At 44.5% G+C, this 144,179-nt stretch overlaps 1 protein-coding gene and 1 long non-coding RNA gene across 2 annotated transcripts; one reads left to right on the forward strand and one right to left on the reverse strand.

Moving 5' to 3' along the window:
• The first annotated feature begins 20,845 nt into the window (after positions 1-20,845).
• LOC106840878 (membrane cofactor protein-like) lies at positions 20,846-67,686 on the forward strand. Its single transcript, XM_044758452.2, has 15 exons — positions 20,846-20,909; positions 21,055-21,306; positions 21,368-21,697; positions 27,453-27,641; positions 28,239-28,341; positions 34,319-34,404; positions 35,252-35,449; positions 40,708-40,890; positions 41,608-41,652; positions 48,931-48,981; positions 56,917-56,970; positions 58,475-58,510; positions 59,005-59,065; positions 64,635-64,672; positions 66,855-67,686. The coding sequence occupies exons 1-15, from the start codon at positions 20,846-20,848 to the stop codon at positions 66,863-66,865; spliced, it is 1,701 nt and encodes a 566-aa protein (XP_044614387.2). The 3' UTR covers positions 66,866-67,686.
• Positions 67,687-79,689: 12,003 nt separating this feature from the next.
• On the reverse strand, positions 79,690-95,761 carry LOC106842722 (uncharacterized). The gene is made up of 5 exons (XR_011498312.1): positions 92,183-95,761; positions 91,246-91,334; positions 90,850-91,027; positions 89,233-89,401; positions 79,690-88,100 (listed from the first exon to the last, which is right to left on the reverse strand). It is a non-coding gene; the product is annotated as an uncharacterized lncRNA (long non-coding RNA).
• Between the last annotated feature and the right edge of the window lie 48,418 nt (positions 95,762-144,179).

Genomic DNA, 144,179 nt, shown 5'->3' on the forward strand with positions numbered 1-144,179 from the left:
GGGGCCAAGCAGTTAGAAGCCATTAGGGCACTCACCACCTCAAGAAAACTCCCATGATAGAATAAGTTGGGTCACGGAAAGGGCAAGATGACACAGGTCCCCCACCAACTTCAAGAATATGTTCGTGCAAGAACTAGGTACTATGTAAAGCCAGACACATTCCCCATCCCTGAGGCATCTCCCTCCTAGGTATTAATCTGGCTCCAAGAGACCCAAGGCTTAGCTAAAGTTGTTAATGTGATCAGCTTTTTTCTTTTGTCTTGTTCTACGTCTTGAGAACTTGGCTTTGTGACCTTTCTGGTCTCCGCCATCTGCAGGATGCATGTACTAGCATACAGCTTGGTGGCCAGTCAAATAGACTGAGGTTCTGAGACACACTCTCTTTGTCCAGCTGTGTCAGCTCTTGGGGGAGTTTGTCCTAAGAGGTCCTAATTGCTTTCATAAGGGGCCTTTGTTGTCTCAACCGTCATTGCTTGTTGTGCAATGATAGCCTTTGCTTTCTTAGACTATTTTTGGGAGTAAATTTCCTGCATCTCTTTTGGGGACATCTCTTGTGTCCATGGATAAGTTTATTGGTTTGAGTTGCTATTAAGATCCTACTTGTAAATTTGGCCAGACAATGGATCATTTAAATTGGTAAAACTTCTAAATTGGAAAAAAAAAATTTAAGAGCTTTCATCGTAATTGTTTTATTGGTACCAATGAAAAGGCCAAATTTAAAAGGAAATACAAAAAAAAGACTAACATTAAGATCCTGACTCAGGCTAAAATTAAACTGAAAAAAAAGTAAAAGTATAAATGTTGATATGATTATAAAGGTTGGAATGTTTGAGCTAATTTTATGGAAAGAGGTTATATCAACTCTGCCTGAAAGTGTTTTGAAAGTGGACCTTATGTCTCACTGGGAATGCTTCCCCTATTCAATATTATAAGACTGAGACCTATTGATAAAGTCCCAGTGAAAGCTATGATTAGAGGTATAAGAATTGATGGAATTAAGTGATTACACCTCTTTTTGCCTGATTGTATTATAAATTGTACCGTGGGTATTGACATTGTGTCTCACTGGGGAACATTTCTCCTGCCTGATTGTAAGAGAGCATATCAATCTGCCCCTTAAACAAGGTTAATTAAACATACTAAAGGGAAGTCAATAGGGTTGCCTGAGCCTACATCGTATGAGATAAAAACTAGAGGCTAATCTCAGGTGTATATATATATATATATATATATATATATACATACATATATATCTCCAATATACAAAGAACTCATACAACTCAACAAAAAACCCCACAAACAACCAAATTAAAACATGGGCAAAGGATCTGAACAGACATTTTACCAAAGAAGATACGACAATGGCTAATAGGCACATGAAAAGATGTGTGTCCATACACAGACCCTGTCAGGGCTCTGGAAGTTAGGTAATGTGTCCCAGTGGCACACATATCACAGGCTGCCAGTGTGGAAGAACTGAAGCTTTGCTTTGGGTACTAACAAAATAAATATGTTATAAAAAAACATTTACTTTTCAAATTTGCAAAGACCTTGCAAGGATTAGGATCTAAATAAAGAAACATCAACTGGGAAGAGAACATATACAATTCTGTACTGGCTGATTTAATTAGAACAAAATCAGTGAAATCAAAGTGAATAAGATCAATGTTAGAAGTTTGAGGAGCAAATTTTATACCCTTGAGAAAAGCCTAAATCTTTACACGAATGATTTCTTATAGGAAACATTCTAAACAAATACAGTCTCCTACAATAAGCTTTACAGAAATTGAAGTTTGGAAGTGTCACAGAGGATGCCAACATAAACTTTTGAAAAGCAGAATATCACAGCAGATCTTCCTACAATCTACTCAGGAACTCAAATCTATGATAAGATAATTACGAGAGATGTAAATTTAAGTTAAATCTTTATCCTTCCTAACTAACGTCTCTATATTCTGTGGCTTGACGTGTAAATACACTTTGCTTTTCTTCCTTACAAAAAGAAAATGAAAGTAGCCTGATATTTTACATTAGTACACGTCCCTGAGTCAATAGCCTTTTCCCTTAAAGTTTCTCATTTAGTACCACTATAATTTATGGGTTAATTTTTTTAATTTAGGCTTTTAAAAAATTAAGGTTAAATTAAAGTAGTTGGGGCTTCTAATTTTCTATTTCTGTACTGGTCTCCTGTTAAAACCGCCCAGGGCAAATGACTCTCTCCTCCTCTTAGATAGTCAAGATGATCCTCCACCTCCTGCTTTCCAACTACTTCCTTCCTCATCCCGGAGGGCCTATTCCTGGTTAATCTACTGGAGGATCAAATTCCCAAGACTAACTATTGATTCGTTTCACCCATGTAATTTAAGATCATTCCTCTTATTAGTCACCCTCAGGCATAACTAAGATTCAATGCCATTTCATAAAAATTAGTTCCTCAGACATGATTATCTTGCCTTATCTAAACAACCTCAGATCACATACCATTTCTCCATGCATTCTATGTCTTAAAACTTGCCTCCTCTTTTTTCCACGGCCTTTAAAAGTGTAAAGTCTATGGCACAACCATTCTCTCGCTGAGCAGTGGCAACCAGGACAAGGCAGGAAAAAATCACGGTCCTCTTTAACCTTAAAGGTCAGGGAACAAACCTCCCAATCATCTAAGTAAGCCGCAATTAAACCTATTATATGTGTGTAATCCATGAAAATTTCAAAACATTTTCTAAACTTTTATTTTTGGCCTCTTTTACTTTTTGGAATAACAAGTGGATTACTATAACAAAATGCCATGTATTTTTGTTAGAAATAATGCATGATGGAAATTAGGGGGAGGAGGCACTAAGCTTAAATAATCAGAATGCACAAGCCCCTTTGTTACAGGCTCTTAACATCAGCCCTGATATCAGTTCCCCACATTGAACCCAGCATATATGGGGTTAAAACTAAAACCCACCACCCCCTTTCCTGCTTCTCTAGCTCCACTCACATGTACATACCTGTTTCTTTAAACTTGGACTCTTTGAGCTTTACAACTAAATGGGAGTTACAAATTGTTAAAAGCCCAGGTGCCTGGAGTTGGAGGCACACTAAGGTTTAGCTAATCATGTGTCCTTGAGTTTGCCAGGAAAGCGCTGTCTCAAGAGTATCAAGGAGCGGAGGCTTCCCAGACCTCAACTCCTCGACTCCCTGCGCTCGAACCCGCCTCAAACAAGAAGACGAGACGAAGGACGCCCACCTGCCATCCTCCTATCTCACCCACCCCCCCCACCCTCCCACCCCCCCCCACCCCCCCTCCGTGGTTGCAAGCAGCCTCTCAAGGCCAAAGGCAGGCTGCTGGGAAAGCACCGAGCTGTGCAAGCTACGTGTTCCCCCTCCCCTCCCCAAAACCCCAAATAAAAATCCCTACCCCTTCCTCATCCGGGAGCTAGCAATTTTTGAGGCATGAGCCCTTGCTTTGCTCCCTGTGCCTGGCATAGTAAAAACCTTTCCTCTTCCACTCAAGACTCTGTTCTCGTTGTTTGGATTGGCATCGGGTTCAGAGACCGAACTTTCGGTTACACCTTCTCTGGAAGCAGTTGGCTGATTAATCACATAGTCATACCTGCTTGTGTGGGTGAAGCTGATCAGCTGAGCAGGTGCAGCTCCCTAGGGAGGACTGAGTCGTCTCCTCGGGAGCTCAAGCCGTCCTCACAGGAAGAGAAGGGCATAAAGGTCCTCATAGTAAAGAAAGGAAGCCATGTGAGGGACATGCAGTATAAGAGGGGAGAGGACCTTAGTGGTCATCTAGCCAGAAGACCAGTTTACCTCAGAGCCAAAAAGACTGACAGAGATGGAAGAGTGCAGAAGGAGATGGCCTGCTCTGTGGGAGACGCAGGATCAAACCAGGCCTGGAAGGGTGCAGGCTGAAGTCCACCTCTGATGCAGGAGACAATTCAGAAACTACCGATGTTTCATCTGTGCTAACACTTTTGAGTGGTGTTCAGCACTCACTTCATGTAGCAAATACTTCCTGAGCATCTCTCCGTGCCAGGGACAGTTCTCAGGGTTGTTATGTATCCAGCAGTGAAGACAGACAAAGACCCCTGCCTTTCTGGGGTCTGCATTCTAGTGGAGGGAGAGAGACTAGAATCAAGACACTTTATTCATTCATTTACTCATTCATTACATTAAAGGGGATAAAAGGTTTGAGAAAATAGAGCAAAGGAAGACAGTTTGGGAATGCAGATGTGAGTGAGAGGGAATCTGTAATGCAGTGGTTAGTATGGGCCTCAGGGAGGAGGGTTTTAAAGTGAGATCATTTCTATATGTATGTGTATTCTTCCTATTTTTGTCTCATTTTGCTGAAATTTTCAAACTGCTTATTTTTTTAAAAAAAAGGAGATTAATGTTTTGTGCCCTGTTTAGGGAGGGGAGCAGGAAGGAAGTAGCCAGAAAGTGATGTTAGCAGGGGAAACACTAGCTACAAATACTAGTCACCCAGCTGAGGTGGTGTTGAGTATCCAGCAGAAAGCAGCGTTGTGCTCAACTAGGGATATCTTCCAGGGGTTGAGTTATGTCCCAAGACTGAAGGATTTTCATGGCTATAACTGCCACTCTTCTTGTCAGGGAATTCTGTCACACTTTTTACCAAGTTAAATAGTACATCTTTAACTTGTCCTAAACTTACCCCAGGTTTCAAGAATGCTCATTGTTCTATTATACTAACACTGAACTTGGTGAGCCAATCTGTTTTAGACTTATATCACATTACCGATTTCATATGCCTCCTCAATCCTCCCCTTTCCCAGATTCCGGATATCTAATTACTCTTTACATTTCCTCACTCTCCCCCACAGTGAACTTTCCCACACTCCATCAAATGACCTCTCGTCCTCCTGGTTTCCACTACTCCCCTCACCATCCCCCTCCCCAGTCAATGAGCTCCTTGTGAGCAGGGACCACCTGTAGGCACTGAAATTTAATGATTTTTGATCTCCACTTATACAGCAGTCAAGCTTAATAACAGGAAGAGCTAAATTGTTTACAAGATGCTTTCCTATTTATTGACTTCTTTGGTCCTCAAAGCAACTCTGTGAGATAGGTAGGCCCGATAATGTGGTTAGCCCAAAGCAGAGAGGACTCTGAGGTGCAGAGAAATTCAATGAGTTGCTTCAAATTTATTAGTAAAGAAGCTGTTAAAAGTTAGGGCTTTAGTCGCAATTATTTGACTCAAAATCTTAAACCCATTTGGCTACTCCGTTGGTAATTTTAGTTGTCCATTTCCGAATGTGATTCTACATCACTGAAATGTAGTATCCTGAACGGTATATAGTACAGAGCTGGAATATTTCATTTTTTATTTCAGTATTCCTTTTTTCCTCCAATTTCTTATTGATGTTGTTGACAAAGATTCGCCCTGAGCTAACATCTCTCGCCAATCCTCCTCTATTCTGTATGCGAGCCACCATCACAACACAGCCACTGAGAGAAGACTGGTGTGGGTCCACGCCTGGGAACAAACCCAGGCTGCTGAAGCTAGGTACACCGAACTTAACAACTAGGACACTGGGGCTGGCCCTTCCCTCTACTCTAGTATATTGAGGCAGAATCCTACTATAGAACAGTATGCAATCTCTCCTTTTTTTACTTTGTTCTGAGTAATTAGGCTATAAGAAAATTACAATATTTCTGTAAGGGCCTCTGCATTTTAGGGCTTAATGAAAACTTTCCTGTCCATTTACACAGACTTGCAAGTTCTTTCCGCAATTTAACCTCTCTGGCTTGACAATTCAGTAGTGAAAAAAATGCTGTAACCTGCACATTTGATATCTCACTATGTATTTACTACATCAATAATTCATGACAAATGTTAAACAAGATAAGTCTGCACTGATCACTGAGGAATAATACCGTTGGACTCCTCCATTCAGAGCCCATTTATCCTTGCCTCTTGTTTCTCCCTCTCATCCATTCCCATTTCTATACGAAACAGCCTTCTTGTTCATAGATAAAACTTTAAAGACGTCACTGGTATGATGCTTGGAGGTATGAAACTAACACGTCCACTCTCTCTAAAGCCTCCTTGCATTACCCTGAGTCCACATTAACCCCCGTCAACCAACTGGAGAGCCGAGCCTTCAGCACACACTCTCCAGGGTGGTATTCTCTCACACCCCTGTACCACTTGTGGGGACCTGGAATTGGCCACCCCAAGATATGTCTCTTTGGCATCAGGATTATTTGAGGCTGATTGCTTTTGATAAACTGGGACAGGGAAGGAGGCTCTGAGGAATGGAACTTGCCCTTTGTTAGGACACATTTACATTTTTAAGGTAAATCTCTATCTGTAAAATTTGCCTCCCTCTCTGTACTAGGAAGAAGAAAGGAGATGACCTTCTCTCTAGAAACTCTTAATCAATATCAAAGGCAAGGACTTAAATCTGCATTTTATTGTGCTAGTCTGGTAACCTCCTGTAACTAACTTCCCTTCCCCTCCCAAAGTTGGCGTTTCTTTAAGGATTAAGCAACCGTCTTTGGGCTAGGAACTGATTGCTGCGCTCACCTGTGACCACCCAGCTCCAGACAATAGACTTGCCTCCTGCTACACCCACCGAGATAGCAGACCCACTACCTGCTGTGTCCATCAAGTGCCGACAGGGCAATCTTGTGACTAATGTGGGAGGGACATTTCAATCACATGTGAAACACCCTGTTTGGGGGTATATAACCACTATGTGCCCCCCACTTCTTGGGTGCCCTTTCTTCCTTCGGGAAGAAAGGCCCCGGGCCATAGTTCCTCATAAAGCTTTGTTTAATTTTCTCTTGCTATTCTGTCTCATGTGAATTTAATTCGTTCTCCAGCCAGATGAACCCCCATTTGGGGAGAGGAAATGTCTTCCTCCCCTACACACTCATCACCCAAGACCTCTTTCAGGCCATTCCTCCTCTAGCCACTGCTCCTTGGAAGCCCATGCCTCCTGGCTGTACAACCCTCTACTCTGCCGCATGCATGGTTCTCAGGTTTGCACTTCCTCATCCTGTGAACACTGGTTCCTGACTCACAGTCGTCCTCTTCGTCTCCAGGGGTGCTGTCATTCTAATATCTGTGAGGGTAAAGAGTAAGTGAGCAATGAGGAAGTACTGCTAAGTGGTGGAGTGAGTTAATTCTTTGTGTTTCCGTTCTTAAATCCCTAAAACCAATGCAAACTTGAAATCTAAAGGTGTTGTATTCTATTATTTATCATCTCACTTACGTAAAAGGAAGTGCGTATCAAATAACACCCACAGAAGCAGAGGAGCAGACCAGGTAAGACCATGGGCTTTGCAATCAGTAAGACCTGCGCTCACACTCACTAGTTCTGAGACCCTGGGCAAGATTCTGATCCTCTCTAAACGTCCTTTTCCTTGCCTGTAAAATAGGGATAATAGTTCCTACTTCAGTACACAGTGCCTTGCTTAAGATGAATGTCAAAAAATACGAACTATTGTGATTTACACATGATTGTTATTACTGACATTTAAAAGTAACTAAATACTTCCTTTTAATGTCCGTTCTCATAAGCCTTCATGACAACTAGTGCTTCTCTGACTGTAGGTTTTAATTGCACAGAAAAAAGAACTTATATCTTCACTAAGGGGAAAAGGAAGTCTTGTGTAAGACTGCAGTGAAAGCTATTTATATTGTGAGGCTGAAATGTCACAATCTTGTGGTAAACAATATTTACTAATCAAAATTACTTTGGAAATAATGAAATGTGTTGTTTTAAGGCATGGACTCTTGTCTATAAGCAATTTAGACTTTCTGGCACAATGTGTAAGATAGTATTACTTAGTATTTAGTATTATTTTCTAATCCAAGTGTTTACTTAGTCTTCAAAGGTTCGATTTGCTTATGTCTTTGCTTTTAGATATCTTGCAAAGATTTCAGAAACGTGAGGCAAATGAAAGCTAATAATTTCTTTCAAAATTGAAACTTACATAATTATTTTCCTATTTGTTCTCCTCTACCAATTAGTGATAATACTGTAGGAGAGGAAGACTATTCCTCTATCCAATGTGGGTTCGTCTGGCCAAAGAACGAACTAAATTCACATGAGACAGAATAGCAAGAGAAAATTAAAGCTTTATGAGGAACCATGGCCTGGGGCCTCTCTTCCCGAAGGAAGAAAGGGCACCTAGGAAGTGGGGTACACAGAGTGGTTATATACTCCCAAACAGGGTGTTTCACATATGATTGAAATGTCCCTCCCACAATAGTCACAAGATTGCCCTGTGGGCACAGCGCTTGATGGACACAGCAGGGAGTGGTCTGCTATCTCAGTGGGCATAGCAGTAGGCAAGTCTATTGTCTGGAGCTGGGTGGTCACAGGTGAGCGCAGCAATCAGTTCCTAGCCTAAGGAAAGATGCTTAATCCTTAAGGGAATGCCAATGTTGGGAGGGGGAGGGAAGTCAGTTACAGGAGGTTACCAGACAAGCACAATAAACAAATGCAGACTTAAGTCCTTGCCTTCCCCATTGATTAAGAGTTTCTAGAGACAAGGTCATCTCCTTTCTTCTTCCTGGTACAGAGAGGGAGATATCTTTACAGATGGAGTTCCTTTACAATGTAAATGTCTCTTACAAAAAGTAAGCAAGTTCTACTTTTCAGTTGCTTTCCTGCCTGCAAAGTAAGGAGCCACAAATAATCATGCCAAAGAGACGTATGTTGGGGTGGCCAATTCCAGACCCCTGCAATACAGATGCAAAATCTACAGACGTGATCATTCATTTACATCCCCAACAAGGCAGCTGTGTTCGTTCTCAAAGACTGCAAACAAATCAGGACAATAGCAAGTACCTAGTACACATACCGGATTCACAGTGTTCTCAACAACTGGAATAGAGAAAATGGAAACAGGATTTGACTATGATATTGCACTAGCTGGATCACTGATACCTAAGAAGTTAGGAAGTACTTCAGGAGCTGGAAACGCCTTTACTGTTGTCATTTTTTCTTGGATTATGTTGTTTCCAGTGATTTGGGGTGATGACTCTGTCAGTGCTGTGCACAGGCATGGTCTTTTCAAAGCATTCCTAGGTTTTTGTGCACTTATGCTGTGAACCCTTGAGAAGTAGCAAGCTTTTCTTTTTCTGGTGGAACCCAATCATTTGCCACTGGGGTGAGCCTCCAAGTCCTCTGGCTTCTCTTAGATGTGCGGCATCTCTAGGGATCCTGTGGAGACCTTTGCTTTACCTCGTCCCCTGCTTTCCGACTTTCTCTGAATTCTCGACCTCACTTGGCCTCCTATGACTGCTTCTCCTCTCTGTCCTCCTCCACTTGGACTTGTTCCAATTCCTTACCCCTTCATTCCACCTATTCACAGCAGCCTAACCACAGCTGTTGTGCAGTAAATGTTTAGCCGTTTGCTAAAGGTTTCAGGTGAAAAGGGAAATAGTACTTCAACCCTAAGTGGCACACAACATAGAACTGAATATTAGAAATCACTGCATTAAAAAGAACTGTTCTTGAAAATAAAGATTTACTGGACAGAGCCACACTCATTCATTTACCTATTGTCTATGGCTGCTTTCACACAACAGCAGAGTTGAGTAGATGCAACTGTAGGGGTCTGGAAATGGCCACTCCAAGATACGTCTCTTTGGCATCAGGATTATTTGAGGCTGATTGCTTTTGATAAACTGGGACAGGGAAGGAGGCTCTGGAACTTGCCCTTTGTTAGGACACATTTACATTTGTAAGGTAAATATCTGTAAAAGGTGCCTCCCTCTCTGTACCAGGAAGAAGAAAGGAGATGACCTTCTCTCCAAAAACTCTTAATCAATACCAAAGGCAAGGACTTAAATCTGCATTTGTTTATTGTGCTAGTCTGGTAACCTCCTTTAACTGACTTCCCTCCCCCTCCCAATGTTGGCATTTCCTTAAGGATTAAGCATCTTTCCTTAGGCTAGGAACTGATTGCTGTGCTCACCTGTGACCACCCAGCTCCAGACAATAGACTTGCCTACTGCTATGCCCACTGAGATAGCAGACCACTCCCTGCTGTGTCCATCAAGCGCTGTGCCCACAGGGCAATCTTGTGACTATTGTGGGAGGGACATTTTAATCATATGTGAAACACCCTGTTTGGGGGTATATAACTACTCTGTGCCCCAGGCCATGGTTCCTCATAAAGCTTTGTTTAATTTTCTCTTGCTATTCTGTCTCATGTGAATTTAATTCGTTCTCAGGCCAGATGAACGCACATTTGGGAAGAGGAAATGTCTTCCTCCCCTACGCCACCGAGACTCAGAGACTGCATGGCGCACAAAACCAAAGTACTTACTATCTGGCCCTTCAGAGAAAAAGTCTACTGACCCCTGAACCCTGTCATAACATGAGGATCTTCTCACGGGTGGTCCCTCTTTAAGCCTGGCGGGCCACCCTTTTCCCAGGCCTCTCTCACGTTAGACACTTGTCCCTTTTGTTCAGATCTTTAATGCGTTCTCAGGGTACCTCATTTCCACTCTTGGTTTTCATGTAAATTCAAAGCTCCATTTTCCTTTATCCTACAGAGCAATTCACCTGTCCTTCCTTACTCTGGCTACATGAGGGAGTCCTAAAGCTTCCTGTTCAGGAGATCCTCAGGGCACTGTCAGAAACAAGAGCTCAAAAGCCCTGGAAAGACATTAGGCTGCTCCTGCAGAAAGCAGAATTAAAAACCCCACATTTTTTAGTAAATTTCCTTTTTTTCTGTCCTCTTTCCCATATCGATAACATTAATATGACCCCAGCAATTTTATATCTACACACATCAGAAATCCTAAATTCAACAGAGTCAGTGAAAGTGGCCACAGGAAAAGGTAAGGGGACAGGAGAGGCATTGTATAGTTAACCAACATATAGGCAATTCAGATTTTTCCAAGCAAACAAAAATACCTATAATGTCCTACTTTCTCCTAAAAAGAAATGAATTTGCAAAGCCCTATGTTGATTATCTGGCTTTTGCGCACTTTGCTTCTGTCAAACAGCTTGTTTTACATGACATTTATGGAAGCAAATGAAGTGTGTATTGCTTTTTAATAACTCAGAATTGGTAATTTACTTTTTGAAGGTTTAATGATCATCTAGCCTCATCCTTCTCAATTGGGCATTTGCATATGCCTGGGGATGTGTGGCTAGTTTACTAAGGGGATATAGAAGTCATGATGGCAATTGGCATGGCTTCCTAGAAGAATATTTTGCCTAACGTTATTCCAATAGGTTGAAGGGAAAACTGCATTATTTTTATATTAACGCAAATACATATAAGGGAACAGAAGGCAAAAAATGTAGGAGATGTCAAGAGAAAATCAGAGAAGACTGTGCTTCCAGGGATGCTTTAAATTCTGCCTCCAATGCTCTTGGGGTGATACATTTGTTTCTTCTTTTTAAATTATGATAGTTAACAACCTTGTGAAATTTCAGTTGTACATTATTGTTAGTCATGTTGTAGGTACACCACTTCACCCTTTGTGCCCTCCCTCCACCCCCCCTTTCCCCTGGTAACCACCAATCAGTTCTCTTTGTCTATGTGTTAAGTACCACCTATGAGCGGAGTCATACGGAGTTCGTCTTTCTCTGTCTGCCTTATTTCACTCAACATAATACCCTCAAGGTCCATCCATGTTGTGGTGAATGGGACGACTTTGTCCTTTTTTATGGCTGAGTACTATTCCACTGTATATATATATATATACCATATCTTCTTTATCCAATCATCAGTTGCTGGGCACTTAGGTTGGTTCCATGTCTTGGCTATTGTGAATAATGCTGCGATGAACATAGGGGAGCATGGGACTTTGGGAATTGCTGATTTCAGGTTCTTAGGATAGATACCCAGTAGTGCAATGGCTGGGTCATAAGGTATTTCTATTTTTAACTTTTTGAGAAATCTCCATACTGTTTTCCATAGTGGCTGCAGCAGTTTGCATTCTCACCAACAGTGTATGAGGGTTCCTTTTTCTCCACAGCCTCTCCAACATTTGTCACTCTTGGTTTTGGATATTTTTGCCATTCTAACAGGTGTAAGGTGATACCTTAGTGTAGTTTTGATTTGCATTTCCCTGATGATTAGTGATGATGAGCATCTTTTCATGTGTCTATTGGCCATCTGTATATCTTCTTTGGAGAAATGTCTGTTCATGTCCCCTGCCCAGTTTTTGATCAGGTTGTTTGATTTTTTGTTGTTGAGCTGTGTGAGTTCTTTACATATTATGGAGATTAACCCTTTGTTGGGTAAATAACTTGTAAATATTTTTTCCCAATTAGTGGGTGTTTTTTTGTTTCAATCCTGTTTTTCCTTGCCTTGAAGAAGCTCTTTAGTCTGATGAAGTCCCATTTGTTTATTTTTTCTATTGTTTCCCTCATCTGAGGCGTTATGGTGTCCAAAAAGATTCTTTTGAAACTGATGTCAAAGAGTGTATTGCCTATATTCTCTTCTAGAAGACTTATTGTTTCAGGCCTAATCTTCAGGACTTTGATCCATTTTGAGTTTATTTTTGTGAATGGTGAAAAAGAATGGTCAATTTTCATTCTTTTACATGTGGCTGTCCAGTTTTCCCAGCACCATTTGTTGAAGAGACTTTTTTTCTCCATTGTAGGCCCTCAGCTCCTTTGTAGAAGATCAGCTGTCCATAAATGTGTGGTTTTAGTTCTGGACTTTCAATTCTGTTCCATTGATCTGTGTGCCTTTTTGTACCAGTACCATGCTGTTTTGATTACTGAAGCTTTGTAGTATGCTTTGAAGTCAGGGATTGTGATGCCTCTGGCTTTGTTCTTCTTTCTCAGGATTGCTTTAGCAATTCGGGGTCTTTTGTTGCCCCATATGAATTTTACGATTTGTTGTTCAATTTCTGTAAAGAATGTCTTTGGGATTCTGATTGGGATAGCATTGAAGCTGTAGATTGCTTTAGGTAGTATGGATATTTTAACTATGTTTATTCTTCCAGTCCATGTGCATGGAATGTCTTTCCATCTCTTTATGTTGTCATCAATTTCTTTCAAGAAAGTCTTGTAGTTTTCGTTGTACAGATCTCTCACTTCCTTGGTTAATTTATCCCAAGGTATTTTATTCTTTTTGTTGCAATTGTGAATGGGATTGAGTTCTTGAGTTCTTTTTCTGTTAGTTCATTGTTAGCGTATAGAAATGCTACTGATTTATGTATGTTGATTTTATACCCTGCAACTTTGCTGTAGCTGTTAATTGTTTCTAATAGTTTTCCTATGGTTTCTTTGGGGTTTTCTATATATAAGATCATGTCATCTGCAAACAGCAAGAGTTTTACTTCTTCGTTGCCTATTTGGATTCCTTTTCTTTCTTTTTCCTGCCGAATTGCTCTGGCCAACACCTCCAGTACTATGCTGAATAAAAGTGGTGAAAGTGGGCACCCTTGTCTTGTTCCTGTTCTCAGAGGGACGGGTTTCAGTTTTTATCCGTTGAGTATGATGTTGGCATTTGTTTCTCTTTACTAGTGGGGTACCATGATGGAAGAGCTGTGCAAAACTGATTCACAGCCAGCTGTGCCGCCACCAAATATAAACAGACAAAACGACAGCAGGCTGTGAGAGCAATGCTTGTCTTTACAAAAGTTCATCTAAAAATATTCCATAAGAGTGTTTAAATATCACTGGATTTCACCTCATTCCTGCCAGGTTACCTGCCTAAAACACTTTGCCACATTTCTTCCAATCCTAGTTGCATTAACCCAGCTCAGAATTCACTCACCCAAGAAGCTCTCCCAAATAACTCCCGTTCAAATGGGTGTCTCTTTGGAACTCAAAGCACTTCCTATCTGTACTAGTTTTTAAATAAACTATTTTCCTTTAAGACTAATATGTGCTCATTATTGAAAACAGAAAATACAGAAAAATATAAAGAATATTATAATTACCTGTAATAGCCTCCACCCAGTGCTTAGTATTCTTAAGCTTTGTGTATCACTTTACACTTGCAGGGTTGTACCTTCAGATTATAGGGTCTGGATGATATTAAATCCTGTTTATATTTCAACAAATGACAACCATCTCCTCTATCATTAAAAACTATATCTAAACGCATCCCATAATATTCATTTCATGTGTTGTTTTCTGCCTATTAACGTCATGGCATTCATTCACTGGCTCATTCATTCATTCTTCAAACACTGATTAGTCACTTATAATGTACTAAACATTGTGCTTCTGTGTTTTCTTTCCCATGCTAAATTAACTTATGAGTAATGACCCCTTAAAAATTTTTTTTTTAAAGGCATCAGAAAGAAGGTAACATTTGTGGGTTTTTTTTTTTTTTGCTGGGAAAGATTCACCCTGAGTTAACATCTATTGCCAAGCTTCCCCCTCTTTTTTCCCTCTCCAAATCCCCAGTACATAGTTGTATATTCTAGTTCTTCTTACAACTTCTAGTTGTAAGTCCTTCTAGTTCTTCTACATGAGCCACGGCCATGGTACACCTACTGACAGATGAGTGGTGTGGTACTGCGACCTGGAACTGAAGCTGGGCCACTAAAGAGGTGATAGCATGTAACTTTAACCACTAGGCCATCAGGGCTGGCTCCCCCTTCATAATTTTGCCAGATTTCTGAGTACAGACTTCATCAAATAAGAAGTATACAGTAAATATTTGATAATCAATTCTTTTTTCTTAAGACTGGCACCTAAGCTAACTAACATCTGTTGCCAATCTTTTTTTTCCTTCTTCTTCTTCTCCCCAGTGCACACCCCACATAGTTGTGTATCCTGGTTGTGAGTGCCTCTGGTTGCGCTATGTGGGACGCCGCCTCAGCATGGCCTGACAAGTGGTGCCATGTCGGTGCCCAGGATCCAAACCAGTGAAACCCTGGGCCATGGAAGCAGAGCACATAAACTTAACCACTTGGCCACAGGGCCAGCCCCTTTGATAATGAATTTATCAAAATTTTATGTATCCTCAACTTTTTGGAAACATTGAGATGCATCTCAAATCTTGTATATATTCTGTTGACCACCTTTTAACAAAAGGAGAAAGTTCTTAATGAATTTGTCTCAAATTTCTCTTCTAAGATTGGAATTTTGACCTTGGTAGACAAGGAATGACTTAGAATCTGTACCAAGCTTAAGACCTGTGTGCCCAGGCCAAGTACAGGGGCAGAGAGGGTGATACAAGTAAAGAGGCAGACCCCAGAGAGAGAGTCGTGTGCTGAAGGACGTGGCAAGGTTCAAATATGATGCAGGTCACAGATGATGTTGGGAAGTCCTGTGAGGTACAGAGTACAATGATGAGGATCACGTAGCAGTAACTACTGGGGGTGCCAGGTGAGCTGATGGCCTCATCAGGGTCTGTCCATTGGTGGAAGGACAGAGTCCCTGGCCTTAAGGAAGAAGGGAGGCTTCAGCATGGCCGAGGAAGTACTGGGATATCTTGGACTGTACAATCCTTCTTTCCGTCCTGACGGTGCTTAGGAGAGTAGGACATGCTCTCTGAAGCTGACCCTCCTCCAAACCACCAGCTCCTGTTTCCCTTCCCTGTCGCAACCACGGTTCAGAAAAGAGACTCAAGTAAATATTTTGTGTGTTACGAGGGACTTGTAGGTTTTCTGGAAGGAGGCTCTTTCACTTACTTCCTCAACTCAGAAAACACTTTTCCCTTGGCAAAAGAAGCAATGAGGAAAGGTCAAGTTACTCATTAATCTTTCTCATCAACGTTCCAATTTATGCCATACTTTCTTGGGCCCAACAAAGCAACCAGAATAGAGAGCAATAAACACTTCTTTTGAACTTGTAATTTATGTGTAATGCTAGCATGATTATCAGCATACAAATTCTGGGTATTTTAGTTGTCAATCGTGCTGTCTAAATTAAAATATCCTCTTATTTCAGTGTCCTTCCTTGACAGTGTACTACAAAGCTGGAGAACACCTCAAATTAAAATGTTGGTTGGAAAGGAGCTGATCCATTTCAACAAAAAAGATCTGAGATTCATAAAATCTTTGAAGTGACTTCACACAGATGCAAATATGTGCACATGAAGATGCTGAAGCGCTCCTAGCATCTGGTGAAGCTCCCTCCTCCTAGTTTGGATTATTGTCACTCCTTTGCCCTCTTTCCTTGTGCTGAAAGTGTACACTATCTAGTCAGGGGAAAAGACTGCACTTAGGATACATAAATAGTCTCCACTACTTCAAGGAAGAAGGTGTTGCCTAGGATTTCTGTTTACAAGCTTGGGATTTGTTTCCCCTTATTTTAAAATATTTATAATATGGGATGTGCTCATTAAGGAGAATTTGGAAAATGCAGGAGGAAGATATGAAAAACAAATAAGTCGGATATAATTAGACTACCTAATGGTAACCACTGTTAATATTTTAATTCACTTTCTGCTAATCCTTCTTCATATATGTATCTTTATACACAGAGATGTCTTTCTTTCTTAAATAGCTTCTTTTTCTTTTAGAGGGCAGAACCCACTCCTTTTAGACATTTTGAGTAAAATATATGCTATACCAGTTTTCAGTTTCTATAGGAGAAAAGTAATTTCTGCTTATTAAAAAGGCATTAATGATTATAGGGGAGAGTGGTCAAGAGAAATATCTGGAAAAAAATTAAGCTTTGGATATTTCCTAAGCTCTATTTCAAAAGCACTTTGTACTATGCTCTGTATGAAAAAAATACTAAAATTTAAATGAAAGAATAATTTTATAATAAAAGTAACTAGCTTACTTTTGTATGGATTCAGAATACACCAACTTAACTAAGAAAGCATGACTTTTAAGAATTTATAAAATTAATAAACATACATTGACACTTTGTAAATAAAGGGCCCTACAGTCTTTAATGGGTCCACATCTTTATAGATCAAAAATTTATTTGGTATAGTATTATGAGCCACGCTAATGATGGCTGGAAAATACCAGAATTTTTCTGGATATTTAACAACAGCTTTGTCTATGACTACTGCTAACTTCTGTGTAATCCTGGATTTTAATAGTTGCTTTTAGAGTGTATTCTGCCATCTTTACCTTGATAAAGAGTGAGCTGGATATCAACTTGACTTTCAATTTAAAATCATGCAAGATAGGAAAAGAACAGCATAAGCAAAGTCAACTGACAAAGTGGGAGAAGAAAATTCAACTTACATAACAGAGGAGAATTGGCTTATTTAGAGAGTTAAACATTTAAAGACCAACCTTCTTCCCACCGCCCCCAAAATGAGCTAAGGACATAGACTCAGGTCACCAAAAAAAGAATGACAAGAAGCCCACAAATATATGAAAAGATGCTCAATGGCTTTGCTTAGTTGAAACTTTAGCAAATGTCTTATTATTCCTTGGAGTTCTAAAGAAGTAACTGTGAAAGATGAGATCAGGGAAGCCATAGGAAAATAGAGCCAGAGCAGCCATTTCAAATGAGTTGCTTTGCATATCTTGTTTTCTTTATCTTCCGAACTGGACCAAACTGTCAACATTCCAAGAAGTCAGTAAAGACAAGAATATCTTGTTTATGAGGACTGATGAAGTTGAACTTTGCTGATGACCAAAGAGCTAACCAATCACTGAAGTACAAATCTAGCCTTTTGCCTGATGACTGAATCTCAAGCCTATCGATGAAGTACAAACCAGGCCTTATCCATATAGGATCAATGAACTCTTCTTTAATACAGCTTACCACATCTGTCTTTCTTTTTCCATAAAAACCCTTAGCCTGTCTCCAGTATTTGGAACACTTATTTGGGTTTCTACCTGAAACTGTGCTCCCCAAATTGTGATTATTTAATCCCTAAATGCCTGGGAATTGGCCCTTCTTAGAATTAAATTTCACCATCACAAGAAAAAATTAGGGGTCTTTTTTTCCAGAATTGAGTAGGTCACTGATCAATATGATTAACAAATATCTGATGCCTGTGACTTTTTAATTATAATAAGTCCATGAGGTTTTTTTTTCTATTACACCAGTTATCCATGGGAAATACTGTTTATGCTCACTATCTGTAAAATACCATCTTGCCTAACTTAACTTTCAGTCTTAGCAATTCTCTTAACTTCCAGCCTTAACATTTTTCATCCAAAAAGCAGGGGCTGGACTAATTGGTCTCCAAAGCTATTCCTAGTGCCAACCTTCTAACTTTGTTTTGTTTTGTTTTCCTTTTTGTACACTTAAGGGGGAGATGTAAGTTAGTTTAAGTCTGACATTTAAATGAAACTTTGTGTCTTCACCATCATAATGAGAAAGAAATAAAAGATTTTATCTTTGTAAATCTACTTATGGAAAATGGTTTGTACTATATTTACTTTTTAAAGCCTTCAAAAGCTACAAGAAAATAAAATGTGTTCCTTCTGAGAAATGCCCTCCTTTCTGCACTTGATTGGTTTCAGAATCCTTGCTCGGGGTGTGGCATACCACACTAATGCTCTTTAACAGCTAAATACGAAGGTCAGTAGGCTGGCAGGTGCTTGCCAGGTGCAAACAGAGATGGCACAGCTCCCAGGGCCAACATCAAAAAAGGGGCTTAACTATCCTCTGTTTAGCCTTTCTCTTTCAGGTTTTCGCAAATACCTAATGTGTCATTCACCATGATGGCAGAAAGCCTTTTCTGAGAACCTTCACAGGCCCATTCATGCTGCTATCCCCACCTCTGACGGCATCAATATTCATTCCCACCAGATTACTTAACTGGTACTTGACCAGAAAATTCCAGACTGGTAGTTTAAGATGACATTTCTGGGAGAGGGTGAAATTGCAATGAGATCAGGCATTAAATCTAGGTTTGGTATCATGGGCTTTTGGCATGAGTGATGTCATTTTGGGCCTGTGGTTTTAACAACAGGTATTTAATATGCACCTACTACAGGCATAGCACAGTCTCCACATTCGAGATACAGCAAGAACACTCCATCTCTGCCTCATGGAGCTTGTCTAGAAAAATAAGGAACAAGGCTCAGGACCTTTCAAATGGAGCCTCAGTTGGGTCAAATCAAAATAAGTTAAAAAGATTGATGCAAAAGTCTTCAATTATATTAAGAACGGCTTGATGAAACCCAGATAGAAAAATTTCACAGACTGAAAGTTCCATCCCACAACTAGAAGGACCTGCAATTAAGATATACAGCTATGTACGGGGGGGTTTGGGGAGATAAAGCAGAAAAAAAAAAAGGAGAAGATTGGCAACACTTGTTAGCTCAGGTGTCGATCTTTGAAAAAAAAAAAAGAGAGTTCCAGTAAAACTCTAATCCTCGAATCTAATTTAGCACCTGTAACTAGGAAATCAAACACTAGCCATATTTTCCCCTATTTTTTAAAATTTTCTCATGAGAAAAAAAAGCTTCAAGTCTAGAAATAGATGATAAAATTTTTTTCTCTTTATTGGGATATAATTAACACAGCATTGTGTATCGATGGTAGCAGAGAACATAATTAGATTCTCTGTTCTCACAAATAAGTGCCAACATGGAGCCTCAGAACTTTTGTTATATCACTCTTTTACAACTGTAAGAATCAACAGGAATGAGAATCCCCCCTCAGTGAGTCTCTTTAATTATGCCTCTTTCAATTAAGTGTCATCATGCAGTGTCTGGCTTTTATAATCCAAGATACTAAGGTGTCTACTTTATATCTCACATCCACAGTTTGTGTCTATGTGCTCTACCAAGAATTCAAACACTGCGTTGGTCTGGGAAGAAGAGGAAATTCCATGGTTTTTTGAACCCAGAAAGTCTTTAGTACATCTCAGATATAGAACTGTTTAAATATACATAACATTTTATAATTCCAGAAGAGGCTTTTGAGGTTTATACGGAGAGCTTGCATTTCCTCACCATCTTCTCATACCTTAACCCCGTGCCATACAGGCTCTATCCCCACCATTCTATGAACTAAACAGCAACAAAATAGTTGATAAATAGGTTAGATTTTTAAATTTTTTTTATTTAGCTGATTCCAAACGTAACATAGTGTCAAAATAGAAAACTGAAGAGCACAAAGAAAATGAAATACCCATGATCCTATCAACTATGGTTAATTTTGGTATATTCACAATTAATCTCTTTGTATCAATGTATTACTTTTAATAAAAGGAATGTCAAAAGGCACTCTGATTTGGAGTCTGCCTTTCCCTCTTACGAATATATCATAGTTTCTCACACTGATATATTTTTACACTGCTGGCTGCAGACAATTTGATCCCATAAAGCCACCTATCAAAAATTCCTTCTATGTTTGCTAGACACTTAAGAGTTTACATTTTTCCCTAAATTATACGTCTTTGCTCATAGCTGTGATCATTTCTTTGGGATAAACTCTAAACGGAATCGGTGGTTTAAAAGTCATGTCCCTTTTAAAAGTATTAACATATGGAAAAGTTGTGTTAAAAATTAAAAGTTTGAGGGTGCTGGGCTCCCAATATGTTTACTCACATTGGTTGACGTTTTCATTCTGTCAACTAACAGGAAGAAAATGTCAGCTTCTCTTGTCTGCTGTTTTAATACCAGTTATGTTACCTTTTTTTTTTTCCCTACTTTTGTGGTCATACAGGCTTACTCACAACTCTACAAATAAATCTTGCTCATTCTTAATTTTCCAGCACTGAGAGATTGTTTCCCAGAAACTTCTCCCTGTTATCAATTCCTACCCATCTCAGTAATAATAGCATTCATCGCTGCCAGGAATTTGGACATCATACACCCTTGTCCTTACCTTTTTCATGCACGTATATTTCCTCTTCAAAAAACACTGAGTTGCTCAAAGGCAAGGGCCCCACAGAACTGAGGCCCAGCGTCTAAGGGCCCCGTGTCCCTTAATAATTGACCTTCCCAGGCGTGCTCTCAAGGCAGTGGGGGAGAGTAATTCACGATAGGGGTTGCGAGTGCAGAGGCCGAGTCTTCATGGTTTTGAACTCTAGCAGGCCTGCACGGGATGCAGCAGCAGAGGCTCAACCAAGGCTCTCAGGTATTGTCCCTAATTGTGCCTGACTGATGCTGAATACTGAGGGCCCAGGTAGTCCTGAAGCCCGGAGCGTCCCAGGACAACTGAAGCCCGGAGGCGGCTGGTCCCACGGTGACCCGCTGCCTGGGCTCCCGGTTTCTATTTTCAGGTCGAGGCGCTTTATTCTTCGACCCAGCGATCCGGAAAAGGAACACTAACGATCCGCCAGCTCTTGTTTCCTTTCCGCCCTTCCTGCGTGGGGTGTTAACCGTGTACGAATGCGGTGGTGACCCAGCGGTTTCCCGCAAGCCTCCTCGAGGCTCCCGGGCAGGTCTGCAGAGGGTGCGGCCAGAGAGCGGTCAGGCTCACGCGGGAGGAGCCGGAGCCGCCCGCCAACTCGGATCCTTTAGGTCACAGCCAGGTTCCGCGGCGTCCTCTCCAGGCCTAACGCGCATTCCCCGCTCCGAGGCCCCGCCCTGCAGCCCCCGCCCTGCAGCCCCCGCCCCCCTCATTGGCCCCGCCCGGCCTCGGTACAGCGGCTCACTTCCGACTCCGGCGAGATACAGGCCACGCCCAAGGGCCGTACCGCACAAGAACCTTTGGTAGTCTGGGGATTGTTGCGTCGGGTGACCAAGCTGAGAAAGTGCCGCTCGCCCGGCTCTCGGGAATCCGGGGGATCTCCCCGAAAATGACGGCGTCTTGCGCGCGGCGCTGGGCACCTCTCTGTCGCCCCGAGAGCCACTTCTCTTCTTGGTGCTCCGTTGGGATCCTTTTAGGGGCCCTAGTGCTCCCGCTACCCGTATCCCCGTCCGGTAGGAGCCTGGAGAGGGCGTGCGCTCCAGCGCGAACGGGAGCGGGTCGGGGGCAGGCCGACCGGAGCCGAGGGCGGGGGAACTTCGCTCGGTGGGTCGGGCAGGTGGCGCGGGGCTGAGTCGACCCGGGTCGTGCGGAGTGGGTAGTGCGTGGCCAGCCTTCTCCCCGGGTGGCGCTGTGCAGGGATCCCGGCGGTGAGGACCACGAAGCGCAGGAGGTGAAGGCTTGGTGGTCGGCACCGAGCGGTGCGGCGGGGTGGGTGAGCCGGTGTTGACCGGGCCAGGCTGTGTCCCTAGCGAAAGCTTGCAGGCTGTTACCGGCACTGAGCCAAGTCGGGACGGGAGCGCGGACGCGGTGCTTGCGGTGAGGGCTTGCTCTTGAGTGCCCAGGAGCGTGGGGGAGTTGCTGGGACTCGTGCTGTGCCGGTGGGGAGGGTTTGCCCTGCTTCCCTGGGTCGGATGGTGCCGTGTTGAGAGGGGTATTTGTGCCCCGCCTGGCTGGGCTGGGGAAGCCGCGGGCGTGTTGTCGGGTGTGTGTTCCACGGAAGTGGCCACCCAGCGGTGCCGAGTGTGGAGCGAGGAGGCCCGCTGCTCGCTTCGTCAGGGGGCTGGGAAGCGCGTGGTGTGCCTGTAGTGCTGGGGTGAGAGCAGGCTCTGGGTGCCTGGGGTTCCGAGGGTTTGGGAGGGGCGCGCCAGGCTTTTGTACCTGACGTTCAGAGGCTCCTTCTTGCCCAAGATCATATTCGTATCGGTTGGCAGCCTATTGCTTCTTCTTCTTTTTTTTTGTCATGTAATTATCTTCCTGTTCCCATGTAGCACAGACAGTATCCAGTTCCGTTACCGAATGGCTTTTTGGCATTGTTTCCTTCTTTTCATTGGGTCGGATCATGTTTGAGGGGACATCCGAAGTCACCTAAAACACATTGGTAGCCAAACTTAGTGAGAAACGGTTATCCTAAGAAATGAACGATAAATAATGTGAATCTGGCTTTCCTCTACAGCTCAAAAACTATGGCTTAAGGCCCATCTGCTACGTTTGTTTCATGTTTCATTGACTGGAAATAAGTACTTTAAAAATATATGTGGTAAAAAAGTCAAGTTATATAAAACATGCACAAAGGACAAACATTTTAAATACTTTGGTATATTTCCTCTGTCTTCATATGCACGTGTGTTCCTTTGCCCAAGTTATTTTCAGGATCCTGTAACATATACCGTTTGTATGCTGCATTCTTTCCTTAGCAACGTTCATTCCACAAAGATTTGCCTTCCCTGTGCCAGGTCCTGTGCTGGTCCTGAGGGTACCCTGCTCATCAATAACAAACCATTCCTGTTTTCATGATCTTTCTTTGTCTGTTTGCACACACACCCGAATATAAGCAGAGACTGTATTTGCTGACTGTTAGATCCCCAGTGCCAAGCACACACTAGATAGTCGAGAAATATTTGCTAAAATTTATTGGGAGACAGTGAAAAAACATAATACTAATGAATACATTATAACCCAAGAGAAGCGCTCTGGAGGAAAGGAGCCTGAGACTCTGACAGCATTTAGCAAATGAGTGGAGGCGGGGAAGACTTTTCTGCTCATCAGGCCAATTCTGCCACTTGGGGCTTCTGCACTTGCTATTCCCAAAGCCTTGGAAAATGGTCCTCCTGCCTCTTGCATACTGGTCTCCTTCTTATTCTTCAAACTCAGCTGAAATGTTACCCTCCACCCCCCACCCCAGAACTTCTTCACCCACTCTGTCTCAGGTAGACACACACACACCCTCCATCTCAAATCCCCCTTGACCTGTAGTCACTCTTCCCATACTCTCTTCTCTTTTCTCCCCGCTAGAATGCAGAGATCTTGTCTCTCTTGTCACACTTGTTCCAAATGCCCGTTGTGGTTTTTTTGGCCTCGATATCAATACTCTTGTATTACTATTAAATTCCAGAAAACTAAACATACTATTCAGCTGGAGCTTAGAGCTCAGGAAAAAAATGCCTCGGGAGGAAGGTTCTTTAAAGCACCATTCTTACGATAGCATTTCTGTGGTGCCTAAAACGCTAAGGCAGGACAGCTGAGGGTCCGGGAGGCTGTGTCTTCCTGTTTGTAGACTCTCCAGGGTCACAGGATTGCAGTCTTCCTTGTTACAGATCATTAACAAGTTCATTTCTGTTGGGGGGGGGGCGGGGGCGGGGAACAGTGGTAGTAAAAAGAAAACAAAAGGAACTTTTAAAGAAAGAATACTGCTTAGAATAGGCTTAAAGGTAGAATATAAAGGACACTTAGAAAGCTATTTAAAATAGAGGAAAATAGATCACTAAAATGAGTAGGATGTCTCTGGAAGGTAACAAAACTAGAAATGAAGAGGAGGAAAAGCAAGGTTAAGGTTAAGGTGGAAAGGTAAAATCAGGAAAGGTATGAAACTTAGAGAAAGTAAAAATGAGAACTTACTATGCTGGGAACGGAAAAATGTGAATAAAATAAACATTTCACTTTTGAAGCAGCTCCTGAGGAGAAGGTTTTGTGAGCAGACACTGTTGTGCCTGGGAGGTTTGTCATCTCAGAGGTGGTTGCCAAATGGTACGAGGTCCCAGAAGGGAACATTTGTCGAATTTTGGGACCAGTCTCATTCCTCCAGAAGGAGTCTGCTTTTTCCGGACAAAACCCACAATGTCCTTTAATGGGTGGTCTCTTCTGCCTATTTTAGGTCTTTTCTTTCTTTCTAGAAGAAAAGCCAATATCACTAAGTGCTTACACCCTAGTTACTTAGTGGCCTTATTCTGCATATTGCAATGCAAAGACAGCAGTCCTTGTCTGGTCAGTTGCTAGGTTACCAGAATCCTGGGAGATAGGCAACAAAAGAAATTATGTGGCCAGCTCTCTCTCCAGTGCATAAAGCTTTAAGATGATTATCTTCTTGTCTAGAAGACAAGCATTGAGCAGGAGTTGCTGCTGAGCAGGCAGGAAGGGTCTTCCCAGCAGAGGGAGCAGTGTGAACAATGGCTCAGAGATGTGACCTGGCTCGGGGATTCATGGACTGCCAAGCTACCCAGTGAGGCAGCAGTAGGGCAAAGGAGGCGAGAGCAAGGAGAGGACTAGATCATAGAGTGAAAAATTGTGAAAAGTAACAGGGTAGTCAGGAATGAATAGTCACCATCATAAAATTCAGACTCTATGTTGTTACCTGTCCTTTTAGGGCACCTTGAGCCGTTCTGTTTGACTTGGCACAACGCAGATGTACATTAGGGTTGCTCTAATTTCCCCAGGCTCAGTAGAAGACTGTTTCTTGGGGACTAACTTGCAGACACAGTGTGTTGGTGTAAGCACGCGAGGGTTCCAGATGAGAGACTGTGATGGGAAGCGGTGGTCGTAGTGGAACCAGGCTGCCTGGCTTCACTCCTGGGTCTTTCTGCCTACTGGGAATGTTTTTTGGGCAAAGTACTTCACCTTACTATGCCTCAGTTTGCTCATCTTAAGGAGGGGCAAATAGTACCTGTGGAACTATTATGGAAAAGTAATCTCAACTCATAGGATGATCATGAAGATTAAGTTAGTTTAAAAGCACTTAAAATATTGTTTGGCACAATTAGTGCTTACATTTGCTATTTCCAAAATTATTACTATCATCACTGTTGTCAGAACGAACTACTGGAATCTTCCATTACCATATTTTAGGAAAAACTATAACCCACAATATTTAGAGTTGACCTTTGATAATGTTAAAATGCCATTTCATATAATAAAGTATGGGTTCATAAAAAATAATAAAGCACAAATATTTTGACATGAAAGAAATTTAAAACTGTGATAAAGGGATTTGTCTATCACTAAACCAATGAAATAAAATTGAAGATAGGTGTGAATAGAGCAAAGAAAAAAATTATGATTTGCAGATACCTCTGGAAGAGGTTGGCTGAACAGTAAAGATTTGAATTTGGATCTAAGAGTGTGTAGAAGTGATTGATACCAGTGCTCATTCAGCTCTCGTGCTGGGTCCTAGAAGAGTCCTGTTGAATGAGACGTGGTCCTCGTGGTGACAGTCTTGGAAGGAGTATAAACACTAAAGAATTGGCATATGAAAAGTGCTATGAAAGAAGCAAATTGGGGCAGCAGGAGGACACTTAACCCGGTTTTCTGATTGAGAGATGTCAAGAGCTTCAAGGGAGAAGTGGCATCTAAGATGAAACTGAAGGATCAGTGGGTGGGAGGAGTGGCAGGGTCTCTGGTCAAAATGATGCATGGAACCTACAGTGCTAATGTAATTTAACAGTTTAATGGGCACTGCATAGAATTGAATATGGCTTGAGAATAGTGTGCAAGAGTGAACAGCGTCCTGATAGTGACAGATTTTAAAAGTCTGTTAGCCATGTGAAGGGGCTTAGACATTATCTTGAGAGCATTGGGGAGCCATTGACAGGCATCTGACGTGGAAGAGCATTGGTCACTCTGTCATATCAATATTCTTCTAGTTGCACTGTGAGGAATTGCTAAAGTAGAAAAGACATTATTTTAAGGAGAACTCGTCTCCTCCCAAAAATACCCAGAAGTAAAAACTTTATCTAAAAGCATAGCAATATAGTAGCTTTACTGTAGTAGGGATCTGTTGGATGAACAGCTCAAACAGCTACCTCAGGGAGCTTCTGGGGGACTGCATGATCCATTGATCAGCAAAGGAAGATCAAATTATATAAAATAATGTCCAAGAAAGCAAAGTTTTTTTCATGTAAGGCTACTGAAAGTAGTTCATTTTGATATTTAAGTGGCATCTATTCACTTACAAAATGCTCAGTTCACTGTTATGAAAACTATGAAATGATGTTTTTATTTTGAAGTAGTTCAGTCTGTCTTTATTTTGATCTGTGGAATCCATGATGCTTATTTAATCACCGCCTCTTACTATAGCATTTCTTGAGCACCCGCTGGGTAGAGAGTGTAGCAGAAAAAGAAGGCATGTGATCCCTGACCTCCAGGAACTCGCCTTCCGAGAGGAGACTGAGCGTGCAGTGACAAGTGATCATGAGTTTGTGCTTCAACCTGTGAGGGTTGTCTCAGTAGAGTGGTATATTCTATAGAGACTTCTTCAAGGAGAGGTGAGTTTTGGAATGAATTTAGAAAAAAGTGGGGAAGGATGCATACCTATAAATATATTTTTAAAACCGAAAACAATGGGGGCTGGCCTGGTGGTGCAGCGGTTAAGTGCACATGTTCCGCTTTGGTGGTCCGGAGTTCGACGGTTTGGATCCCAGATGTGGACTTGGCACCACTTGGCAGGCTATTCTGTGGTAGGCATCCCACATACAAAGTAGAGGAAGATGGGCACGGATATTAGCTCAGGGCCAGTCTTCCTCAGCAAAAAGAGGAGGATTGGCTGCAGATGTTAGCGCAGGGCTAATCTTCCTCAAAAGAACAAAAAACGAAAAACAACACAACTATGTACCAGGGATCTTTGGGAGAAAAAGGAAAAATAAAATCTTTAAAAAAAAATCAAAACCCAAAACATTGATATTGTCTCTTCAATTTACTGTTGATTGAAAGTTCACCTCATTCCCCAACAAACCAAAAGCTAACAGGATGTTATTTAAAATGAGCAAGACACATTGTCCACAGCTACCACCAGCTGGGGAAAAGCATGGACAGTCATTTAACATCTTGCCAAGAAACTTTCCTTTATTCTGTATTACTTACCTGCTACCAGGCCACAGGCCCTGTCTGACGAACGAGGTAAAATGCTTTATTTTCATGTTCTTACTCTCTTTTTTCTAGACGCCTGTGGTGATCCACTAAGATACGAATCCATGAAGCTGAAGGGTGTTGCTCAACCCCGTTATAGCCCTGGGGCCACAATAGAATACGAGTGTCGTCTAGGCTACAAGCTCAAGAGACCTCCTCTTCCCACCTCTGCCCGCTGTCAGGCTGATAACACATGGACACCTCTCCAGGAGGCTTGTACAAGTAAGTCAACAAAACATTTTTGGGTTTTTCTTAATTACTCTGGAGATATTCACACATTTTATGGCACATGTTCCACTACTGAGATGATGGTTGTCTCATGTGAATGTAGGTTTTAGATAGCAAGGTATTTTTTAGGGCTTTGAAAATCTCTAGGGAATCTTTTTGTTGGCAGCTGGTTGGCTAGGTAAATGTGAGTCTTTTTTTTTTTTCTTTTTTGTTTTAAATTTTTTTTTTTACGATTTTATTTTTTTTGTTTTTCTCCCCAAAGCTCCCCGGTACATAGTTGTATATTCTTAGTCGTGGGTCCTTCTAGTTGTGGCATGTGGGACACTGCCTCAGCGTGATTTGATGAGCAGTGCCATGTCCGCGCCCAGGATTCGAACTGACGAAACACTGGGCCGCCTGCAGCGGAGCGCGTGAACTTAACCACTCGGCCACGGGGCCAGCTCCAATGTGAGTCTTAAGTTTGGCTTTACCATAGTTAAAGAAAGTAAATAATATTCCCAAAAGGTCCAAAGAACAATGTAGAGTTTTGATTTCGATGTACATCTGTTTTGAAATTCGTATAAAACAATAAATTTTAAAATTGTCTTTTAGGAAAATTATGTCAACATCCAAAAGACCTGGTAGATGGCGCAGTGCAATATGTAAATGGGACTTTGGAGTTTGGTTCACAGGTTCACTATGTTTGTAATGAGGGGTAAGTTACTCCTTAGAGGAAATAAGGTAAAACTTATGAATTCCATTTTTGTCCTCTCTTCTTAAGCGTGCCCATAAAGTTGATTCCATTTTGCTTTCTATGTGACAAGTTGCACCTGTGGCCAAACAACTCTTGGGCTTTAATGGAGGCTGCAAAGATGTGTAATATATAGGAAGAAATTTAAATTGAAGGAAAGCAAAATTGAATACTTCTATTATACTAAGAAGCCTATCCCAACAGAGTGCACCCTATTTAAAACAGCCGGCTCTCAGAGTTGAAGTAGGGCTTCTGGAAATGGGAGGTAGAATTGCCATCCAAAGAGACTCTTACACTGACTGAGGTAACGCTGGAAGGGGCCAGCAGACCAACATTGACCCGGTCAGCCTGGACCATCATGTTGATCAAGGTGTCTTAGTTGGAAAACCTTATCTTTGAGACTGCTGCGAAGGAATGAAACATTTCAAACAGAGGTCCTGAGCACTTCATAATAGCCTTTGTTCTATGGGGCTCTTTTAATAGTATGTATTGGGAATACTGGGCATCTATGAAACATGTGCATTTAGAGGGTAAATGTAATACACTGTAGAAATGCAACTGATTTTTTAATACCAACTTTGTATCACACTACTTTGCTGAATTGATTTATTCTAATATTTTTGTGTTAGTGGGTGCATGTAATCTTTAGAGTTTTCTACATCTGAGAACCTATCATCTGCAAACAATGATAATTTTACTGCTTCCTTTCCCATTTGGTTGCCTTTTATTTATTTTTTCTTTCCAGACAGCTTTGTCTAGAACTTGCAGTACTATGTTGACTAGGAATGGTCAAAGCAGGCATCCTTGCCTTGTTCCTCATCTTAGAGGAAAAGATTTCAGCTTTTCACCATTGAATAGGATGTTTGTTGTGGGTTTTTCATGGATGGCATTTATTATCTTGAAGTAGGTTTCTTCTGTTCCTCATTTGTTGAGTATTTTTATCGTGACAGGATATTGAATCTTGTCAAATGCTTTTTTTGCAGCAATTGAGGTAATCATATGGGTGTTTTTCCCTCTATTTTGTTGATGTGGCGTTAATTGAATGATTTTCATATGTTGAGGATGCTTCCATTCCAGGAATAACTCCCACCTGCTCATGGTGTATAATCCTTTTAATATGCTGCAAGATTGTTTGCTAGTATTTTGTTGAGGATTTTTACCTTAATGTTCATTAGGGATATTGGTCCGTAGCTTTCTTTTCTTGTAGTGTCTTTGTCTATCTTTGGTATCATTGTAATGCTGGTCTTATAGAATGAGTTTTGAAGAATTCCCTCCTTGGAATTTTTGGAAAAATTTGGCAAGGATTGGTATTAGTTTTTCTTTACATGTATGGGAAAATTCAGCAGTGTAACTCTGAAGTCCAGGGCTTTTCTTTATTGGGAGATTTTTGATTACTGATTCAATCCCCTTAGTAGTTATAGGTCTGTTCAGATTATCTATTTCTTTGAGATTTGTTCTTGATAGGTTTTGTGTTTTTAAGAATTTGTCCATTTTATCTAGGTTATCTAATTTGTTGGCATAAAATTTGTCATAGTACTCTCATAATATTTTTTATTTCTGTAGAATCAGTAGTAATGTGCCCACTTAAATTCTGATGTCAGTCATTTCTCTCTATTTTCTTAGTCCATCTACCTACAGGCTTGTCAGTTTGGTTGAACTTTTCGTAGAACCAACTTTTGCTTTCCTTGATTTTCTCTAATATTTTTTATTCTCTGTTTTGTTTATCTCAGCTGTAATCTTTATTATATGCTTGTTTGTCTAGCTTTCGGTTTGGTTCTTCTTTTTCCAGTTCCTCAAGTTGTACAGTTAGGTTGTTGACTTCAAATCTGTCAACTTCTTCTTCTTCTTTTTTTTTTGATGTAGGTGAGCTCTGGGCTAACATCTCCTGCCAATCCTCCTGTTTTTGAGGAAGACTGGCCCTGAGCTAACATCCATGCCTGTCTTACAGTACTTTTTTTTTTTCATGTGGGATGCCAGCCATAGCATGGCTTCCTAAGCAGTGTCATGCCCACACCTGGGATCTGAACTTGTGAACCCCGGGCCGCTAAAGCAGAACATGTCAACTTAACTACTGCGCCACTAGCCTGGCCCCTTCAAATCTCTCAATTTTTTAATGTAATCATTTTTAGCTATACATTTCCCCCTTGGCACTGCTTTTGCTGCATCCCATAAGTTTTTCTATGTTATTTTTTCATTTTCATTTATCTCAAAGTATTTTCTAATTTTCCTTGTGACTTCTTCTTGGATCCAGTGGTCGTTTAAAAGTGTGTTATTTTCCAAGATTTTGTCAATTTTCCAGTTTTCTTTTTCACATTAATTCCTGACTTCATTCCATTGTAGTTAGAGAAGCTACTTTGTACAACATCTATATTTTTAAATCTATTGATTAACAATATTAATTTGTAGCCTACGTAATTATGTTATTAGTATTATTTATCATGTAATTAATTGTATTATTAATAACATTAATTTGTTTTATTAATTTGTGGCCTAACATATGGTCTATCTAGGACAATGTCACATGTGCACTTGACAAGACTGTATATTCTTGTGTTGGGTTGACTGCACTATATGTGTCTGTGACATCTAGTTGGTTTATCGTGTTGTTCAAGTCCTCCGTTTCCTCACATAGCTTCTGTCTCGTGGTTCTATTCCTTCTTGTGAATGGGGTGTTGAAGTCTCCAACGACTCTTGTAGAAATGCCTCTTTTAAATAGAAAAGTGTATTTATCCCTTCAATTCTGTCACTTCTTGCTTCATGTATTTTGATAGGCTGTCCTTAGGTGCATAAATGTTTATAATTGTTATATCTTCTTACACTTTTGAACCCTTCTTAATATATAAGGTCACTTTTTGTCTCTTGTAACCTTTTTTGATTTAGAGTCCATTTTGTCTGATTTCAGTATAGCCACCTCTGCTTTCTCTGGTTACTCTTTTCACAGAATAGCTGTTTCCATCCTTTCCTTTACAACTTGTTTTTGTCTTTGGATCCCAAGTGAGTCTCTTCTAGACTGCGTGTAGCTGAGTCATGTGTTTTTTCACCCGTTCTGCCAAGCTCTGTCTTTTGATTGGAGAGTTCAGTCCATTTACATTCAATGTCATGACTGACAAAGAGGGACTGACTTCTGTCATTGTGCTATTTCTTTTTTATGTGCCTTATGGCTTTTTTTGTCCCTCATTTCCTGTCACACTGCTTTCTTTTGTGTTTAGTTGATTTTTCTAGTGAAATGTTTAAATTCTTTTCTCATCTCCTTTTGTGTGTATTCTGTGTCTGTTGTCTTGGTGGTTACCATGAGGATTGCATTTCACATCCTGTAGTTAAAACCCTCCAATTTGAGTTTATACCAACTTAACTTCAATAAATTCTAAGAACTGCTCCTCTACAGATCCGTCCCCACCCATTTTGGATTTTGATGTGATACTAGCCTCTACACCTAAAAATTTGAATAGTGGCTTCTACACTAGTAATCTCTTTATTTTCCTTACAAATATTAGTCCTTTAAATCAGATAGAAGACAAAAATTGCAGTTACAGATCATGGTCACAATCATACTAGCTTTCCTAATTGCCCATATATTTACCATCAGCGAGATCTTTATTTATCCAGATGGCTTAGAGCTACTGTTGAGTCCGTTCGTTTCACCATGCAGGACTCCCTTGAGCATGTATTGCAGGTGAGGGCTAGTGCTCATGAACTCCCTCAGCTTTTGTGTATCTGGGAATACCTTCATTTCTCCTTTACTTTGAAGGACACTTTTGCTGGATAGAGGACTTTGGGTGACACTTTCTTTCTTTTAGCTCTTTAGGTATATTGGTCAACTGTCTTAGGGGTTCTGAGTTTCTGAGGAGAAGCCTTCAGATGATGTTATTGAAAATCCCTTGGATGTGATGATTCACTTTTTGGTTGCAGCTTTCAAGATTGTCTCTTTGTCTTTGAATTCGAAAAGTTTGCTTGTTCTAGGGCCTAGTTTGGGTCTCTTTGAGTTCATCTTACTTGGAGTTTGTTGAGCTTTTTGGATATTTGTCTTCATGTCTTTCAGCAAAGTTTCGGAGTTGTCAGCCATTATTTCTTCAACTGTTCTCTCTGCCGCTTCCTTTCTATTTTCTCCTCCTGAGCATCCCATAGTGTTTATGTTGATCTGCATGTTGTTGTCCTACATGTCCCTTGTGCTCTCTTTACTTTTCTTCAGTCCTTTCTCTTCCTCAAAGGCAATAATTTCCATTCTCCTATCTGCAAGTTCAACAATTCCTTCTTCTCCTTCCTGAAATCTGGCTTTAATTCCTATAGTGAACTTTCGATTTCAGTAATTGTACTTTTCAACTCCAGAATTTACTTTCGGTTTCCTTTAGGTTTTCTGTCTCCTAATGATATGTCCATTTTGTTCACACATTGTTTTCTTGACTCTCTCCATTTTTCTGTTGGTTCTTTGAGCAGCTTTCAGACAGTTTTTCTGTTTTCTCTCAGGTTTTACTGAGGCCCCAGGGCCGTGGGGCTGAAATCAAGAGGCCATCCTACATGCAAAGCAGAAGCCTATGGAAAGGCCTTATTTGACCTTCTTTCTGAGGCACGTGTTGTTGTCGTGGCCGTACTTATTGTGACAGTGGACAGCACGGGGTATAGGCGAGCATAATACTTGCAGATCATTGTGTAGCAGTTGTATTTCTGGGTGAGCTGGCAGAGGGAAGGCTTGATGATGTCCCCCCACTGGTCAAGCACCAGGTACACTGTGGACTCTGAATATTGTAGTCTTCGAGACCGTGCCTGTCCTTTAGCTGTTTGCCTGTGAAAATCAGATACTGTTGGTGAGTTAGGATGCCCTTCTTGTCTTGGATTTTGGAATTGACATTCTCACTGGTGCGTCACTGGGCTCGACCTCAAGAGCAATGGTCTTGCCTGTGAGGTTTTCCTAAAGATGTGCCTCTCTGTATCTGCTGCTCACATGCTCATTGAAGAAAAAGAAAGTGTGGTAGTGGAAACCACCAATGTCACACCAAGAGCACATGCACAAGACAGTTACTTTAAAGTCTTTGTTTAGTAAATACACCAGGAGGTCTTTTCAGGGACAGTTTCTGTTGATTTATTTTTTCCTGTGAATGAGCCATACTTCCTGTTCCTTTGTATGCCTTGTGATTTTTTTGTTGAACTGGACATTGGAAGCTAATAATGTGGTCAGTCTGGAAATCAGATTATCCCCCTTTCCTAAAGCTCAGTGTTTTATGTTATTGCTGTTTGGGTTATTTTTTTTATTGTTGTGGGGTGTCTCTGTGCTGTGTATCAGCCTGATGTGTGATGCTCTTCTCAGGTCTTTTTTGATCCTTTCCCTGGTTGTGTGTACTCACTTTCTAATTTTCCCCACGTATGCAGTTGTTTTTGAATGTTCTCGTTTTTAATGCTTGGCTTCTGAAGGGGGAAAAAGTGAAAAATGAAGGGGACAGCAAAGGGCACTGGATCTTTAAATCCCTTGAAAGTCACTTCAGCCAACATGGAAGGAGCTTACAAAAGTGTGGGTAGATGTTACAGCAATGGCTCCTCTCTTCTTTGTCTATCCAAGCTCCAATAACAAGTCCCTCGTGGAGCTGGGACTGGCATCCAGGCAGGCAAGCTCCAGGGCCTGTTCTCTCTCCTCAGTCACTGTCCTTCCTGAGCAGAATGGCATAAGTGAGGATGTAGAAATGCGCGTGTAATGTGATTGCCAGAGGTAGCAAAGAGGCCAGACCGACAGGTATGAAAGATTTATTTAGACATTTTCCTCCTGGCCAATGCATGTTGAAATGCAGAAACTCTTTAGTTAAATTGCAGATTTTATCAGTCATTTGTTATTTTAGAAACTTTTTCTCAAACTGTAGTAGTGCAGAAAAATAACCGTATAAACATTGTCTTCATTATTATTTGCATCTTGTTGACTGGTAAAGAACACTGTAACTTTTTCTTTCTCTTTTAGTTATAACTTAATTGGAACTAAAATTCTGTATTGTGAACTTGATGGGGAAAATGTGAATTGGAGTGACAATCCCCCACTATGTCAAGGTAACTTAACTGTATGCTCTAGAATTTCGACCAGCAGTTCTCACACTTTGTGCCCTGAGAACCCCTTACCTTTTTAAACTAACAAAGACCCCAACAAACTTTCCTTCATGTGACTTATATCTTGACATTCATTATATTGGAATTAAAACTGAGACTTTTTAAATAATTGTTTGTTTATTTTTAAGAACAGTAAGGTCAATACATGGTAACATATTCATCATATTTTTGTGAAAAATCAATGTTCCAAAACAAATAGTGAGAATAGTGGCATTGTTTTAAATTATGGCAAATCTGTTCACTATGTTTCTTAACAGATGACATCTATATTCACTCTGTTGCATTGTCGTGCAATTTCTACCCTCCGGGAAGTTTCGCCATACACTCATAAGGATGAAAGTGAAAAAAGACAATAGTATCTTGGTATTGTAAACCACCGATTTAGCAAATGGATCTGTTTATAAATTAGAAAGGCTATGCGAAGTAGCACTGAGTTTTAATTTTCATCACAAGTATATTTTCTCATTAAATTGTCAGCTTCTCTTGTGATGAGAACAAAACGTAGCATGGCCTTACACATAAATGTAGATATTTCGTTTAGATATTTTATATAGATATTTAAGAAAACAGGTTTTATTTTGTAAGTCCATTTTTGTGTTAATGGTTTGAATTTAGGGTAATGCAATTTCTCATAGAATCCTTCTTCTGAATGGATGTTGGATGCACAGCTAGATTGTACAAATCATATGTTAATGAGCATATTCAAGCAGTTCCTAGGACTTTACTAACGCCATCTTACTCTTTTACCTTTCCTTTTGCCTTTCACGCCCTCTTTTTTTCCCTTGTTCAGTGATGCTTTGTAGACCACCTCCAAAAATACAAAATGGAAAACACAGCAAAAGCGACCAGGAGGAATTTAGATACAGTGAGGTAGTAATTTACAGTTGTGATCCTTCAAACGGACCGGATGAATATTCACTTGTTGGAGAGAGCAAGCTTGTCTGCTCTGGGAATGACGTATGGAGCAGTAAGCCTCCTGAGTGTAAAGGTACAAATAGTTCCATTGATATCCGTCTTCATTTGTAAATACTAAAGAAAAACTTTATCAATCGTTTTACCTGAAGGTAAACACAACAGTCATATGTGCATCCTCCTCCTGTTAAATTGACTTGTAATTTACTTCAATATAGGTCAAATAAAGTCAAAAAAATTTCTAGCTGTAGAGTTCCCCACCCCTTACCCATCGTGTGCTTGGCACGCCAATTTTACCTTGTGAACTACTGTGTATGTGCATGAGTTAGGATTTTTTTTTTTGCTTGAAAGCGTCAAAAAGCTCATCACACACTGGCCTTGTATTATAAGAAAGTTTTATCTTGTATTATCAGAAGTCTCAGAGTTCTGGCTGTAGGAAGTGGTGAGGTAAATTGGAAAATACAGGCTCTCTTGCTGATAAGATTGCTAAATATGACAAAACATATTAGTAAAAGAATATTTAAGACACTAGAGAGTGACCAACAGCAGGGAGACACTGAGGGGATTGGATGCTTGAAGGAAAGGAACCACTGAATAACAACAAAATATTTACTCTTTTCAAGTGCACATAGAACATTCTCTAATACCATATTCTAGGCAATAAGATAATTTTTAACAAATTTTAAAAAGTTGAAATCATTCACAGTACATTCTCTGATCACAATGGAATGAATGTAGAAATCCAATGAAGATATCTGTAAAATCCCCAAATACATGAAAATTATGCAAGACATGACTCACCAACAATTGAGACAGAAGTCACAAGGGATATGAGAAAGTGTTTTGAATTGTATAAAAATGAAAACAAAACATCAAAATTTGTACAGCAAAAGCAATGCATAAAGGATATAGCATAAAGTAAAAGAGAGAAGCAAATTAAACCCAAAATAAGGACACAGAATGATATAAATAAAACAGAAATTACTGCTAGGGAAAGAGAAAAAACACAGAGAATCAATGAAACCAACATGTTTTTCTTGGAGTATATCAGCAATATGAATAGACCCATAGTCAGTGTGACACACAAAAAAGAAGATATAAAATATCAATATCAAGAATGAAAACGGACATCACTAAATATCCTGTGGACATTTACAGGATAATAAAGGAATAAAACAAGCAACTTTGTGCCTCTAAATTTGACAGCTTAAACCTTCTCGCAAGGAGAACTACAGGCCCCGTGTGCTCACTGGGATGTTCTGCCAAACATTTAAGGACAAAATAAGAGCAGCTCTACGCAAACTCTTCAAGAAAATAGAAGAGGCGGGAACACTTTTCAACTCCTATCATGAGAATGGCATTGCCGTGATACCAAGACCAGACAAAATCATTGCAAGAAAATAGTAAACAGCATCCATAATGAATATAGAACGAAAACTTCTTAAATTAAATCCTGTCATATATAAAAATACAAATACATCATAATCAAGCAGGATTTAATCCATGAATGCAAGGTTGATTCAAATTCAGAAATTGATTATTTTACCATATCAAGACAGTATAAAGAAAAAAAGTCACATGATCAGTTTAATAGATGCGAAAAAAAGCATTTAACAGAATTCATCATCTTTCTTGATAAAACTTCTCGGCAGACTAGGAATAAAAGGGAAGTGTCTGAAACTGATAAAAGGCACCTACAAAAATCCCACAGCTAACATCATATTTAATGGTAAAAGACTAATTTATTTCTGGCTAAGTTAGGAACAAGACAAGGACATGTATTCTCTGCACTCTATTCAGCACTGTATTGGAGATCCTAGCTAATACAATAAGCCGAAAGATAGAAATAAACATCATTTCAGAAAGGAAGAAATGAAATAGACTTTATTGACTTAGCATGTGATTCTGTAGAAAATTTGAAAGACTGAAGTTTTAGCCAGGTTGCAAGTCACAATATCAACATACATAACTGAATTGCAAAAAAAACATTAGAAATGGAAATTCTTTTAAGTAGTATTTACAACAGCTCCAAAATACACAAGGTGCTTGCATATAGAGCTAACACGTGTGCAAGGTTTGAATGGTAAACACAACTAAACCCTTATAAAAGAAATTAAAGAGGATCTTAATAAATAGAAATTCATTGGTCATGGATTGGAAGATTCAGTGTAATGAATGTGTCCTTCTTAACTCATCTATAAATTCTGCACAATCCAAAAAAAAAAATCCCAGCAGAACTTTTCGTAGAAATTGACAAGCTATTCCTAAAATTTATATGAAAAGTCAAAAGAAGTGTAATAGTCAAAACAATTTTGAAAAAACTTAAGAGGACTCATTCTACTTGGTGTCAAGACTTATTATAAAACACAACTGTAAAGCATATCATCAACACACTGTGCTGTTGGTGGAAAGATGACCATGCAGAACAATGGAACAGAACAGAGAGCCCAGAAATAGACCCTTTCAAATGTGTACAGTTGATTCTGTCACAGGTTTACAAACAATTTGGTACAAAAATGGTGAAAGTACAGGCACAATTGAGCATCCATATGCAAAAAAAAAAAAGAGAAGCTCAACCATGTGAGCATCATGTACATTTGCTCAAAGTAGATCGTAGAGTTAAATGTAAATCTAAAAGTATAAGACTTTCTGTAGAAAACATACAACATGTTTGTGACCTAGCCAAAGATTTCAATACAACCATAGAAGCGTGATCCTTTAGAATAAAAATTAATTAATTGGACTTAAAAGCTCAAAACTTCTGCTCCCAGAAGACACTGTTACTAGAATGAAACAAATGAGTCATAGACTGGGGGAAAATATTTGCAAAGCACACATCTGATAATGGACTTATATCTATAATATATAGAGAACTCTCAAAACACAAGAATAAGAAAACATCTCGATTTTTTAATTATGGGCAAAAATTGGAGTACACCCAGTTCACCAAAGAAGATGTGTGGATGACAAAAAAATGCATGTAAGAGTGCTCAGCAGCATTAGTAATCACTGAAATGTAATGTAAAACCACAATGAGATACTACTATGCACCTATTCGAATGGCAGAAAGTAAAAACCAAAACAAAAAGGTAAAAATACCATGTACTGCCAAGGTTATGGAGCAACTGGAACTCGCATACATTGCTGGTAAGAATGCAAAGTGGTATGACCATTTTGGAACACAGTTTGGTAATTTCTTAGAAAGTGAAACATACACTTAACATACAATGCAGCAATCCAAGTAAAATGAACACATGTTCACATAGAAACGTGTATGAGAATATTCATAGCAACCTTACTCATAATCTCACCCATCACTGGAAACAACCCACATGTTTTTCAAGTGGTGACTAGATGAGCACACATGATATATCCATACAATGGAATAAGACTGCAATAAAACAGAATGAACTTCTAATCCGTGCAGCAACAGGAGTGAATCTCACATGCATTCTGCTAAGTGAAATGAGCCATACTCATGGGCTGTGATCCCAATATGACATTCTGGAAAAGCAACACAATAGAGAGAGAAAACAGATCAATGGTTGCCTCATTGGGGCAGGTGGTTGGGAGGGTGGGAAGGATTGATTACCAAACGGCATGAAGAAATGTTTCGGGCTTATGGGACTTTTCTATCTTTACTGTGCTAGTAATTGCATGATTCTTTGCATTGTGTCAAAACGTATCCAGCTATACACTTAAAAGGGTGAATTTTACTGTGTGTAAGTTATATCTAGTGAATCTAACTTGAAAATCTTTAGGCAATTAACAGCAGTTTAGCACAACAGAGAGAAAATCAGTGAACCAGAAGTCAGGACAATAGAAATCCAACATGCTTTGAAAAGAAATATTAGAGAGAGAGAGAGAGACTTTCAGCTGTGGGAGAGTAGCAAGCGGTCAAACCTAGATGTAATTGAAGTTTCAGAAAGGGAAGAGAAAGAACAGTATAGACAATTTTTTGAATAAACGTGGGCCAAAAGTTACCAGATTTGATACAAAACAATAACCCTACGGCTCCAGGAAATTCAGTGACCTAACAGGATAAAAAAAATTTTTAGTTTGCCAAGAAACCCACACCAAACTAAATACATCATGGTGAAAGTAGTGAAACAAAAGATAAACAAAAAAGCTGCCAGTGAGAGGGAAAAAACATTACTTTGCCTACCCACCCAAGTATGAATGACAGCTAACTTCCCTTAAGGAACTGTGGACACCAGAAGACAGGATCTGCTAATGAGCTGAAAGAGAAAGAAAACCTTTAACCTAGAATTCTCTGTCAAGGAGACATCTTCAAAACTGAAGGTGAAATAAATAAAAAGATTTTCAGATAAACAAGAGCTAAGAGCAGTTGTCACTAGTCAACCTGCACAACAGGAATTGCTAAAGGAAGTTGCTTGGGCTGAAGGGAAATGATGTCTGCTGGAAATTCGGATCCAGGGGAAAGGGGAAGAGCGCTCTTCTGGCTGGAGAGGCTCTGCATCCTGCGGCCTTGGCTGCTGCTCCGAGTTGATCTCACACGATGTTCTCTTGTACTCAGTGCCCACGCCAGCGTGTTTTTGTTTTTGTTTTTTCCAAATTCTGTCAAACCCATTAACGGATCCTGAAATCAATCTAGAGGGACTTGACCAGCATTTTGCTTCTTCAGAAGCAGAGTGGAAGGGGAAACACCAGAGTACACTGGTATGGAGGCTGAGTACTAACTTGATTTCAGGCCTGTGCCTGGATACTGGTTTACAACGTAAGGTGTGTTTCTCGATCTCTGGGCTGGAGGCCAAAATGTTCGGAAAACACTGCCCTAACTCCATTGGCCTTTCTGTTTCATGAACATCCCAGTTTGGGTATGTTATTGCTCTGAGATCTTTCTTTTTGCATATCTTTGCATTCTTTTCAACTTTTAAATTTGAGCTCAAGTATTACCTTCTCAGTCTTTCCTCCCGTTCTCAGAAAGCAGCGTACTGTGATCAGTGTGGGCCTGACCTTAAAAAGAGTCCCCAGAGCTAAAGAGCATCAAAAGTTGATTTTGAACTTACCTGGAATTTGTATCTTGTAGTCAGACCTTTCCCAAAACATCTCTGCATTGGGAAAAAGTGTAGGAAAGCCAATAAATTATAATGGCAGTCTATTCGTAGTGGAAAAAGTTATTAGATTTCTCTAAATCTGTTTTCCTGGAATTACACTGCACAGATAAGGTCTTTGTTTGTTCCTTTGTTTAATTAACATCGTGCCTTCCACTCCTTGTATTTCCTCCCACTGGAATTTACTACTTCGCACTAGTTTTTTTGGGGCTCTGTTAAAGCAGCTTTCCATTAATTCTGTAATTTTTCCACTTTTCAGTGGTCAAATGTGAATATCCAGTACTTGAAAATGGAAGAATAGTATCAGGATTTGGATCAAAATTTTACTACAAAGCCATGGTTGTATTTGAATGTGTCCCGGGTTTTTACCTCAGTGGCAACAACACAATTGTCTGTGGCGCCAACAGTACTTGGGAGCCTGTGATTCCGAAGTGCATTAAAGGTACGAGGGTATCTTTTTCCTTCCTTTTTGTTTTTCTTTTTTAGATTTTATTTCTTTGATCGTAAATATCAGTGATACAGAATAACTGAAAAGAAGTAATTTTGCTGTTTAACTCTTGTCTTGTATTCGTTTCCATGACACATATATGACGTGCAATTCACAAGGAATTCTTTTGTGATTTTGCGTGTTTTCCTAGAGTTTTAGCATGTTATGAACCTCACACAGGCATATGTGTCTAGCGTTCAGCTTATTTTTATGTGTAAAAATGGATTGCAACCATTTTTGAGAAAATTGAAGCATGGGAATTTTTACCTAAACAAGTCAAGAATGAAAGGCATAATTCATATAAATGAAAAGAAAACAATAATTCCCAAGTGGTTAATCCAGTCGATATCATTTTGTTTTCCAGTGCTGATTGCTGTCAGTACCAGAAGTTCGATTTTGAATCATTTGGGTTCAATAACTTGCTGGTTGTATTTTCAAAAAGTCTTTTCGATTCCTGGTGGAAATGCCACCATAACTCCCATGTGTCCCCACATAATCTACATTATTTTGTTTTGTAGCGTTGACTTTTCCCTGTACAACATCTCCAGTTTCCACTGTCTCAGGTTGAGTAACTTCCTGGTTGTATTTTTCACAGGTCTTTTCAATTCCTGGTGCAAATGTCAGCAATAACTCCCAAGTATATGATTCAGACTACATTATTTTGTTTTCTAGAGTCACCTCCTCCCAGTACAACACCTCCAGTTTCCAGTACCTCAGGTTTAGTAAAACTTCCTTCTTCTATTTGTCAAAATCCTTTAAGTTCCTTGTGATTTTTTCAAAATCCTTTAAGTATCTGGTGATTTACACTCATTTATCATTTTTAGTAATGAAAAGAACATATTTCCAGCCATTTTAGTTATTGTGATTCTCAAATTATTTGCCATAGTCCGCCGATATAAATAGACATGTAAACTTGGGCAAGTTATGTAAACGTTCAATGTGTTTCCTTCTATTTAACAGGATGTAATGCCTTCCTCACTTGGTGATAGTAAAGTGTAAATGGAATGTGTTTAAAGCAGTTAGCACAGGCAGTGCCTGGCATATAGGAAGCCCTTAAAGGTAGCTCATATGACTTACAGCATCATTCAAATTAATATTAGTGAAGAGGAAGGTCCCTGGCACTGTTTTTTAATATGTATGCTTTCTATGTCGTCATCTTTGCTATTTTATTCATTTTAAAAGTGATCTGTCGACACCTTTACAGGGTATCTTCTTTATCCTGGATTATGTTTCATTTCCTGGATTGCAACCAGAGTAGTTCTTTTTCTGTAGTACAATTTAAACTGGGAAATTCTGCTGTCTTCATAAAAAGAACTTTATTTCTACTGTTGGGGAGGGAAAATTTTCCTTCTCTCCTTCTAAGTTCTTTGGCTTGTCTAATAATGATATTAACAGAAGACAAATTGGCAGGAGAAAAACACATTTAATTACCTATATATGGGGGCCTTATAAGAATATGAATCCCACAGGCAGTCAGGCAGTGAGGCTAGTTCATGCCATCCTGAGCTAAGGAGAAGAGTAGGGCTCTGAAAATTCAAAGAGGAGGAAGACAATTTACAGGAAGGTGGGTAGAGTCAAGGTTTGGTAAACACATGTTTGCCATGCCATGCAGAGACAAAGGGACATAGAGAGGACTTTGAATAAGCGGGCCTTGCTAAGTGCCCCAGTCTACCAGACCTAGCTCATATTTTTGGTAGTTATCTCTGGTCATAGCTCCCTTCCTGGAACAGGTCCTCAATCTAATTTCTTTTATGCAGTTAAGGGTTAGGCAAAAAGAAAAACTTCCTGAATCTTTTGTTTCTTAAAAATAATCAGCCTAAAATCATCCTCCTGCCAAAGAGACACATTTTGCAGTGGCAAATTTTGCTCCCTTATAGCCTTTGAAACTTCCCCGAAACGTTTCAGAGTCCAGAAATTGAGTTGGCAGATTGTTCCATGTTATTCAGCTACTCTCGTCTTCACAATAAGTCAGTTCTTGTCAGCTTATTTCAGGAGGCTTTGATGTAGGTGTGCTGTCAAAGTTAGGCCGATGGTGCAAGCAGTCAGGTATTTAATACGAGGCATTTCTATGAGAACAAAAGAAAAACAATGGTTAATGATTAGAGCAGACTATAATCCCAGTTTCTGAGTTATGAGGGTAGGCAGTCAAGACAATTTCTAGGCTCAAAGCATCTTCAGATGGTGAGGGCAGGCAGTGGCAATCTAACAGATTTTCCTGGTTTGCAGTTTGAATGTCTCTGATGATGTACTGGGTGTACCTATAAACTTTCTGAGTGGCCCACACAGCAACAGGCAGGAAGAGGATTGTCTAAATGTGAGCTATTTGGGTGATTTCTCTGCGTTTTATATCAAGTCATTCGTATTCAGTTTTCAGTGCTTCAGGGAAAAAGGCAGCTTTTGTCCTTAGTGATTTGAAGTAAAATGGGTGAAGATGTTAGTTTGGAACATTGTAGCCAGATATGAGGAAACTAGAAAAATTCAGGATCTAGTCCAGTTTACAAGGAAAAAACTTCGAACAGTGAACAGCACTAGAATTTGAGATCAACAAAGGTGTATTACTGAAACATAATTTTTTTCTCTACCATCAGCCCAATTTTCATCAAAGATAACCACAGTAAGACTAATTTGTTTATAGAATAAGTCTAGTCTCAGTAAACTTGTCCTGATTATTTACCCAAGGTCACCAAGAATAGTGATTGACTGTCTAGGCTCTTTTAAGTGTACTTTGCCAGAACTTTTCATAAAGAATCTCACATTGAAGTTTTAAAATCCTCTCGGGGCTATGAAACTAAGCCAAGGACTTGCCATCAGACTTTGCCTATGATACCTGTAGCTTTGGGTTAATTCTTGTCTTCTTGAGGTCCCCAAAATATCCTGAGGTTCCTGAGTTTGCTAGGAAGTGACCTTCTTACTCACCTGGTAAGGCTGTCAGGAGCCCTGTATGCAAGATACCAGGCTGATTTTTCCAAGGGCCTTTGTTGGTTCCATAAAGTCAATATTGCCTTAAAGCTGTCTAGTCATATTTGAGTCTATCTATGTCTCTCTCCAATATGACATTCCAATAAAGCCTTGGTAATATAACCAACGCTTCTGTGTCCTGTTACAAGGAGAACAGATTCTTAGAGAATGTATGCAAATAACTGTATTACCATGAAAATAGAATACTCACGGAGAGTTTCCAAATTCTGGAGGAATCAGCCAGGGAGAAAAAGATAAATCTTTCATCTTTGTTCAAAAAGGTATCTATTTTACCAAATTGCTCTAAGTTATAGGTAGCTTAAGAGAAAAAGAGAAAAACATTTCCTTAAATATGGAAAACCAAAACATTGAAAATAAATCAGCAGTGTTGCAGAGAAAAAAGTTATAAAAAATTATAATCATCCTCGTCAGTTCATTTAGTCCCATGGAATTAATTCTTGTAATGATTGAATCCAGGTTTTCTACTAGTTATGGAAATTCTTACTCTGTTCAGTTTTATGATCTTGAAGTTATCAGAAACCGTATTGTCCAAGTTCGTTCCACGAGTTCTCCTTTAAGATAAAGCACTTTTGTAAAAGCATCAGAATAAAACAATAACCCTCTGTAAAAGACAAAAGACTTAAGAATGCCCATTATTAAAGATCTGATGAGAGTTCATTATCAGGGAATTGACAAGGAAATTTGGTTATTTCTGTGGCAGACAACATTTTAAGATAAAAACCGGAATTATGACTGATAACATTATACTGGGACATATCAGATTTTCAGATATATATATATCAGCTTATTTTAGGTTGAAAGTTGCTTAAGTGTGAACACATTCTAAAAGTTCCCATGGTGTAGGTTTTTTGTTGTTTTTCTTTTTTGCTGAGGAAGATTTGCCCTGTGCTAACATCCATGCCATTCTTCCTCTATTTTTTGGTATGTGGGCCACCTGCACAGCATGGCACTAACAGAGCAGTGTAGGTCTGTGCCCGGGAGCCAAACCTGGGCTGTGAACTGGAGTGCACGGAACTCAACTAGGCCACCAGGGCTGACCCCATGGTTTATGTTTTTGACATCATATTTTACATGTTTTTATATTGTATATCCCTTAACTACTTATTGTAGTTACAGTTGATTTTTCTACTTTTGCCTTTTAACCCTCATACTAGTTTTATAAGTGGTTCATCCACTGTCTTTTCTATATAGTCGCCTTTACCGGTTTGGTTTTTTCTTTCATATCTTTTCTTGTTTCTAGTTATGGCCTTTTGTACTTTGTTTAAAGAAGTCCGTTTAACATTTCTTATAAGGCCAGGTTAGTGGCATTGAACTCCTTTATTTTTTGCTTGTCTTGGAAACTCTTTATCTCTCCTTTAATTCTGAATGGTAACCTTGCAGGGTAGAGTATTCTCGGTTGTAAGCTTTTTTACCTTTCAACACTTTGAATATATCAAGCCACTCCTGGTCTGTAAAGTTTCTGCTGAAAAGTCACCTGATAGCCTTTAGGGGTTCCCTTGTACTTGACTAGTTGTTTTTTTTTTTTCTTGCTGCTTTTAAGATTCTTTCTTTAACTTTTGACATTTTAATTATAATGTGTCTTGGTGTGTATCTCTTTGGGTTTATCTTGTTTGGGACTCTCTGTGCGGCCACACCGTGGTAGGGGTTTTGGCAGGAACATTTCTCTGCCTCTCCTGGGCGTCTCAGTGTGGTCGTGTTTCTCCCGTGTTGTGGAACAGGTGCTCCACTAGCTCTGTTTCTTTCAGGTAGAATTGATCCATATGTAGTTTATGTGTTGTGCCTGTGGGAAAAGATAAGTTCGGGCTCTTCCTCTATGCCATTTTGAACCCCCACCTCTGATATATCTGCAAAAGGACATTGCATAGGAGGGCCTGAAGCTGGCAGAGCGTAATTATAGAGCCCAGCAAGATGAGCCTTATGTCTGAGCCTTATTTTCTGTCCTTGGTGCTTCTGTTAAGTTTATTTCCTGGCTTTTAGTATGTACGTGTGTAACCTGTATATTCTGGGCTTAGAGATGAAGCCAGAGTGCTCTCTGTAAATGTTGTATGAAAAGAGAAGCTAAAATAAGCAGCTGGGTGTTTAAAGAATTTTCTGGGGAGAGGAGGAGTTTTGGGAGCTGAGGGATTTTGCTGAGGAGATGGGGCCAGATTTTAAGGAGGGGAATTTATGTTGGGTGGGGACTTTAATTTTCTTCTAAGTCTAATTTCTGGCCTTTCATCTTATTGAGTGAGTTCTTAAGGCTCGCCATGATACTTCTTTGTATCTACCTTTCCATTTGGACTTTGTGTAGGTACCAGTAAGACAATTGCTTAGGATGAGAGCTCTCTCAAAAAATTTTGTTTTAAATGTAGAAGTTTTTCCAATTCAAACGGTTCATCTTCTGGCCGTTGATGAATAGGATCTATTAACCTCAATAGCAACTAAAACCAGTAAGCCTTTTATGGCTTAACCATGGATGCAAGAGGCGTCCCAAACTAGAGTAGAAAAGATGCAGCCCTCACAAGATCCAGAAAGTTCCTTCTCAGAAGTAGCTTAAGACAGCAAAGGCCTTTGTTGTTAGTAGGCAGTAAGAATGGTATAGTGAAAATGGTGTCTGGTTTCCCGTGAAAATATGAGACGCGTCCAGTCACAGACCTGCTGATCTGTGACACTGGGCAGACACTACTGGAGTGAGACTTTTTGCAGCACTAACAAAACAATGAAGTTTGAGACAACAAAACCCCTTATGGATGGGACCCCTTATGACAGACTCCCCTGAGAACTGGCACAGAGAGTGCCGCTTGTAACTTCATGTCTTGGAAGCCCTCTGTTCGACTAGCTACCAAGATACACATTGGTGCATGCACCTTACGCAGGGTGGAGACCAGAGAGAATATTCTCACTGATCAGAAAGCCAAGCTCTCAAGACATAGAACAAGATGAAAGGAAAACCTCATCTTACATGCACATTAACAGCTTTAGCTAAGCCTTGGGTTTCTTGAAGTCAAACTAATGTTTCCAAGATATCCCTTAGCAACAGCGTTTACTTCATATGCACATTAACCCACAGCAAAGTTTGTCTAAATAGACACCAGTCTGGGGAGAACTGGGAACTCACCAGTCTGTGAGGCTGGCTGGAACAGCAGGCTTATAGGACCTATGCCTGTGTTCTGCCTTATCGTTTCCGTTCTTATGACAAACACCACAGCAGACAGAGATAAAGAAAAATAGTCACTGTCTCTGGGAGGAAAAGGATCAATAAAAACTGAGAATACTTACAACAAATCTTTACCTGAGTGGCTATACCCAAGAAACTAGTTCCAAAACTATTTTCTCCTGCCGCTCTAAATGAAGAAAAGGCAAAAGCACTGACCACTCTTGTTTGCACCAGACCCTGCAGGTAGAGATCTGGGAGACTGACATGGTAAGAATTCTTACGTTCCGCCATCGCTTGTCAGGGGTCCCAGGATCTCTCAGCTGCAGCAGCCCCGGAGTGAGCATCGCCCCACCAGTGAGGTATCTCCTGCCAACTACACCAACTGTTGGGGAGGAATAATTTTGCTTATACCCTTCTAGGTTCTCTGGCTGGTCTGATAATCAAATAAACATAAGACAGATTAACAGGAGAAAAATAAATTTAATTACATATGTACGGGGGCCCCATAGGAATTGAGACCCACAGGCAGTCAGGCAATTGAGGCTCATGTGCCATCCTGAGCTAAGAAGAAGCGGGTAGGGGACTGGGACTGCACCAGGGAGGAGGACAGTTTACAGGAAGATGGGAAGGGCACATGCTTGCAAACCAATGATTGCCGTGCCACGCAGAGACTCAAGGACACACGGAAGGCTTTGAACAAGCAGGCCTTGCTCAGTGCCCCCGGTCTGCCACACCTAGCTCACATTCTTTGGAGTTATCTCTGGTGACAGCTCTCTTCCTGAAACAGGCCCTCTGTCTAAATTCTTTTAAGCAGTTAAGGGGCAAGTAAAAAGAAAAGTTTCCCACATCTTCTGTTTCTTAAATTAATTAGCCTAAAATAATCCTCATGCCAAAGAGACACATTTTAGGGTGGCAAATTTTGCTCCCCCAGACTACCCCCCACCCCTCCCCACTCCATGTAATTATTCTTTGTCTCTTTACTGGACAGTTTACTATGGCAACAGAAACTGAATTTCATAGCACTTGAAAGGCAGGAAAAGTCCTTTTTTGTTGAAGTGAAATGGAGGCTTTCTTGCAGGGACTCCCGATCAACTGCTGCGCTTCAGAGTTGAGAGATGACTTTGAGGTGGTGGAAGCAGCCGTCTTCCTGACTGCAGTGCTGCTGTCTCTGGCTTCTCCTTGGTTGCAGCAGAAGCAGGAGACAGCAGGGGCAGTGGGCGGAGCCGTGGCCTGGGCAGATCTCGCTCAGGCTCCTAGTCTGGCTCTGCTTACTCAGGGAACACCATTTCTGTGGGCTGGAGTTGCCCCTTGTTTAATAAGACTGTTGAACTCAAACAAATCTCAAGTACTGGATTCTAATTTGTGTATTTCCTATGGCCCTGATATTTAAAGGATTGAGGGGAATTATGCATGTCAATATGGTAATTAGAACACCTTTTTATAATTCCCGTAACCTGGTACCTGGCAGCCCCCTGGAGTACTAGGTAGATCTGATTGTGCTGATATCAAAAAGTGTCCATGAAATGCTAAGTGGAAAAGAAAAGGCTATAAACTAACTAGTGTGATACTACTTGGGTGGGAATTTCTTTAAAAAACACACGTTTACTCTGAACGCATTAATTTTATGATTTATTATTAGTTAACTGGTAGGCTTTCCATCATAAAATACAAAGCTATAGTGAACATTATTATGCATACATTCTTATGTGCTCGTGGAAATATATGTTTAGGTTAAATTCCCAGAAGTGGAATTGCAATATTAGAAAGTATGTGTATTTTCCGTTTTGAGAAATAATCTCTTTAAAAAATCAAAAATCAAAATTAAATTCCTAATTTTGTATCAATAAGGGTGGTGAATTGAATCAAATTTATTTTTCCAGGTTCCAAACCTGCTGTTACAACCAAGCCACCTCGGGTGTCGAGTTCTCCAGGTTCAATAACTTTCTCCTACTTCTCTCATTAAGAGCTTGATAAGATGATGACTGAAAAATGATGTCGTATATTCATCTGCATTTCTTTGTCAAGGAAGCGGAACTTTTTTTGGTCTATGTTTATTTGTTCATGTCCTTTGCTCATTTTTCTATTTAGTTTCTAAAATATTTTTCTTGTTGATTTGTCAGAACTCGCTATAACTTAAATCCCCTTTAATTTGAAGGAAGCTTTTCTTCTGGTTTTTCCTTTGCCTTATTTTTACTAGTCAGTTTTATTTAAGATTTTTATACTATTAGATATGGATTGCTTTTTATAACTTTTAATAATGTAAGAATATGAATATAGATTTGTAAAATTTTAAACTTTACAAAAGTATACAGACCAAAAGATGAGTTCTCCTTCTCTTTCTCTCGTCCTTTACCCGAGTTAATCACTAAATAGTTCAAGGTGTCTTTTTATGTATTTGTGTACATCGACATCCTTATATGTGTAGTTATACATATTTTGGCATTTTTTCTTTTTTCTTAACCAAAAGTGGCATCATGATGTTCATAGTTTTCTGAAACTTGGACTTTTTCAACTTAATGACTTGGGTTGTATGTAGATATATTCCCATCCTTTTTAGTGATGACTTTAATATATATTTCATTTAACTATTCTCCCATCTGTGGTCATTTGTATATGTAGAAGTTTCACGTTAATAAGTAGTTGGATGTACTGATTTTTCCCTAAAGGCTATGAGTGTTGTGTCTTTCTTATTAAAAGCTGTAGGTCTTCCCCATGCTAAGTTATATGAACATTTCAACTGTGCATTCTGATTGCATTCTTTGCATCTAAATCATTGGTACATCTGAAAGTCATTATGGTACATGGAATGAGATAGGGTTCCTCTCCACTCTCCCCACCCCCATCCAATGGCTAAGTGCACCATTTGTCGAGTAAGTTGTCTTCTGTCCAACTGTTTTAAAGTCCCAATGTTTTTTTTGTAATTAAATGAAAGAAATTTTTTCAGGTTTATTAAGATATAATTTCCAAATAAAAGCTGTTTCCATTTCAGTTGTACCACTTGATACATTGTATCACAATGTTGTATATATTGTGACATAATCAAGCTAATTGACACATCCATCAACTCACAGTTACTATTTTTTTGTGTGTATGTGGTGAGAACACTTAAGATCCTCCCTCTAAGCAAATTTCAAGTCACAATAGAGTCTTGTTAACTGTAGTCAAATGTCACGTCCCAATTTTTATCATGCACTAAATTCATAGGTGTTCTAGTCATCTTTCTGTTCCCTTGAACTCTGTCCAGTCCTGTGCCAGCACCTACCTGTTTTTCTGTAGTTCTATGATATGTTTTCATATCTAGTAAAACAGTGCCTTTTCAGAAATGCTCAGGCTAGTCTTCTACGTTAATTTTTCAAAATCGACTTTTTTTTTTTTTTTTTAGCATTTTAACCCTTTTAAGTGTACATTTCACTGGCATTGAGTACATTCACGTTGTTGTGCAACCATCGCTGCTATCTCCAAAACAGTTTCCTCATCTCAGACTGACCCGTTACACCCACTAAACAATAGCTCCATTCCCCAAGCCCTGGTAACCACTGTTCTGCTTTCGTCTCTATGAGTTTCGCTGTCATAGGTACCTCATACAAGTGGAATTACTTCTGGCTTATTTCACTTAACATAATATGTTCTGCCTTATTTCACTTAAGCATAATGTTTTTAAATTTCATCCATCTTGTGGCATATATCAGAACTTTATTCCTTTTTATGTGTGAATAATCATCCATTGTTTGTATACTACATTTAGTTTATCCATTCATCTGTTGATAAACACTTGGGTTGTTTCCACCTTTTGGCTATTCTGAATAATACCTCTCTGAATATTGACATTTGAGTACATGAGTCCTTGTTTTCAATTTTAGGGGGTATATACGTAGGAGTATAATTGCTGGGTTATATGGGAATTCCGTTTACTCTTTTAGGAACAACCGTGCTGTCTTGCACAGTGGCTGCACCACTTTACATTCCCGCCTCCCACCAGTGAAGCACAAAGTTTCCAATTTCTCCACCTCTTTTCCAACACTTATTATTTTCTGTTTTTTTGATAATAACCATCCAAATATATGTGAGGTAACATCTCATTGTGGTTTTTCTTTGCATTTCCCTAATGATTAGGGGTTATCTTTTCATGCACTTATTGGTCTTTTGTATGTCTTGATTGGAGAAATGTCTGGACAAGTCCTTTGCCCATTTTTGAATTGGTTTGTTCTTTTGTTATTGAGTTTTAGGAGGTCATTATATATTTTGGATATTAATCCCTTATCAAATATATGATTTGCAGATGTTTCCTCTCATTCTGTGGATTGCCTTTTCACTCTATTGATAGTTTCCATTGGTGCACAAGCTTTTTAATTTTGAAGAAGTCCAGTTTATCTATTTCTTCTTTTGTTGCCTCTGCTTTTGGTGTCACATCCAAGCCAAGAAATTGCCACATCCAACATCATGAGACTTGTCCTCTAAGTTTTCCTCTAAGAGTTTTATGGTTTTAGCTCTTTTAAGTTCAGTTCTTTGAGCCCTTTTGAATTAATTTGTGTGTATAGTGTAAGATAAGGGTCTAACTTCATTCTTTTGCATGTAGATATGCAGTTTTCCAAGAACAATTTGATAAAAAGACTGCCTTTTCCTCATGGAATGTTCTCAGCAGTCTTGTGGACAATCGTTTGACCACCTATGCAAGGGTTCATTTCTAGGCCCTCTCTTCTATTCCATTGGTCTGTCTTATGCCAGTACCACTCTGTTTTGAGTACTGTAGCTTTTTAGTAAGTTTTAAAATCATGATGTGTAAGTCCTCTCGACTTCACTCTTCTTTTACAAGATTGTCTCAACTCTTCCTAGTCCCTTGAGATTTTATATGAATTATAGGTTGGATTTTTCTATTTCTGCAAAATGCATGTTCAAGATGATGGGCATTGCATTTAATCTGTAGATGGCTTGTGTGCAGTATTAACATCTTCAAATTCAGTCTTCCAGTCTTCCAATCCATGAGCACAGGATGTCTGTTCAGTTATGTATGTCTTCAGTTTCTTTCAGCAATGTTTTGTAGTTTTCATTATACGAGTCTTTCACCTCCTTGGTTAAGTTTATTCCTAAGTATTTTTGTTTTTCTGATGCAATCATAAATGGAATTCTTTTTTTTAATTTCCTTCTTAGATTGTTCATTGTTAGTGAATAGAAGTGCAACTGATTTTTCCATGTTGATTTTGTAGGCTGCAACTTTGCCAAATTCATTTATTTTAACAGGTTTGTGTTTCTGTGTGTTGTATGCATGTGCATTCATGTGTTTATATCTTTAGAATTTTCCATGTAAAAGAACATGTTATCTAGGACAGAGATCATTTTGTTTCTTCCTTCCCATGTTGGATGCTTTTTATTTCTTTTTCTTGCTTAATTGTTCTGGCTAGAACTTCCAATATTATGTTGAATGGAAGTGGCAAACACAGGCATCCTGTGCTTTTCCTTCTCTTAAGGGAAAAACTTACAGTCTGTCACCATTGACTATGTGTTAGCTATGGGTTTTTCATTAATGGGCTTTATTATGTTGAAGTTTCCTTCTATTGCGGGTCAACTTCTAAATCATTTATTAAGCTTTCCTATATCTTTTAATTTTAAGGAAAGTCACATTGAATCCATAGGCTAATTTTGACAATGCACTAATGATAAATTTGCTTGCTGTACCACAGAATTGTGACAGGAAATATTACTAGACAAGAAGAATGCTGATGACACTAAACATAAATTTATAATATTTTGTGATACTTTTTTTTATTGCAGTAACATTGGTTTATAACATTATATAAATTTCAGGTGTACATCATATTTTGGTTTCTGTGTAGATTACATCTTGTTCACCACCAAAGACTAATTTACCATCCATCACTGGACACGTGTCGTTTTACTTCTTTCACCCTCCTCCCTCCCCACTTCCACTCTGGTAACCACCAGTCCAATCTCTGTCTCTGTGTGTTTCTTGTTGTTGTTTTTAAAGATTGGCACCTGAGCTAACATCTGTTGCCAATCTTATTTTTGTTCTTTCTTTCTTCTTCTCCCCAAAGCCCTCCAGTACGTAGTTAAAGATTCTAGTTGTGAGTGCCTCTCATTGTGCTATCTGGGATGCCACCTCAGCATGGCTTGATAAGCAGTGCCATGTCCATGCCCAGGATCCGCACCAGTTAAACTCTGAGCCAGTGTAGCGGAGCACATGAACTTAACCACTTGGCCCTGGGGCCAGCCCCTGTCATTGTTTTTATCTTCTACTTATGAGTGAGATCATATCGTATTTAACTCTCTGCCTCTGACGTATTTCACTTAGCATAATACCCTCAAGCTCGATCCATGTCTTCAAAAATGGCCAGATTTCATCCTTTTTATGTCTGAGAAGTATTCGATTGTGTATATATATGCCACATCTTCTTTATCCATTCATCCCTTGCTGAACACTTAGGTTGCTTCCAAGTCTTAGCTATGGTGAATAATGCTGCAATGAGCATAGAGGTGCATATATCTTTATGCATTCATGTTTTGGTGTTCTTTGGATAAATATTGCTACCCCAGCTTTCTTTTCATTGCCATTTGCATGGAGTATCTTATTCCATCCCTTCACTTTCAGTTTGTGCATGTCTCTAGGTCTGAAGTGTGTCTCTTGCATGCAGCATATATATGGGTCTTGTTTTTTTATCCAGTTGGCCACCCTATGCCTTTTGATTGGAGCATTTAGTCTGTTGACATTTGAAGCAGCTATTGATAAGAATGCACCTACTGCCATTATGTTACTTTTTTTCTGGGTGTTTTAATAGTTCTTCTCTGTTCCTTTCTTCTCTTGCTCTCTTCCCTTGTGGTTTGATGGCTTTCTTTAATCTTATGTTTGGTTCCTTTCTCTTAATTTTTTGTGTATTTATTATAGGTTTCTAGTTTGTTTAGCTTGAGGTTCAAATATAATAACTAAAGTTGATGGTCTCTTTAGTTTGTCTTCTTTCTAAGAGCCCTATTCTTTTACTCCCCTCCACCCACATTTTATGTTTTTGATATCATATCTAACCTCTTTTTTGTGCATGTGTATCCATTACCCTCCTATCAGTACTTTTCTCTGTTGACCTTCATATTAGCTTCATTGGTGGTGGATCTGCTACCTTTACTGGATATTTGCCTTTACCAGTGAGTTTTTTGCTTTTTTTTTCTAATAATTTTCTTATTCTTATTTGTGGTCTTCTCTTTTCCACTTAAATTAGACCCTTTCGCATTTGTTATAAGGCTAGTTTCTTGGTGATAAACTCTCCTAGTTTTTGCTTGTCTGTAAGACTCTCTCCTTCCATTCTGAATGATAACCTTGCTATGTAGAGTATTCTTGGCTGTAGGTTTTTTCCTTTCAGCACTTTAAATATATCATGCCACTCCCTTCTAGCCTGTAAGGTTTCTGCTGAGAAGTCAGGGATATGGGTTTTCCTTTGTGTGTAACTTGTTGCCTTCCTCTTGTGGCTTTTAGGATTCTCTCTTTATGTTTACCTCTGGACATTTTAATTATAATGTCTTGGTGTCGGTCTCTTTGGGTTTATCTTGTTTGGGGCTCTCTGTGCTTCCTGTACCTGGATGTCTGTTTCCTTCCTTAGGTTAGGAAAATTTTTGGCTATTATTTCTTCAAATAGATTCTCTGCCCCTTTGTCTTTCTCTTCTCCTTCTGGGACACCTATAATACAGATGTTAGTGCACTTAATGCTGTCCCAGAGGTCCCTTAGACTGTCCTCATTCTTTTTAATTCTTTTTTCTTTTACCTCTTCAGCTTGGGTGATTTCCTCTAGTCTTTCCTTGAGCTTGCTGATCTGTTCTTGTGTATCATCTACTCTGCTATTGAGTCACTCTAGTAAATTGTTCATTTCCAGTATTCTATTCCTCTTTTTTATATTTTCCAGATCTTTGTTCAAGTTCTCACTGAGTTCATCCATTCTTCTCCCAAGATCAGTGAGCATCCTTATGACTATTAGTTTGTACTTTTTGTCAGGTAGATTGTTTATCTCTCTTTAGTTCTTTTTCTGGGGTTTTGTCCTGTTCCCTTACTTGGAACGTATTCCTTTGTCTACTCATTTTGCCTGTTGCTCTGTGCTTATAGCTCTGTATTAGGTAGGTCAGCTACTCTCCCAATCTTGGAGAGCTGGGTTTATGTAAGAGATGCCTTATGAGCCCCAGCAGCATGCTTGCCTCTCATCACCAGTTCCAAATGTTCCAGGAGTGACCCCTGTGTGGGCTGTGTGTCTCCTTCTGTTGTGGCAGGGTTGCTCTTGCTGCAGATGCCCAGAGAGCACTTGGTGTCCCCCTAGCCAGCTGGTTGTAGTGGTCAGCTGCGAGTGGTTGCTGCAGTCCTTTCAGTCACTTTATTGGGCAAGGAGAGCCCCAGCACAGTTGGCTGCAAGGTCTAATAGCACATTCCTGTTGGAATTTTTTTGTTAAGTGAGTAGTCCCCCAGCATGGCTGGTTGTTTGGCTCAGGGCTTACAATTTCTGTAGGCTCCTGTCCTGCAAGGCTATTGTCAACTCTCTCAGGATTGCAGCTGAGTGGGGCTGGCCACAGGCATGGGAACACCTATTTGTTTCAGTCTTTGGAAGGTGAGGAAGATCCCATATATGGCTGTTTGAGAAGCACAAGTCTGCTGCAGGTGACAGGCCCCACTGCCCGCAGAGCCACCCACCCCATCAACACAGTGCTGCCCTGTACACATACCCTGACCCACTGAAGTGAACCCAGTCACCCCACTGCAGAAGCCTCATATGCTCCACCAGTGCAGCCCGACTCCTCACACATGCCCTGCCCCACACATGCAGATCCACTCTCCCAGCTGCAGAGGTTCCAGGCACCCCACCTTTGTGGGCCCACAAGTTGCCTGAGGGCTTGCTGTTGGGTTGGGCCAGTCCCTAGGGTGAGCTGCCTGCCCTGGCTGAGCTGGATTAAGATGGTTCTCTAGTGTGTGGGGCAGACCCTTGGGCTAACAGGCCAGAGGAAGAACTCCACTGGCATCTGCCAGAGTCTGTGTCAGCACACCTGTACTAGGTCACAGTAATGGTTGCTGCCAGTGTCTCAGTCCCTGGAGAGGTCTCACCTCTCACTGAGATGCACCCAGAGCCTATCAGGTGAGTCTCTTTTCACCAGAGGACTGTGTACCTTTCGGGTGAGTTTAGGTTGCTTTCTAAAATGGGTGAATTTGTGCATGGGCCCTTTAAGAGCAGGCTTTCTTTCCCCCTTATGTCCAGTACCTTTTCTGGGGATATTCCCTGTTGTAGTTAGTAGCCAACAAAGCCAGATACTATGACACTTGTCTTGGTTGTGCTGAGGCCAGAAGCTGCTTATAGTGATAACACTGTCCTGCTCAGATCCCACACTCCTCCAGGGAAGGCTGCGGACCCTAAGATTCCTCCTGGCCGGCCACGAAGTGCCGCAGCTTGCGAGGGTGGCTTTTTCCTCTCCAGAAGGGAATTTCTGCCTCTTCCACTTCAGTCAGCACTGTCGCTTGTTGTGGGGGTTCTTTTTATCCAGTTTTCAGTTCTCTCTCAGGGGTAATTGTTCCAAGACTAGTCGTAAATTTGTTGTGTCCATGGGAGGAGGTGAGTTCAGAGTCCTCCTACACTGCCATCTTGATACTGTCCTCGAAAAATATTTTTAAATGTAATAAAAATGACCTAGTGAAAGAGAAGTTATTACAAAACAACTTGTGAAATGCTCTGTCGTACTACTTTTAATGAGAAGCATTAATATAATTTATATAGGGAAAATGAGATTATCAGGGTTTTTGTACAAAGTCAAAAAAATCAAACCTATAAATTTAGTGGTCTTTAACCTTCATATTTTTTTTTCTTTTTATTTAACTTATTTTCATTTTTTTCTAGGACATCCTGGTACCACTGATGAATCACAACCACCTGAAGACGTGGCACCTTTAGGTATTATTTTGGTTACTAATACTCCTGCCTTATGAGACCTTACAGTTCTACATGGAAATACCATATTTTGATTTTCTATAGTTAGAGAAGAAACAATGTATCACAAATTGGTAATAACAGACATTTGTAATTATTTTAATACTGCCGGAACCATGACAAATGGAAGCGGTCATATGTGTAGACACACGTAGATCATACATTTCTTAAGAGGTGCCTAAAATTAGCATTCCTAGTAAGGCAAGATAACTTTCTTAAATGCTATGGTTATATGTTGGTTAAAATATATAAAACGTAACTTGCTTTCCATGTGATAGTCTTATTTTGTGATGGCAAATTTTAGATAGATTTTCTTCGTAGTCATACCTTATATACACAAGCCTTAAAACACTATAAGTTGGGTGAGATTTTTTTCTGTAACAGGCTGGTGTAGCACACATCCTGTAGGCTCACATAGTTCACACAATTTGTTTTAAAGAAAATAATGAAATATAGTTGTGAGTTAAATGAAATACAAAGATGTCTTGATAAGTACGTGAAGAAAAATATTTATTACAGTTATTAACATTAGACAAGTTTAGTAAGGTTAATCTTTTTATAAAATGCACCGTAGGCGTCTTATATTTGCCCTCTGAACACTGTGGTCAAACTGTCATTGTGCCAGTAACTCCAGTGCCATCTTAAGATGTGAAACACTTGACCATTTTTTCTGAAATGGAAAGCGCAGAGTTAAACAGGACATTTTATTCTTTGACTTATGGAAATTTAATAGAAGTAATGGCAGTTTAGAAGCAGTGGTACTACTGACAAACATTGCTGTGAAGTAAGGTTTTGTGGTAGTATTTATTGCTCTCTGCATAGTTAGGACATGGTCACTTAAGTGCATGTCTGTTTCTATGCACAGTTTTTATCCTTGTGCCTGATGTTTCATTTACATTCTCAGAATTTCCTGGCTAATTTGCACTATGTCTTAACCTTTTTGTCAGGGTGGAGAATAGGAGGGGTCGATGATAAGATAAAGTATTATTTGTGAAGACTCTGCCAATAGCATCTGTGTGATCTATTAATGGAACTTTATATATGACTTATTCCACAGACTCACTTTTGGGGAAAAAATATAAATTAACTTTCTAACAAAATCGTAAGAAATGATAGCATGAATACTGAACTAGACCAACTAGTTTTAAAACAATTTTCCTCTAACCTAGTGAATTCTGATTGTTCTGGTAACCTTTACTAAATAACCTGGTGTGGTGGCTACGGCACAAAACAACGAAAAGTGAGGGTCCTGTGATGAGTCTCACAAGTTGGACCTGAACCTGGAATGTGATTAGAAGGGTTGTGTGATCAAAATGACCTGGATGCTCCAGCAGTCACCCTAAAACTAGATGGATAGACTTTTCCTTTGCTGTAGTTTTTAGATGATGTGGCCAGAATGAAAATGCACCTGCTATTTGGAGGCCCAAATGTGCTCACTTATCTTCAAACTGTCTTCATTTTTTCTCAGGTGGAGGAATTATTGCCTTGATTGTTATTGTTACACGTAAGTGTCCCAGTCTTTCGTAATACTTAAAATATTACTGTGAAGAAGTGCTTTATTTTCTTAACGGTTTTTCACTTTGTATAATTTTTATAGCTTGAAATTAAGTGAACCAGTCTAGAAACGTGAGCTTTTATGTGATATACTACCTTGTGTTGGTCACTGTATATTCTTTCATATTCTAGATGTCCACTTAGTAACAAACCCTAAATAACACGTTTTGTCAAGATAATCGGTCATACGAGTTTGCTTCCCAAATATGCTCTGGGTCACCTTCTCAGTTAAGCAGGGGCTCTTCTCCGACCTACTCTGGACGGTCTAAGTCATTCCAGGGGACGGGGCTGAGATCGTGCAGAGTCCAGATGGAACAGAAACGTTCATGTGCTTGAATACAATAAGCTTTTCTGACCACTGAAATGTAACCAACATTTCTTTCTTCTGCTAGATTTTGAATCTTGGTGATTAGTTTTTACTCACATGTCACTTGTTTCCTGTAGTTGTTGGTGCTGGAATAGTTGCTGCCGGCCTGTTCGAATTTCTACACACCAGGAAGAAACGGTAAATTAAAGCATGCTGCTTCTAACTTACTGGTTCGTCTCATTCTTGACATGCTTTTGTGCAACTTTTGTTTGTACTCTGTATTGCATGCCATCTTTTTAAAAATGTGCCTGCGTGAGTGTGCCGGGTGAATTGCTTTTGCTGACTAAAAATATTTTCAGCTGCTTTTAATATAATTATAACAAGAGTGACCTGTGCAGAGTTGCTTCCGCTATTATGTGTGTAAGAAAAATTTCTGTGGGATTTGAGGTTAAGCTTTACCGCGAAAACGTGGACCATTATGGGGCCTTCCCTACCCTAGGTATCGCCTATTTCCTACACTGGAGTAGTGGCCGAGCTTAAATCTAAAATAACTCACTGTGGAGACTTGGAGAGTTGAATTCATGGGAATTTTCATGAGGAAAGTTCCATTTGACTGTGTAACGTAGGTTGTTGTAAGGAGCTCTGTAGTTGTCTTGTTCAAATACACAATTTCATTTCTTTCCACATAGAGTTGTTATTTATCCATGTGAAACGGGAATTAAAGCAACACTGTTTGATTTCCCTCTCATGTTCTCTTAATTTACTAGGTTGCAGTAAAACTGAAGGGGTTTATTAAAGTTAAAGTTGCTGAGAGGGGTAAGATTTACAAGGCACATTAACTTTGTCTTTTTATCTATAAAATTGAAAAGGGGGGAGGGGCTTAGAATAGAAAAATGTACAAATACAATTCTTGTAAGGAGAATAGGGTTTTTAAACAGCAAACTTAAATTTTAATGAGATAATTTACAATTTAATCAAAGACTTAGAATAAATCCTGGAGCACAGACCAAGATTAGGTGCTTCGGAATTTCAGATTTTTAGTGAAATTTTTTTCCTGTCCTTTTAGAAATAGCTTTGAAATCAAATTAAGATTGTTGAGACTTTGGTACTCATGGTTTTATGGTATATTTTCATTGATGTTAATCATTGGGTTTAGACTATGTAATAAAAGTACATTCCTCACTCATAAAGAGCTCAAACCTTTTATATTACCTGATTGTTTTTTTAAAATACCCATGATGCCTTCATTTAAATCTTATATTTGTGATATGTACATTTGATTTCTATATCAGTAGTATATTTTTAAAATTACATATGCACAGCAGTCTGACTAGGAAATACTATCAGTGAAATATTTTTACAAGTCCAAATGTTTGCATAGAAATGACTTCTCAAGAAAGTAAAACAAAATAGCTTTCTGCTCCTCACTTTCCTTCTTTGTTTAAAACATCACTGGGTTAAAATCCTTAAAGTTTCCTTAATAAGTATTAATCAGACTCTCTGGCTCCCAGTTAAAGGATCCTTGAAAGCTGAGCAATGATCTGAGCTCTGTAGCCCAGATTAAAGGCTCAGCAGCGTCCGTGAGCCGAGGTTCCGTTTCTAATGTGCTCCGAGTGCTGCTGCTGCTGGGCCTGGACGACACTTGAAGTGTCCTGGGTGTCAACTGTTACTGATGTGCCCACATTCTTGAAATTTGAAGAAACACTATCATGTTTATTGGCAAATTTTTCTCCTGTTTGAGGTCATTGGATTTTTTAAAGACTCTTCATCTATGTGTCTGTTTTTTAAAAAGATTATGGGGTAATACTTAGCTTTATTTTGCTTTTCTTTAAAAAAAAGTCCAGATTTTTACTATATTCTTTGCAGTATTTAATGTCTATAATCTTCTCCCTAAATTGGTTGCTGTTGCCTGAGAAACTCCTTTACAAGAGAACAGAATATGTGCAATTCCTTCTCTATTTCTGGGGTACCTCTGGAAGCAGGGTCCCAGGCACAGATAATCCCAAATTCTTGTTAACATTTGATACAAAATGGAGCTGATGTGAACTGTACTTATGATGATTTGGGAACACACTTACCCTGATACAGCCTTCATACCACAGTACCAAAATAGTATAAGTATTCATTTTTAAGATCATTCAACATATTTCAATTACTTGATGAAAAATGGCCACAAGATTAAAGTAGTCTGCCATAGTTTTCTGTTTCTTATTCTTCAGCTAAGAATGGAATAGGATCCCAATTGGTCTGAAACGTGCCCATCTACATGCTCCTTCCTTTCCCTTCTTCCAGTGTCCTTTCTTATGTTTCTCCCACACTTTCCAGGCTTAGACTCCACAGCGCTTCCCCGTCCTTTGCTGTTTCTTGAGTCCTGTTCTGCATGTCATGACCACGTGATTCCGAAAACAGATGCCTTTAGTTTACATTAATGTTTTCCCTTGTTCGTAGTTATTTTTTTCCCCATAAATGCATGATTTTCTTTACTCCAGTTAAATCATCCCTGGATAAGTGAGAGTTCGCTAAATTCTTTAGAATTATTTGCATAATTTATGTATTTTAATACCTGTGACTTAAATAGGTCTTATTTTTTCCGTTAACATTATTTATTATTTTTTATAACAAACTTATTTTTAATGTTATATTAATAATGACTAATTCAATAACTTTGTCATTTTTATGCTGTCTTCTTAAATGAATGTTACAAAAGTTTTCTGGATTTAATATATTTAGTGGCCAGTTCTGGTAGTGGCAAGTGTAATGATATGAGCAAAAAATGGAAGGATCAGATTAACTTGAACATTTTTCTACTTGACTCTCAGATTCTTGAGCATTCAACAAACTCTTCAAAAAATATGAAAGAAAATTAATAAATAAGAAATATTTTGTAATTACTTTGGATTGCACGTTTATCAAATTTGGATCCGTCCCAGAGAAATGGGAGGTCATATACTAAGTTTTACAGGGATCTTCTCAGGATGAAAACAAATGTGCCTGGGAAGAAACTGCACTCACTGCAGAAGTCCAGATGCAGCTGAGAATACATGACTTGTCATAAAAATGATGTCCAAGACAATATGACGTGGATTAATATATGCTCCGTGTATTCCCTCAAAATAAGGACCCCTTCTCCTCACAGAGTCTGTTTTCTGTGAGAAAGAGTTTACATTATTCTCTTCAGGCTAAATGGTTTCAGAGGTAAACAGATTGCACAGAAATTGAGAATCTGTTCATCTCCTGGATGATCTGTAAGACTCCCAAGTTAACGTAGCTTCTTGTGCAAACTTCCTGTTTCAAGTTCCTAAGTGAGAATCAGAGAACTCTTAATCTATGAACCTCATGATCGGGTTTACCTCCATTCTCCTCTGTCATTGATTTGACCCCAGTTATTAGGCCACTCTTGCTGCCTTTGGGTTTGATGTCACTATTGTATTCAGCCCCTTTCCCTTCCTCTGTTCAGCACAAATCTGATTGGTGAGAGCCACAGAGAAGGAAAATTTATTTCTCTCTGAGAAGAGATGAGAGAGATTTGCTTTTATTGTTGAAAGGTATCTGCTTCCTGTTCTGTTTCTTTTCAGAGATGTCCTTTCTTTTGAAAAATATTTAGTGAATATTTAGACAGCAAGCACCTGAGCTAAAATATGTTAGGAGGAAACATCAGAGGACACCTAGAGTCCCAGTGCCTTTGCTCAATTACTGTTTTCTTCTACCATTTCTGTTCCAAATGTAACATGAAGCGTCCTGACAGTTTTTGTGAGGCCTCCAGTAGATTAATGTCCCCTTGTCTCTTTATTGGACTGTCTAGCTTCCTCTACCTTCCAGCAGCTGTGAATCCAAAAGTGAGGAAATTTTTTAGCCCAATGGGAAATAATCACAGAATCTGTTCATTTTAAGTAGAGAGAGAAAAAATTTCCTTTTACAGAACCCAAAATACATTTTACTTAACTTTGTAAATGTATTCAATGTCAACTTGTAAATAACTCAGTAAAGGCATTTATCTGTTTCTCTTGACCTGAATATTTTTACCATATGAAAGAGAAACCAACAAAAAAATCCTCAGATTTTGAAAATTATGAATTGCACTGCCCTAAACCCTTTGACCCCATCCGCCTTCTGTCTTCGAATGAAATGAATTGGAAATCTTCCTCTACTTGTGCCAAAATGCACGTCTACATAGCTGGGAAGAGAGCGAGATGTGTATCCCACCACTTACAATGTGAGGCGCTACCCAGGTTACAATCAAGAGTTTCACAGCAGATTCTACAAAGGCCAACAGGAAGGGCAGTTTCTTGGTAAAAGCCAAGTGGTGTCTTTGATCGCAGGAGCAAAGGGAAAGACAGAACATACCAACTAGAGTGGCAGTCTGGGCTCACCCAGCCCTGTGCGTCTGCCTGTGCTCTTTGCATTTCTTTCAGGCTAAAGCCAAACAGGAAAGTCGTTTTCACACTGTCGTGAGCTTCAAGGTGTCTGTAAAGATTTGAAGTTAGTTAAATGAACGCTGAAGTTAATATAAAATAACTGTAATTAGTAATTCAGTTTCAGATTTTTACCATCTTCAAGTAGCTTCGTTTCATCAAATATTTCTTTAAGTTTATATTAATGCTTAATTATCTTTCTCATATGTTGGGTTTCTGTTTTAAAGAAAAGGATTCCACTACTACAGAAAAAAAATATATTGACTTTGAAAACTAGAAAAATATGGTCTTGGAGAAATACTGATATGCCTAATTATTACGTCACTCACCACAGTATTCCTTAAAAATCACCATATTGCAAGAATAGTGCTGTGACAGTGGTGGTTCATAATGATGGCTCCCCCCAAAGAGAAACAAAGTACCCGAAAGTAACCTGGTTGGCTCTTACATTGGTAGGCATCCCTGAAGTGTCTGCTGTGGCAAGCATAACTGACTGGTCCAAATTTAGTTTTAGTCTATTAGAGTCAATTTACTAAGGCAGGGACCAGAACCGCATTTTCCAGTGCAATAGTCAATAGCCACGTGGGGCTACTGAGAACTTCAAAAGTGGCCGGTTCCGAGGAAGGTGTGCTGGAGGTGCAAAATACACTCCAGATTTCAAAGACAGTATGAAAAAATGTAAAATGAACGGCAAAATGTTAATATTTTGGCCATCCTGGCCTAGGTGACATATGTTAAAATTAATTTTTCCTGTTTTTTTAAATACTTTTTTAAATGTGGCTTCTAGAAAATTTAAAATTACCTATGTGATTTGCATTATATTTCTCTGGGCAGCACTGGACCAGAATAATAGATTTTAGAAAGATATATTGTTACAATAAAAGTGTGATGGAAACTTCAGTTATTTAGGAAAATCTCTTACTGGAACACAGGATTTCCTTGACAGTCAGGGGTAAATGAGGCGTCATTGAACTTGAACACTGTGGGAATCATTACCTTTTTAAAAGTTTCATCTTAGAGTGGAACTTAAAATTGTGACATTAGGAAAACAGTCTTTCCCAATGGCCCTAAATTAAAACGAGGAAATATTTACTATGTACTTCATATGTGACTGCTCTGTTTCTTGTTTTGGAGAGGGTCAAAAATATAATAATACATGGCCAGAAGAAATGTTTCTAGAGTGAGATAAGTTGAATATTTAAAATTACTTTAAAAGAATTAATTTCCTAGTTCAGAAATTCTTGATACTATAAATACAGGTTTTTAAAATTCTGTTTTCTAAGTGGACTTCTGGAACTGAATTTCTGTACCTATTGTGTTTGTGTGTGATGGTGTCTGTTTATCTTGCTTTGTAGGAAAGCAGAGGTTAGCGCTACATACAGCACTTACCAGAGTAAGTCAACCACGCGACCAGAGGAGAACTAAATGGTTTCCACAAACCAGTGCCTCAGTTTACATTTTGATTCTGTTAAAACGTTAAGGTCTACACTGAATTCCTATAGCCACTATGGAAAACAGTATGAAGGTTCCTCAAAAACTTAAAAACAGAACTACCATATGATCCAGCAATTCCACTTCTGGGTATTATCCAAAAGAAACTAAATCACTGTGTGGAAGAGGTACCTTCACCTCTCTGTTTATTGCAGCAGCATTTACAGTAACCAGACATAGAAAGAACCCGAGTGTCCATTGACGGATGAATGGATAAAGACAATGTGGTATGTGTGTGTCTCTGTGTGTGTGTGTGTGTGTGTCTACAGTGTGTATATACACAGTGAAATATTCAGCCATAAAAAAGGAAGGAAGTCCTGCTATTTGTGACAAGATGGATGGATCCTGAGGGCATGATGTTAAGTGAAACAAGTCATATAGAGACAAATACTGTATGACCTCACTTATATGTGGAATCTTTAAAAACCAAACTCATAGGAAAAGAAATTAGATTTGTGGCTGCCAGAGGCAGTGGAAGGGTAGGGGGGGACTATGAATTGGGTGAAGATGATCAAAAGGTACAAACTTCCAGTTATAAACAAGCACTGGGATGTAATGTACAGTAGGGTGACTATAATTAGTAAGACTGTGTTGTATATTGGCAAGTTGCTAAAAGAGTAGATCTTAGAAGTTGTGATCACAAGGAAGAAAAAAAATTTTTGTAACTATGTGAGGTAATGGATGTTAACTAAATTTACTGTATTAGCCATTTTGTAAACTATACCAACTCTTTATGCTGTACAGCTTAAACTCATAGAATATGTCAATTATATCAATAAAACTGGAAGAAAAGATTTACAAAAGTTATACCAATAAAACAGGAAGAAAAGATTTACAAAAGTTATTCTCTAGTTTCTCTCACTCTCACGAATGCAATTGTTAAGAAATAATGACAACATTTTAACATGACTTGAATGTAGTCACCATCCTTTGATGCTTCTTTGAAACATGTATGAATTTGGGTATGAACATCTTGCCTGTTTTTCCTTAAACAACATTTGCATTTATAGAGCAAGTCAAAACAATATCCCTGGTAGTATGAAGATGAGGAAATGATTTTTTTTTTAAAGATTTTATTTTTTTCCTTTTTCTCCCCAAAGCCCCCCCAGTACATAGTTGTATATTCTTCGTTGTGGGTCCTTCTAGTTGTGGCATGTGGGACGCTGCCTCAGCGTGGTTTGATGAGCAGTGCCATGTCCGCGCCCAGGATTCGAACCAACGAAACACTGGGCCGCCTGCAGCAGAGCGCGCGAACTTAACCACTCAGCCACGGGGCCAGCCCCAGGAAATGATTTTTTTAAATAAAATCTCCAAAGTTAGGAAAATATAGTTCAAAATGAAATTACATGTCAGTCATAAGGAAAGTGATTTTGAAATCTTTTTTGTTGAAAGATAAATGCCAACTCTTCAACAAGGCTAAAATGGATTTTATATATAGTTTATTGTAAAAAGTCTTTACAAATATGTGTATACTACTTCAGACCTTAAACATTAAAAATAACACTGAAAATTGGGATTTTGAACAAGTTTGACCTCCCTAAGAGTAGTTTCAGAAAATACTCTTAAAGTTCATAGAGTAAAATTCCACATTTTAAAAACTTATTTTAACCTCTTGGTAATTTAAAGAAACTATAAAGTTTATGGATGGCATTTGTCCTTCACTTTTTTTCATGTCAATAAACCAGTCTAGGGAATCAATAAGGATTTAGAATCAGTTGCTACTTCTGTAAAAAGTTAGGGAGCTCTAACACCCATAACAAGGATACCAGGTTCGTGGTACAGAGTGAGCGCTGCGGTCTTGTAGTTTTCTTAAAGAGAATTCCATCTTTAAGAGAATTAGAATCCGCTCTAAATTCTGGCTATAGGTGGTTTTCTGTCCCTCCTTGAATAAGGAGATGTCTTACTGTAATATGTCATCTAAAAGTAGGCAGTTTCACTGGGAATAAATTCATCAGATAACCTTCAGTTGTATCAGAATCTTGGTCTTTCTGTGCATCTCACCTCATCTGCCAAAAGTCAGAGTAAAAATGAAGCTGTTTATTTCAGGAAAGAAAACTTAATTGTGTATTTGCTGTCTGTTGTAGGAAGAGACTGAAAAAGGAAACAGCTCAGGCAGCACATTATGCTCAGGTGAAGTAGATCCCGCCTCTTCTGAGCCCTCACTGGCAGCGTCTCTCAAGCAAGCCAGTGAGAGAAGAGGAGGGACGCCACGCTGATTCAGATTACATTTCTAAAGTTTGGTTTCACGCTGTTATATTTAGTAGCACAAATTGGGCCGAAGAAACGTTGCCGAGAAGGATATGAGTTGGGGACTCAACAGTGGCCTGGAGTGAACATTGTTTCACTCCTAAAGTCATGTTAATAACGCACTGCACGTGTTCCTTCCCTTTGTCATCTCTGATGAGGCACTTCAGGAAGATAAGTTTGGGCAGAAGAAACAGGAATTCTGAATTCAATATAAAGCTGGAGGTTTACTGTGCCCATTTTCACATGCTCTTCAAGAATGTAGCACTTGCTTAGAAGCAAGGCATGGCTGTACTATTTACTTTTTTAAAGCCAAACTGAGGCGCTTTTCAACCAAAGATTAGATCAACCAAAAATAGACTTTTTATAATACTTTTGCTTCAAATTTACTGTTTTCAACTTGGTATATTTATATGTGAGATTGATATATTTGTGCAAATATAAATTATGTTGTTTGTCAAATTATCGATTACTTAAATATATAGGGAAACCAGTTTTCTCTAGAAAAGTTTGTTTAAATGACAGAGAAAGCAGCTTTTTGTACTGAAAAGTTTATTAAAACTGCAAGAAAGTATCTGAAGTGAAAAGTCCCATGTATAGTGATCTTTACTGTTCACTTTTTGAAAATTGGATCTTCAAATCTGGCATAAAATAAAATGTAGGTTTGGAGAAGTTTCATTTGTGATGGTGCATTTATTTCCAGTGTGTTTTATCTGAAAGCAGAGTGTGCTTTTAATTGGGGCCCATCACCAAGCTTTCCACTCCCACTGTCATCCCTCCTGCCCCTCGCATCTCAGAGCCTTCAGTACATCAGGGCTTCTCCGCTCCAGCCCCGCAGGTACCTCTCCTGCTCAGAGGTGTTCGGTGACGCCACATTACCCACAGCAGGAAGTCCAGGTTAACCAGCCTGATACTTGACGGCTTTCTATAATCCAACCCCAGCTTTTCTTCCCAGGCCTTCTCTCTCTGCTCCACTTCTTCAAATAACCTGCTCTCAGTCAAGCCAGACCATCGGCCCTGTGCTCTCGGCCGTGTTCCTAGTTCACTGTTGCCTGAAGCGCCCAGGCTCCCATCCAGATCCTGGCCATCCTCCACGGCTCAGCTCAAATACGGCCCATTGTGGGAAGCTCTTCCTGATTTCTGCCCAGCTCTCATAGCCTCTGTTATTACCTGACCTTGAGTTAACCACATTTAAGTATCTATATGCTTGTATGTGGTAGAAAACATACCTTCCACATCACTTTAATGCGTGGGTGTGACTAAATAATTAAAAATCCAAGTCCCAACAATAAAGTATAAAATTTGATTTCCAGACTAATAAAATTTTTGTTCATGCAAAAAAAGTAATTCCTGCTGTCTTTGCAGCCTTGAATTAAATCCAATAGCTAGACCTCTGAGACCAGGCCTCAGTTTCTGAAGCATGGCTGCAATTGGATCCGCTGAGGAGCTTCACTACTGCCTGTGTCCGCCTCCCAGAGGTTTCTCATGTAACTGATGTGGGATGTGGCCTGGGTGTAAGGTGTCTTTAAGGTTTCCCAAGTGATTCTCATGTGCAGCTAAGACTGAGAACCTCTGCTTAGCCCCACAGCCCGTTTCTACATAAAAACTTATAAAGACAGATATAAGGGCTTATATTTACAAAAGAAAATTGTAGTTTTACTATTTCAGCCCATTCAAGAAATCGGAAGATGTCTAAGACTTGAATTAAGGTCTTGTTGCCTGGATAACCATACAAGGCTAACTGTCGTTTAAAAAACAGAAGCAATCTTTCTAATATCAAGGCTGTATGAAAGGTTGAGTAAAAATACAGCAGATTATCAAATTTTATTTGGCCTTAACTTGAGACTATAGAATAGTTTTTAAATTGGCATAAAATATATAGGGAGAGCTTTTAAGGTGACTAACAATAAAAGAATGTTGAAGAGACCTGGGATAGGCCGGAATTGGAATTTGCATCGTTAAAGTAGATTCTAGGTTTAAGGAAAATAGGCAACTCTAAAACTTTAGCGATGCCTGACAGCATTGTAATCATGGAATTTTTTTGCATATATAAAAAGTTTGCATATTTGTGCTCAAGAGCAGGATGTGATATAGTCTGCTGTCTTCCAGAAACAATGTGAAATTGAGTGATCACAGATTTTTTTTCCTAAGCTGCATTGGGTTCATCATTTCCAGTCTGATTCAGAAAATATTCCACCAAAATGGTCTGTATAAACATAGCTCTGCTGCCCTCCTGTGGACTATTCGGGCACTTCACAGTCCCTTCCTTAGTCATTCAGAAGTTTGTCATTGCTCTGATTCCCAGAGCCTTTTTTTTTTTTTCCTGAGGAAGATTAGCCCTGAGCTAACTACTGCCAGTCCTCCTCTTTTTGCTGAGGAAGCCCGGCCCTGAGCTAACCCGTGCCCATCTTCCTCTGCTTTATATGTGGGGCGCCTACCACAGCATGGTGTGCCAAGCAGTGCCATGTCCACACCCGGCATGCGAACCGGCAAACCCCGGGCCGCCGAGAAGTGGAACGTGCGAACTTAACCGCTGCGCCATCGGGCTGGCCCCCCAGAGCCATTTTTAATTTCATTTTAGATCTAGTAGTAACTAGCTCTTTTCTGCTTTCCTTCTGTGAAATTAGCATTTTAAAAACGGCAAAACTCTGTCTCTTATTGCTTAAATATGAGAGAAGTGTAACATCGGAGACTGTGGTCAACAAGCTATTTTTCCTTCAACTATTCCACTATTTCCTTCAACTATTCCTTCAGCTATTGTCCCTTACATACGAGAAGGTGAACAAATTGCCACAGTATAGATAACATTGAGAGTTACCCACCCATATTCCTGACTTGCCAGCCCAAGAAAACCTGTATGGGGGTGGTAAAACTGATGTTAACAGAAGCCACCTAGGTTTACAGAATTTACCTTGCTTATGCAGCTTTTAAAGAACTGAAGTGTTGTATGTCCCAGTGGAAAGCCTCGTGCTGAACTATCAGAAAGAGGAGCTCTGACAGCCTGGTGCTTAGGGCTTGGGGCTTCACTCAGAATTCTGGAGACCACTGTCATTTGGATGAGCACTTATTTATAATGTTGGAGAAAAGGATCAGTCACCTATAATCATCCACTGTGACCTAAAAAGGCTCCTAGAGAAAATACACCTTTAATTTGTATTTGACATGGGAGTCAATAATTAGAGAATTCCTTGGGATGGATCCCATAGTGTGCAAGTGAATCACATGGTGATCTTGTTAAAATGCAGGTTCTGATCCAGCAGGTCTCAGGTGGGGACCAAGGTTCTGCATTTCTAGTTCCACATCCTGCTGGTGGTTGTTTGGCTGTCTAATATCCTCCAGAGAAATATGAGTCCTGATACCTGGAACCTGTGAACTTTACCTTCTATGGCAGAAGATCTTTTACAGAAGAGATCTTAGATGGAGAGATGATCCTGGATTATTCAGGTGGGGCTCTAAAGCAATCACAAGTATCCTCCTAAGAGGCAGGCAGAGGGAGATCTGAGTACCGCAGAAGGCAATGTGACCACTAAAGCAAAAACACTATGCTGCTGATCTTGAGGACGGAGGAAGGGGCCACAAGCCAAAGACTGCAGCTCTGGAAGCTGGAAAAGGCGAGGAAACTGATTCTATCCTGTGACCTCTGGAGGGAGCCCCTATACCTTAATTTCAGCCCATTGGAACTGATTTTGGACTTCTGACCTCCAGAACTGTGTGTGTGTTGTTGTGAGATACTGTCATGGTGTGAATGTCTGTGTGCCCTCAAACTCCTATGTTGAAATACTAACCCCCAAGACGATAGTAGTAGGGGGTAGGGCCGCTGGGAAGTGATTAGGTCTTGAGCACAGAGCCTTCATGAATGGGATCAGAGTCCTTATAAAAGAGACCCAAGAAAGTCCCTTCACCCCTTCTGCCATATGAAGTTACAGCAGGAAGGCACTGTCTGTGAACCAGAAAGCTGGTTCTCACAGACACCGAGTGCCAGCACCTTGACTTGGACTTCCCAGCCTCCAGAACTGGGAGAAATAAATGTTGCTTATAAGCTGACCAGCCTGCAGTATTTGGTATAGCACCTGAAGAGACTCAGAGAGACTCCAAGTCTGTTGTATTTGGTACAGCGGCCACAGGAAGCTAATACACCGATGCCAGGGGTCCTCAGACCACACATTGAGCAGTAACGCCTTGTAGAAACAAATCCATAGAGGAGCGGCTCTCAACCCTGGCTGCACATTAGAATCACCTGGGGAGACTTTCGAACAAAAAAGGAATGTCCCGGCCCCATCCTAGAGCAGTTAAGCCAGAGCCTGTAGGGCTGGGATTCCTAAGAATGACTATTGAAAGGCTCCTTGGGAGAATCTAGTTGGAAGGTGGGGAGGACATGAGTGCAGTAGAACAAACCCCAAATATATCTTTTCTTGTGTCGAGGAAGACTCTACAGCTGCCCCAAAATAGGGACGCACTGGTCTGCCAGGAAGCCCCCTGAAACTCTACACCAGCTTCTCAAAATGCAGGCCTGGGCCAACATCTTCCCTGAAGAATTACCAGGTCGAGACACAACACATTCTGTTCCACCTAAATGGTCAAAGATGTGACTTGCCTCACGTTTATCAAGAACTCATCGGCCTTTCTGTCCACACACGGGAACTGTTTCCAGAACAACTCGCATGAGGCTTGAGGGTGGCTTCAGTCTGACACTCCCTCTCCACCCACGTTTACAGTCACATGTGTGGTCAACGGAGCTAAGCGGACGCACGCCTGACCATACGTTTTCTATCCAGATCGAAAGTATGGCCTTGAAAGCAGACTCAAGATGTCTCCAGAAGAAACATCCTGCTTACCATTTATTACGAAGAAGCTCCGGATGGCAACTGAGGGCAAGGGCTGTCAGCCTCCACGAATAAAGCACGTGCTCCTGCGTGAGAGGCAGTCAGTTACTCGGGGCCTGGGCTTTGCTTCTCGTGACCTAGACACGTGGACTGTTTAAAATTAAACACTCAGTGGGAGCACCAGATACTTTATGGAAAAGATGTTTTAATTCATTGTTTTTGTGCTTTAATGCTAAACCCAATCTTCTAGCACTTACTCATTTGGGGACTGGAATCGGGTCTGCCTGCGGGCAGAATGCTTGTCTTACTTGTTGTGTTTGCAATACCCAGGCTGGAGCTTGGGACACGGCAGAAGCATCAATAATTGTTCAGCTGGTTACAACCCATAGGTCCTATCGTGGCCGACCTCAGCAGAGAAGAAGAAAAAACAATTTAGTCTTAACTATTCCCACCACCACATCCCGGGGACGAGAACATGGATTCTCCAGTCCACAGCCTGGAATAGCACTGCAGCCACAGAGATGGGGTACATCTCATTCACCGGGAAGTTTTCCCAGCAGATGCTTTACCCACCCCCCCTCCGCTCCCCCCCGCCCCGACCCCACAGGGCAGGGCAGCATCTAGAGGGAGACTGGCAGGATGTGGACTTAGAAAAGCTTCCCCGGTGGTTGAGTTGCCACCACCTGTTGAGAACCGTGTGAGTGAAATAAAAGTACTGCAGGTAGTTCACAGCTGGCCATGCAGCTCCTGTGCCAAAAGCTCAGTCAAGGGCCACGGCCATCCTCCCTGAAGATTCCCCAAGTTCAATCCCCTCTAACGTCAAATCTGGCTCATCTCTGAACACCCCTAGAGAACGGGTCCGCCCTGTCTTCAAGGGGCGATAGAAACGAACAGCCGAAAGTAGAACTGCGTCTCATAACGCAACTGGAATCCTCAGGCTGCTCCCATTCAAGGGCCCCGTGACTGTAGGTTCAGTTAAGCAAGTTTCTCGAGGGAACCCTGACTGCAGAGGGGCCAGGGCTGCGGCCAGTCTGGACCAACGTCAGTTTTCCCATTCAGTAAGGAGCATCCCTCGGCCCAGGTCTTCCACGTTCCTCTCTCCTGTACTCTGTTCTCTCCTTTTGTTTCTTGGCTCCTATAAATTCGTTCTTGTCTTAACGGGCTTCATTTTTAATGTCTGTCTGCTGTAAACTACCTCAAATTCGTTATGAAGTAGGTAAGATCTGCATAGCAAATTAACTTTTCAGGACCTTTCTCATCAGCATAGAATTATAAATGGAAAATAAGAGATGAAAAACAGACACAGTAAGTTGAATACAGCAAAACATTTATTAAGGTCAGGATGCATGAAGAGACTCTTCTTCACAGAAAGATAACTCAACAGCAATGAATTTATAGAATTTACAGCACCACCACATTTCAGCAAAATGCAACTGAGGACATCAGACACACTCTAGTGATTTGTTTTTAAAAATCCGTTAAATTCTGTCTTACCTCTGCAATAAAGTATCATAAATGCAGTTAAAGAAGTTAGTAGGAAAACATGTGATCTTCCTTCCCCCTCTCTGCCCATCCATCTTCCAGGAAACCACAGGGGGTTGCTGACCAGACTTGGCACGAGGCTTCGAGGCTGCTGCTTTTCCCCCTACATCATAACCGATTTCAAATGGTGCTAGACAAAAACAGACTCTGAACACCAGGAGAAATCGGTCAGCCTGTGTAAGAGATGGGTCCAGTGGTGCTCCTGGGGGGCCGCACTTGACAGTGCAGCTGGCAAGTCTGATTTCAGCTGGGCTGCAACGGCAGCTCAATGTTCCAGGGCATCTAGGAGCAGGCTGACAGTTCTGATGTGGATGAAACAGTCCTGCAGGTACACAGCCCTCTCCCCCTCCCTAGTACAATCAAGTACTCAATCCAGCATTTCCCCATCACTGTGCTCAAAGGCCCTACCAACAGGTTACTACTGGTGGCTGCTGCCACCTGTCAACAGAAAAGAGTATTGCAACCTCTGCCCCTGCTCCAACCACTGGATGTCTTTCAAATACAAACCCCTCCCTGCACTGTCACCCCTCCACAACCCGACACACTCAACAGTGTATTCTGCTTTTCAAGTTCTTCCTTTCTTGAACCAGCTCAGGTGGCAGGAGGAGGGGAGCCAGTCCCACAAGCAGCAGCTCCTCTGCGGTTGGCCCTTTGCTGTGCTGCAATTCTTACTCCTAAAACACTGATTTCAAATGGTGCTAGATACAAAGATGGAAAAATCTAAGCCACCATGTGAAACCAGCTTCCAGAAGAAGAGGATCTCACTGAAGAAAGGAGATGCGATCGGAAGACCCAGCCTCTGCCCTGAGGAGAAATGTCTTCTTGCAGTTCTACTTGTGACGTGATAACATAACGATCCGTTAGAAAGGCAAAGAGGAGAGTTACACAGTGATGCTCAAGGAAAAGGGAAGTCACGGCTGATGCTTCACATAGACAATAGCAATACAAAACTCATGAATCCTAGTTAATTCTGTTTAATGCCACCACCAGTCCCTACAAACTATTATATATATGATGGTGAAATAAAATGGCCAAAGCTGAATTAAAATGTGTGAATATTTACATTAGTGTTGCCTACTTTATAAAATAGTTCACAAATGCAAAGCGTTTTCCGATTTTACTCACTTCATCAGAAACCAGCACCCTGTCTGCCTATGAGGCTCCAGCCACTCCACAAAGGTGAGTTTCACCTGGCCAGAGCAACTCTTCCATGTGCCCAATTCAGGAAGAGCATGGACTCCTCCTTCCAGCCATATGAGTGTCAGAACACTGGCAATCTTATTTCACCTCTGGTGTGACACAAAAATCCGGTGTCCTAAAACTGCATTAAGCAGATCATCCTCTAACACAAGAACTGAGTTTTGTTTTCAAAATTTCCTAAAAATAGGATTTGCAAACTGTGTTTAAGTTTGATTTCCCATCTCTTTTGGTTGTTTGAAGCTAAGGAAACATGGCTGTCTGTCCTCTGATACCACAACCAAGACAAACAAGAGCCACACAGTAGAGTCTGTATCTCTCACGTTTCCTACCAATTCCTTAGGCCTCCAGATACAGGCTTATATTTTTCATGGCTCCTGGAAGTGACAGCATGTGCTGTCTAGGGAAGAGAAGGAAATAAACTCTGAATACCAAGCTGTGCTCTTTAATTCTCACAAGAGTCCTGTGAGGCGGGTATTATTCCCAATTTTTGCAGAAGAAACTGATCCTTAACATGGTTCAAAACCTTGTCCAGAGTCTCAGGACTAATGAATGGGGAAGATCTTAGATCTAACTCCAAAGTCTGTGTTCCTGCCCCTCTGCCCACTGCCACCTGCTCCACAGCTGTACTCTCATCTCTTTCTGTTCTTGAACTTCACTAAGAGCAAGGCTGCTGGGGGCGGGGGCATCCTAGGCAATATTTCTGCGTGGACGTGGGATGTTACTCACTGCACACACATTAAACTGGGGTGGAGATGAGAGCATGACTGCAATTCCAAGGGGCCGGGTGGTTTGGGGTGACTTATTTTGTTGTCCTGCACCTCTGGTGGCTTGCGGTCTCCATAGCGTGGCTGTGGGAGTGGGGAAGATGCTGAGATGAACCGCCCCGCAAGGCCTGTGCTGGACTCCTCAGTGATTCTGACACTGGCCCCAGGCGCGGGAGCCTGTGGGGCTTTGCAAGGCCTCAGCCACAGGTGGGAGAGCTGGGGGTCAGTTCTGCCCGCAGGGGCTGTGAGTGAAGACACCTGCAGCCAACAGCTGGGCCCTGTTAACCAGGTAACTGCTAGGGTTTTAAGGTGAGGAGTGAGTGTTAAATGTCATTACTGTGGGGTTCGAATCCTATAAAACAAAGGGGTTCAAGGAGATCTACATTTGGTAATTCTGAGCTTTTCTGCTTCTTATTTCAGTCAAACCCTTCTTCCTTAGCAACTTCCAACTGCCAGTATCCACAAAACCCTTTCCTAAGGTGTCACGCAGGTCTCCTTCAGTCACGCAGACAGCATCCCTCCTCCCACCAGAAGGCTCCTGCACACGCTGGTCCCTCTTTCTGGAACACCCCCCATCCACTCTCCCATAACTGTGACCCTCCCACTCCCACCCCAAGTAACCCAGGTCGTCGGAAGTCCTCCCTGAGCTCTCAGCTCAGCACCCCCTTCCTCAGGAGAGCTTCCCCCGGGCTAGCCCGGCTTCCGGTTGGTGGCCCTCTCACACCCTCAAGTTCTTTTCCTTCAGAACACACTTATGCCATTTGGTCATCCAGGTGATTAGTTAATGTCTTGCCTGTGACCCAGGAAGCCTCAGCCCAGAGCTGAGAGGGGCTGCACAGGGCAGAGGAGCAACTGTCACTGAGAGAACTAAGGGACTCGAACCAGCATGCGGGCTCCCAGCTCCTGAGTTGTAAAATACTCTTAGCTCTCTGGAAAAAGAGATAAGAAATCATTAACAATGCATCGCTGTCAATACTCTCAAAGAAGAGGAGGAAGAAAGTAATCTTAGTACCAAAACCTTCTGCCCTTTCAATCCCACTGGATAAAAGGCTCTGTTCAGATCTCAGCCCTCCCAACAGAACCAGGCTTCTCTCTCCAAGTCAGCTGGGCAATGACTCACTTACCTGAAACAGGCTGGCGTTTTTGTTCCCGAGTTGGATGTAGCTGGGTGTTTTGATGGGGGCTGGGCGGGGCCTGCTCTCCCCAGCACCGAGCCCAAGGCACCCAGATGGGTAAGAAGGCAGCCTGGGAAAGCCCCAGGCTGCTGAGGGTTCACTGTCAAAGGCAGGTGGTGCGATCCTCCCACCCTGACCTAATGGCCCCATGCAAACCGGCCAGTGGAAAAGGGCTTGGTAGGTTGCTGGGAAGGAAAACCACCCACCCAGAGGGGTGGGCATGTCAGCCCTGGGAGGTGCCACCATGCAGGAAGAGGGCTTGGGGAGCCCCACTGCAGCCCCGGTCCATCTCTGGGCCCACATCTGATCTGGAGGTTTTCCTACCCGTTCATGCCTAGGACACTCCTCTGCCTGGGCAGGGACCTTACGGTGGAGGAAAGGTCACCACAGAGTGAATCAGAATACAGGGGCTTTAATTCCTGCTCAGCCAAGACTCTCAGAACAGCGGCCTGCACCTCCGGGGAATGGCCTCGGAGTGTTCACCTGAACAGAAAGGGGGCTGGTAGACTGGTCACTGCATGCTCAAATATCGGGCCGGAAACTTAAGACAGAGAAGCAGTGACAGCATGCAGCAGAAAGAAGTACAGTGACCTGGAGAGGCTGTGTTTTGTCTAAAGGCATGCAAAATCAGATACATTAACAAAAACCAAAACAACCCTGTGCCAGCCAAACAAAAAGATCTGAGGGTTAAATACAATTCACGGGCCATCAGCTAAAGAGCAGGCTGGAGATGGAAAAGAGAGCTGCCACTTCATTTTATAAAGGATGCTGTCTTTTTAAAGTCCTAAGAACCCTATCTATGCCCAGCATGGTACCCCAAAAATAACATGGGAGGCAAACGGGAAGGAGAGAAATACTTGTTTAAGAAATCCAGAAGCAAACCCCCAGAACAAACAGATATTCGCCCCCAGGAGCCTCATGCTGCTGGCTTGTTCAGTGCTACCACAGTGTGTTCAAATCCAGAATGCTGGGAAGCTTCCTGCCAGGCAGCAGCTTCTCCCTCCCGGCCCGGCTGGGTGCTGAGTCACAGCTACTTACATGACTGACGCAAGTTCCAGCCAGAGCGGGGGAGGGGTGCCGGAAGCAGAGCCCAGATCATCCATCTTCCTGCCACTGGAAATGCTGGTTTCAGGGCTCCTGGCAGGGAGGAAGAGTCATCTTGGTGAGAGAGGAGCCTGGGGAAGGCCCTTTTGAAAAAGGGGAACGTTCTGCCCTCCAAACAGTCCCACACCATTGTGTGTATGAACTGAGAGGCCCAACCCAGCTTCCTGTCACTCTGGCTCTGGCCCAGGCCCAGTGTCCTGGACATTTTGTCTTGAGTTGTCAGGGTGGGGCCTGTTGCCAACTAGCTGTGGTCACCGAATCAGAGGAAAGGGTGATAAAATGAAGGGTATGTGTATGGGGGGCTGGAGTGAAGGGGAACATGGAGCTGGCTCGCTCTCTCCGGCAGTATGGCCCCCAAAAGGCAGGATCAGCATCCAGGGACCACCACACTTCCCAGACCCTGGATCCCAAAGTGGGAATAACACACTCCAGACCCAGTGAGCCCCTCAAATGCCCATTGAGGTAAGAGGGCCAGAAGTCACAGCTTTCTCAGTGACGTGGGCCCAGCATCAGCTCTTCTGGTTTCCCTTGGGGCAGGGGTACGGAGGCCTATGTTCCCAGGGAGCCGCTTTCCACAAAGTTAGGTTCTCTGTCCCTTCCTCAACATCACTGGCAAAAACCTGGGCCTGGCGATCTCCCAGACCCAGTAGAGGGCACAGAAGCCCTTGGTGGGAGTGGCTGGCAGGCTGGCACACCATGGCTACTCTGCCCTTGGGATGTCATGGGGTGTGGGGAGCAGCAAGAGACAGTGGGGAGTGAAGGGAAGGAGAAGGGACGCAGTAAAGACAGGAGCATGGATGTCTGCATGTTCCCCCAGAGAATGGCTTAGCCCCAGTGGAGGAGGACGGGCGCAGCCGTGAAGTGCTTTCAAGGAAGCCAGTGCTTTCCCCAAGAGGAAAAGCGAGCATGCCTACGGTCTATTACATAAACACAATGCCTACCACACAGTTCACAGGTCCAAACCAACGTGGATCCAAAGGAAAACCACCAATGTTGCTCCCCTGTCACTCCCAAATCATTTACTCAACTCAGTAAAGATGGATCAGAAGTGAAACTTCAGTCTCAAGTGAAATCTAACTCTGCAGGTTGGGGGAGACATGCCCCAGAGCCCAGCTTCCCCATCTCCCCAGGCAGAGCTGGGTTGCCCCCTCCTTCAGGCGCCAAGAAGTAACTAGCGGATGCAGTATCCCACCAGGCACCCCACTCACAGGACCTCGTGCCTGCTTGCTGGGAGAAGCACGTTCCTGTCCCCAGGAGCCCCGCCAGAGGTGGGCCCCGGCCTCTGCAGCACAGCCCTCACTCCTCCTGGAGGGAGAGGAGAGCATCTCCACAAGTCAGACATCCTCCCCAGAGCATGGCCCCCAGCGGGCTACCAGTAAGCCTGGGGCATACCCACGAACCTCCAAGTGGCGGTTCTACCCAGTACCTGGGCACACACCTGGCAGAGCACATGGACTGGGGCACACCTCGTGACATGGTTCCACTTCCCTAGTTGGGGGAGGGAGGCTGGGTAGACAGAGGGTAGGTCCAGAGTCCAAAGCCAACTTAGAGCACCTTTCTCTCCTGCTTCCCCAGCAGCTGGCCTGGCTAGTAGCTGTACCTACACTGCTATGCCAGTCTTATTCTGTTATCAGGCCCTCTGTCTGCCCGTCTCAGGACGTGGAACAGTGAGTGGTGCGAGGAGGCAGGAGGAGGAAGGAGGAGAGAAGAGGGAGGGAGTGTGAGGGAGGGAGGGGAGGAAGTTTCACAGTCTAGTGCATTCTCATCAGATCAGAGAGAGGGGAACACGTATGAACTTCCCTTTTTCAAGCGCTTCTCTGCCCGCTTTCATTTCGGTTCCTTCCCATCTGGACTGGGGATGGCGCGGATGGCGGGCTGGGCAGGGGCAGGCACTCAGGTACCCAGCCAACTGGGCTCTCGCCCGGCTCCATCTCAGCCTGGCAGGCTCTCTCGGCCGTTACCCGGCATGCCCTTCTTCTTGTCAGGGAGGCCTCGCCCTCTTGTTTTCAAAGTTTTATAACAGTATTGTTTGTTGTCCAGCAGATTAAATTCTTTTGGAGGCTGGGGGGAGGGAGGGAGGGCGAGGAGGGAAAAAGAGAGAGAAAATACAAATAACTTCCATCAGGGCCAAAAGATTAAATGAGTTCCTTTTTGATCACAGAATTCACCTGTCTTAGAGAGAGGCTAGTGGCCAGAAGCCCGTGTTCCCTTCCTCTCTGTCCCTCTCCTCGCCTAGCAGGGTGGCATGTGGTCTCAGACTTTCAAAGCCACTACTCAGGGTTCAAGCCAAAAAGAAGAAACAGCTAACAGTGTCTGGAAGGTTTGTGCCTGAGCAACCCCCACCCCAAATAGGAAGCATGCTATGGAGCCAAGCTAGTCCTGGCAAGGACACCCTCGACCCTCGTCCCCTGGGGTCTGGATGACCCACTGCAGGCCTTAGGTGGGGAGGAGGGCTCTGTGGGCAGCTGCCCTGTCTCAGAGATAGGTTCATGAGCTTGTGGTTGTTCGCATTTGAAATAAAGGTCGTACATTCAACAACGTCAGAGACAGAGACACAGGAAGAACTGTACCCCAAGGAAATAATAACACAAATGCACCAACAAATAATCTTGGATACCTAAGAAATGAGTAAGAGTGGGAAACGAGGGAAAAAGGAGACAAAAAGTCCATATAAAATGAGCACAATCTTACAGACAGCAGTGCCCACTGAAAGGTCCCAGACCTGTCAGGCCTTTTGATGCTAAATCTGCAGGCAGGAATAACACAAAAGGCTATATGATTCTCCATATTTAATACAACCTTCATTTAGCCATTAACCAGTTTATTTCAGACTCTAGTTATCTCTAAATAGCATGCCCATTTGAACAGACACCTGAGTCTTCAGCATAGCAGGCAACGCTGGTGGTCCCCGAGCTCTGGACCTGCCCTGAGACATTCCTCTCCCATCTCTACCTTTTTAGCAAACCGTGTCTGGCCCTGCCTCCCGTGCTGCCACACACATACACACGCACACACACACGCACACAAACTCATTCACGTCTCCAGTGCCTATCAAAGGTCCCTAGGGCTGGGGGCATCAGCAGGGTGGGTAGTGGCAGTGGTACAAATACAGGTTAAGAGCGGCTCAGGGCTCCTTCCTGGAAAGGATGACAGACAACATGCCTCTCTCCTTTGTTTATTTACAAATAATATCAGTCCTATAGGGTCAGTTCCAGAAGTTCTCTCTACAAGGGGAACAAGGTTAGAGCTCCAGCCCCAACACTCACGTGTCCCCCTGCCCCAACCCAGCTTAGGCTTGCGTCAAAGGCAGAAGGGAAAGATGGAGAATGCAGCCACAGGGCCGCTCTAGATGCTGGCACCCAAACCTCAGGGTGTTCTAGGAACGATCAGAGTCCCATGGGCTCGGGACTGGAAAGACCCTGTCAAAGACACCCAGCCTCCCCCTCTCAGATAAAGAGGCTTCGTCTTATGACTGACAAATAATAATGTACAACTGAAATGGTACAAGGTTGTAGACTATCATAACGTCAATAAAAAATAATATATAGAAAAAATACAAAAAATAAATAAAATTAAAAAAAATAATAAAGACGACTTTGTCTTTCCCCAGGAGCCCTCAGCAAAGAGGATGCCATGGTTCTCCCTGAAGTCTAGCAGAATCACCCTCCCAGAATCACCTTCCCACACTCCAGGCAAACGGAAAGAACTGGGTCCGATAAGACACACCTTCACATGTAGTGACTGAAGGCTTCATCCACCAAAACACCTCCCCTGTGGATTCCCCATCACACAGTTTCTCTGCAGGCTGAGCTGCATTCAGGGATACAAGTGGACAGACATCTGCAGGCTGCCCCCTATCCAAATGCAATCCCTCCTCAAGGCACACCACTGGATAAAGCCTAAACCATCTTTGCTAAATGTGCTGTACATAAAGATAAAGACTTCTCTTCTCCTTCATACCAGTGCTGGTCTATCCGAATGAAGATCAGTCAGAGGGCCGCACGGCCAAGAAGGCATGCAGTGCACGCCCCGCCTCAGCACCCCTTAGAAAGAGCGGGTGCTGTGCTCAGCATTCAGAGAACACCGACACCAGAGAATTCTCTCACCTACCTTCCTCTCCATGGGTAAGGCCTACTTTTTCAAGTCAATCATGAAGCGAACATTCAGAGCTGAAGCCAGCATTACTAGTATCTTACTTTACATCGTACGTTAGCCAATTCTTCAGGCAGGTGCTGTACACTAATTAGCCAACAGGTAACACACACACAACGTGCATGCTGGGGCAAAGCTCTGTGCGTACCTTATATATCTGTTGGAAAAAATCTCAGAGATCCCACAAGGAGGCCTCATCTCTAAGAGAGCTACTTAGCAGAAATATGACTATATGCACATGCTTGAAGTGTGATACAGATGTGTCAGAACGGTTTGAAGGACCACATATTCCAGAAGCTTCCGTACGGAGGAAACCTCACTAGAAACACATGGTGAATGGCTGGCTTTCTAGCCAAGAAGAGCAAGACAGTTTTCACAAGAGCACCAACAAGTTGAAAGAATCAGTGACTAGGAGAATCTGGATATTCTGAGGTTTCCTTCCCCCTTCAATACATATCAAGGGGGGACCTACAGCTAACAGAAATCAAGTCAACTGACCAACTGTCCATCGCTGCCCCCATCCCACTGGTCAGTAGAAGAGCACAACTAGAACCCAAATGACAACTGGAGTCAGGGGACCTGGGTGGGTGACCCAAATTAAGCAGGTAGAAGCAGTCAGATCTTAGCAGGACTCTCTCTGGCTCAGTTTCATCAACTAGCGGGGTAATACCACCTACCTTACAGGGTTGTTTGAGGAACAAATGAGCTAGCAAATGTGAAAGGAGCAGAGCAACATCACAGAGTGCATGCGAGACGATGGTTACTCATCAGTTTCCCTCCTGCCTGAGTCCTAGCCCAAGTCCCTGTTTGTTACACATTCCTGGGGGTGCGAGGGGCGTGGGCTCATGATTATGAGTCCCAGGTAAGTGTCCAGCAAAGCGGCAAGCAGACGGTGTCTTGGAGAAATGGAGCTATTTTTAAAACTCGGCATTCTGTTCAGCGGATTGCACAATGTGTGCCCTCAGCCCCGGGGGCTCCTACCCACGCAGCCTTGGAGAAGTAGTGGACGCTGGGGACTGAGGCTGCCATGGAGAAGCTCAGCCAGGGCCCCAGCCACCCCTGGCCCTGGCCTGGCCTTGCACAACAGCTTGAGAAGGCCTGAGACCCTGGGCTTTCCGGCATGTGTTTTATTTTTGCTCTCTTTTAAAGAGTGACTCAAGAGTAAAAAGCCAAAATGGAACTGGTGGCTCTGAGATATTTTTGAGTTTTTTTTTCTTTTCTCATTTTCTTTTCTTTTTCTTTCTTTCTTTTTTTAATAGAAGGGCTTCAACAACCAAATGAGTAAAGAAGGCTAAATATAAAGGAAAACTTCCTGACAGCAAGGGGCATGGACCCTGAATAGATGTCTCAGGGAAGGCACAGGACGCACGGGACCTGCGGTTCCATTTTCTCTCCAGGATTTAGGGCCAGAAAGGACGGAGCATCTTTCCTGGAGCACGGCATCTCAAGCCACCCCCTGCAGCACAGCAAGCCCCACAGCAACTCCCACACAACCCATCTCCAGACAAGCCTCTTGGTGGGAGCCAGAGTCCATATCCTCCATCGTGGACGACCCTCATCAGCCACCTTCACGCAATCACCAGCCCCTTCCCACTTACTTCTAAGGGGTCCTTCAAACACTCTCGCCACCCACCTGCCCTACTTGATGCCACAGCATCTCTTCAGAAAACAGAATTGCAGTTGCTTTCAGGGACAGGTCCTTCAACATCCCCCCTTCTCTTGTAACTCAGCTCTAGTTTTCCTTGTCCTGAGTTTCTGGCTGAGAAATACTTCCATCAACATCCAGGGAGCCCCTAAAAAGATTCTGGTTCAACCCCTTCATTTTATAAATAATGAAATTGAGTCCCAAAGAGGTAAGAGAGCAAGTGAGTTTTTACCAACGGAGCCAGGGCCAGAATCCAGGCCTGCTGATTCTCCTACGCAAGCAACGTAAGCCCCTCTTTCCCGGATCCCCCCACAACCACACCACCAAGACCCACACCGCACCCTTGGGCAACATCAGCCCCCTAGCAGCAGGTGGCAGCTTCCGCGGTCCAGGTGGGCCAGGTGTACAACTACGGGGCCAAGGAGGGAAGAATCACATGACCTGACTCACCATGGGCCTGGCCGCTGCTTCTGCCACGTAAACAAGTCCTGAGCCCTGGAGCCGAAACACACTGGGAACACCGCCTCCCCCATCTCCAGCCACCAAATTGCCTCAACCTCTCAAGACACAAAGCTCAGCCAAGCATCTGACACAAGGTGACTTCTCCTCCCTGACCCTCTGCCTGTCCCTTCCCTATCGCGATAATCTCGGAACCACGTGTTCTGCCAGGAGAGGCTGAGCTCAGAGTTCTGCCTCTACAGGCACATATTTTACCAGTGACTCAGCAAAGACTTAACCCGAGTGTTCCCCTGTGCTTCGTGGACAGGAGAGGGGCATGGTGACCAGGCTGAGGTAGAGACGCCAGCTGGCGCCTGGTGAGGGTAGGAGACGGAAGGCCAAGAGCAGCCACGGCTAATGGAAAAAACCCTAGTCTGCTGGTGACCGAAGACTTGACGTCTACGGCCACCTTGATCGCTGACTCACCGCATGTTCCTGTAAGCTTTGGGGACCTTGGATGATTCTCCTAGCTGTTAGGAAAAGAGAGGGGTTAGCATCCATACCAATTCTAACTCTTTGAAGGCTCGATCAATATGGCTTCCCCAGATGGCTGAGGTCCTTCAGTCTCTTAAATTCCCTCCTTGACTAACACTGGATTCCCTCTTCTTACGTATGGGCATCCTGCTTTTCCATATATGTCTACTTGATATATTCTTTTTCCTTTTTTTAAAATTTTATTGAGGTCATGATAGTTTATAACATTGTGAAATTTCAGTTGGATATTATTATTTTTCAGTCACCATATAAATGTGCCCCTTCACCCCTTGTGCCCCTGCATCCAATCCCCTTTCCCTCTGGTAACCACTAAACTGTTCCTTTGTGAGTTTATCTTCCACACATGAGTGAAATCACATGGTATTTGCCTTTCTCTGTCTGGCTTATTTCGCTTAACGTAATACCCTCAAGGTCCATCCATGTTGTTGCTAATGGGACCATTTTGTCTTTTATTATGGCTGAGTTCTACCTGATATATTTTTTAATTCTTTTTTTAAAAAAATTAATAATGGCCTCTCCCCACACTAGAAGGTATACCCCATGAGGAAGGAAACTTGGTTTTGTTGAGTTCTGCATCCCCAGCATCTAGTACAGTCCCTGGCATATAGCAGAGGCTGAATACATATTTGCAGAAGGGATGCACTGGCCATGCTCAGCCCTGCCTGTCCATGGATAACCACAGGGTATCTGCCGCTGCCCTGCCTCCCCCAAAAAGCATGTAGCATAGCCATCCCCGGCGACTGCAAAGTTCCCTTGGGTATCCAGCCTTTCATTCTGGTTCACATCAGTTCTCCTGGCTGCCTATCCTCTGAGGGTCTTAGCTCCCAAAAGTGTCTGACTTCAGCCCAAGAGGAGGAAGAAAAAGTACAGGCTTTGGAATCAGAAGTGCCTGGGTTTACATCTCAACAATGGCACTTCCCAAGTGTGTGACCTTGGTGACATCACTTAATAACCACAGTTTCTTTAACTGTAAAAGAGGAGTTATACCTACTTCAAATGGTTGTTCTGAGGATGAAATCAGCCAAGGAGGACCCTTAACAAAGGTCAGTTTCTGACTGCATGCTGAGACCAAGAACTCTGATGCCGTCTCATACCTTCATGCCTCATTACATTCCCTGATCTGGGCTCCATGCATACACATATCCATTCAGGGCTGCAGCAGGCAGCCCTGGTTGAACACTGGACACATCCTCCCACCCCCTCCTGGCCTTGAGCCTGTGGTCAGACGATGCACAACCATCTCCCCACGTGGTTCTTTCCATCCTCGTCCCCCCATTCCTCCCCTGCCCAGGGTCGACACTATTGCATCAGGCTCTGCACAGGCCTTGGGGCCTGCAGGTGTTCACTGGCTTTATCAGCCCTTGAACAGCTCCTGTAGAAGGAGCCAGCAAGAAACCAAACCCAGTCTGTGCTTTCTTCACAGTCACTCCAAGTCCCAGTAAAGGAAAGCAAAATGAAGGCCTCCCACAGACAGCTGGCTAGTGGAAAAGGACAGTATCTCTCACATATCTCAGAGGGAGGCAACATGCCCAAAAAAGTGACCAGCACGAGGTACAGATCCTCTCTAAAGCTGTGGCTGCAGCCTTGGGGGCACTTGTGCCAGGGGACAGAGCCAAGATATGCATTAAACAATTCACAGCCCTGACCAGACCAGGATTCACTGGAACAGAGAAGGTGCTGACCAATCAGGTCGCCTGGCAGGGCCCCTCCCGCTCACCTCCTGGCCAAGCCACACCACCACCACAGCTCCAGCGCCACCAGCTCTGTTAACCTCTGCTGGACCCCAGATGGAAAGGCCCCAATGCGGCCTCCTGGTTCCCAGACCGTAGGGACTCAAAGGTCAAGAAAGAAGTGCCAGATATGCCTGGTCCCCCTCTCAGGGGATGCCAACGGTTCTGCTAGTCTGACTTGTGACACACAGTGCCCCACGTCACAGCAGCAGAAGCCAGGTTGCTGAGCAGGGAGGAAAGAACTAGATGAGGGACAAAGATAGGAAAATCACCAGGGAAGTACCAACCCCAATTCTGGAAACACCAGAGGACACAGGGACAATTGGGTCCCAGGGAGCAAAACCAACTTCCCCTTTGCTGCCCACTCTAATTATCCCAATCTAGCCAAGGACAGGGTAGTCACCCACTGCCAGGCCCAGGGACGTACCACACATGGGAGCAGAGGCTCCTGAGCATGGCCAGCAGCTCCATCTGGCCCCAGCCCTACAGCCAGGGCTGGACAGACTCTAGCCAACACATCTTGAGGGACTTGGCCCGCTCCTCTTCATCTCCCCAGCTGCACCAAAGCTGATCTCTTCACTTTATTCGTGTTCCAGGTCCAACACCCACAGCCATCCCCCACTGATCGCTGCTAGAGGGGCTGGGAATTGTCAAATTCCTTGAAGGAAGAGACACGGGACTCTTCCAAACAGCCCTGGACTCCTCACTCAGCGAGGATCCCTGGTCGCTCGCAGCCAACTCAGAGACTCATCTCCAATGGGAAGAAGAGAAGATGAAACACCGAGAGGCAGAATTTGCCAGTCTTCCCTGGACAGCGGTGGGAGAAGGCTGGGGCCGAGGACACAACACCCAGATCCCTGAGACACGAGCAGAGAAGTGGGACCCCACAGGAGCCCCTGATAGGAGCCAAGGTACCCAGCACCATTCCTTTTATCTTTAGATTCCAGACAAATCTGCTGTCAGCTAATTCCAACCAGCCCTCCTTGTCCAGAACATGGCAGAAATCTACTTGATAGGAGAGAGATTTCCTGGTGACGAGGCGAGCGCCCACAGTCCACTTTCTGAACTGACTCTATAATGCAAGAGACCTGCCCAATTCTGCAGGTCACTATTACTGTGACCAGCACCAGGTGCGGCAGAGAAAAAAAACACCTCTGTGTCAACTGCCTAGAGATACTTTGTAATGGCTTACTGGGCCAGCGATTTTTTTTTTTTAAGGCAAAGGCAATCAGGGCCTAGAAGAAGTGATTCACTCAAAAAAAAAAAAAAACCCAAAGTGGGGAAAGAACCCCAAAGTCCACTGCCCAGCCTACAGTCTAAACTCCAGACCAGAGCCCTAGACTAAGGCCCAGCAAGGCTAAAAGTATCTAGAGTCAGAGAGAATATCCACTGGGACAACATGGGGCAGAGAATGCCTGAGCCCCAGGCAGGTGCCTGGCACCTCTGAGGGGTTAAACTCAGAATCTCGCACCAAATGCTGGGGGCCAAGGAGAGTTCCCAGTCAGTCACTGTGGGAGGCCCAAGTGCTCTCCAACTGCCACGCCCAGCAATGCCCCCCAGCTTTCTCCCAGACATCCTAGCAGCCCGATCACTTCGGCTCGCTGCCCTTCCCCCAGGCATTTGCTGGTTACTAACCCCATTCACAGAAAAGCCAGGAGTAGGAGAATGGAAAGAAGAGAGCAATTGTTTGGAAGATTCTGAATGGAGAAGTTTCAGGATTGCCCACTGAGTAAGGAAAATGGTCTCTGTGGGAAGGGAAGGGGGTTGGGGTTAGGGCAGAAGGAGGCAGCCCACATCTGACTTACCTGGGAGGCAGAGAAGGGGTTAAATCCTATTTTCCTTGCTGCATGTGGTTTCCAATAACCAGCCTGGTGATGATTCATGACAAGACCAGGATCATGTCCTATCAACCAGCATTTGCAGTCACAAAACCACATAAACTGGTGGCTCAACGGCACCTATGAGAGGGAGGAGGCAAATATCCAGCCCCCTCTACCCTATACCACCAGCGTAACACGCTCATTCACTACCCAACTCCTCCTGAGGACGGCTGACCCTTTTCTGCCTGATCTAAGCCAGATTTCCAGAAACTCCCAACGGGAGTGAGGGCGGAGAACAGATAGCTCCCGGATGCCTGTAGCTGGGTTTGCCCTCATATATCCTTAAAAAATCAAAGGAAGGAGAAGGAAGAGGTGGAGGAAGGCAGGGAAGACAACAGGTCCATAAGAAGGAAGAGAGAGGTCAATAGACATCCTTGGGAGAAGCAAGGCAGACAGGAAACCAAGAAGACATACGGGACTGGTCTTCACCGTAGGCCACACCGTGACTTCAGCCACACTGTGTGCCCCAGCCTCTCCTCCTCCAAACCCAAAATCCATCGAGAACCATCAGCCCCTCCTGGCCCTCATCCCACATCAGTACCCTCATCCACATGACTTTTGAATCTATTGCCATCTGAAATAAGAGAAAGGAAAGCAAGCTTGGCAAGGCTGAACCAGACACAGACGCACACACATGCACCCCTTCCCAGAATGAAAGGCCCCTCAGAGACGGCTCACACTCTCGAGGTTCCGGCTCTCTGATAGAAGTGCTCCTCTCCCACTGGGGAGGGCGGACACGGCCGATAAGAATTGCTTAGCACAATGCTATATATAGTCTAGGTTCCTACCGGCCTAGAGATTTGGAGCTAGAACTTGGCAGAGAACCATGCTAGATGCTGGCAAGAACCAGCCTCCCCCAGGCAGCCAACTGTGAGCCTCACCTCCCTGCTGGGGCAGTGAGGGCAAGCAGGGTCCTCCCCCTCGGCCCATTAACACCCTGCACTGAGGGACACTGGCTTTTGGCTCCGTTTTAGGAAAAATCAACTGCTCCTGAATGTGAGGGGGACGTGTGGGGACTGAACGCTGAGTTCTAGCCTCTCTGCAGCCCTCCAGCAGCACTAGAAAATCGATCTTGTCCTCTCTTATGGAGGACCAAGGGCGGGGGTGGGCAGGAAAAAAAATGGAGAAGACACAGCAGCTGTCTGGGTTCGATAAACATCTATCCACTTCCAGTGTTTGAAGGAATAAAAGAACGCAAACGAATACTTACTGCAGAGAACCAGGCTGCCAGGCGTCCCCTTTTTTTTGCTCCAAATAAATGCAAACGGGCCCTTCTATCCGACAGTATGATGCTGTCTTCTGCATACCACCATCCTCAGCTGAGCCTGAGTCTCCAGGAGGCTGTCACCTACTCATGGAGCTGAAGTCCTCTGAGTTCTCTGTAGGGAAGAAGTGAAGGGAAGACAGGTGGGCTCAGCTCACAGGGCCAACCAAGCAATGAATTGTGTAGGCCCCAATCAAGGTCGCATCTGGGGTTAATATGTAGCCCTGGGACCATGGTCCTCAGCTGCTGCTCACCATCCAATGACACAAGCAAGACAACACTGGGCCCATCGTCCTGGAGAAAGGCCAGTACCAGTGGGCACAGGGGTCTCATCAAGGAGGGCCTGTCCATCACCTCTTTCAGAAAACAAACCTGAAGGACAACAGAGCTCTGCAGTATAGAACCTGGGCTCTCTTTATGCACAGCCTCTGGACAAAGAAATATGAGATGCAAAGGCTTCAACACCCACATATATATAATTTTTTTAGGTCAAGTTGCTCTCTACTCAGGCTCAAAAAGACATGATGCAAAGGGCTGGGGGTGCCTTTGCACTCTGGGTGGGGACAGCTGGCTTCCGTCCCTTGCCCTGCCTAACTCTCTGCTGTGACCTGGGCCAGCTCTCCCTGCTCCCTTAGGCTCCCAAGACCCCAAAGCCAATCCTTCCAGTGATCCCAAATGAGTCACCGCGGGAGGTCCTTGGGGAGAGGATAGGGTGCTCAGTGACAAACGTCAGTGCTAGCATCATCTATGGGAAAGCATGAGACTGAAAAATGGTACATGGAGAAAGGAGGCCAGGAGCTTCCAGGCCAGGCTGTCCCTCATTTCCCACGACAAGTTGTTTGCTTCTCTGCCCCCAAACACTGGCCAAGGGAGAGAGAGGAGAGAAAGGGAAGCCGTACGCTAGGGATGAGGGTTTGGCCATGATTCAGTGGCAATGGAGGCCCATCTTCTCTCTTGCTCCCAAGAAGGCATGGCGGGCTGGGCGGGGCCAGACGGGCGGGGCAGAGGGGGATGTCACGCGCACGTAGCGCAATGCTGCAGATTCAAGAAAAGTCTAGAACCCTGAGCCGCCATGATGACACACACACGCAAAACGGTCAAGAACTCAAGGCCCACTATTTCACCTAAGAGGGAAGGAAAGAAGAGCAGGATAGACAATAAGCTTTGATTTGGGACAATGAGGAAAGGCTGTCTAAGAGCTGGCCTTCAGTTTAAGGCCAGTGACATGAATCTACCATCTTCACATGATGCCAGCAGAAGAAACCTAAAACGCCATATCCCCATGACGGGCACTTGCTCCTGGGGTCCTGGAGGACCCGTGTTCACTAAGAACCACCAGGTCCACCCCTATCCCAAGAAGGGACTCACCCTCTATGCAAGGCAACAAGCCACAGCGAGAAATCCCAAAGGGCTTTCTGGCCCTGGGAAGATGTCTCTCCTTCGGGACCAGTGAGAGGAGCTCAAGAAGTGACCCTATTTGCCAAGCTCATCTAACAACACAAACAGCTGTATTTTCCCTTCAGATTCTAAAATTCAAGTGTCCACCGAGTCGTGTTGAGTTACCTGGTGTCGCCCCCACCCTGATGTCCAGCAGTGGCCTTCTTCTCTGCCAAGCTCTTCCTGAAAACGACCCCAGCCTAAGGGTCAGCTCCGAGCCCTGACAAGCTGTTTTTGCTGCTTTCATGTTGACAGAACGTCCTGGCCACTCGGCTGAGCGCTCCATCTCCCGGCTCCCGACACACTGAGTCATCATCCAAAGAGGAAAAAAACAACAAAGCAGCCGTCACCAGGGTCCCCACTGCCGTCGGCTGACGACTCACGGGCTGTCGTCACTCTCTGCTCTGCAGCCCCGGAATTGGTGATGAGGGGCTTCAGGGTGCCTGACTTCCCTCCCACGGGGTGCAATAGCGTCAGGAAGCAGACAGCCACTGCTGAGGTTCGGAAGGAAGGGAAACTAACCTGGCATCGAAAGGCTCCCAGGAAGGCTCACCGGTTAACCCTCACTCTGCCACCACCAGTTCTCACGGCTCTGTTCCCACGGCGTTTTCCTGATGCAGAAGTTAAAGTGGTGTTTACTCCAGGTGGGGAAAGGCATCACCTGGCAGGCTTCAGGTACGTACTGCCCCGTTACCTCCTGCCCTGCCCCTGCATGTGGGATCACTGAAAGCAAGCAAGCTCCCTTCTCCCTCATTTCTTCTCGAGCCACCTGCTGTGTTTCTTTCTTAAGTTCTTGATAAACAACTGGGCAGGGGGAAGGGAGCTGCATCACTTTCTAATGGGGATCTATTTGCTTGGCAACATATTAGGCATTTCTGCGTAGTACATTACAATGGCTCCATCTCACTGACTAAGGACACTAACACTTAGAAAAATCAAATGACCTGTCAAATAAGACCACCCAGCTAAGATGAGACAGGGTCAAGATGCAAACCTAGGTCTGTCCAAAAGCAGTGTCTCTGCTCCCTGCCTTCCACAGTCTCCACTGACTTGGGGATCGAGAGCTTATTCTTCTCTGAAGAAGCTACAACCCACCCCACCCTCTGACTCCTCTTCTACGAGGAAGGTGACCAGGATAACTAAAGTCTGTTAACCCATCAATTTCAGCTACCAAAAAAACCCATCATCTTGAGTGAACCTGGCTGTAAAGGAAGCGGAGAAAGGTCCCGAGGTAGCAGTGAGGGTGGCATGGAACAGCAGCTCAATGACCCAGACCTTGAGCTCAAGAAGATCGGCCACTCAAACTCCCACACGGCATCAGGCACTTACAAAATTCCTTAAATAGACACGTTTTGGGGATCTACCTCGTAAGAGGCATTTTGCAGACACTGAGGACTGAGAATGGAAAAATGCAAAGGCTTTGAGAGCCCAGGGTTCTAATCACGATTGGAACACTCACCAGCCACGGGACTCTCCTCGCAGGGCGTGGTAAGGAATAAGTGAAATAACCGTCGTGAGAGAGCCTGCGTGGTACCTGCAAACAGGAGGCAGCAACTAGGTATGTGCTTCCCTTCTTCCTGCCCTAGCCTCTCAAAGCTCACAATCTAATAGGCGACATGAGACTCACACACAAAGAACCGTAACACAACTCAAGTAGCATTAAAAGAGGGAGGAAGCGTATGGGAGTCTGGCCGAAGGTGGCAGGGGTGGTTACGAGGACTGCTTCTTGTGAAGGTAATCAGGAAAGGTGCCCGGAGGACAGTGGGACTGCCGCAGGTGGGTGCGGAGGAGAGGAGGCAAAGAAAAATATCTCCAGTTAAAACAGAGAGAAAGGAAAAGGAAGAAAAAGTGAGTCTCCTGGTTTTGTTTCCACCTAGGGAAACTTAAGAGAGGTAAGACTGTACAGGAGAGCTAAGGCTAGTTACAGACAGCCTTCGGCATCATGCTAAAGGGAAGGGATTTTCTTCTGGAAACGACAAGAAACCATTTTAAATCCCTGAGCCAGAAAGACAAGATGGCCGCTGCACGCAGAAGGGCCTGGAGAGGAGAGGGACGGGCAGCAGGGAGCCTCACTGGAGGACTACAGCTGGAACCATGGCACTGGCAGGGGGCATGAAGAGAAAGACAAGAAAAACGGTAAAAAGGCAGGACCATCCAGACAAATCCTCGAAGCTGCCGTCGACCCCACCCCCGTCCCCGTGGGGAGACTGCCGGAGACACAGCCTACTTGGGGAACACAAACCACAGGTCTGACACATCTGAGAGGAGCTGCCATGTCTCTGCCTCCACTCTCCCCTCAAAACTCAGCTTTCCCCCAAACTGCTCTAAGCCTCAGGCTGATGAGGGCATGGGAGACCCAAGCCTTCGGGCAGCAACGTCCACGCTCTGGCAAAGCCGGGGCCCCAGGCAGTGGAACCCCTATCCAGGGCTGTGTCCGAGGGTGGGACTGGGCGGTCCTGCCCCTGGGGCCTCTACTGCGGCAGCCACCAGTGTGCCCGCCTCTGCTGCGCTTTTTGCCCCCCCTCCCCTCCTCCGTCATAGCCCCCACCCCCCGCCCACTCTGCGGAACTGGCACAGCAGGACCAGAAAAACCAACGCCACCATGTCGGAGACCAGCAGAAATGCCTCCAAAATGGCAGCCTCATGAGGAAAGGTGTCCAACAATACTATCAACCCACCCAGGGAAAGGGAAGCCAGTGAGACAAGGGGAGTGAACTGTCAATCACCTCCCAACTGGGTCCCCCCCACCCTTCCTTACTCTCACAACTGTCATATCTTTCCCTTCGTTAACTTCCTCTCAAATCAAAAAGCAAAAGAGGAAAAGAAGGGCATGACCTCATCCCCCCCACCGAGAGGTCCTGGGGGCCATAGGTGACACAGGGCATTCGGAAGGACATTCTACGTTCTGTACCCCAAAATGGGGGACAGCAGTCCACTTCTGTCTTCAAACCCAACTGGACAAGAGCTAGCAGTCCAAGGGAGTGAGGTCTTTCATTGCTCCCCCATCAGACCCTCCTCAGCTTTGCGGGCCCTGGGGAGCCAGGAGGTAGGGTTATGAGGAAGGGCCGAGAAAGCACAGACGTGCCCTCTGTTATGTAATAAGAAGGGCGGTGCTGTCCTAGGCCGAAGACCCAGGGCGCACTGCGCTCCCAGATGCGCAGTCATGGGTGGGGGCCACTGCGCAATGGTGCAGGGCTAGGAAACCCCCTCCCCACAGACGTGAGAACGGCAACAGGACCAGATGGAGAGCCAGGACCCTGATTTTTCCAAGTCCCCCTCCCCCTACCAGAGGCGAACAGCCTGCTGCCCTAGTTCTGCTCTCACTATCCTCACTCCACAGAATGACAAACCTTGCCTCCTAACCTGGGACCTCCAAATCTCTCATGGCCCTGTGGCCTCCCGGAAATCCCACCAAATACGCAGTTTCTGAGCAACATCCTGGGGTCAGTCCCCATCCTCACCTTTCCAAGCACCAGGGAGCAGCAGCTTCCAGAAGGCAGGTCCTTTCCATACTGGGCTCAGCTTTGGACAGCCCCGGACGTCAATGCAAATCTCTTGTCCCCGGGGAGTAGCCCAGAGTCAGCAGGAAGCCCAGGGTGGTGGCAATATCAGCAGCAGCAGCTCTGCCCTACCTTGCACATGCGTTTCCAGGGGAGCCAAGAATTATTTTGCCGCAACACTGAGGTGTGGCTGATTGGAAAATTCCCTTTTCCGACACAAACTAAAGAACAAATATTCTCTTCCAGTTTGGTCAACCCTCTGCGCACCCATCTCCCCAACCCTTGCCCCTCCAAACAAAAGTTTGGGAAACCCTCAGCTCCTCTTCCTTATAGTGCATGAGATAAAAAAGGCTTCGACTGGTCAGTCAAAAGCAGGTACAGACACAGGAACATACGCACACCCCTAAACAGATTTTAGAAAGCTGCTGGGCTTCTCCCCCCCTCCCCTTTAAGCAAGTGAAATGCAAATTCAGATTTGATACCCTGCCCTCAGCCAATCAAAAAAAGGTTTTCACCTGCCATTGGCCCACCCACCAATCAGAGGAGGTGTCTGGAGTGAGAGCCCTCCCCTGGCCAATGGAAGGCCAGCTCAGTCACTTAGTTAATGATGCAGCAGTACAAGGAAGGCCATCACATGTGAACTGGAAGGGTGCCAACATGGAGACACAGAGAGCGCAAGGTAAACAACTTTCCAACGCCAAAAGGATGACATTTAATCTCTAAATGCTAGCTTCCCTTCTCAGCTCATCCTTAACCCCTCTCAGCTGGCCCTATAGACCCCGGGAGCCTCACTACCTGTCCCCCAAGAGCTCCTAACAAGATCCAACAGTGACTGCGTCACCATTCCCCACTTTTCCCAACTACGCAGTGACAAACCTACCAGCTTTACCCCACTTCTCCCAGCCCACGCCCCATCCTGCCCACCTGCTCCCCACCAGCCCCAGATTCCCAGGGCCCAACACTTCAATAAGGCACCCCTTGGAAAACTGTCCTCCTTGCCTTCCTCTCAGCACTTCTCCTTCTCACTCTCTTCCACCTAAGAACTGCATGGACAGACAGACAGACGCTGACACCCAAACAACCTGGAAAAGCAGTCTGTCTGTCTGTCTGTCCAACAGAAGAAAATGGGGGTAAAGGCTGGGAGGTCAGGTGGGACGACGGGGACAGCTTGCTCCTCTCTCCTCTACCCTGGTCAGGCTTGAGCAGCTGACACTAAGGAAAAAGAAATTAAAGTGGAAAAAAACCCTCCCTCAGAGAAAAAATAGCAAAAAGCGAGAAAGAAGGTGAGAAAGACAGAGCACCCACATACGCAGAGACATCGCCCCCGATCCCAGCAAATACGTACGTGGGTGAAGAAGGGGGTTACGCCATCGAGTCCCGAAGCCCGTCGGACCACCCATCGTAGCCTGCGCAGACCCAAATCTCGGTCCGGCTGTAAGGTGCCGCAGTCCCGAATGTTCCAGAAATTGGTCCCGTTAAACCTTCCACCATCGCCCCGCAACCTCTTGCTCCAACCCCTGCCCCCCACCACCACCCCACCTCCTCCCCGCGGGAACCGCCCGTGCCACCTTGCGTGTCATCTCCTTAGACTAGGCTACCCAGAGGCCTCCGGCCCCCCGACAGATTCTGAACGCTTGGCAAGTGAGCTGGCAGAACCTGGTGCCCGGTGTTGCTATGACTTGTTTCTTGATTTCTCTCTCTCTCTCTGCTGCAGCACGGCTGTTGCTAGCAGACCTATCCACGGAGCGCTCTCTCTCTCTCTCCTCTCTCTCTCTCTCTGAGCTCTGTGACGCAGATCTAAATTCTCCAGTCTGCTCCTTGTGTTGCAAGAGCAGAACTGCAGCTTTTCCCCTGGAGAGCCGGAGGGCAGTGCCAAGGCTGGTCAAACAAGGCAAAAAAAAGTTGGGCCTACACTCCGCTTCTCTGGCCACACTTCTCAGCCCATTTTTTACCCTCCACCTCACTGCTCTGGGGCATAGAGGGCCTGGTCCCTGCAGGCTCATGCCTGCCCTGAGGGCTTCCCAGCCACAAGACTAGCTTAACTCTTTGAGTGACAGCGCCCAGAACCCAGACAGGACTGTCCCACGCTCAGTGTTGCGTCATCTTTTCTTGAGCCACATGAGCTTCTCCCAGACATGAGAAAAAAAATGGTCCTCACCCTGAGACCACCATCCTATTAACTCTTTCTGCCACAGTTACGTCCAGAATTACAGCCGTGGCTGATTTTTGTTGCTTTTTGCTTTTTGGGCCACAAACCAGGACTTTTCTCCCCGGAATTTCCTAAGGACTAAAAGCATAATTAAAACATTGTCTGCTTACCCCATGAGTGAGAGCCTTCTATCGGGGAGGAATTGGAGAAACCAAACTGAACCGCAGCATGAAGAATCTAGAGTAAACCAGGCTGGATCTCCATCCTTTCCGGACTCAGAATTTTAGGGTCTAGGTGGATACGTCCAATCACTTCTCAAAAGGCGCTTAGGCCACTCAGTCCCAGAGATTCAGGTTGCTGAGTCATTTGTTCCCAAGAAGATCCTCTGACAACATGAAAAGCAGCAAAACAGAGCGGCAGCCAAGCCTGGACCTGCAGTGGCCAACAACTGGGTTCTTTTCTCTGGGGTGGGCAGCCAAGTGAGATGAGCACCCACCGGGCCACCCCCACTGCCCCTGCAAGGGTGATGCACAGGCATTCACACACCTGGAAACTCTCACAGGGAGGGGGGTTTCCCACCAATGCTCTGGAGACTGACTTGGGGTGTTTTTGGATACTGACAGGTCTCCAGTGCAGTAATGCACACAACTCCCAACCTTTCCCTGCCCCCAGACCCAGAAATGTTTCCAGAACAGCTCAGATGCTAACTCACTGGACCCTGTATACCTAGATAGATCCAAGGAGTCTTAGAGGCCCACTCCGCTCCATCCAAAGAATGCAGACTCACAAAGGTTTCTCACAACCAGTTGCACCATATGAGCCTAGACCTGACCGGAAGTGAGAGATATACTCAGGTCCTGGAGCGGCTGACTCATAAAGCCTATCACACTGACAACCTTGCAACTTCCAGGGAGATGGCTTGAGAATGAGAGGCCAGGCAGCCACCTTATCCCATACCCCACTTCCCAAGCAGCCTTCTTCAAGGAACTACTCTGGGCCAAGGTTCTACCCAGGAGAAAGAAGACCACTTGGAAGACAACCATGGCACTCCATGGTTTTAAAAGAAGCCCAGATCATCTGTGCCAGCCTCCCAGCAGGGGGGAAAGTGCTTCAAATTCACACCTTCTGGGCTCCAGGGCAGAGCATGCCAATAAAGAAGTCACCTACTGGTCTGATGACCAAAGGAATGTGGCCTTGATGGCACTAAAGCAAGTCCCCGGAATGGTCCTCTGCCTACTTAAATACCATTTGCCGTAGTTTCCTTTTCCATGGAAGAAAAACATGACTAAGTTCATGTCAGGACATTCCTGATTTATCCAAGAGCCCAGGATCAAATAAACAAAGGGCTTTGAGCTCTGCCAGGGAGCCTCCTGCTTCAGGAGGGAGAATTAGAGGGAAATAGGGCTCAGCACAGAGCTGGCCCATCACCCTGTGAACCTGGTAAATGACGTGGCTGCTCACTGCCATGGCGATGGAGATGTCACGGGTGGGTGGAAGTGAGAGAGAAGAGGCAAATAAATCACGAGAGACGGAGCAAGAAGTTAGGGTCAGAGGTGGGCCATCCACAGCCACAGGATTTACAGAGAAAGGCTGACTCTGGTCTACCACAGCACAACTTAAGCTTGAGTCCGTGCAAAGAAAGGTCCCCATTGCAGGGGGTCAGTGGCGACCAACTCTGACTTGCAGAGCATTACAACAGCACTATGTTTGGAAAGGTTTTGTTTCGTTTCACTTTATCTACGTCTTTTCTTTTTCTTCCCACGACCCCATTCCTCTTCTTACAATTTTACTAGGATTGCAACAGTCATTTTAGGTGCCTCTGCCCAATTCTAGGTCTTCCTTCTATTAACCTGATTCTGCGTAGTGCCAAGAACAGAAAAACCCAAATGGGATGACCAGGAAGCAGAAATGAATTCAGTTCCAAAAACATGGGAGGATGTTTACTCAGCAAGGACGCTCGAGCCTACAAGGAAGCAGTTTTACAGGGTGCAGCATGCGGTGCTTGATTTCAGAGGGTAAAGATAACTTCTGAGTGAGGAGAAGGTGCTGGCTCCTTCTGTCCGCCCCGTGAGGCCTGCGGACCCTGAGCCAGGGCAACAGTGAAAAGGCAGGGCTTCAACTCAAACCCAGCACTATCACCAGCTCTCTTCGGCTTCTCTTCAGTGACAGGCCTCGGAAACTATACACACTCTCCACACATCGAGAGCTCTCCGCGGCCTCTGACTGATCTGGGTCAAAACTCCGAAATGCCAAAGACGAAGGATTTTTTTTTTTTCTTTAAAGGGAATGAGCTGAACTTTCACCCTGCCTTGTCCAGGGTCTGGAATGCAAGCACTGTGTAATTGCCACCAACTCCTGTTTGGCGGGCCTCAGCCAGGAGGGCAGGCTTATTTACTGCAGGCCCCTCTGTCCTCCCTTATTAGGGCCCGCTGGATCTTTACTCAGGAAAGACACCGTTTCTCTCAGGCCAGGGGAGCTGTGCAGGGGAACGGTCCCAAACTCCACACAAGTACCTAAGGCTACAGCAGGTGTTCTAGATAAATCCGGCAGTGATCCGGTCTCAGGCGGAACTGACAGGCCCAGGTCCACAGCGAGATGGTGTTTCAGTTTACTGCCTGGGAGAGGGCAGACGACGGGCACTCGGTGACCCCATGAGGGAAATCATTCATTAAGTCCCACTAGGTGCTAAGCCAACATCCAGCACAGGACAAGTAGAAGACACAGGCCATCACCTCCAGACATACACACTCTACCTGAGGACCCTACAAGCATTCCCAAATTTGCATTTTTGATATTTCAAAACTCTGCTCTTTAAAAGCTGAAATTTACTTCCCCATTGAAATAATATTAAACATACTACTGGTTGGGTTCCCAGGCTAGCCCACAATGCCTATTTTACCCACTTCGGGAAGTCACAAATTCAAATGCCTCCGAGGGCCAGGCGGGCAGGTAATGAAGTGAAGCGGGCTGGGGAGGGACTGTGCCAAGTGGAAGGAACGTGCCACTCCTCGTGGACAGCCCCTCCCCAGACCTGCCTGCTTGGGGCCATCTAGGAACGGAGACCCCAGGAGCCCAGATCGTCCAGATTTTCAGAAGAAGGCGAAAATCCTGATTAATTATGTTAAACCCTTGATTTTTAAATATTGCCACAAACTTTAAAAAGTCAAAACATACCTGCAGAGCTTCCAGTTTGTTTCCTCAGTAGTAATGTGTCCAAAATACAATACATTTACATTAAAAAATGGGAGGAAGCTCTGCCAGAGTGAGGATTTAAATAAAATAAATCAAGACTGTAACTGAAGAGAAAAGCTTTACCCTGATAGATGTTGCTATTGGAGGAAAACATGGGCACAGAGGAAAATAAGGGAAACCTAAACTTTCGGACCAATGGTTGTCAACCAGCTCTCTATTGAGGGCTGTGGGTGGAAGGGTGCATGAGAATTATTTTTAAATATACATGATACCATTCAAGTGCTAGTATTCGTGACCCATCCTGACCCACAAGGACAAAAGAATCATTCCAATATACTGGCCCTCTCTCCCAGTTGAGAGTTGCTGCTTCTAGACATCCTCAAGGGGTCTGATCAAGGCTTTGTTGATAACATTGGAAGAGATTATAATAATCCAGCTGCCCATCCAAGGCATAGGGCCCTCCATAAACAACACTATGACCAACACACTGTCCAGTCTCTACATGACTCAGTAACTCCCATCCCACCTTTGGAAGACTCAGACAAGTGGAACATAACTGAGATGAAATCTCTCTTTGTAACTAACTACTAGTCTTCGGATGTGGGCTCTGCCTCTGGAGCCCACAGAATAAGCTACACCCCCAAAGGCTTTCAGGTATTTTAGGATAACTTTTACCACCACCAGCTTTTAGGCTAAACGAGAAGGTACAAAAAGGGAAACGAAAAAGGAGGCGGGGGGGAGGGGTGGGGAGAAAAGAAGCCGGAGAGAAATATTCTTAAAATAGCTGATCAAAAGTTAACAAGCCAAAGGAAAAGAGGAAGAGACATATGTATTATGTATTCATGAGGAAGGAGGCACTTGTGGCAGAATAAACAGCTGATGTGAAGTAGGACATACGAAAGGAAGGGCCCACAGTCCACACACAAAAGAAAATGCCAAGAGCCACAGGCTAGACAGTTCCCAAGGCTAGCCACCAGGTTGTGCCAATGATCCAGGACAAACTGGGTAAAACCTGGAACTGGGAGAAGAAAACTGTATACAACTCACAATTCTAAGTACGAGACATTCTTTTGCCCATGATGGGGGAAGCGGTTCTTTTTCTTATGGATTTGTCAGATTCTTTAAATATCCTGGTTACAAATCCATTTGCCAGGTATAGGTCCTGCATATATCTTCTCCACCCTGCTTGCCTTTTCTCTCTTTTATTGCTGTCTTTTGATGATCAAAAGTTCCTCATTTTAATGTCATCCAACTTATCAATCTTTTCCTTTATAGTCAGTGCTTTCAATGTCTCCTTTAAAAAATGTATGGCTACCTCAAGGTTATGAAAATATTCTACATTATCTTGTAGATGAAGTTTTATTTTGTATTAACTTTCACATTTAGATTGATGATCTCTCTGGAATTTATTTTTTGCGTATGACAAGAGGTAGTGGTCAAGATTCATTACTCTTCTTGTGAATATCCAACTGACCCAGCACTGCTCACTAAAAGGACCATCCGTTCCCAACTGCTCAGCAGTGCCCCCTCTGTCATAAATCAGGTGTCTGGATACACATGGGTCTGGTACTGGGCTCTCTGCTCCATTCCTTTGGTCAGAAATAAGATAGACAAATAGGTCTACTCTTGTAGTATGGAGCACTAATCTTAAATCACGTGATTTTAACGTGAGGATATGTCTACAAGTAAAGTTTAAGAAAATATAAATAAAAGAACCAATTTTGCAAAGTTCTCAGGCATAGTCTGAGAAGAGGGCCCCAGCCTGGGCCTCTCAGAAAGAATAGGATGAAAAGGAAGAGACAAAGGAGAAGCACCCCAAGATAAGGATGGGGGTAGCAAGAAGAAAGGGACAGAGGTAAAAATGAGTCATGCTCTTTGTAGACAATGGCATAGCGATCAAGAGAAAAGACTTACACTGATTAGAGATAATAAGCATCCAAATACTGACTATATGCTATTTAGCTGTGTGACCTTGGGCAAGTTAACTCAGCCTTTGTGAGCCTCAGTTTCCTAACCTGCAAAATGGGGAAATCTTCCTCATCGAGCTGTGCAGATTAAATGGATTATTGATGTGTATCACTTAGTACGGAGTCTAGCGATGTCAGTCTTCGATGTTGGGTGCTATCCTCATTGTTAGTGATACTGCTGGAGCAATCTTGCCATTCAACAGACATTTAGTGAGGACATACCCCTAAACAAAGATAGTACATACGGTTGTTAAAAACTCAGACTAAAATGAGACAGGTTTGACTCTAAACTCTACTACAGCCTCTTTACTAGTTATATAGACGAACAACTTATTTGACTTCTCCAAGTTTCTAGTTTCAGCTTCACTATATTTCCTAGGGATTTTCTTGGTGAGCCTGTTAGGAGATACAGAAGCAGTGAGCACAATGCCCAAAACAAAGGAAATGCTCAACTGATGCCAGCTATCACTATGATGATGACGATGTTGACGGATAATGATAATTTTGTGCTTGGTACCATAGCAGGCACTAGAAGAAAAGGCCTACTAAGACCCCAAAAGACCTACAGTACCTGGCATTCTTGGTCCTCCATCCAAGTACTTACCAGGCACTACCACACCTAGCTTCAATTGACAAGACTAAGTAGACAGGATCAAGTATGCTCAGGTGGTAGGTCGAAGACAGGAGGGGCTTGGAGAAAAATGGTTATAGATGCCAAGTAAAAGCCAAATTGCTGGGATAATTAAATACTTGCTAAGGAAATTTCTAATCTCAGGTCAGGGAACTTTAACAAGAATCTATACATTTTTTAATAATCAGAACAAGTCTGAAAATGTGCTGGGTTGGGGGGCGCTGTTAGAAATGGTACTCATAGATTAGAAGTCTGATGATATTCATGGTTAGAAGGTTCCTGAAGAAACAGTGCTGTTAATAGCTTCGTTCAACAATAATGATCATGATGTGGTCAGTCTTACAGCCTTAAAGACTGCATCTTGTCAGTTGCCTGGAGCAACTACCCCAGAACCACTGAGGAGTTTTTCCCATCAAATTCCCGCCCCAAGGTACCAGAGCACTTCTGCCTAGGCTGCTGAGCTGAAGCAAAACAAGGCCCAGCAGTGACAACAAACACTCCAAGGACACAATGCAGTGCCACGTGCCAAGTGAAAAATCCAAGAGACGAGGGCTGGGGACAGCCTGTGCTGGAGGGTAGGTCCTGGCAGAGGTGAGATGCAGATGCAGACACGGAATGCCGCCACAGACGGAGAACTGGAGCCAAGCAGCAGACAGTAAGTGGCCTGGCAGACACTGGCCCTGAGAACACGGGACTCCCGTGACTGCAGGGTGAAGGAAGACGAGCGAAGGCCAAGTCAAGTCCTGAATTCACTGCACAAACGGACGTGAGCCCCAGCACCAACAGAGACTCCCAAGTGGAATACGCCCAAGGGCAGCACAGTGACGAGGCATGTTTGTCTAGGGGGAAGGTCAGGCCTAGGATGGCCGATACTGTGACCAGCATGCCCTGTTTCTAAGTAGATGCTTTCTTCTGGGCAGACTGAGTCAGTCTGCCTCTTAGGCCAAAAATCCAGGCTCTGAAGTATCCTGCCCAAGCTGGCTCCCATCATTTCCTGAGAAAATGAAAATGTCTATCTTGTCCTAGGACACTGATCGTTATATCTAAGCTCCTGCCCCAGAGGGCTCATGGCTCAGCCTAGAGCAAATGGGACTGGCAATGGGACCAGCACCTGCTATCTGACAAGGGGCTGGGGCTGAGTGAATATGGTCACCCTATGAGCCAAAGCCCATGGACCAGGGGCTTCTAGTGCTGCCCAAAATGCAGGGGGACAAAGTCTTTCTGGGACTGAGGGAGTAACCCAACGCGCCTCTTGGCTGGCTGCTCTTGAAATCCTGGCCCTGTCAGCGGATGGAAATAATTTCCAGAGAGATGTAGTGTGGCTGGGCCACGTGAGTCAGACTGAAGAGAGCTCTACCCCATCCCTGCATGGTGGACCTGTGGTCTGTGCTATAGGCCAGACATGCCAGCAGGGAAGGAGGGGTCTTGGCTAGATACCCTCAGGCACAGGCTGGGACCTTTAGATGTTACTGCTGCTCTTGGGGTTCTTTGTCTTCATCAAGTAGGGAAGTTCTGGGCAAGAGGAGATGTCTCTAGGGTACACAGAACCTGGGCAACTGATGACTCATGGGGCTGTACTGACCTCTGTGTGACCACACAGTCTTAGTACCATGTGACTCAAAAATGGAGTTTCTTTCCTGCCCCAGAACAAACTAGTGCTTCGCTTGGCTGAGTCAGATCTAGACAGCAGAAGTCACAAACACAAGTAGGACGGGGGTTCCCCAAACAACCCTGACTTGAGCTTTAATTTCCATACTGCCTTCTCCCCCATGAAGGGGCATGCCCATGCCTATACCCACAGTCTAAGACGGAAGGGGAAAGACACCAGGGCTGCTATGCATGCCAGGGCTCAAGTCTGGGCTTTCAGCAAAGTGCCAGCCTTGTCAGGAGCTGGAGCAGGGACATGGCCTCCGGGCCCAGGCTCTCATCTGCCAAGTGGGAGAGAGGCTGAGGCAGTCTAAAACAAAATATTTAACGGCATATATTTCAGAGATATTTGGGATGCATCTTATGCTGTTTTCATAATATGAAACCTTAACAAAAGTAAGGATCCACAAAATCTTTGACCATGTGAATACATCCTGTGCATACAGAGAGCTGGGGAGTGGGCAGGGGTTGTTGACTAGAATCCTGGGGGCGAGAGGCAGCTCTGTGATTGTTTCATTTACAGAGGGAGGGTGTTGGAACAACACTCTTCTAGAGGGTTCAGCTCTCCGAAGCCCTCTGGACTGGCAGGCAGCCATTATTTTCAGGTTAGGATCTGGCAGATGCTGCTGAGGTCAATGTTCTTTCCCCAAAAGAGGAACAGCAATAACAGCTCTGCCTTAAAAAACAAAAGATTACACTGAGAAGTTTCCCCCAACGCTGTGTAACGTGGGGTGAGAGAACCCCCACCCCGACCCTCCAACACCGTCCCTCTGAAAACTTCAAAACCTTCAGGGGCCAGGGTGAGCACTGAGAAAGCAGAAAAGTCCTCCAACAAGAATGGGCCATTTATTTATTACAAAATAATGTGCTTGGGGCCTGCCGTGTGTCAGGCACAGTTCCTGGCAGAACTTTACCCTCGGCCAGCAGAGGCTGGTGAACTGGGGAAGTACGAAACCAGGAGGACAGCTAGCTCCTTAATCCCACCCTGGCCCCCCAAAATAAGGTAGATCGAGACCTTCCACCCCTCCAAGTCATGGCACCTAGACCATGGCACCTGTGCCCTTCTAGAGTGGCAGAGCTAGGAAGGCGTGGGAGAAGGGGGATATCTTCAGGACACTTGTGTGCTAACGGCACAGTCAAGAAGCTTCTGGGAAGGCTGATGTGAAAAAAGCACCACTGGTACTTCTGAGAGCCCCAAGTCACCAGAGGGTTGGAGGACGCAGGACAGGAGGAGCTCAGATAAGCCTGGGACTCCCCAGGCACTTCCCCCGAGAGGCCAGCTCCCAACAGCCAACGGAACACCAGTGCACGCAGAGCCTCTCCCACTGACCTCGTGGTCTGGCAAACGTACCTACAGTGAAGTCACCGTAAGAGCAGTAAGTACCATTCCTGCCCCAAACTGAGTGGAGCTGCCCAACCCCATCCAACTGGCCTGGGATGACCCATCAGATGGAGCCTTTAGAATCCTTGTGTTGTAAGAAACCCAAGAGGTCATCCGGCCTCATCTTTGGTCAATACAAGATCAGCCTTGGGTTTGAGGCCAAGGCGTGAGACCTTTGGGTGGGTTATTTCATTTTTCAACCTAAATTTTCTTATCTATAAAGTAGGGCCAATAAGCTATTCATACCCCCTCCCAGTGGTGTTGTGAGGACTAAGTGAGGCCATACAAGGAAAGCACTTGGTAACACTGCCTGGTACACAGGTGTTCACTAAGTGGTACCCATCACTACTGTTTTCATTATTAGCATCCCTGCGTGGTGGCCATTCACTATGGGCCCCACTGAAGGAGCTCACTACCTCCCAGAGTCACCCATCTTCCTTCCCTCACGTCCTTCCCAGTTCAAATAGTGGAAAAATAATTCAGTTCCATGCATCAACATCTGCCTGCTTGTCCCTGTTACCCGCTGGCCCCAGGGCTGCCCTCTGGAGCAACACGGAGTAAGCCTGACACCCACCCTACGTGACAGTCCTTTAAATACACAAAACCGTGCCCAGCAAACCCCCTCTGCTGAAATCTTTCCCTCTCTGGGGTAAATATTCCTGTGTTCTTAACCATTCTCCACACCAGCCAGCAGTCTTCCTCTGCACTTGTTCTCGTCTGACATTTTCCTTCCGAATTGGGATCAGGAACCGGAACAACCCTCTGAAAGTGGCCCGAGCAGGCCAGGGACCAGCAGACTCTGACCGCCAGCAGAACCTATTGGAATTCTCACTCCCTCTCTTGCTTAGTCCACCCACAGGGCTGCCTCTTCATTCCCACCCTCACCCTCCACACACCGTGTTTCTACCTTGCCAGGGTGTCTTCTTCAAGACTCTCTCTGTGGGGATCTTAAGAATATATCAATAAACCTGCGCTGAATTATTCCTATCTGAAAAACATTAAGCCAGACGCTTTCTTATCTTCATTAATCTGCTCCACGTCCCTTAGCTGGGAATCAAACCCTGTTCGCTGATCCCAGCACGCACCTGCTCCTTTCCTGAGTGCTCACTGGATGGGTCCTTTCCACCCGGCCACGCTCCTGCAAGGAGAAGATGCTCTAACACTGCTGATGCTGGACTAGAACCTGAGACCCATGGTCTCTACTAGACAAAGCAACATATTCTACCTTTATTCTCCATTCTTTCCTAGGCAGATAGGTGGCAATAGTGCAGGCCACATGTTCGCCACAATGATTGTTTCCCTTCTCCAAATGCCAACAACACATGTAACCCCACGTTACAATTTAGAGCCTGATAATATGCTGTCATGTCTCGTCTCATGTGCTCATCTCGTGCCTCCAACTAGAGTCTGAACTTTTCAAATAGAGGGCCCAGGCAAGCTTAGGATTCTCTTTCATTCTTCCCAAAGCTAAACTCCCAGCAGCACTCAATCAATACTTGTTGACTGGCTGATCAGGCTAGATTAGGCCTGTGAACATGACCACCCCCAAGGCCCCGACCAATACACCAGAAAAGGGCTCACTTGATCCCAGTGCTTTCCCTGCATACACTGGTCCTCTGGGTTTCAGCTACTCTCTCCTTCCTTTGATCCACACTTGTAAACATGAATTTACTCATCTTACTCCAGCTTCTGGAAAGGGTCCCCAAGCATCAAAGGGACACCCAACCTCACAAACACCAGCAATGACCTCACCCTCGGAATGGAGGACACTAAGTGGGGCTTGTTATGGGCTGAAAACAGTGCAAGGTCATCTCTGAACGTTGGGGATCAGTTATGAGGTTTCCATTTCTATGTGGCCCCGTGTGAGGCTGAGAATGGAGACAGAAATCAGCTGTCTTCATCTCATAGGTAGGAAGGCACTGTCAAACCCACCCTCTCCCAGGGAATCAAAGACCAGAGACTTGAATAGCTCCCCACAGTGACTAACTGTGGATTTTGGCTAAGGAAAAAGCAGAATGCCATCCTCACCAGATACGGCAGCAGATGAAGAGAAAGGAGCAAAGGAGCGCCATCACGGGCCTCAGGAGGTAGGCGGGAAGATGGAGCTTCGCCCACCTTCAGGCACCTCCTGGGGTGGGCTGAAATACTTGCTGTTATTATGAACAGGCAGCAACGGAGGAAAAGTGGGGGCAAAGCTCTCTACCTTGTTGCCTCGCTCCAGGCATTTCACAGATACTGATACGCTCCAGATAGAAGCTCAGGGTCCTCTGAGACATGAAAAGTGTTGACTACACAGAGGAGGCCGAAAGACCTTGGGAGGCTGTTCTTGGTACCAGCTCTAGTTAATTAACGAGCTCTTACCAAGAATCTCTGATTCTTCTAAATACTTCCAACACCTAAGACAATGCCAGGCACACGATGTTTGTTGATGCTGCTACTGAATCCAGGACAAGAGGAGAAAGAGAATCAAAATTAAATATAAGATATGGTTCATAACCAAAGGAGTTCCTAAAATAGCTTCCAGAGCTAACATGATTTGGGAACAGTTATAAAACAGCCTAACTGCAAGGAAGCTTCTCGTGGACCTGGACTGCGTCTCACAGCCCTTTATGCCATCACAGATGGCACATCCATTTCCAGTACTCGTCTGCTGGCTGAATGGACAATGAACCCAGAAAGGGAAACACAGTACAACTTCTTTGGGGCCTACTTCTAAACATTCTAAATATCCATGTTTACCTCTCATCTTCAGAATCGTGAAACGCCCAGACACTACTGATTGACCACTTCTTACCATCGGGCTATTCTCAGAATTATTATAGATCACCTTTCTGCAAGAAATTGATAAATGCATCCCAGCAAGCCACTCCCAACATTTGATTAAATATTCCCACCCGCCTCCCACAACTCTTGGCTCCCCAGTCTCCTTTTTTCCTCTCACATACAGAACCAAGTAACAAGTTAAGAAATTGCAGGAACTCTTTTGTGTGTGTATGAGGAAGACTGGACCTGAGCTAACATACGTTGCCAATCTTCTTTTACTTTTTTTGCTTGAGCAATATTGTCCCTGAGCTAACATCTGTGCCAATCTTCCTCCATTTTGTATGTAGAACGCTGCCACAGCATGGCTTGATGAGCAGTGTGTAGGCCCACACCCAGGATCCAAACTTGCGAACCCCAGGCTGCCAAAGCAGAGCGTGAGAACTTAACCACTATGCCACCAGGCCAGCCTCTAAAAAATCACAGGAAGTCTTTGTGAGTAAACTTTGCTCCTTGGCCAGGATGACGAAGCCAAGTTACCCCATGGAATGTATTCCTCTTCCTGCTTTGTAACCTGCTCAGAACCAAGCAGGCAAAGGCTACCTCCCCCTCTTCTGCAGCCCTGACCCCCACTAATCCCCAGATGAGAAACAGCAGCAGAGCCTCCATTTAGCTTAGAGCCCTTAACATGGGTCTGGCTTCCGACCAAGGCTGCCCTGTGGCCTCAGCCCTCAGTCCCACCAGATGAGGATGTTCCCCCTCAACCCCCTTTTCTGAGACAGCCTTCAAATAAGGCCAAGCCCCCAAACTAGGATGCCCTTGCCTTTTAACTGCCCAAACAGCGTCCCCCTCATCACCAACATGGACCTCAACATCCATCAACACTTGCCACACATCAGGCCTGGTCCTCAGCCCTCTGCATGCCTCGCAGCTCACAATGGCACTATGAAGCCAGAACTACTATTACCTCCACTTCACAGGTTAGGAACTGAGGAGCTTGTTCAAGGACACACAGCCAGTAAGCAGACTCCCAAGCCCAGTCTCTTAACCACTATGCCAGCCATGCTGGCAACATCCCTCTCTCTTAGGAGACTTCCTCCCAACTCCGGTCCTTCACTAATGAACTACTTCCTATTTTCACACTTGACCACCTCTGGTATAAAGGTGAGACTAACCATATTTCCTTTTAAACAAAAGAAAGCCAAACACGCACGTGCCTTTTTTGTAAATAAGTATTTTTAAAATAAGCTTTTACTATTGACTTATTTAAATGAGGTGTAATGTATGTATAACTCCCTCTAGTTTACAAAGTAGTTTTATGACAAATTATCTTATTTCATCCTCCCTCGAAGCCTTGTGAAGGATACACAATTATTTCCCTTTTACAGACAAGCAAATGAGAAAAGTAAGGGTGAGTTGGCCAAGATCGCCCAGCCAGCAAGCGGCAGAGGAATAAACTGACCCCAGGACTTCCAAATGCTACGGCCTATGCTCTGGGGTGTCTGCAGCAGGAGTGGCAGCTGAGCATCGGGACTGACAGTGGGGACCTGGGAGTGACCAACACTCACCTTTACTGGCTGTGTGACCCAGGGTGAGTTAATTATCTTCATCTCGTCTCAGTTTCTTCATCCATAAAACAGTGCTAATAACAACTGTGACACACGGTTACCGTGAGGATTAAAGGAGAGAAGGTATATGCAAAGCACTCTGCTCACTGGCCGACACACAGTCAACACTCACGAAATGGCAGTTGTTTTTATTACACTCCACTGCCCAGGCAGGGACATCTGTGTCTTCTGAACTCTCTACTTGCCTGTATAGTGGCCACGAGATACAAAACTCTGTATGCAGCAGGTGCTTAACACAGGTTGGGGAAGAGCAACTTCCTTCTATCCAGCTACCCCACCTCCCAAACAGCCGTGGCCGAGATTCACAGCCACAGGCGACGAGAATAAGCCCAGTGCCAGAGGCAGGGTGGGACTGCTACACCGGGTCACAATGGCCAGGGGGGCTGGGACCAAGTGGCATCTGTGAATCTGCCCTTGATGAACACGTTCCGGGCCCAAGGAGGCCACGGCCACAGGCCACCCACAAGATGGCCGCCAGCGGGGCGTGGGCAGCCCGGCACACTCAGGCCTCCCCGGTGGCGGCCGCGTTTCCTCCACTTTCTGCCTCACACCTCCCTCCCCTGGGGCTCCAGATCTCTGCTCCCAGGGCTGGGGAACATGCCTGTCCTTGGTGAGAAGAGCAAATAAAAGCGCATGGCCTACTTCCAGCAACCTCGCTGTTTCTCACTTGAAGATTAAAATAATAAACACACAGACATAGAGGCTGGAGAGTGAGGGGGAAACGAAGCAGCATCGGAGCCGCGGCACGAGGCCTCACGCAGCCCAGGGCTGCGGTAACCTGGCAACCTGCGAAAGGTGTGTTGGAGTGAGCAGGACGCAAATAGACAAGGACCAGGGCTGGGAACAGTCAGGGCTGGACGCAGGAAGGTCACGCCGGGCTGGCCTGGTTCCTCCGGGTGCTGGGAAGGCAGGGGGAAGGGCAGATAGCACGCCGCCTGCCCACACAGCTCGTGACTCCCAGCCATGTGTCCCCAACACCTCCTAACTGGTCACCCTGCTGGCTCCAGGCTATCTCTTCTCCAGTCCAGTCTAGATTCCTCTACCAGTGTCTTCCCTGAAATCTTGGACCATCATGTCCCTCTCCTGCTCTGAAACCTTCCATGGTTCCCAAATGCCTCACCCAGGCATTTCCCTGGCATTCAAGGCCCCCTGGCATCTGGTCCCTGTCTACCCTTCCAAGCTCAGTTTTCACATTCTCCCACACTGCACCCTCTGATCCTGACTTACTGCCCCTTCTCAATGCCTCCCACCTATATGTCTCCACATATGATGACTCGTCCCCTCAGTGGCCCAAACCTGGTCACTGCTCCATGGACACATATTTGGTGAATGTCTACCATGTGCCAGACACTGGGCTAGGCATGGAGACTACAGGAATATGCTAAGACACAGCCTACCCACAGTGAGCTAGTAGCCATTGGGCCAACCAAACAAGCCCACCAACGCTATACAAATACGGCAAGTAAACTAGGATTAATAGACACAGAGCACTTACAATGAGCCAGACACTATTTTAAGCACTTTACAGGCTCATTTAACCCTTTCAATAACGCTGGGAGGTAAGTGCAATTGTGACCAGTCCCAATCCATAGAAGAGAGAAGGGAAGCATAGCAAAGGTCAAGTAAAACTTACTCAAAATCACGTTAAGTGAGAGACAGACTTCCATGGACACTGGGCATCCCAGGCAGAGAGGCTGGTGTGGACTCTGAGGCCCAGGAGGGCTGTCGGGGCTGACCACAGTCATGGACAGAGCCAAACACAAGGATGGTCACAGCACCATCTCTCCACTTCCCAAAGAGACACCCTGGAAGTGGGTACTTTGCACAAGGAAAAGAGATGGGTAGAGAGGGCAGGTAAAACATCACCCAAGGCTGCCCTCCCTCATTCTAGGAAGAAGGCAGGAAGGGGACCTGTGTACAAGCAACAGCCAGCTGTCACAGCCTGAGACGATGGGAAATGCAAGTCCACAGCAAATCCACTCAGCACCTACATTTACTCGAGGCCACCTGGTGGGGGAACTTAACCCCAGATCTCTTGGGAGCTCAGTGACTCCAGCATCCTGCCTCTGCCACGAGCTGGGAGGAAGATCTCTGCGGTGTCTTGAATGCTCTTTTCTTTCTGTTCCTGTGTGGCTGTGAGCCTCTGCACGGCCAGGAGACTCCACCTGCCCCTGCCAGCCAGGCTGCCTCTGCACCTGTGCCAGGTAAGACTTCACCACCATATGGCAGGGGTGGAGGGGGGAAGTTGATGCAAGTCTGAGGCACAGGGGGGCAAAGGGCCCTCACACTGGGGCATCTCCACCTGGTGCAGTTCCTCCTGCCCACCGGGTCTGTGTGTGTGGGGAGGAGGGTGTGTGGCCTCAGGGTCAGGCACAGCAATATGGCTGAGGAGGGAGCTGAGAGACTTGCTGCCCCTTCCGTCCAGCCCAGGTGGCCCTTCCCCGTCGTTCTCTTCTCTTCTCTCACAGCAGAAATCCTACCCAGGGAGTCCCTGTGCCCCATGCAGGCCACAGGGGAGCCTCCATCGTGCGGCAGCCCCACTCAGGTTGCAGCTCAGCCTCTGACCAAGCATAAGGGACTCTTTCCTCCTCCTCTTCTCCTGGCAATTCTGGGGGGCTCTTCCTGAAACTGGCTGGAATGTAAGCTCCATAAGGACAGAGATTTCTGTCTGCTTTGTAAACTGCTGAATCCTCTGGGCCCAGAATGGTGCTTGGAATATAGTAGGTACTCAATAAATATTTGTGGAAGGCTTGCATTGTCATGCCCACCTGACAGATAAGAAAAGTTATCCAAGGTTATATAGCTAGTATACGGTAGAACCAAGATTCATATCCAGGACTTTCCAGGTACAATCTCATATCATGAAATCATTTGAGTAGTATTTACTGAGTACCTGACATGGGCACGACGCTCGGGAGGACAAAGATGATCCTCACAATTAAAACTTTATTTGGGGCCTATAAAGTGCTGGGGGGGTACAAAGACATGGCCTTTCTTTAAAAGCTGTTTGTGTATACACATACATATGTATACATATATACGTAGATGCAAGTATACATACATATATGTAAATACATATGCAAACGTAAATATTGTGTGCATGCAAATATCTGATACACACAAATTCTTTCAAGCTACCACTAGGCAGTATGGGGGAGCCCAATGATTAAAATAGTTAATAAATGCAATAGGAACCTGGAAGGGTCAGGACTCACTGGAGGCAAAGGGGCTCCAGGAAGGAGGTAGAAGTTGAAGGGGGCTCTGAGGAATCCAAAACTTGCGATAAAAACAGCAGGAGCAAAGGCAACTGAAGGGGCAGGAATGACGTGCGGAAGAGCACGGAAGCAGAGCCCTGCAGGCTCAGGGAACAATTTGTAGAGAAGTCTGACTGGCCGAAGGTTTCTTCCCTTGTTCATTTTTTGAAAATTTACACCTCTGCTTTTAATTGTTTCATATTTTACACACCTGTCGGTAATGTTTTATTTGAACAAAATGTTCCACTGCAATAAAAAAATCTACTTTTGAAAACCACTGCTCAAATTCATTCTCGTTATCCTAAAGATGGGAAACTGAATTGCCTGTGGTCCCAGAGCTCGTGGCAAAACTGAGGACAACCCCAGGGCTCTGGGCTGCCTACGAGTTGTGTCTCATGTGATACAATGGGGGCAGCAGAGAAGGTGGGCTGCTGCAGAGACTGAGCGCCACTGGGCTGGGCCTCAGTGTCCTGACCTGTACAACACGGATCTCAGTGTCCCTCTTGGCAGTATCTACCTACGACTGGTACATAACCTGGGACATTCGGGCCTCTGCAGCAGAGATCCTGCTGGAGAAGCTGCAGAGCTTTTTCTGCTGGAAGTCATAAGTTGTTTATTGGGTTTTTTCCCGCTTGGCTTATTGTGACATGAGGAAGAGGCTAATCCTTCTGGCAAACTTGGGTAATACAACAGGGCAGCAGTTCCTTCCCTGGAGCGGCGGGGGCAGCTGGCTCCAACAGGGAGAAACTGGATCTAGGAGTCTGACTGCTCAGCAGCTGGCCTCTCTGCTCTGGCCTCTGGAGGCTCCTACACATCCCACTGGGGCCCCCGTCCCTGAAGAGCACAGGCTCTGCAGGCAGACTGGTTTAATTTCTGCCTCCACCTGTTATTAGCAGAGTGATCTCAGGGAAGATACTATACTTCTCTGTGACTCAGTTTCCTTATCTGTCAAACATAACCATGATTTCAGAGTTATTCTAAGGTTTTAAGGAGTTAATACATAAGAAACACATAGATCAACACCTAGAACGCAGTAAATCCTCAATAAATGTAGCTATCATAATTATTTTACTGTTTGGACATAAGCCTCCCTGAAACCCAGTCTCTTAGGTGCTGGGCCAGACCAGGCTGGATGCTAAGGAAACCTGCTGTGGGGCTGGAGTAAACAGCGGTGCCAGAGACAATACAGGCAGAGCCCACAGAGATGCAAAGCCTCCTTTAGGGTCCTGGCTTCCCTTTCAGCATTTCATAGCTGGAGGCAGGCCTGTGATGCTTCATGCTCCCCAGCTCTGCCAGGAAAACCTTGGTACTCAGAAGCAGGTAAGGACTCTGCCCTCGCCCACCTCATGCTCTCTGCCTTGGTTCCTGCACTGGGGGCGGCACCTGACTAGTTCCTCATACAGAGGACTCCTGTTCCACACGCTTGGATCCTTCATTTACATCCTATGGGAATGCTCTAGGCATTTTCCTTAAGATAAATAGCTTTCAGGCATCCTGGATTTGGGAGAATTAGCTGGGTATTATCTTTAAAAGCCATTTCTGAATATTTCCTTGAGATCTGGGGCCAACCTTGTAGGTTTACCTAAGATTTACGAAACTGCTTTCTCAGAAGGGGGTATGTCCGAGAGTGTAGACTTCTGCCTGGCTGGAGCATCGGCAGCTCAGTGTTTGTGTGCAAGCTGCCGAGAGTGAGACGGGGGCAGACGTGGCATCCACTTTCTCAGTCTTCAGCCCAACATCTCCCTGGCTTCTGTGGAAAGGAATGTCTTTAAGACTCAGAGAAGTCTAGGAACAGTCCAGGCTCAAGTCTTACTTTTTAGATCTCTATCTTTTTGTCTCTATACCCCAGCATTTGGCGATAGGCACGGCTCTCAGCGGAGCTCAGGGAATACCAGTTACACTGAATGGAGGCTCTGATTCTCTACCACACAACTCAGAAACAGCCACACTCATTCAAGCCAGGTGTGTCCAGCACATGCAACCAAGTCTTACAACTACCAGCATCCATGATAGATTTACTGATAGGGCAACAGGGTTGTCCTGAGGATTCTTCGGTGTCCAGTAATTATGACTCCTGAGTTACGTTAGATGTGTTGTTTAGATGTAGATTACTCAAGCTTTCCAATCGCCATCTCTTAATCAACTTTTTGTTGTTAGTGCCATCAAGTCAATTCCAACTCCTAGCAACCCTGTGTACAGCAGAGCGAAACCCTGCCCGGTCTTTTTGTGCCATCTTCTCACCTTCCAGAGCTATATTAGACAATGCTACGCTGCTATTCAAAGGGTCTTCATGGCCAATTTTTTTGGAAGTGGGTGGCCAGGTCCTTCTTACCAGTCTGTCTTACTCTAGAAGTTCCACTGCCCTGTCCACGATGGGTGACCCTGCTGGTATGTGAAATGTTGGTGGCATAGCTTTCAGCATCACAACAACACGAGGCCATCACAGTATGACAACTAACAGATGGTGGTGTGGTTCCCTGACAGGGAAACAAACCCGGGCCGCGGGAGTGAGAGTGCCAAATCTTAACCACTAGAGCACCAGGGCTGGCTAACCAACTTTAAAAAAGAGGAAATAAGAGAAGTGTCAACCATATTTCCTACTTTCTCCCACATATCCTTTGCCCCACCAATCTGGTCTCTTTATTGTCCCCATGCACATCCCCGTTCTTTCTACCAAACTCTTTTTCTCACTACTTCCTCTACTTAAAGTGCCCTTCTCTCTCCTCTATACAGAATAGAGCCCAACTCTATTTCAAGGCCACACTCAAGTTCAAGACTTCCATGAAGCCTTAGAATGGTCTGTGCTTCACGAATTTTTCTCTGCTGCTACTTTACCTCTTGCTAGTCCTGGGGCCTCACCTAGTGGCTAGCATTTAACAGCTCTGGCTGTTTCAGCTGTGTTTCCCCTGATCTCATGCTCTGGCCTGTACCTCCACCATCATGCTGTAGACATTTCTTTGTGAGGTCAACAATGACGTCAGACAGAGTCAAGTTCTGGCTCCACCACTGTTGCCAATTCCAGTGTTCCTTCCTTAGACCTCATCTTTCTTGACTTGGATGTTGCTCAGTACTCCCTTCTTAAATCTCTCGTCCTGTTTTTAAAGTACACGGCACTACCCTGAGACCACCTTTCCTGCATCTTTCATGACTGCTCCCACCTGTACTGAGCCCAGGTCCCTATGCCCTGGGAGTTCCTTCACACCACTGGCTTCCTCCCTCACCTCATCTTTAGTCCTGAGTCATCTTGGAACACCTGCTACACAGCCCAGTTGGGTATGCTACTGTCACCTCATGTTCAACAACACTAAAATTCGTTCAACAATTACTTATTGAGCACCTACTAAGGCCAGGATCTGTTCCAGTCATTGGTAAGGAAATCATATAAAAGTTCTTGCCCTAAGTGTCCATCAACGGATTAATGGATAAATAAAATGTGATATATCAATATAATGGAATATTATTCAGCCTTTAAAAAGAAGGAAATTCTGACAAATGCTACAACACGGATAAACCTGAAGACACTATGTTAAGTGAAATAAACCAGTCACAAGAAGGCAAATACTGTATGATTCCACTTTCACGAGGTGACTAGTCATATTCATAAACACAAAAAGAAGAATGGCAGGTTCCAGGGGCTGGGAGGAGGGGAATGGGGAGTTATTGTTTAATGAGTACAGAGTTTCAGTTTTGCCAGATGAAAAGAGTTCTGGAGGTGGATAGTGATGACGGTTGCACAATATGAATATAGTTAATACCACTGAACTGTACACTTAAAAAGGGGTTAAGAAGGTAAATTTTATGTTACATGTATTGCCATAATAAAAAAAGGTCCTTGCTCTCTTTACACTAATAAATAAGACTCTGTCCTCACGGAACTTACATTCTAGAGTCAAGACTATGACTGTCATCCAAGCAGCTTCCCTCCTGAATTCCTGTCACTGGCACTGCCATCCTCTAGGCTTGTGCTGTAGTCACTTGACTCCTCCTTCTCCCCATATCCAAGTGCTCTCCATCATTCCTCTTTAAGGCTTTCACCTTAGTTCTCCCTCCTTCCCAGATTCACAATTCCCACCACCTCTTAATTTTTGATAGAAAACATGAAGAAGTGGGAAAAAAAACTTTGCAGCGCCTGGTTCCAATGCTGGCTCTACCACTGCCTCTGAATAACCTCACACTTAAGCTTTAATTTCCTCACCCGTTAAATGAAGAGTCTGACAGGGCATTCACGAAGGCTCCTCCTGGCTCCAGCACAGGGTTAGTCTCTGGTTCACCCTACCCAGCCCAGCCTGAGGTCTGGTGTATTCCTCACAGGCACTCAGCAGCCTGAGAAGAAAGGCCTCATTCAAAAGGGGAACCCGGCCCAAGGGACGGCTCCCTCCAAGCGCTTGTTGGCTCTCGTTCCTACCAGCCTGAACTTTTACTGCTTGCAACCTTGTGACTTTGGATTACCTGACCTTGGATCCTGCCAGCCCTGTACTGCTGCTGGGACCTCTCCTGACCTGACTGCCTGTAACTGGGACAGCCTCGCCTGTTGATACTGGACCCTGTTCTGCTACCACAAACTGGGCTGCCCTGTGGCTGTACAACTGGGATGCTGTTAGCCGGACTCTGGATTCTCCCTGGGCCATCACTATGGCCCCTACTGACGTATCTGCCTTGGCCCTGGTCCCTGCAGCATCCTCTGAGTTCACTCCTTCTGCTAAGCAGGGTTTACAATCTGTCTGTGATTGAGTCCTTCACTCCACAAATATCCACTACGATGTCTCCATGACAGGCACTGCTCTAGGCAAGAGATACATCAGGATAGAACGTAATTGCTTCTCCTGTCAACATATCCCATTGCCAGGACAAACTTCCCTCAAATCAATGAAGACTTTAGCCAACTCACCAGTGTCAAAGTCTTTCACTCAGCAGGCATTTACTCAACACTTACTATGTGCTAGGCAGTATTCCAGGTCTAATGAACTAGGTCTAATGAAACTTCGATTTCAGGAACGCAACTCTCTATATAGCATAACGGTTATAGAGCATAAGCTCTGCAGCCAGAATTCGGTTGTGTGATCTTCAGTAATTCCAAAACCTCTCTGAGCCTCAGTTTCCTCACTTGAAAATGGGGGTAATGATAGTAACTGATGAGTATGTCTGAGGAATAAATGAGATAGTCCATGTAACATGCTTAGAACGGTATATGGCACATGGGAGGCACTTGGATATTAACAATTTTTATTTTTATGTGACCCCAAAGGTGCCAGCACCTATATATGCCAAAAACTTTCAAAGTCCCTGTCCCACCCTACACAACCAATACCGCAATGGTGTCTTTGTAGGTGAGTATGGACAAAAGGGAGCCCCAATTTCAACATGACTAACAAAGAATAAAAAATCCCAGTACCAAGTACTATATATAATCCTAACGCTTCCACATGGGTCAACCTTGGGGATATCAATAAAGATATGAATACCAAAAGCCATTGGACAGAGAAAATATTTGCAATACACGTATTCAACAACATACGAAGAGCTTCCTAGAAACCAATAAGAAAAACACAGGTAACTCAAGAGAAATATGAGCAAAAGACCTGAACAGACACTTCCGAAAAGAGCATACCCAAATGATCAATCTCAGGAAAAGGCAAATTCAGACCACAGTCCTATACTACTTCCTATCCACCAGAATGAATACAATGACAAAGGAAGATAATACCAAACACTCATCATGTGGACATGGAGCAACCAGAACTTTCCTACTGTGCCAGTGGGAGTATAATTGGTACAACTGCTTTGGTGCTATCTCCTAAAACTATGATCCACCAGTTCTGCATCTAGGTATCTACCCAACAGAAAAAAAACTTATATATATAACAAATTATATATAATATATATAAAAATGTGCAAATAAATACATATACATATATATGCATGTTTATGTATATGTATGTATATTCATTCACCAAAAGACATATTCAAACATATTCATAGTAGCACTGTTTGTAATAGCCAAAGTCTGTACACAGTTCAAATGTCCACCAATCATATAATGGATAAAAATTGTGGTCTATTAATAAAATGGAATACTACACAGCCATGAGAATGGGACATTACGACGGCACACAACATGAAGAATGTCACAAACAAGATGATGAGTGAAAGAAGCCAGACACAAAAGAGAACATACTATGTCATTCCATTTATATAAAGGTGACAAGCAGGCAAAACCAATCTGTAATTTTAGCAGTCCAAATAGCGGTTAGCCTGGAAGGGCGGTTAGTAGCTGGAAAGAACACAAGGTGTTTTCCGGGGGGGGTTGGTAACATTCTGTTTGTTTGCTTGACGTGGGTGCTCGTTACAGGCTGTGTACACTTTGTGCTAAACACTTAGGATTTGTTCACTTTTCAGTATGTGTGTCATGCGTCAATTAAAAATTTACTTAAAAATACAGCTAATGAAAAAGATTTTTAAAAAACACTAGGAAAAATGGAGTTTTATCCAAATGGATTGCTGCCTCAACACCAAGAGATTTCGGTGCCATCTATCTTCGACTACAAAAGTTAAAAGATACATATACATTTCTGATTTCCTATTGCCTTTTAATAAATGGCAGAGACATTACTCTACAAAACTTCAAAACCATATATAATAAACATGTTCTTAAAACTCCCAATTAATTTTTCAAGCTTTACGTTCTAGGAGACTGAGTTTGAAAATGTATTTGGGTTTTATAGATGGATGTTGAAATATGGAACAATTTTTATGAGAAACAAGATTTTTTTAATGAGACAGAAGTGGTGGGGGTCAGGGGTGAAGGGAGTGAAAACCAAAAAAGACTGGGGAGACGACACAGCTCCAAATCAGTAAACCGGGGCTTAAATTTCCAGTGGCTGCCAGAGCACTAAAGTAACTCTGGGCCTGGAAGCAAAGACTCAAAGACAAGCTCAGGATTTGGAAGCAAGATGGTAGCTAAATTCTAAGGAGGCTCAGGGACAGAGGCAAAAGAACACAGAAGGCTGGTAGATGACCATGAGCTACCAAAAGGTTACGAGAGGGGTGATCTGCACTTCCTGACCTAGTGCAGGAAATAGTGGCTGGGTGTGGGCAGCCTTGGGTACATAAGGAAGTGACTTCAGCCCATCGTGGAATAAGAGGATGTGACCCTGGGTGTGCTCAGACCTGCGGCTGGGATGAGCAAGCCAGGCTTGCCCGGAGGTTCTTTCTCTGTTGGGCGTGACTTTCTAAATATACACACACTCATCTATTCATTCCATTCAAATGTTTACCATCACTGAACAGGACTTCGAAGGCTTTTGGTTGACTGCCCTAGTTGCCAGCTAAGATAGCAGTAATCTAGAACTTGGTTCCTGAGCCCACCATCATCATCTTAGACCTTTACATGAGAATAAGGAAAGCAGTCAACCTGAGCTCCAAAACATCAGGATCTGCCATATAATCCATTCCCTGGTGATTTCAATCAACAAAGGGAGACCGAAAACTCAAAATAAAAAAATGTTTAAAAAGGTAACCCCAACATCATTTATATTTACTCCCCTAAGAAGAATAACCTTCCTAACAGTTTGGCTTGGGCCCATCCCAAAATATTTGGTCTCACTTCAACGCATGGAAATTGAGTGACTGTTTTGGGGGCAGGAGAACAACACTGACAAGTGACCAGGGGAAGAGGACATCAAACCCAGGAGAGCATCTGCACATCTCCCAGGTGGCCTGGACTTACCTTGGCTTCTGCCCTGCCAGTCTCCTCTGCCACCTCTCCCACCACACCTCTTCTTTTCCCACATCATAAAGTTCTGCTCACATCTTCACTCTCTGACATCATGACTAAGGAATCCAGGTAGTGAGGTCACATGGGAAGATCCTTGAAGCTTGTCCTGAAATATAAAAAGCCAGCGTGTTCTAGAATCCACAAACAGCTACCCTCCCTCCACCATGTGGAGTAACCTAAGGTCCTCATTTTGGGAGACTTCTCATTTCCCTGTTCTGGCCTCAAAGCAGCCTTGCCAACCGGAGGAGAGAGGTTGGGAGATGAGAGATGCACTGGGCTGCTGCAGTATCTGACAAAAGGTTGGATGTTTTACCCGGGAAGCAACATCATGTTCTCCAGGACAATGAGTGTTTCTTGCATTTAAGAGAACTTAGCATGTGGAACTCAGTTCTGCAGGGCAGAGCAAACACCTGAGCAACAGGCAGAGGGAAGGAAAACAGCTCCAGGCTAGACTCCTATCATTCCCACATGGTGTTTGCTTGGAATGGCTTCCCTATTGCCCTTACAGTTCATCTCGAAGGCATCAGCCTCTAAAGATGCCAACATCACGGCTTATTTAGGTGTGCCAGCGACACAGCTGCACCAAGTCACCTATACGACCGACCTGGAATACATGTGTTCTTACATGGTGGCATTCTTGGGAAACTGTACCATACGAGGTTTAGGCAGCTCCCTGGAAACCCTGAACACAATTATTCTAAGACACTCTAAACGCTGAGGAGAGGGGGAAACAGGGACAAAGGAGAAGGCCATGGCTAGACAGCTCCTGGTCTCAAGTCATTTCCAACAAAAGCAGGGATCTGGACAAAAGGACCTCTCAGGGCCATCTCTACAAGACCATCCCCCTTTACCCGGGTTTCTCAACCTCAGCACTACTGGTATTTGGACTGGATAACTCTGCCGTGGAGAGGGCTGCCCCGTGCACTGTACGATGTTTAGCACTATCCCTGGCCTCTATCCACTAGATGCCAATTACGCCCCGCCTGCTCCTCCACTGTGACAACCAAAAGTGTCTCCAGACATTGCCAAATGCCCCCTGGGGGCAAAAGCGCCCCTAGTTGAGAACCACTGCCTTAAACTAACAAGTCATGTCACATAGATAAGCCCCCAGCCCTGACTAAAATGTAATCGTGCACTTTGGAAAGGGCTGAGAAGACGTAGCCTGGTCATTATCTCCTAGGGCATTACAGCAACAGAGACCCTCCCCGGGCAAGCCGCCCCCTCAGATCAGAGAAGTGGGAGAAGGAGGCCCAGGAAGGAAAGATGTTCTGTCACCAGCAGACCTCCACTCTCCAATCCCACAAAACCAACCTCCTCCCAGACATCATCCACATGAGGGCAGAAGACTGAGCCGACCAAAGAAATCTCTTACTATCTATGAGTCTCACAGTCCACCCACAGCCGCCCTACATCATAATTCACTTCCGGTGTTGGGGATCCAAACACCATGCACTTGACTAAGTTTCTGGGAGGAGGGAACATACATGTTAGTCCCTGAAAACCTTGTTCAACTCACCACCCAGCTTTTCCCTTTCCTCCATTCAACAACGTTGACCAAAAGATGTCCTAGGGTGCTAGACACCCTAGGAAAAATCTACCAAAGCTTATATTTTGCTCTCCAAGGCTTTGGGAATCAAGGCTGCCAACCCCGGCCAAGAGGCAAGGAAGAATTTGCAGGCCAAGGTGAAGGTGAAGCGAGACTGCAGACACGTGAGGGAGGGATGGATGGAAGGAAGACCAAATCCCAAGGGGTGTTGTGGGTGGAGTCAAGTGTCGCAGGGGCAGAGCCCGGGAGATCCTGCGGGACAGGCTGACGAGCTTCCGGGCTTTAGAAACGGAAAGATCCTGTGTAATCACAGACTTGCCCAAGCAGAGAGGACGCTGGCCGCGTTGCTGACTATAAATCTAGTCCACTTGGGGCTGGGTTTGGCTCACTAGAGGCCAGCCCCCTACCAGCTAAGTTTTGCTAAATTTAGTGCTGTTCCCAGCCACCCAAACGACTCTGCTCTTCGTGTCCATTTCAGGTTCACCCGGGGACAGGCAGAGAGGAGCGGGACTTGTCGAGAAGAGATCTGCCCTCGTGTGACCCTCTACTTTCCCCGCTGAAGTCAGGGGCCCAGGGGAGCAGAAGACGTGAGAAACCAGTCAGAGGTCTCCGGGGCTCTGAAAGCAGTCTCTGCCCCAAGGTGGCACACGGCAGAAAAAGGGGGCATGATTCCAGAACACCCCTCTCTCTGCCAACTTCAGCCCATCACGTTTCACTCTTGGGGTCCTGCTCCCAGACAAGAGGCTGGAGTTCCACCCTGTGGAATGGTGGGTAATACGAAGACAAACCCTCAGGACAGGCCCAGGGGAAGGCCCCTCTGCCTTGGAGATAAAAATGTATTCAATCAAATACTCACGGGTCATAAAACTCAGAGGTTAAGACAGTGGTTTCTAAACCTGGCTGCACACTGAAATCACCTGGGAAGCTTCAAAAACTACTGATGCCTGAGTCCCACCCCCAGGAGCTGTGATGTAACTGGTCAGGGGTGTAATGTAACTGGCCTGGGCTTTGGAAATTCCAAAAGAACCCCTGGTGATTGCAATGTTCAGACAAGTTCCGGGAATCAGTGGGTTAAGACTCCCGTGTTCAGGCTGCCCCAGGTGGACTCCTGACCCCACCACTTTCTTGCTCTGTGACCGTGGGCCAGTTATTTAACCTTTCTATGCCTCAGTTCCATCAACTGTAAAATGCACAGAATAAGACATTAACACCTCTGTCAGAGCTTGGCTGTGAAGACTACACGAGATAATCCACGCAAACCAGAGAAGAGTGGTTTGCAGGAAGTGCTCAATAAAAGTTAGGACTCTATCACTGTTGTTATAATGATAAAGAGGAAGAGAAAAGAGAGGGAACACAAGAGCTGCCTATGTCGTCCAAGAAGTAAGAGTCTGTAGGATTGAAACTGGGACTATCTCAAGAAGTGGGAGGGGGAAGAGGCTTCACAGTGACCCGCACTGAGGAGGAGGACCACCCACTTGTCCCTGCCTCCCCATCCTTCTAAATCCCACCACCCAGGGCTCTCTCCCTTCTCAGGTCCAACAGTACTTCCTCCGTGCCTATTACTTTGAAACTTTATAATGTATTACCCTGAAGAGTATCCGCCTGTGGGATGAATGAACACTTTCATAGGTACTAGTCTGGTCTCCTTAAAAAGACAATGAGCAATTTGGGGGAGGCCCCAATTCTCAAGCTTCTGTGTATCCCCTATATCACCCAGCACCATACTGGACACAGCTCTTGGTTAATAAATATTTGAGGAATGAAAACACATGCTGAGCCAGCAGAGCTAACCACACATCAGCAAGGAGCCAGGCTCAGTGCCCAGGAGAAGTAGGGCCAGCACCCAAGACCCATGGAATTCTGGGCTCCCCACTCCCATCACGGCAAGGACAGACCACCACCACCCCATTCCATCCTAAGAGACTTCAGCCACCCACTCCTGGCGCCTGTGTATGTAAGTGCCAACAGCACAAGGAATGTTGGGCAAACAACTCTGCTTCCCCAGGACCTCTCTATTCCCTTGCCTCGATGAGTGAGTCCACATGTCTGGTCGCTCCTGCCACCAAACCACCAATCTTCACGCTCCCCCTAAACCCAACAACAGCCAGGCAAAGCCCAGCTCTGCCCACATGGGAGTCCAGAGCAGCTGGCCACCCAACAGGCTATAAGCCTCTTACAGATTAAAGGTCCTAATTTAAACCTCTATTTGAGGTACTACAAGTGGGTCAACGCTCTGCAGGCCGGTCAGCGCAGTTGGTGGAAGGAGAAGCAACCAGAATCCGAAAAAGACTCCTCTCCTTTGGGGGAAAGATGGAGCCAGAGAATCATGGATCTAAGTGGAATCAACGAGGGGGAAGCTGGCTCGTTCCAAAGTACCAGGAACCTCCCCCAGATCATGTGAACTCCAACATCCCTATCCAGTGAACCCGAGAAACAGAGAATGACAGGGCAAAATAATAAGAAGGAATGGCCTTCCTCTCCCTGCCCTGACCTTGGTATGGAAATAGCTAATGGAGTCAGGAAATGAGAGGCGGCAAGAGGCTAGACGGCTGGATACGCTGCACTCCAGGGCATCTCACCTGGTGACACGGGGGAGGAGGGCGACCTCTGCTCCCAGCCCCTGGTGAGGTTTCCCCGGCCTCTACCGCAGCTCTCTGCAGCAGGAAACTCTGGGCACAGGAGTGGGTGAGCAGCTGCAGACAAACTCAGATCACGCTGTGAGAGCCTGATTCTGCTGCTCTTTAAAAAAACACACCCTCCCACTACATCTGTCTCCATAGAGATGGCCTCTGGGGAAGTGGCTAGAACCCACTGTCTACTCAAAGAGGAAAGAAATCTTTCCAGGACCATGTTCCTCAAACTTTTTGGACCCTGACCCCCAGTAAGAAGGCAAGTTTACAAGGTGACCAGGCACAGACATACGCATGCACTATCATCTTTACTGCGTACAAATCATCTCTACTACGTACTATGCAATCTAACATTTTCTATTACATTCCTTTTCTTTTTCAATGTTGGTCTCAACCCACTAAATTGATTCCACCACCCATTAAGGTGTCTGGACTTGCAGTCTGAAAACCACTCTGGGGAGAATAGGAAGGTCTCTCCTCCTCGAAAGAACTCTTAAAACTCCCTCCCACACGAACCACCCCACAAAGCAAAATCCCACTAAGCTCATGAGTGGGGAACTTCAGCACAGGGAGGAGCCTGCACCTCAAGCACCAAGTCCTTTCTCTGCAACACGCGTCAACAGTGACTGCTCCCTAGAGTCCCCGGTCGTTCCCCTGCTTTGCGTGCAGTGCAGGAGCTCCGAGCTCTCCCCTTCCACCTCCAACGGTGCCTGCTTAGTGCAGGGCTGAATTTCAATCAGGGCTGGTCCCCGGGGTAAAGCTCTGCCTCGCCACCCCTCAACCTCATCTCTCCACTGAACCAACATACCTAGGACACACAAAGGCAGAAACAGCAACACTGTGCTGCCCACATTGTTTTTCTTTAAATCTCCAAACAGCCTATTGATATATCAGATACACTACAAACTCCCAGAGAGCAGGAAGTTTGTTTTTGGTTTTTGGTTTTTAAGCTGAAGGTACTCAGATACTCTTTAGAGGAATTTTCATGACAACAGGAACAAAAACAATCCAATTTTAAACTAGCCTCAGCCAGTCTTTCTGCTTTTCCAAGCAGCCTGTGAAATCTCACTGCCTCCTCCTCCAGGCAGCCCTCCCTAATGGATCAGGACAGCTAAGGAGATCTCTGAACTCTACACCATGGTGACACAAAACTCTAATGACTCCTTTCCACAATCACTGTTCCCAGAAGGGCAACACACTGCCTCTCTATATCTGTAATTACTGCTTGGTTGGGTATCTGAGTTGGAAACCACGTCACAGAAAAAAAGTTAGCATAAGCATTCCCTATTCTGAATTAGTAAGTTTAAAAGGTTCGGGGTTTTTTTTTTTCTATTTTTTCCCAGGTAAAATTTTTTGTCCCCTGCTAAATGAGACAAGCACTGGACCTCTCCACTCATGTCAGCTCACAGAGACCAACCTCCCTCCACCCCCTACCATTCTCCAATGCTTCCCCATGCTCATCAGGGACACTATGGTGCCTGCCACTTATCGATGCCCGTAAAACCCAGAATGCCTGCATAGAACACACTTGTCTAAGTCAATTCCCCAAGACTCTAGGGAAAAAAGTGTCTTATCCCTGTTTTAAGAGCTCAGTAAGCACTGATGGCTCCCCCGGCCTACAGCAGGGGATAATTTGGGATCTGTGAGTCCTCTCATGGTATATGTCAAATCACGTGCTCTTGTGATTTTTTTTTTCGCCTAGAGAGAGAGACTATACTTTCCATGCAATTCCTAATGAGAACTGGCATGAAAAGAAGAACCACCAAAATCAAATTCTTAGAAAGTTGGTCAAGGCCCTCCCAGGACTACCCCTGACAGTGCCATCCACAGCCCCTCTTCTATGGCATACACCCCCACTCAGGGTACGCCACCACCTTCTCCCAGCAAGTCATTTCCTCCTTCATCCCCGGGTCTTTGCGCTGCACTTTTGGGTGAAGCCCCACTCACCCTTCAACATCCAACTATCAAAAAATACTTGAGTATTGGGCACTGATAGGGATGAAGCACTGTGCTAGACTCTGAGGACTCAACCATGAATAAGATGGATGGAATCTTCTTCCTCGTGGTCCAAGAGACATCCTCAAATTCCCGACTGCCCCTTCTGGCTAATATAACACTCTCTTACACTCCATGGGCATCTCTTTTATGCTTTGCCTTGTGTCTCAGCGTGGGTATTTGACGCTAACCATTAGCTCCCTGAGGACAGAGACCATGTCTCATTCATGTGGTCATATTCCTTCCTCCCCATCCCCACCCCACTCCATCCAGAAAGAGAAAGGGACACAGAGCCTTTCGCACAGGGCTGTACAATGTGCATCAATGAGCAGATGCTGATGGGTTAGCTAGTGCTCTAAGCAGTGAAGACAGGCCCAGCGGGGACCAGCCTTGCTCATGGATGCAGGGTCCAAGGCATGTGGGAGATGGTCTCCACTGCAGCACAAAGAAAACAAGACCTCTGTTCCCCGGCCACAGCCTGCAGTCTCACCCCAAGTGCTCATCTTTTAAATTGCGCTTCTGGTCACAGCAGTTGGAAAAACAACTCCGAGTACATGTATCTAGCTGACAAAGCCCCACCAGACTATCAAGGCAGAGGAGAAGCAGACTTGCACATGAGAGCTTTCAGCATGTAGGTGAGCTGATGGAAGACATGCCGCAATGCTTCACAGACATACCACCTCTCTCTTTAAGAAGACAGCTGGCTACTCTAGCTACCTCAGCCATCTCTTCCAGAAACCTCCACCCACTCACTTGAGAGCAGCATCTGAGCACAACCATCTACCTCCTAAATCACAACATGTCGGTGCCTCAAGTAGCTGCCATCTTTGCTACCTGTCAGATCCAGAATGAGACATCAAGACTCATCAAGCATCAAGAATGCAATGCTGTTCTCCCTAAGGTCACGGATGCTTTCAATACTGTCCAAGAAACGGCTCGAGCAGCCACCAGAGAAATCTGGCCGCCAGACTTTGTTGTCCAGTAAACATAATTTTATGGTATTGGGGTCAGAGAATGGATCTATTCCCCAACACTATTCAGTCAACAAATACTGGTGAACCTCGGCACTGGTGGGTACTATGAGCAACAGAAAAGAAAATACCCAATCCTCAAGTGGGTTAAAGGTTAGTTAGGGAGGCAAAGTTAACAGGGAACCAATGAGAGCAATCAACTCTGATGTGGTATGGACAAGATCCATTAGGATAAAGAAGAAAATATTAGAATGTCTATTTACATTTAATACCTATTTAAAAATAAGAAGCTAAACTTTACTATTATTTAATATATGAACTGACACTGGTGTACTCCTTACGTTTAGGTGTTGGGTGGTCACCATCATTAAAGGTACAAGAAGTATCCCAAATACTTGTGAGTAGGAGATCCCAAATAAAGAAGGATGGACAGTGGCACCTCCAGCTGTCTGTGTACTTTCGCACAGTTTACATATGCCCAGTTAACCAAATTTAAGGATACTATCCTTAATATGATAAACAGTCCTTTGTAATGAGAGGGTGAGACCTGCCAATCATTTGACCACCGTGTCACTGACTATCTTGTGGCAGAGTACCTGAGCTGCTCAACTTACAGAGAACTACACTTGGTTTTTAAACCAGAAAACAAGGTTCTGAAATTTGTTGATCTCTTCTGTAACGAGTGCCTGTCAGTAGGATGTGACTTAATGAACATTTTAACAAATAAATATTTAATCTGTCCCTTTAAGGTAAAGATGACATATTAAAAAAAGGGGAAGAAAGCCTTTAGTTTTTGAAAGAGACTTATGTCACAGAAAGAGCATTTTAAAACCAGGCATTTGGAAATCATTTCCACCATTATGTGATGATGTTACCAAATTCGATGTAAGGACATCATCTCTAAAATCTTCTATTTATGCACACATTTAAAACAGAATACTGAACCTGTTTTAAAATCTCTCAATGAAATGAATGAAATGCAGTGTTTCAAGGGCCTTGAATCCATTTATATTATAAATTGAACCCATAATAACACCTTTATAAAAACGTCTTTTTCAAAATACTGTGACTTGACCAGACCTTCAAACTGCTATATTGCAAAACAGGACACTAAGATATTCTGAAATAAAGTATATTCAACTGTACATTTCATACCAAAAAAGAATTCTTCTTAATAATTCATTCCATTTAATTCTTCAGCGACATTGACCTATCTCTTATATGTGCCAAGCACTGTTCCATGCTCAGGAAACAAAAGTGACAAAAATCCCTGCTCTCAAGGAGTTCACACTTCACTAGAGAGAAGGACAATACAGACTACGTCACAGAAATACATGTTATGTTAAATGCTAATGGTGCCATGGAGAAAAAACACTGTGGGGAAGGGATGCAGGAAACGCTAGCAAAGGTGTGGGATGGGGTGGGGCACTGAGAAGGTAATATCCGAGCACAGACCCAAAGGAAGTAAGAGTCCAATATGGGGCTATTTGGGGGAAAGCATTCCAAATGGAGGGAACAGGCGGTGCAAAGCCCTAAAACAGGAAATGCCTGGTTTATTTGAGGAACAGCAAGGAGGCCAGAGCGGCTGGAGCAAAATGAAAGACGGGAAGAGGAGTAGGAGATAAGAACACAGAAGTAAAGTTGAGACAGATCACATAGACCTAAATTTCCAATATGGTAGCCACCAGCCACATGAGGCTATTGAACACACGAAACGTAGCCAGTCCAAACTGAGACATGCTATGAGTGTGACTCAGCAAAAAAAAAAAAAAAGAAAAGAAAAGAAAAAAATGTACTATATATCAGAAATGAAAATATGTTTTACATACTGGGTTAAATAAAATATATTATTAAAATTAACTTCACCTGTTTCATTTTCCTTTTTTAATTCAGCTACCAGAAAATGTTAAACTACAGATGTGGCCCCCATGTGTAACTCTCACTATGTTTCTACTGGATAGTGTTTATATGCCAAAGGGTCTTATGGACCATCCTAAGGACCAGGGCTTTCACTGAGAAAAGTAGCCACTGCCGGGTTTTGAGTATGGCAGGGCATGATGTGACTTATGGCTCACGGGATCCTTCTGGTAACTGTGAGGTCTACAGCTTGTAAGGGGCAAAGGAGAAGCAGGTGAGAGAGGACAGTGTCTTGGACTAGGATGTTGGCAGTGGAAGTAGTTCTGACTGGTCACATTCTAGATATATTTTGCAGGTAGAGTCAACAAGATTTGCTGACAGACTGGATTAAAACACATAAGAGAAAGAGAGAAGTCAAGCATGACCACAGTTACTTTGAATGAGCAACTGGAAGGATGGCATTCCCAAAACAGAGATGGGAGACTGCAGGAAGAACATATTTGCCTGGGAAAATCAGGAGTTCAGTAGGCAGATGGATACACAGGTCTGTAGTTCAAGAGAGAGGCTGGGCTTGAGACAAATAATTGAGGGTCATCAGCATATAAATTTTTTCAAGGTCTCATTATTGAAAATTTCAAACAAAAATAAAACTAGAGAGAATAGTAATAATAACCCCCTAGGTACTCAATACCCAGTTTCAACCATTATCAACTCATGGCCAATCTTGTTTATCTCCCAGGATTACTTCGAAGCAAATTCTAGACATTCATATAGATGGTATTTAAAGCCATAAGTCAGGAAAGGATCACAAAGAAAAAGAGAGAAAATGGAGAGAAGGTACCCTGGGGCCTTCTAATGTTTAGAAGTTCAGGAAATAAGATGCTGAGAAGGAAAAGCCAAAGAGACAGCTAGACAACCAGAAATACATGTCCTAGAAGCCAAGTGAAGAAAGAGATTCAAGGAAAAGGGTTTGAGCAGCTGTGCCAAATACCGCTGAAGCTACTAGGATGAACACTAAGAAGTGACCACTAGATTAAGTAACATGGAGGTCACGACCGGCCTTGCCAAGAGCACTTTCACCTGGAGTGCTGGGGACAAGCCTCACTGGAAGAATTCAAGAGAAAAAGTGATGAGAGCAAGGACTGAAAACTCTCTGAGGGGCAGAGAGATGGGGCAGCAGCTGGGAGAGGTGGGGCCAAAGGTTTTTTTTTTTTTTTAAGATAAGAACAGTAGCAGCATATGGAAACAATCCATAGAGGGGGAAACCAGTGATGCGAGGAGAAGGCAGTGCTGGGGCAATGTCCTGGATATGTAAGAGGGGTTGCAACTTAGTGCAAAGAGAGGGGGTGCCCTCAGACAGGACCACAAACAGTTCATGCTGGAAGAAGGCAGAGCATACACGGTATCAAAAATGCTTTTCATTTTTTCATTTTGTGTTTTATAATGTAGATAATGCATCAGTACAGCAGAGCTGGATATAAATTATAAATACACACACAAGGGGATTTGCTGAGAAGTTTTAACCAATATGGGTACATCATCAAAACACTTAAAGGCCACTTAATTAGACGAAAACAAAACGTATCAAATTCTAAACTACGTGACAGGAGATGTATATCATGGCATATTTAATGTATTCTGTATTAAGTATACAATAACAGATCTATGAAAAAAGAAAGAATACTAGTCTTTGTACCTAAGAATGTATTTATTTTTATTAACTAAGAGTTTTTAAAAGGCTCAGACGCTATAATCCAGGAACTGCAATATAGTTGCATTTGAACTGCAAAGGGAAAAAACACAGGAATCATGGACCATTCTCAAAATCAGTGTGTCACAGGGTCCAAACAAAAGTCTAATTTTATTTACACAGAGAAATGCAAATCACCTAAAAGTCTTATTAGCAAGAGGTCTGAATAGTACCATCGGATTCTGCTACCGAGGCATGTCTACGCAATCCCACACTTCTCAGCAAAGAAGAGCAAATGGAGAAAGTGGGCCTAATTAGGTAGGCAGCCTAATCAGAATAGGCAAAAGCCCCAAGCCAACCTGAAGTCCACAGTTACAGAAACATCCAACCTGCTCAAAGAAGATATCAGCACCACCGGGCATTCACTGAGCCCTGTATCAGTTCAGAGCACTTCTGGACATTCTCATTCAGCCCCTCTACCATCCGCCAGGTAAGCTCGCTCTCCATCTTAACTTGCTTAGCTATAAAGACCCAAGCCCAAGGCTGGCTTGAGTAAATGGGCACAGGGTAAGTCAGTCGGTACCACTGCTAGAATCCCAGTTGCATGGCTATGAAACAGAGGATAACCACAGAAGCTACCCCAGGCTTCTTTAAGAGTTGTAGGGGCACCTCTTATCAACCGCACAAAATGACAGCATGACAACATGGATACCAAGCCCTAGAACATGCAGATCTGTAAGCACAGAGTTCTAGGGGCACCTCTTATCAACCACATAAAATGACAGCCCGACAACATGGATACCAAGTCCTAGAACATGCAGATCTGTCAGCACAGAGGGGATGGTCATGGTCACCCAACTCCGCTGGGGTGACCACTGGGGGAAAGAGATAACAAGCAAACTCAGAACAGCTCTCGTGGTCAGACTGTAAGCTCCAGGAGACCAGGGTCCTGCCTGCCTTTTCACAGCTCTATGCCTGGAGCCCAGTACAGCGCCTGGCACAGAGTGAGTTGTCAAGAGAGATTTGTTGAAAGAAGGAATAAATGACTAGTTGCATTAAACCACAAAGACAAGAGGAAAATGAAGAATGCTCACAGAATGGTTCAACAAAACTCAGGAAAGCTGTTGATGGCAGCCTACTGGAGGGAGCAGGAGAGCTAAGTAAATCTAAAAGGCAGACTTGCAAAACATAACTTCTTTTAAGAATGAGCATAACCTTTACGAACAGAGCCTTTAAGACTAATCATCTACTAAATGAAACATGTGAATCTTGTTTGGAGGCTGATTCAAACAAAACCAACTATTAAAAAAACTGAGACAAGCAGGGAAATTTAAATCCTAATTGGATGACTGATGATATTTAGGAATGACTGTGCTTTTGCAAGGGGTGACAGTACTGCTGGGGCTGTGTTTTGAAAAGGCAGTATCTTTGAGAGATTATGGATGGAGTATTTATGGATGAAATATGATGTCTGGTATTTGCTGTAAAATAATTCAAGAAGAGAGTAAAGAATAGGGTGTGTGGGGGTATAAATGAAATGAGAGGGGCCATGCGTTGATTACATGTTGAAACTGGGTGACAGGAATCCTGAAGTTTCTTATACTAATTCTCTCTCCCTTCACATATATATATGTGAAAACTTCCATAGTGAGAATTTTTAGAAGAAGAGTAACCATAATCTCAAGCCACAGTTAATTTCCTTGCATCTGGCCCACTGCCAGGCATTCTGAGTCCTACCTGGACACGGTCATTTCTAAGGAGACCTGCAGAACGGAGCCGAGAGTCCTGTCTTTTCCTCGTCACTGCCATCATCTTCATCTGGGCCTCACCTGCTTCAGCTCTGCTTTCACACTGGGCTTGGAGATGCCCCTACGTTTCCTCCACACTGGTTTCTGCTCTCCCCCCCATCTTACCTTCCCCACCACTGGCTGGTGCTTCCTTCACCCCCAGCCCTCTGCTTTATCCAACCATGTGGGCTGCTGCTAAACCACCTCTTTGTACCAGGTCATTGTCCTCCCTTCTCATGGTCCTAATGCCAGTCTTCTCTCATTCCCACAGGGCATGAACCCTTCTAGATCCTTTTATTCTTAACAGCAATCACATCACCAGTAGGTCCAGGTACGTCCATCTTCCCCCAAATTTGCCGCACTTGCTGCCACGAGCTCCTCTCTTCCTCCAGCTACTTATTCAGATCCCTCCTGTACATTTCCAGAACAGATCACATAAGGATGGGTCAGCCAGTTAAAGATCTGTGTGCCTACCACAATACCCAAGCACAATACCCCACATAGGGGTGACAGCAATGAACAAGACAGATGCAGATATGCTCTCTTGAAGCTTATGATCTAGTGCAGATCATATTAAAATTGGTTCAGGGGCCGGCCCAGTGGTGTAGCAGTTAAGTTCACACACTCTGCTTTGGCAACTCAGGGTTCATGGGTTTGGATCCCGGGCACAGACCTACACAGCACTCATCAAGCCATGCTGTGGGAGCAACCCACATACAAAAAATAGAGAAAAACTGGCACAGATGTTAGTTCAGGGGAAATCTTCCTCAAGCAAAAAAAGGAAGACTGGCAACAGATGTTAGCTCAGGGCCAATCTCCCTCACAAAAAATAAAAAATAAATAAATAAGTAAATAAAAGTGGTTCAACTGCCCACATACCTCCTTGATCAGACTGTGAACCCTTTATTTTCCTCTGTATCCCCTGAACTTCACACAGTGCCCCACACATAACAGATCCTTAATAAATATCTGGTAAATGAATGTTTCTCCACATCATGACACTAGTCTCAACATTAGTTTAAGCCCATGTGGTATGGGGTCACCCTAAGCTCTACAAATGAAAGGTATCTAGAGAGGATTTTTAATGAGGACCTTTTTTTCTTTTTTTGATAAGAACAGAGACTAACCTCTGGGGGAAGTGTGTGTGTGTAGGGGGGGTGAAGTAAGACTCCTAGAGCCAGGCTTACCATTACCAGTTAAAAGCAGCTCTGGGTGTGCTTAGCTTCTGTCTTCTTTGCTATTCTGGGTTGTCTGCTCCCTCCTCCCACTGCCAGCCTCCTCCCTTCCAGCTGCAATGGGAATAAACCTCAGCCACTCTCCCCTCCCCCCCGCCCTGGTTCCCCCACTGCTCCGAGGGACGCGGTTTCCTCTTGCCACCCAAGTGTCTCACTTCCTATCTCAGCCCTGAACAGAAGTGACCCAACTGAGGTGCTGCGGCTGTTTTGCAAAAGCAAGAACTTTAAATGAGTTCTGTTCTTAGGCAGGAGTTTCCCCAAGGCTCTGGTTTGAGGATCAAGTCAAAAAAGGTGGAAACTAGGACACTAGGGGACACTGCAAGGGTTGGGTACAAGAATACTGAGTCCTGATTCTGGTCCCAAGCCAACATAGACACACCCCCCAAAAAACACCAAGCCACAGGGCCTTGTTCTGACAGAGTGGATGAGTGCCAGGTTCAGGCAGACAAACCAGGCTGGGCTGCAGGCTCTCCCTGCAGATGCATCTCCAGGGCCTTGGCACTAAAGGGGATAGTGAGGCTGGAAGTGACAAAGCACAGATATCAAGGGAAATATGCTGCAAGATTTGGTAGAGCCAATGAGCCTATCCTTCTCCTTACGAGACGCTGGGTTTGGGTTGATCCATTCTCCTCTGCATGGGCCTGGGAAATCAGAATGGAAGGGAGGGTAGCTTGTCAAACCAAGGCCACAATCCACCCGTGCTGAGAAATTCAAGCCTCCAGACTCAAAGAAGGCTGGGGAGTGACAGGGACAATGACAACACACTCCAGGGAAAGAACTGGAAATGAAAGGGGTTTCCCAGATACAGGACTACCATCTTTGGGTTAATTTCAATAATGTACTATCTCAATTGCTACATCATCCTCTCATGGGATCACAAAGGAAGGCCTAATGCAGAATCTTCAAGAACCCTAGAAATCTGAAGCGGCCATAGTAAGCACCCCAAGCGGAGACCCAAGCACTTTTCCGGTGGTCTAGGACACGGCTTGGCAAGCTTTTTCTTAAAAGGCAAGATTTCAGGCTTGCGAGTCATACGGTCTCTGTTGCAACTAGCACTCAACTACACCAACATACCATGAAAGCAGCCATAGACGATACATAAACAACGGGCATGTCTATGTTCCAATAAAACTTTATTTACAAAAGCAGGCATCCGGCCCACAGGCTGTAGCTTGTCAACTCCTGGTCACTGGGAAAACCTACTCTTCCAGCATTTGCACGCTGCCAAGAGAATCAGGGGCTACCCTCCACACAGAGGGCTCCCACCCACTCTGGAGACAGGGGCCTCCTTGGGGAGCAGGCTTCCACCCTGTTACTCCCTCAGATGAGGCACCAAAGAAATTGAATAAACTGCTTATTTGAAAAGCATGGCCTGTACCAGAAACCTGGGTAAATATAGGAAAAAGCTTTGGACATCAATTCTGATGGCTTCTAGAGCTGGAAGAGACTAGACCCCTTAGACTAGGCACTAAGGCCTGCAAAAGGAGTGACTTGCCCAAGATCATGTAGCTGGCAAAGGCCTCCAGACTCTCCATCCAGTGCTCTTATTCCTCTAGAGTGATGAGTGGAAAGGAACTGGAACAAACAGCCTTGCTGGTGGAGGCTAAGTATCTACGGCATATCTCTATAGCACACCCGGGGCCTCTCAGTAACTTATAAGTGAATGGTACAGCAAGTCAAGAAGAGAGCTTAGAGAGGTAAGTGTATATACCTATCTTTCCAGGACATATCCTCCTGGACATAGTTACCAGGGAGAAGAAAACTTAAACAGAAACCTGAACTTCAAAAAGGGGTGTGGTTTGGTAGAAGACGTGGGTGTTCATTAGGAGAAACTGGTCCAGCAGTCTGGGCGGGCCCTGGGATAATAAACAAGCAGAAGACACACAGCCTCACCCAATTCTAGGCTGATGCCCCAGGCCCTGGGATCTCTCTCTACACACCTTCAAGACTTCATAATACAATTTCCTTCAAATCTCTTCCCAGAATTGACTTCCTTTGCAAACATTATTTGCCTGACCACAAACACTCCTATCTGGACACCCTGCCATCGTCTTGAAAGCAATGTCTACAAGAAAATCAAACATGACACCCCAAAACAACTTTGAATCCTGATTTTTCTATTTCTGTCCATCACTAAGGCTCGAAATTTCAGCACTTTCTGTTCCCCTTGTCCTGTCCCCAAGCCAAAGTGGCTCTCGGAACTACCTCTTCCTCTGTGTTCCCACAGGCTCCACCCTAATCTATCACCTCCAGCCTGGAATACTGCCAATCTTCTGCCTGGGGCCCCAGATTCCAGGATTGTAACAAAGCCAGGCAGATCTTCCCCCATATACGCATCCTCCTCCTATCCACCACAATCTCTCTAAGGTCAAGGCCCAGTCTTACTTATCTCTGTCTTCCCAGCTCCCAGAACCTTACCTAACATGGGAGGTAGCCAATAAATGCTGAATGAATGAATCAGGAACCGTGACCACACAAGAAACCTCAGGGCCATCCTATTTCCCACTACCGCCAGCCCAGACTGCCAGGCTCTGCAGGCCCTCCATCATCTCACCCACCCCTTCCACCCCCAGCTCCTACCATCCCAGAAACAAGCTCCATCCAGCTGACCAATGCCTGACCCTCCTCGTGTGCCAGTCATTCCTGCATCCACATCTCTGCCCACGCTCTGCTCACCCTGCCCTGCAATGACGTCCGTGCCCTTCCCCCTCCAACCACTCCAACTCCTACGCAACTACCAATTGCCTAGCTCTGGGGGACATATGGGATGCAGGAAGCTGGGAGATGATAAAAAAAAAATTGGGGAAGAGGGGGGCCTGACGGGGATATGCTGGGGTCCCTGATCCCTGGAGCCATCACCCTCCCAATGGATCGCAGGCGATCAGAGAAGGAAGAGGTGGGAGGAGGAGCCAGATTTTTCCACCGAACGAAAGGCATGATTTTCATCACTGCTTCTGTTGCCCTGGTAACCAGGGACAGCCCAGTGGAGAGTACAGTAAAAGAACACCATGTTTATCTTTGCTGTCTGATCCACTTCCCTGTACACCCTTCCCTGACCAGCCCCTAGCCCCTTAGGCCTGCTCCAAATTTCTTACAAAGGCACCAACATCCTTCTAGTCATTCTTGCGCAAAACCTCAAAGGCAGAGCTCATTTCTCCCTCTCTTTAGCCAACCCTACGTACATGTAGTCTCCCAGTGCAAAATTCTGGGGGTCATCTCACCCATCTGCCACACCAGGGGGCCTCAAGAACAAAGAGCTGGCTTCAAAGCAAAGAATGGCATCCACTCCACCAGGCAGTCCATGGCTAAGGGGGACTAGAGGAACAAGAAGGTGAGGAAGGCTGCCCAGCCAACCCCTTTCCTAGCCCTAGACAGCTGACAGGAGTGGGCCCCTGTTCTCCCATTCTCCCTCCTATGCCCAGGAGCAGGAGCCAGGGTGAGCACAGGGGAGTAGGTCCACCCACAACCTTCCACAGATCCTGCCTCCCACACGGACACAGTGTCTGCGTGCCCTGAGAGCGGAGACACAGGGCTCGCCCTAGGAGATTATATAAGTGTTATATAACATGGTGGCACCAATAAGCACATAGACACGGTTGTCAAGTGGCAGGGACAGGCCAGGGGTGGAACCAAACCCATGCGGCTGGAGGTACAGCCCTCTCACGACTAAAGCCAAAGCAACCCGAGGCCCTGGCTGCCCCAGCCCTGTCTATACCTGCTCTTTCCACCCCAGAGGACGCAGAGAGAGACTTGCCTGGCTCTGCATTCTTCTTCCCACGCTGGGCAGCAGGGAGGGGCCGCAGCACCATCACCACCCTGGCCCATGGCAGCCTCTGTCCATGCAGCCTAAGGTGGCCAGGCTGCCCTTCCCACAGGGGAACAGCAAGGGAGCCATGTGTGGGGGAGGGAGTGTGAGCCAGTAGCCCCCTCCTCTCTGTCCTTGCACCAGAATGTGTGTGTTTGGTGAACAAGTGCTGCAGCAGCTCCAGGATTGGCTGGGCCAGCCATCCCTCTGCTCTGTCATTTGCCGTTCCTCTAAAAAACAAAACAAACCGAAAGGGAAAGGAAAAAAAAAATTAAGCACATTTGGCAAATGTCGAATCCCAAATTTTGGTCTATGGCTGCAAACAAAGCTGGAAGGAGAGCATCCTAAGGACATCACCTTATTTCCCTACAGCCCCCACCTCCCACCATATTCTGGCCAACCCAACACCTATGAACTTGGGCTGTAGGCCTGGAGCCTCCCCCTTACCTCCCGACGCCCGCTCCGACCCCCACCCCCGACCCCTGCCACCATCTCTGGAGCAGCCTGTTGCTGGAGCTTCTTCAATCGCGGGCATTCCCACCCCCACCGCCCCCAGCCTCTGCAGAGTGCTCAGAGTATGCGGCTCCCGGATATGCACGCGGGAGCCAAGCGGCCAGCGTGGGGCAGCTCAGGGCAGTTCTGGGCCATGTCTTGATCAAACTCCTCCACCCTCCCCACCTCATCCACTTTATTAATTTGGGGAGGACGGGGGGCTGGGGGTACCAAACAGAGACAGAGCCCAGTGGCATCTCGGGCAGCGCCCGCGCTCCCCCGAGCAATGCCTCTGGCCTTCCCGCCTCCTCCTCCACACGCACCTCCGCGCCCCCTGAATTAGGGGGGAGAAAGAAATACGCGTTAACATCACGAGCCTTCGCGCACCATTCCTCGCCCCCTCAACCACCTGTCTCTGCGCTCTCCCTCCCCCACAGCCTTCCTCAACTCCGGGCGCCCCCTCTGCAGCAAAGGGGCACCACGCCCACTGCGGAGCGCAGAAATGGAAGGTGGGGAGTGGGCAGGGACTTCCGGGCCGGGCCGAGGGGGCTACTCAGCCACCTCCCCCGCCCAGCCGGCCCCAGCCCCCGAGCCCGGGGACCGCCCGGTCCGCTCCCGGCCCTGATCCGCTCCCACCCACGCGGCCAGGGCAGCTGCCCCGGGAGGCCGCGCCGCAGCGGGGGGTGGGGCGCGACCGGGCCCCGGGCATCGCCCCCAGGGGGCCCACCCCTGCCCCGGGCTCTCGGAGCCCGCCTGCAGGCCTGGCCCGCGCTGCCCCCTCCCCCCCGGCCAGAGCCCTAGTCTTACCTCCCGCGGCCGCCTCCCTCCCGGGGGACTGCGCAACCTGCCTCGCCGCCCCCCGAGCGCCCCGCGGGAGGCGCGAGATGCGCAGCCGCTGCGGACGCCGGCTCCGCCGCGGCCGCTTCCCGGGCGTGTGAGCTCAGCCCGCCCGCGCGCCCGCGCTTCCCACGCTCGGCGCCCGGCGCCGCGCCACCCAGCGGCCGCGGCTGGCACTGCACGCTGGCGTCCGGGAAAATTGCCGCAGCCCTGACGATTGACTTGAAAATTCTCAGAATTTGACTGTCGGTTTGCAGCGGGGGACCCGACTGGTCTTCCTGACCGTCTTCAGCCTTAGGGCAGAATAGCTCCCACTCACCTATCTCTGAAAGAGATTCCAGAGTCTTTGCATGATTCCCTGATTCTCCCCCCTTCCCCCCGTTCCTCTGACCTTGCGTCTCGTATTTGTCTCAGGGCAATGGAGACTGTGGTGAGGTTGGTGACTACTCATAAAATGAGGGTGGGGGATCAGGGGTGGGTAAAAGGCAGGAAGCTCCTGAGGCTAGCATTCCAAGTCCTCCTTGGGCCTGTCTAGAGATACGGTGTGCTCCCGGTCACTTCCCGACTGAGATTGTTTAAAAAAGAAAAACACAGATGCCCCAGCCCACCTGTAAATTCTAATTCGGGAGATTTAGAGCACTGATTTTTAAGCTTTTCCCCGATGTAGACCCCTTTGAGAATTGGAGAAGAGCTATGGGCCCTCTCTCCAGAAAAGTGCACCTGCATACATAAACACAATTTTGCATAGTTAGGGAAGTCTCAAACTTCTCACAGCTCCATGGACCCCAGCTTAAGAACTCACTCTTTGCAGATACCCTAAGACCCCAGGAGACTGAGCAGATGATTACCTGAATTCGCCGCCATCTTTGTTCACGCTGTTTCATTCTTCAGGAACATCTCCATACCCCAACCCACATTTCTGCCTGTAGAAATTCCACCTCTCCTTTAAGAGCAGCTCGAATGCCTCTTCCTCCCTGATTTTCCTATTTAGACGTGCCATCTATGACCTTGGTTTCCTGGGAGCATGTTCTTTATGCCATTTATGGCTATTAAGACTCTACTTGTGGACCTGTAGTTATATTTTGTGGTTGGTTGTCTTATCACTCCTTCTAGATTATGAACTCTTTTAAGATAAATTTCCCCCTCTGCAACTACTAAGGTGCCTTACATGGTATGCCCTCGACAAATAGCTCTTAAATCATCAAAGGGAAGTTGAGTTGAGGGAACAGAAGGCCCATAGGAGGCCCAGGGAGATGAATGCCTTTGCTCCAGGTGCTCCACTACCAACATATATCCACCACATGCACAGCTCAGCACCTGGAAAACAGAACTCTCAAGCCGACAGGGTCTTTCCATTCATTTCTCCTCCTCTGGGCAAGACTGTCATAATTTAGAAGCCCGTGGACTAAATTAGGATACAAGTTCATGCAGGATACACCTGCCAGAAGGCAGATATTCCATGCCCAGTGTCCCCTTGTTCCATAAGGGACACTACCACCCACCAGTTGCATGTGCCAGAAACAAGCTGCCTTCCTCGATTCGTCCCTCTCATTCCCCCAACCCATGCACATTCCCCATCAATCACCACGTCCTGATTTTACTTCCTAAATCTATTTCTAAGATTGCCCTTCTCTGCATCCCCATGGTCCCATCCCGAACTCAGACTACCATTATTTCATGCCTGACTTCCTGCATCTGTCTCCATTCTAACTGGCCTACCTGCCTCTAGCCTCACCAAGCTCAGATCCTGTCTCTGCATCCAAGCCAGAAGCATCTCCCAACAATATCGATCACTTCCCTGCTTAAAATCTTTAGGTAGCTCCACATTTACTAAGGATGAGGTCCAAACGCCTTCAGCTGGCTCACTTGGCCTCCAAGTTCTAGCTCTCAGCTAACCCTCCAGCCTCCTGCCGTGCCACATTCCTTCTTACCCTTTATGCTTCATTCATACTAAACACCAAGCTCTTTCCCACCTTAGGTGAGAACACCCTTCCCCGATTTTTATGAGGCTGTGCCCTACTCACTCTTCAGGCTTCCCTACTGTCTTCTCCTACGCGACCCTGTCCTTCCCCTCTGTAACATCCATCACACAGTGTTGTTCCTCAATTATATGATGTCTGCTTGCCCTACCACACCAGGAGCTCTGCGGTAGTATCCTCAATGCCTAGCACAATAACCTGGTGCCTCGTAGGAATGCAACAAATATTTATTGAGAGAATGAGAGCTTTGAACATGACACATGCCCCAGATGAGCGACTTTGGGGCAGATGTGGTGGGCCTGCATAATCTGGAAGTCAGATATGGTGGGGCCAGTCCTTCTGCTTTTGAATAATAGCACCATTCGCTGTTTTCAGGTGAATTTCAATCTTTCTGAGTCTTCAATTTCTTTGACTGAAAAATGGCGACAATACTACTCAAGGTTGCTCTGAAGGTGGCCAGAGATGTATGTGGAAGCAGTCTGTGATTTTGAAGTTCTCTCTATAATAACAGTATTGTATTACTTCACTAGAACCTCACAATAGCATTTTGAGGTAGGCAGCTGACATTTCCCATTTTGCATATGAGGCAACTGAAGGTGGACAATGAAAAACAATTTGCCTAAGGTCACCTAGCTAGTTGCCAGGGAACAGAGGCCTGTCACTGGGTCCCAACCCAGGCTCTCTCCACACAACGCCAATGCCCCTCCCTCCCATCCCCAACATGGGAAGCAATGTTGGGATACATACATGTTAACATCCTGAGGATCATACAGCTCAAAAATGTCACCACTTACCATTTCTGAAGGAGGTTTTTTTTGGGGGAGGGGTGATGTGTTGTTGGTAGAAAGTGAACTATATAGCAACAGGTATCAGGGCAGGAAGGAGTGGGGTCAGGAGGAATTGACCTTGAGGCTGACCCTATACTCCCCATCTCTCCCCCTTCTCTCACCCTACAGGGGTTACCTCGATCGACAGCCACTCTTTCTGATATAGTTGGACCCCTGCAGGCTCGGAGGTTCCCAGAAGCTGGAGATTTTCCATTGCCTCCATATTTCCAAGTCTGTCTTTCAGCAAATATTTCCTGAGCTCTTGCTAAGTGCTTTGTTACTGCCTCTGGAAGCCTGGCCAAATGACTTAACCTCTCTGAGCCACAGTTTCCCCATTCTGCAAAATGATATTGATGATAGTCACGTGGCTATTGTGAGGATTAAACGAGATAACCTAACAGCTGCTGGTGGGCTGTTGCTAGTGGCGACACCTGCCTCCAACACCCCACCCTGTCTGCTATTTTTCATTTAAATGCATGGGAACGTCTGTTTGGTAACTGGGGGAGGATGGAGGGGAGCAGAGGGGCTGGAAAACAGGAAAAGAATATGAAGGCAACAGTCCTCCCTCTTGTGCCCCTCCCAGGGACGTGGAGAGAGCTGTGGAGCTCCGAGCCTGTCTGAACTGTTCAGGAAGGACTTGTGAGTTTCTGGGCCCTTTGAGTTGGCATGACACACTCAGCCACAGTGATGAGAGGCTTTTCCAAGATCTTGGTGGGCGGGAGGCATGGACCACTGAGAGCCAGAACAGGAGGAGAAGAACAGAGCAACCATCTTTTGGTGATCACAGCTACAAGGGCTCATATGAGGTTTCTTTTTGAGAACTCCCAGAATAACAGGGCACTCTAAGAATGTTGATGAAATCATCAATAAGATGTTACGAGCATAAAGAATGGAGGTGGTGCCTGGTACGTAGTAGGAACTCAATATGCGTTAGTTCCCTAAGATGTATGCACTTCAGCATCAGCTTGTAGAGTCCCCATGCTCCTGAGCCTTCTGACAATGCTGCCTTTGCACTAAGCATGTTTGTTTCTCACTGTGTCCAGTGCCCCAGGGAACACCCAGTGGAACTGCACTTCACAGATCCCTGTGTGTGGTTATGGTGGTTTTTCTCTTTAAAGATTAAATCGTTTTTTCCCTTTCTGCTCAACAAAGACAACAGCACTTTGGTTTTTGATAAACGTTCCTTTCCTACTAGCAGGTGGATTTGCCCGGGGCACTAAGAACTGTGCTTTTAAAACACACACATGCCCAGCTGTTTGAATCTGCTACTTCGGTCTTTCTTCTCTTATCTCCTGCCCCGGGGCTGCATTTTCTCTGCCTTGGCAGGTTGATAACATGTGGAAGGAGAGAACAGTCCTTCTAATTAATAGACTAATTAGTGGTACAAGCCTTTAATTGCTGATTATAGGAAAGTCATTCCCCACCCCACCCCAAGTGATTGATTTAAATTTATTGCTGTTGTGCTGCATTATGGCAAAATAGTCAGCTTCTAATGATCTATTGGTTGGTTCCATGGGCCTTTTCCTTCCCTTCCTTCTCCTCCTTCCTCTTGCTAATGGTAGGCACTGACAGAATGGGAGAACTCAAACCAGCTGATGAGCAGGTCAGACCAGATCTAAGTGTTGGGATCCTGGTGCCACCCCCATCTTGACAGCTCAGAGCTACAAAGAGAGTAAGAGGTAGGGAAAAAATAAGGCAAGAAACTCCTACCCATATGTGTAGGTTTACCTCCCTGTGACCCTCCCCTCGTGATCCCTCCCACTTTGAGGCCATATCTCACACACGTGTCGGCTGTGTTCAAAAACAGCGTAGTATGGAGCTTAAAAGCGTGCACTGAAATCTGACTGCCTGGATTCAAACCTTGGCTCTCCCACTGGCTAGGTATGTGGTCTGGGCAGATTACTTAACCTCACTGTGCCTTC

The sequence above is a fragment of the Equus asinus genome, chromosome 25 (genome assembly GCF_041296235.1).
Source record: "Equus asinus isolate D_3611 breed Donkey chromosome 25, EquAss-T2T_v2, whole genome shotgun sequence".
In the NCBI taxonomy this organism is placed as follows: Eukaryota; Metazoa; Chordata; class Mammalia; order Perissodactyla; family Equidae; genus Equus; species Equus asinus.

What these genes read in the sequence shown, in the direction of transcription:
- LOC106840878 (XM_044758452.2), top strand. Translation starts at nt 20,846, where the DNA reads ATGGTTTTGAACTCTAGCAGGCCTGCACGGGATGCAGCAGCAGAGGCT. An exon ending in ATCCTTTAGGTCACAGCCAG is followed by an intron (nt 21,307 to 21,367) that starts GTTCCGCGGCGT and finishes CCCGCCCTGCAG; the next exon opens with CCCCCGCCCTGCAGCCCCCG. An exon ending in GATTCCGAAGTGCATTAAAG is followed by an intron (nt 40,891 to 41,607) that starts GTACGAGGGTAT and finishes TTTGTTTTCTAG; the next exon opens with AGTCACCTCCTCCCAGTACA.